Source organism: Lolium rigidum, chromosome 1 (assembly GCF_022539505.1).
Source record: "Lolium rigidum isolate FL_2022 chromosome 1, APGP_CSIRO_Lrig_0.1, whole genome shotgun sequence".
Classification (NCBI taxonomy): Eukaryota; Viridiplantae; Streptophyta; class Magnoliopsida; order Poales; family Poaceae; genus Lolium; species Lolium rigidum.
The window spans coordinates 106491911-106636089 of NC_061508.1; positions in this window are offsets into that span (position 1 = coordinate 106491911).

Consider the following 144179-nt stretch of genomic DNA (forward strand, 5'->3'; position numbering starts at 1 on the left):
AAGATTGTCAGGAAGCTACAGATCTAACACCGGCAGAAAGAAGTCAACCTCTTCACGAAGCTTGTCCTCGGCTGAAATCTACCGGGTCTCTCAGAAGCTGAAGTGGTGACCTTCCGGCAACGACACGTCTACCAGAGGATGGAGTCTAACTTAATTTAACTTCTAACAACTTCTCTAGTACTACGCTTAGTAATCTCGGGACGAGATTATTTTAAGGGTGGAAGGTCTGTAACACCCTAACTTTTGCAACCTTGTTAAGTGTCTAGAATGCAAAAATCAGGGGGAACAAAAACTTTTTTTCCAACAGCTAATTAAGATGAATTGCCTTGATCTGCTTGCAAATGAATTGACTTGGTATGCTTGTTGTTATAAATTTTCTTGATCTGTTTGTTTAGATTTTCTCTTGGGTTACTTGAGGGAGTAATTCCTCTTTAAGGGAAACACCTTAGTCACTTACCAAATAAAATACATGTGTGGTTTAGGAAAATGTGCTCTCCTCCTCCACTACATCAAACATTTCCACTTACGGCAACATGAGTGTGCCTACTTAAAATTCATCCATGTGATATAATCCAGCCCCAACCATCCCTGATTCAAAACTTGGGATCGTCTACCCCTTAATACATCTTTCCCTCATACCATAGTCAAAAACCCTAAGACCTCACAAATTTGGCTAGGTCCTTAAACTGTTATCAGGTTCCATTTTAAATCCTCTGTATTAATCTACCCCTTTCCATCTAAGGTAATGCACCTGGTCCTAGACCTACCTTGCCCTGAGCACTTCCCAACCATACCATTTGCATTTGACTAGATCAATTATCTACCCTCCTATCCCGGATGGTTTTGAGGCCAAGTCAATAACCTGTTTTGGCCGTGTTAAAATGTTCAAACTTTGGCAGCTTGATATCTAAACACCCACAACTCGTTATAGGTGAACTCCGTGCATGGATCTCATCTATGCAACACCCTCTCCAACTCCCACGTCTTGCATGTTTCATAGGAACCTTGAATCCCACTTTTCCAACTTGATCTTACACCCTTCTCACTCGTTTCAGCACTAGATCACCTTTTCCACTATTACCTCTTGTTTTTCTTTAATCCAAGTTTAACCTTCACCAAACCAAGTGGGAAATGATTGTTACATTATGTAGTAATCATCTACCCTTGATATCTTACTTCCCAAATTTATTCTTACCCTCTTTTAAAGAAAATTTCCAAAACCCTATTTATGTTATTCTCTAGTTCTAACTACAAAACTACTTCTAGCTTTATAAAACCCTTTCAAATTATTTAGTCAAAGAAAACAAGGGAATGGGACTAGTATGTTGTCATCTCATTTCCACCAAGGACTGATTTCTATATCATTGTTTTATTTTATTTTTCTTTCTTTCTAACAAAATACATGTTTATGGTACTTATACCATCTCTTGCTTTTCTCTTGCCTATTTTAAATTTGAGAAAACGTACCTTGCTTAATAAATTAAGTAGAACTTTTGAAAATCTACATACTACCTAACTACCCTCGACATTTTCAAACTCCTTTTCAATTGTTTTCTTTCAAATGCGCCATAGGCATAGAGAGTGATCCAAATAAAATTCTTATAGGTTCAAATTCAAATGGCAACCTTTGTACACCATATATACCCTTATGATCTAATCCAAACCACCACCACATCCACCTAGCCATTATCCTCTTGAGGGCCATCGGATCATCATGGGATTAAATTTCTAGTCTCCACCTCTATTTCTCAAATATCTTCTTATTCACCTAAGTCCCCTCATAAACTCCATCAATCCAGCACCCTCACCTCTTGGTTGACTCGTATGACCATCCATCCATCTCCCTTTGTTCCAATTTTTGCTTAGCAAAGGAGGAGCCGGCCACCCCTTTATTTTGTAAACGGGTGAGCTAATCTCTCTCTTCTCTATTCTTTAGTTCAGCACCATCCACCCTTCTGCCCACACATGCACCACCCCACCGCTCCCTGGACGAACATGCTGGCTTGCTACAGTACCCGTTTTGGAAGGTTGCTTTTGGAGAGAAGGAAAGAGAGACATATGTGCATGTCGGTTTTGGGGCAAGATCTTGAGGAGATCTTGCTATAGAAACCTCCACCCTCCTCCAACACGAGCTGCGGGACTGAAACCCTCCCTGGGCATCAATGATACAGCCCGTAACCAAGCCCTAGCCCTTTTTCTGCGCTCATATTGCCGTGCATGCCCGTGGCATGGCTCGTTTCTAAAACGAGCCCTTCGGATCGAGCCAGCACGCCACTAACCTCCCAGCACGTCTCTTGGTCAAACCAACGCGTGCCCTTGCTGTTGTCCTCTTCCTCCTGGCCGTACCCAACCCGCTCTGGGGCGCCGACACCGCGTCGAGCACCTGGCGGGCGTACGTTTGGCATCCTCCCTCCGAGCCGACCGGCCTCCCCCTTGCCCTGTCCTCTCGCCGAAGAAACCGCCTTGTACCATTGGCTTGTCTGGCACAGCCCGGGGCCACCTCGTCGTCCCTTTCCCCCTGGCCCTTGCGACGCCCTTCTCCCGCCAGACCACGCCGAGCGTTGGCACGCTCACGGATGCGTGCTACCCCTAGCTCGACCTGGCCGCACCTCCAAGCCCCTATTAACCCACTGGCTCGATCCCTGCTACCCTTTTTGTCCCCTTCTCCCTGGACACGCTCGCCGCCCACGACCGCCAGTCGGAGCGCGCCGTGATGGCGGTGGCTGGCCTCACCCCTTTTGTTTTAGCCCGCACCCCGGCCTCCTTGTGTGAGCACGCCACCTCCCTCTCCTCCTTACTCCTCTCAATCTCTCTGAGGGCACGGGAGACGGAGCTCTGCGTTGCTCCGTTGCTCCCTTCCTAGCCGGAGATGAAGGCCGCCGTGGTTCTCGTCATCAACGAGGCCGTCACCCTCCTCTGCTCTTTTCCCTCTGTCCCCTTATCCTTATTCTCTTTCCCCAACCTAACCAGCCCCTATGCATGCACAGGGAAACACCAGTAGGGCCGTCACGGAGCTCCGTCGTCGGACGTCTTCGATCCCGACCATGCCACCCGTCACGGTGCCGCGACTGCACACGACTGAGACACCGGGTCACGCAGACTCCGCCCTCCTCGTCCTACTCTGCACCGTCCCCGTCGACGTCCGTGCCGCTGTGACCTGCGACGACGTGCTCACGCACGACCGCGCCGACGCCCTGGAGCCTGCATGCGCGTCCGTGACGGCAAGCTGAGCTGCTCCCGGCGCCGCCCTCGTACGCGTCCTCACCAAGCCGCAGCGTCATCTCGGCCTCTGCGCCTCTCCGCCTCCTTCAGCCGTCGTCGACGAGCCCCACGGTGAGCCCTCCCTCCTTCTCCGTCGACAGAACGCGGCAGCGCCGCCGTTTTACCGTCGCTGCGGGTGCGCTCGCTGTGCGCCGCCCGATCGGCCATCCACGGCCGCATGCAGGCCTGGCCCTGCATGGCCGCGTGACCGGCGGGCCCCGCCCGGGCCGTTTTGAGCGTGGGCATTTCCCGCGCGGCTGCAGCCGATCTGGGCCGGATCTGGCTCGGCCAGGGTTTCGGCCCGATTTCCTTTTCCATTTTTCTCTCAATTAATCTGCCAGTAAATCTCTGTCCCGTTTTTGAAATACCATAAATTCGTCCAGTAACCAAATGAGTTGATTCAAAGTTCTAGATGCTCACAGAGGTTTTCCCTACCAGGAATAATTGCTTGCATGTACTGTTTGATGCTGTATCTGCGTTATATAAATCTGGTTTTAAATAGTTGCAGATTGTGTAGTTTATTTAACATGAGGGTTGTACTAGCTCTTTTTGAATGGGGTTAATTATGTAGTAATACACATATGAGTACCTTTCATTTGGCACTGGTCCCACATGCAAAAGCCTCCTAGATTTTGTTTGATAATTAAATTAAAATCTGACCAGAAGGCACTTCTCTGTTTTTTAATTCAAAACCTACACATGATCTTGAAGCAAATCCAAATGCTACCAGTAGATATGGTAATAGGGTATTTCCTTACCAAAGGAAATGATTTTTAGAGTTATATATTAAGTCTGGTGAATTTATATCTGAAACAGGGCACCTTATCGGTATTTTAATTGTGTAAATTCTTTTACAACTCAGAAAAATACAAATCTAGTGGGGTTAGTTCACATTTGTTCTTAGCTATCCAGGGGTATGCTTTGTTTTGGTTGGAGATGCTCTGGTTAGTGCTGGTCTAGGTATTGGAGTGCTCTGGTTTCTGTCTTAATTTAATTGTTTAGGTTATTTACGATTTAATTTGCATATGATTCTTGTGCATGTGTGTTATACATGTCATTAGCTTTCTGTAGGTATGCGGCATACATTTTTCTGACTCACTGAAAAATTTATACCATTTAAATGGTTCATAAGTCATTTCTGGTTTTATGAAAATCATAACTTTTGTTTAGAAAACCCAAATTTAGTGAATCCAATTCCTGTAGCTTTATAAAACCAAGCTTTACTCTCTATGATTTTACCAAAATATTTTGTGCATTATTCTGGAGTGGTTTGTTAATTTGATGCTAGTGCTTATTTTACCCATAGGGAAATTTAGTTGTTTTTGCTTAAAATGCTTTTTAATGAACCTTGGCACCAGACCCCAACTGGAGGTTTCCAAAGTTCATTAGCCACCTTTGATTGTGTAGTTTAGGTTTTGATGAGAGGCAGAACCCTTTTTAGCAAATAGATGTTGATTAAGGTCTTTTCCGATGACAATAATATTAGCCCCCTTTATAAATAAAATGACCATCTAGCCCTAGGTGCTATTTATTTTGTGTGTTTAGTGCCTCTGATTGAGTGGTTTGATAATGTTTTTGTATGAGTGGTTGATGCTATGGACATGTGTTGATTGTTCTCCCTTTTCTTTTGCGACGTTAGAATGCGAACGCTATCGGAGAAGGAGAGGATCTTGGTGAGGATTTCGAAGAGGAAGAAAGAGTTGATGATTCATGAAGATGAAGTCCAGGGACATATAGCCAACAAAGGCAAGCCACCTCTTGATGCATCTCTGATCCTATATATCTTGCTCTTGCATTATTGTAGGTTTTATAAAATGCATGTCTTTTATTTATTATTTCGGTGGTTAGTGCCACCCGGAGTTTTATTATTCCACCCTTAGGGTGCAGCCCTCGTTGGTACCTACTGAACACCTCTCTACTAGTGATAGGGTGCTTACCACCTTGTCATCCTTGTCGCCAATTTTTCGAAGAAGAAGTGGACTATAGGTCGGGAGCCCTGGAAAAATGTTTACGAAAATTGTTTTCAAGAAAAGAAGTGTTTTCGAAAACCTTGGAATGGGGTAGCCCTGCCCAAGTGTGAGTTTATGGAGGGAAAGAGGTTTATGAAGAGAAGTTTTGCTGGAGGCAAGTGAAGAAAATTGTTTTCGAAAACCTTTAGTTGACTGAGTACATCACCGGACCCAGCCAGTACAACCACATTACCCTTTAGTGGGACGGGGCGTAGTGTAGTAGTTTGTCTCGCCTTAGATTGAGTCCTGCAAGTGTAGTGGCAGTCCGACCATGGACGCTTCGACCGGGGTTCTTCCCATGTGAAGGGACGCAACCCATTTGCCATTGTGTAGGTACGCGGGGTACAACTTATGAGCTCCCATTGAAAGATGCCTAAGTGTTTGGATGGCATTCCGGAGGGTCGGGTGGTCGGGGACTTTGCAACTCCTGGGAAAACGGCAGCCCGGACTCTGGTGTTGGGAGGTACAACTCATTAGGCATGTCTTAGGCTAAGGCGAGCAGGCGAAAAACTACGATCGGGCACTTGTCGTGGCATAAGTTGTTATGCGGGGATGATGCCCACACGATGAGTGTTCGGATCTTGTGGGGAAAGTGTACAACCTCTCGCGAGTGAAAAATCTATTCGAATAGCCGTGTCCGCGGCAATGGACGTGGGAAAGGAAGTGCTGAGTATCAAAAGGAGTTTTGTTTTACAAAGGTGTTTTATTAAAATATTGGTTTGGGAAAATGACGCCAGTGGGACTGGTAGAAAGGTACCTGCGAGGTACGGTGGAAAGTTGGAAAGGAAATGGGCTTATGAGATGGCTGAAGTTAAATTGGGTCACCCTTACCTATTAGTCTGCAAGCAAAATGGTTTACAAAAAGGTTTTCAACAAAGATATAAAGATGTCATACTCTCGAGAGGAACCACCTCTCGCTCCTTGTCGCCCTGAGTTTAGTGCCTGATCCTTGCTACTGCCAAATATGCATATCCTTTACTTCTCTCTAAGGTGGTTTGCGAGTACAATTCATAATGTACTCATGGCTTTGCCCCTGGCTATTTACTTGGCCAGACTTGGTGGAATCCGGCAGATGAAGAAGGAGTCGACGACGTCTGTGCGAGCTAGGAACGTCTTCCCAGTCAGTTGCCTGTAGGGTTATGGCATGACTTGGGCCACGCGAACGCTTTCGTTTGAAGTATTTCCGCTGTGTGATTGTTGATCTCCTGCCATTGCGGCTCTTATGTAAGTATTGGTCAGGTGACCTGTTGTAATCTTTTTATTCGGTACTGAAATGGATGATGTATTTGATACCAGTTCGGTTATGCCTTCACGACACACTGATCATGGGATCGTGAATGAGTATGCATAACGGGTGTTTCGGACAGCTAGTCCGGGGCCCCACAGTGGCGTCAGCACATCCAAGCGGCGATAGAAAACGGACGGTTGATTTTCAACCAATACGCCATGAAGGTCGACACACACCCCTTTCCCGCCGTAAACATGGTGGAGTATGCTTGCCATGCAGAGTGCCAGCCGGGTTTCCTGTGCAATATCAACATGGTAGATCTTGGACACCACGCTGGCAAGGATGGAGATGAGGGCAGCTGCTCTCATAGCAAAGAAACAGAGGAAGCCGCTCCACGCGATCGGCTCCGCCAAGACGGCAAGCGCTACGTAACGAGAGGGAGAAGTGAAGAACATAAGATATCGGCGACCTCTCTCCGATCACCTCCTCAACAAGTATGTGAGTCGATACGACCAACGCCGACGGTCCGGCGATGATGATGAAAGAGATCGTACGGCTAGAGAAGCCAGGAAGACATCGTCGGCATAATCGCGATGAGGAGGAGCACGGGCGTTGTGCCAAAGGAAAGGCAAAGGAGCGAGACGACGAGGACGGAGCACTGGGATTGTCCTTTCTTCGAGCACTTGCTTGGGATTCGAGGAATGAGCCGATTGCCAACAATCGGCAATTGCCCGAATGCAACCGGAAGAAGAAGGAGGCAGCCAACGTGTCCGTGTTCGAGCGCTTAGGACCTCTCCCGCCACGGAGCAAACGAGGCTGAGTCCCCTCGGTTGGAAGATCTCGAAGATTCGGAAGACGAGGGAGAAGAAGAAGACAGGTACCACCGGCCAAGGTGGTGCCCTGACGGACTCAGCCGTTCCCAGAAACGCAGGGTTCAACGATTGCGCGGCCTGGAAGAAGCCGAGAGGTTATACTTGCATACATTGAGGAAGGCAAGGCCTGATCTGGCTGCGAAGGTTCAGCGAACCCTGGATGAAGAGGGACGTCCACGAAAAATGGAGTGGCGCCCCAAGCAAAGGAAAGCCGATGATGAAACATCGGCTGGCACGAACATGGCGAGGCTGGTCCTTGCGATCGGCCCCAAAAATTTATGAAGGGGACTTACAAAACCTTCACCGAGCAAGCAACGTGGAGGCCGATTCCAGCAATCGGCCAAAATTATCCTCACCCACCATTCTGCCTGGGTTCAACATGTTACCCAACAGAGCCGATACCATCAATTCGCTTGACAGAATCGGCTCGGGGGGGCACCCAGGTAGATAGAACACGAGGATATGTAATGGAAGCGTCTCATCTTTTGGTGATGGGTATTGGAATGTGGGGGCCGATACATTAGTCGGCCGTAAAAAAAAAATTCTGAAAATTCGAAAATTTTCGAGCACAGCCGATGCAGCAGACATCGACTTAAGGATATAAAAGCCGATGCATGGCCATCGACTCAAGAGGAGTAACTGATACGATCAGAGGGTCAATGGAGCACGAAGAGGGTTTTAATGAAAGAACTCCTTAATGGAGTAGCTTAAGAGCTCGGATCCTCTCTTCAAGGACAAGGCCAAGAGCAGCCTGGACGTGCAGATCAGGTCAAGGATGGATTGCATCAGATCCACCGAAGGAAGGGAGCCGATCTGGCCGGCAAGAACCGAAAAAGCTCGGGGGCAGCTCACCTTGAAGGCTTTACGCTTTGAGAAGCCGATTCATGTTCAAATCGGCTGGCTCGCATAAGAAACTCCCTCAGACATGATCAAGACCAGGTCCATACAGCTAATTTGCGTATCCTCGTCTCTGTTTTGCCTTGGCTGAGACTCGGGGGGCAACAGGCCTGGTAGATGCTCTATTGAGGAACCGATTGAAGTATCATCGGCTGATCTTCGTTGCAACCTTCTTCACGAATAATAAGCGCTTGCTGAGAGGGATCGCTGAGACCGGTGGAAGAAATTTAAGGGCTCTCTTGGAGGTCCCACAGTATCTACCGGAAAGAGAACCATCAGTTGAAGAATGGAAGGGTAAATGTCGAAGGACCGATGCGTTGCTATCGGCTCGTTACGCATTGGCAAAGGGGACGAATCGGCAGGATCAGTACAATGGACAATCGGCTAAATTGTCTCGAAAGAAATCGGCAAAATCGAATTGGGGAAAGTTCTTCATTGATTGATTTCTTACATAAGGAGCTGATTTCTCCCAAAAGGAAGCACTAGGGGATACATGGCCCCACCTACTGCTACTGGTCCTATGCTAGATGTCCTATCTATGGGCCGTCGCTGCCCTCGCCGTCGTCGTCGTCACCGCCGTCGGCGCTACTCCCGGCAGGCTCGTCGTCGCTCCAATGGCCGCCGACCGGGCCTTCGTTGTCCTCGTCTTCTTCGTCAGCATCGTCATCATCACTGTCGAAGTCGCTGAGGTTTCCCGGCCAGGGGAAGAACCGCTTGGCCGGGGGCTCGTCGGAGGAGGTGTCGTCCTCCTCCTCCTCCTCTTCTTCCTCCTCCTCCTCCTCGGGAGAGGAGAAGTCGCAGGAGAAGCGATCATCGTCGCTCTCCTCCTCCGCTGTCCCATCGACGAGGAAGCGGAGGCCGCTTTCCCCGTCGGTCAAGGACTTGTCGTCCTCTGACCAAAGGGAGAAGTCATGGCTAGACTCCTCCCCGGCCGCAATGGCGCGACGGGTGTTCGCTGCGTGGACCTCCGCCGGGCTCGGCTCCGGCGTCGGCTCGCGAGACGAAGAGGACTGGGCGGAAAGATCCGATGAAGCAGAGGAGGAAGAGGACATGGTGGCACAGGAGGGCTTTTGGAGTACTAATGCGAAGAAGGTGCAAGAATATAACTGTGCAGAGCGGTTAAATAAAAGGGGATATAGTGGAAGTTCAATGCCACAGCAGTTTCCGAGGAAGTGGTGCCTAAAAAAAAAAAACTGCCAGGTCACGCGGAGAAGTTGAGAAGGCAGGGCATCATGATGACGGATACTGCAACAGTTCTGCCACGACATGACCCGACGAAAGGAAGCGTAATGATTTTGGAAATGTCATTTCCAAAACCAGGGGGGCATGTGTTATCACCAGAATTTGACCGAGTCAGAGGTGGGCCGCGATCAAGATGGACGTGAAGAATATATATATAGAAGTAATACATGAATCGGCCTTTTATACCAAGTTGGGCTTAATTGCCCGTGTATCTGTAACATATTAGATCGCATCTTAGTTTAGAGATAGAATCTTACTCGTGCACGGTTTGGTGCACGCCCACATTAGAAAGTCCCCTGGACTATAAATATGTATCTAGGGTTTATGGAATAAACAACAACCAACGTTCAACCACAAACAAATCTCGGCGCATCGCCAACTCCTTCGTCTCGAGGGTTTCTACCGGTAAGCGTCATGCTGCCTAGATCGCATCTTGCGATCTAGGCGGCACAAGCCTGCCTACGTTGTTCATGCGTTGCTCGTCTTGAAGCCTTTTTGATGGCGAGCAATGTAGTTATCTTAGACATGTTAGGGTTAGCATTGTTCTTCATATTACATGCTTTCGTAGTGCAACCCTTGCATGTCTAGCCGCCCTACACCTATCTTAGGTGTAGGGGCGGCATCCCGCTTGATCATAGTTTAGTAGATCTGATCCGTTACGATTGCTCCTTGTTCTACAAGGATTAGTTTAATATCTGCAATAGTTAGGCCTTACAAAGGGGGAGGATCCAGCGGCACGTAGGGTGTCGTTCGTTGGCCCTAAGCGGGATGTTCCGAGGATCAACCTCGTGTTGGTTTTTAGGCCTTGTTTAGGATCGGCTTACGATCACCGTGCGTGGCCGCGAGGCCCAACCTGGAGTAGGACGATCCGATTATGCGGTGAAAACCCCACATCGTCGTAGATCTCATTAGCTTTACCTTGATCAAGCGGGACCACCATATATTCGGACACCTTGTCCGAATCATGGGTGGATCGGCTCTTTGAGCCGATTCACGGGATAACCTCGAGAGCCGATCGAGGCTCGTATTTAACGTTTATGTGTGTGCCCTGCAGGAAACTAAGCGAGGCATCGTCCACACCTTCACGACCAGGTATAGGTCAGGTGGCACGCCCTTGTGATAAACATCGGTGCGTGCGACCAGGAGGCTTTGCGGGCCGTCGCTCAGAGGGACTGGGGCCAGCTGCAGCCCTAGTTGTTCCCGGCTCTACGGTGTTGCCCGTCTCTGCCCGCCAGTGGGTTTCTGACGTCAACAATTTGCTCCTGCTCGCCATCCTGACCTCCCTGCTATGAAGAAACAAGTGAACAGGCTCAGTTGGTTTCAGCGTTACATCCTTTGCATGAACATTGAGATCCATAAGGAGAACTTTGCGGCCAGCCGGGAGCGGGCTGAGATTAAGCATACTCGGGCGGTTATTCCGCACAAGCTCGGTGGTGAGCAAGGACCCCCTCCTCAGCCTCCAGCTCACCCAGGTTACAGCGGGTGGCATTCCGCACAGGTTCCGTGGAGTGATCTTGATAGTTGCATTCAGAGGTCCAGTCTCACTCGCCGTTCTCCGGATGCACCTGACACTGATGAAGAAGCAGAAGAAGAAGAAGAAGAAGAAGAAGAAGAAGAAGAAGAAGAAAAGGCGCAAGAGTCCGATGATGATGATGCCTCCGAGTGATCCCCATGGGGCGAGTAGCATCGCGCTTGTCCCCTTTTTGGCGTCTCGATGCCAAAGGGGGAGAAGCGTTCTATTAGGAACTCTCTCGGGGATTTGCATGGTTTGGGCACAAGCATATGCGTTTATCATTCCTTTATTGCTTGTGTTCCCTCTTATTTGAACTAGTTGCTTTGGTTGTGTTCCGTTTAAAACTATGTGCTATGTGGTGTGAGACATTGTTATGGTTTTCGGATTTCTATATGTTGAGATCAAGACTATTATATTATGTGTGATGCTATATCTCCGTATCATATATCTACACATGGGTATGATTTCTAGCACCATATCTCAACTTCATATATGTATATGTCTCTTGTTAGAGCTCATGATGGATACCTCTTGTGTTGAGGCACCTTGCTCCTATGTGTAGTGTATTTGTATTCAAATGCAAATTACTTATATGCACACATGTAGGGGGAGTGCCTCTCTGTTTTTCCATCATGCTTGTCTCTATAATGATTCTCTTGCAAATCCGTATATTGTCATCAAACACCAAAGAGGGGGAGATTGAAAGAACATCTCTCATATTGTTTTGAGTGTTTGATGTCAATGTATGTGATACACTAATGGTTGTTTAAAGTGGTACAGGGATTATATAGATACATTTGTATGTGTGCTTGATGTGGTCGGTGCTGTCAAAAAGGAATCAGAAAAAGTTCATCAGGCCGGATAATCCGGGCCGGATATTTCCAAAATATCCGGCCCCAGGATTTCGGCTAAGGATCTGAGGAATTGCAGCTCAGTATAGGGGCCGGACATTTGCCCGGATATTGTCCTGGTTTTGTCCCAGGGCCGGATTATCCGGGCCGGACATTTCAGAAATATCCGGCCCCTCGAAAAATGTCTAAGGACCTGAAGAAAAGCAGCTCAGTATAGGGGCCGGACATTTGCCCGGACATTGTCATGGTTTTGTACCTGGAGGCCGGATTATCCGGGGGGGGCGGATTATCCGGCCCTTACTTAGGGCAGATTATCCGGCCCCCCGAAATGCTCAACGACTGGATTTTGGGGAGGGGTATTTATACCCCTCTTCTTCCTTACCTCTTTCCTCAATCATTGCACAAGAAATCTGCCAAGCTTCACCACCATTAGATCCACCTCAAGAAACACAAGATTTGCAAGATCTCCTTCCTCCCCCAACCAAAGCTCTTGATCTTTGGAGATTCGAAGGAGAAGCCACCGATCTACATCCTCACCGAAGCGATTCTCATTTCCCCCTCATTTGTTTGAGGGATCTCATGCTAGTGTTCCTATTTGGTTCCCTAGTTGATTTGTGTTGATGTGTTGTTGTTGATTGTTGTATTGTTACTGATTTGGGAGCCTCCAATTCGGTTGTGGATGTGTGCCCCAAGAACCTTGTAAAGGCCCGGTTTCCGCCTCGAGGAAATCCCTTAGTGGAAGTGGGCTAGGCCTTCGTGGCGTTGCTCACGGGAGATCCGAGTGAAGCCTTCGTGGCTGTTGGTTTGGCTTGCGTAGCAACCACACTCCTCCAAACGTATACGTACCTTCTTGCAAAGGAAGGGAACTACGGGAATCATCTCCGTGTCATCGCGTGCTCCACTGTCGGTTACCTCTATCCCACTCTATCTCTTATATATTGCGTAGCTATATCTTGCCTAGTTGATAACCTTGTCATATAGGTAAATTCACTTAGTTGCATATCTAGAGAATTTACCTTTGTGTCAAGCCTAAATTGAAAAAGAACTAAAAATTGGTTAGCACCTATTCACCCCCCCCTCTAGGTGCGGCATACGATCCTTTCAGAGGTGCCGTACATCTCGCCTCCGAACCCCTACGACACCTGCATGGACGACCCATGGAACGAGGTAACTATGGGTTGCTCCCTTTTATGTTCCCCATTCCTCTTTGAACCCTATTTTTGCTGGTTCCCTAGTAACTATTAGTGCCGATCTGTAGATGGTTGAGTATTGGGTTAATATTTGCGCCGATTTTATTCCATTTTGCTTTGATCCCTTCTTGATTTCGTTTAAGATTTGGAGTTTGGCCGTTCGGTTAATTTATGCAAGTAATAATGGGATCTCAATTAGTTAATTTATGGGATCTCAGTCAGTTATTTTATGCACGAATCAAAAGATATCAACCGTTTAATTTTGCAAATACTCTGGAATCTGTTCAAAATCAGATCTGGAATCTGTTTCTTTGCCTATGATGAATCGTTGGGCACAAATTTTTACAGAGTGGGTTCAGCGAACCATTGCTGTGTACAAATGTGTTGTGCATGAGCTATGGTTCGCTAACACCATCCCTGTAGACATATAATCGTGTCCACTCTAACTGAGGCTGCTCTGTTTTTCCTTACTTTGTTATCATGCACGTTAGTCATCGTTGCATCTCATTCACTAATAGTTCCCGTTTGATATGGATCAGCTGTCTGGCAGCGACGTTGGCGAGCGACGACGAGCACCATGACGTCAAGACTCGCCGGTGTCTTGCGGAGGCTGCAGGGTCGGCCGATACGTCTCCTACTTCGCCAAGGGTGTCTACGAGTGCCCCTTCGCACTAGGAGGCTTGGCGACGCACCGACTTCAAGCGCCTCCTCACGCATGCCGAGAACATCGGCAACACCAACCCCAAGGTCGGCGCGTCGGTGAACCCCCACTCCTTCCGCGCCAAGCACATGGCGCTCGGCATGCACCTCCGCAGCATCCAGCGGGTGGAGATCTCCGCCGGGCGCATGCCTCCACTCAAGCCCAAGGCTCCCAAGGGGAGCAACAAGTGGAGGCGAGAGGCGGATGGGGTAGGCGGAGTCTCGGACGTGTGCTTTGCTGCTGCAAAGCAGCTTCTATTTTGTTGTTAGCTAGGGATCCCTTGTTGTTATGTTGTTAGTATGATGGTGTTGTGAAGAACCTCGAACCTGTTGGCTGCTGTGTATGCAGCTTATTATCTAGGGAGGGATCCCTATTATCTATCCCTATTCTACTATATTTTGTTGGCCCTACTTTGTTTTCTCGATTTACTATTACTGTGAATTTGTCGTACGGAGTACATTACCCTGGAGATTTGCTTCTAGATTTAACTACATACATATGGACCAGAGGGAGTACTAGATTTGCTGCCATATTGGGCAAACAACGAGGGCCAAAAGGCACAAATAATTGAAGAAAGACAGAAATGCAAGCTTCTCTAGATTTGATACTAATTTGGTTAAAAAAGACAAAGAGACAGAGAGGGGGAAAAGGTGCTCTTAAAAATGCCAATTCGCGCCGAGAGAGACAGAACCCAGCTCCTGCTCACGTACAACCAAACGCGGTCTCGTCCTGTCCCACGCGGTCCCTTTCTACTAGCCCCACACGTCCGCACGGAACGGTCAACTAAAGCTGAAATCCTCCCGTCCGAGCTCCTTCTGCGGGTTACAAATAAGGGCTTGGCGAAAGCGAGGAAAAACATAAGGCAATCTTATTGACTAATATAGCTGCTTAATTAATAAAAGGATTAGCTACAACGTGCTCGGTTTGCCCATTTATTAAGGTATAAGGCTGGCAGGAGAGAAAGTAATCGCTAGTTTCCTCATTTTGCCCCTGCATGCTCGCACGATTAAAGCTCCTTCCGCACGCGCTGGACTCCTCGTTTCCTTAAACCTCCTCGTTTCTCGGGATAGACCAACAGTTTTTCAGGATCTTGGGTTTTTTTTTTTTGACAATCAATACCACATATATTCATAGCAACAAATAGTACATGGTAGAGATACATGAACTGACTCCAACGATTACAAAATAAAGTCTAAAAGATAGTAACAAATCTTCGAGGTCTTCAATTTTTTTCTTCTTCCGAACACAATCTTGTACTTTTACGAAGGCAGCCAAAAATAGATAACTAACCATAGACACTGTAGATACCGATGAAAGTTCTCCCATAATTTTTTGAGCCGCAATGCCAAAGCCGTGTGCACGCACGCAACCATTAAAGCGAGTCATACAACATCGGCAAGAGTACCAACACCCAGTATATCAGGGAATAATAACCCACTAGCTTTGTCATCGTCGATGGAGAGCCGAGAGTACGAATCACCATTGTCGAGGACGTAGCAGCCGGGACAAAAACTGCGAGGATAATCCTCCCCGCGGCAACAAAGACAAAAGATCCAAAATCGATCTGGCGAAGCAAGATCCAAAGGCCCATACCTAGAAAATTGTGATCGTTCAAGACCACCATTGACGCCGGGAAGAAGATCTCGTCGCCGAACGAAAGGCCGAAGATCACTTATTGCAGACGATGCCATCTCCATTGAGGGGAAACCAACAAGAAGGCGGCTACCAAAATCCTAACATAATCTAATATAATCTAATGAAAACAATACTTTTATTCGAAACTCCACGCATAGATCGGGTTCCCCACTCCTCCTGACGCCGGCGAAGCCAACCGGAGGAGGGGGAACCAATCTATGGAGGAGGAAGAACTGGAGGCGGCTAGGGTTGAGGCGGCGGCTTCAGGATCTTGGGTTAATGTGGCCGGGTTTCGACTTTCGACTAGTGGAAACGGGAAAGCAGGTGCAAATTAGGGAGATAACTGAACCACAACCACCCGCGCCTTAAGCATCGAGTAATATCGGGAAAAAATGCGCCTTTTGGCTATGATTACGATTTGACAAGGGCTCCCATTAGTATGTGGTGAACAAGCCCTCCCATCAGTATATCAGAGGAATTTGACAAGGGCTACAGGACGACTAGATACATCACCAAAAAAGGTGATGCATGTCTCCTTCACCAAAACAGCTGAAACAAGTACATGAACGCAAGTACACCACTATAATAATACTACTACATTAACACAAGTACGAGTAATAAAGTAAGAGTACTACTCCCTCTAATCTAATTTAAACCAAAATAAAACTTAAACTTCATCCTAAATTTGAACTAGTGCCTCGTCCTCGTTCTTCGCTCATTTTCTGATCCAAGACGGCGCAGAGTGCCAGAGTGCATGGCACGGAACTCTTTATCGGTGGCATGCCATGGGCATGTCACCGGATGCATGATTTTTTTCGCAATGTTTAAATTTGAATTTAGGCCGCATGTCACACGGTGACATGCAAAAGGTGCATGTCACCTGGTGGTGGTAGGCAACTACCCTCATTTACGGTGGCGTAGGCGACTGGACGCCGCGTGGCCAGCCGCTGCCTCGTGGTCGCCTCGGTTTCCACGCGGGAGACCATTAAACGCCGACGACCAACCTTCCCGCGTCACGGTTAGCGACTATGACTATAAGGGCAAAACGCTAAACTCTCTCGTTCCATTCACTTTCTTCCTCTCTCCACCTAACAAACATTTGTTCGTCGCTCTCTCCTCCAGCAATGTCTTCAAAATTCAGGTCGTCGGCGGTCAAGTACGCGGAGAAAAACGCCGGCTCGAAATTTCGAGAGACGCTTCCAGAAACCAAGTGGGCTCGCCGTCGCCGTCGCCGCCGCCGAAACGCGTCCGTGCTGTGCTCACCGGGTTAGTTTCCTTCGCCATGTACTTTCGTTTCTTTCATCGCTCTCTCCTCCAGCAATTAATGTGTTCAAACTTCAGGTCGCCGGCGGTCAAGTACGCGGATAAAAAACGCCGGCTCGAAATTTCGAGAGACGGTTCCAGAAACCAAGTGGGCTCGCCGTCGCCGCCGCCGCCGCCGCCGCCGAAACGCGTCCGTGCTGTGCTCACCGGGTTAGTTTCCTTCGCCATGTACTTTCGTTTCTTCTTGCCCAGGCTCAAGCTCTTTAAGAGTCTCTATGGTTATACATCTTAAAGGGTTGGAAGTTCCAACGACGCCCGTACTGCACCAACTTCCACGACCAAGGAATCATCGTCGTCCGATGATTTCAACCCGGCCCTACCCCGGCGAAATGAGGTAGCACCAAGCACTGTGTAGTTATCTTCTTCTTCTTCTTCTTCTTCCTTTGCGCTTACTTGCTACCGATGATTTCGCCCTGAAGGAAGCGGCGCCGACTATCGACACCACTGTCGCCATCTTGATGGAAAAAAACGAGGAGCTCAGCTTAGAGTGTGATCGCCTCCGAGACGATTTGGCTGCCAAGAAGAAAAATTCGAAAACTCTTGTGGAGCTCATTTGCAGCCTTCGCAATGAGCGTGACATGTTGAAGAACGAGTTGATTAAGCAGAAAGAGAGGAACATTGCATCAGCGGAGAAAGCCAGCAGCATACTCAAGACTGTGTGCCTCGAAAGAGACAAGTCTGATATAGAGTACAAAATCCTTCTTCAGGATAAAGTACAGCTCCAAAAGTTGAACCTTGAATATGCTGACATCGCCATCCTTGCCCTTCTCGAGAGGCAGAAGGCACAAGATAAGTTGATGCACCTGATGTTGGAGAGCTGCAGTGAAAGAGAAGAGACATTGAAAGAAGTGAGCAGTTTGGTGGGATACATGAGTGACGTCGGGCGAACTTCGCAGAATCCGCCCGGCTGAGCTCAAATTCCAGCGGAACCAGCTTTCAGCAATGCATGTTATGCGCACCTACAACTTCTACTCATTGATTAGAGGTCACACGACATGGCATTTTCCCTCGAAATAGTAGTACTGTACTAATAGTTGTACTACTTAATATGTACCTTTTTTTAAAATAATTTCTTACATGTATTAGAAACTACCCCTCTCGTTTGGATGCACCGGGACATTGTCATCCGGCCCTCTTCGGACAACCCCCTCGGGAAGGACGGTATATTTTGCACATTTTGCTACTAGTACTTCTAATTCCACCGCTTATTTTTCTAATCCGTTAAATCGTTAATTAGATGACCAACTGATGGAAGCTGCGATAGATTAGACCAACAAGTGGTGAATTGTGCAAAAGATATGTCCGTGTTTTATGCAAAGAGTGATATGGGGATCCGGTGGAATCTTGAATTTCCTCTTCGAGTGGTAGGCATGCTTCACTTATAGCTCGAGTACATTGCGGACCTGGTGCATTTCGTCAGTACCGATCAGCTATTTTTGCTTATCCGGGAAGAAAAGGTAGTACTAGCCTTTTCTGTGAGATGTCTTTTCAGTGCTACGGAGTTGTCTGTTCACTGCTTGCTTTGTCTGTCGGTGACTTTGCCAAGCTGACTTTGCCATGACTTTGGGTGACTGATATGTGGACCACAGTTGTAAGTGACTCAAAGTCACTGACTTTGGGGACTCCTGAATGCTTCGTATATTTCTGACGGTTTCTGAATTATGTACTCCGTACAACTTTTGTAATATTCGTCAAACTAGTTTTGACCAGGGTTTGTGTAGGGTGGGTTTTTTTGGTTGGTCCAAATGGTGTTGTGTGGTCCAAATGTGATGTATCATCACACCACCATGTGCCCCCTCCCCCACCCCACCCCTAGGTTTTGGTAATGCCATTCTGATACATGCTTCTTAGAAGGAGTACATTTTTCCGTTAGGGCATGACAATTTTGAAAAATTCAAAAAAAATGGGAAGACAGAATGGTAACATCATTTTCCATGTGATGATGCACCCCTGTGCCAAATTTTGGTTCATTTTAAGAATGTAAGGTGACAAATTACTCGAGGAAGCTAGTTGGAGTAGACGGGCATGATCGGATTGGCATAGGGGATTTATATTTTGAAGGATGTTATTTTTCATAGACAATATCTGACACAAAAAATAAAATGTTAAGGTCTCATATTATTCTGAATGATTTTGAATTACTTATGACGTTTGGAAGTATTGGTATACATGAGTCCCACATGAAGTTAAATGGTCCAAAAAAAGTTTCGTACACGTCTCCCAGAAAGTGGAAAGTCGAGTACATGCATGACTTCACGCGTCCACTACTGGATACAGAGAGTCAGAGGCTATAACATAATCGGCCTCATCATCTCTCGCGAGCTCGTCCTCTCCACTCCCCCAACTTGCCTCCCCCACACTGTGAAAACCCCCCATCCACTCACCGCACCTCTGAGGCATCGACTTTCCCGTTTCCAACCGCAGCAGCATGAAGACAGGTATTGCATACGAGGCGGAGCAATAGGTGACCGCCCACGCACAGGATGCCTCTACGGTAGTGGCCGTCGCGGTGAGTGAGGCTTCACCGGGCACCCAGGCCGCTCGTCTCCTCTGCTTGTCGGATTCTTCGACCTCGGTCGAAATGGGCGTCCTGGCCGTCACGACGGGTGAGGCTTCACCGGGCACCCATGCCGCTCGTCTCCTCTGCTTGTCTGGTTCTTCGACCTCGGTCGAAACGGGCATCCTGGCCGTCGAGCAGAAGGTGGATACCAACGTTGTTTATCCCGCCGAAGATGTGCACGGCGTTGCAGGCCACCACGGCGAGGTCTTCCTAGGCACGATGCTGGACGCGAACCTCGACCCCTTCGACGATTTCGGCCCAAACGTTCAGTTCCAGGAGGATGTTGAGGGTGATGACGAGGAGGTACTTCTTTTTTACCGAAACTGTCCCAATCCTCTTTGTGTCATATTGTTGTTCACATGGTTTGCACGAGCCTGGTTCTTGATTGATTTGATATCCTACCTTGTTCTTGTAGATGTAATTGATTCTACGATTCGTAAGATCAGATTCTAGTTTAATTTCGACTAATCTGCCATGTAGTCATATAATCAATTTATGTGTTCATACTTAGTGGACTTGCAATTGTTGTGGCTTTTGTTCATGGTTGTTCATAGGGTTTCTCATGATTTATTACGATTTCTTCTGCCATTTACTTGTTCTACACATTTAATTTTAGGGTTTCTAAGGTTTGATTATGTTAGTGGAGTATTTATTCGATCTGTCATAAAAAACCTGATTATGTAGTACTTAATAATTCATAGGAGTATTCGATGACATGGACAACAACAAGGTGCGCAGGGGACCGGAAAAGCCGCTATGTTCTCAAGCGGGTCGAAGGGTGGTGAAATTCGTTTACGCATGCGCGGGGAGCTATTTTGCCCATTATGTGGCAAATTTCTCTAGAAGGACATCCACGGCCTGATCCAACATGCGATGGGTGTAGGCCTAAGTACATAGGGGAAGCACCGCCCGCAACCAAGGCCAAGCACGCATCATATGGCCTCTTCCTCCAGAATTACGTCTTGCCTAGCTTGCTCCACGTCAACGCCCTTGCTGCTGGCCCTCATGCTCCTGGTCATGTTTAAAGTTCATATGTGTAATCTTAATCCCTTTGGAAGTTCAGCATTAAACTCTACTAGTACAACCGTGGTGGTCTTGTGATGTAGTACTCTTTTGATGCATTTGTGATGTAGTAGTACTTTTTTTGAAATGATATAGTACTATCTAAGAAAAGTACTCCCTCCGATTCACATTCATTTCACACCAAGAAATATGGATCAAAGCGAGGAGTAAATTAAACATGGCATCTCGTGCATGAAGCTTGACATATCGATCGAGGTTGGCTAGAATAGCAATACAATGCTGCTCATTAGGCAAATGCATGCCATGTACGATAGTATACATCCAGTAAAGAAGTCTATACTGACATAAAAAACTACTTTGGGGATGAGAGTCAATTGGGGCATCTACAATATAGAAAATCTTGCTCGTAGATGATTTTGGCTAAGAGGTTTTACTCACATTACACGTGCCACTTTCCTTGTCTGCAAAACAAGTTCCAATAAAGGGAGAGGAAAGAAGAGGGTATTGTGGGCGAGATTGAACACCTTTTTTATGTGTTAAGCTGAGGCCTCGTTTAGATGAGGATTTCGACTTATGCCTAACAGCTCAACACACCCACAAATAATGCTGCTTGCGCGCACTCACCGTTCATTAAAAATAACAATATTAGCTCGCAAGATTAAGAACGAAGTGAATTTAAGTAACTTGGTAAGCTTTTCAAGCAATATATTCAGAGAAAGAGCACACATGTTCGGCTCAAAATAATCATAAGAGAAGAACAATAAATCTAAGGCACCCACTTCATCGGCAGAAGGGGCGCGACACCACGTGGATTCATACCTTGAGTCGACGCTGGCTCGTAGAAGGGCGGCCGCACCTCGAGGATGCCGGGGACGTCTCCACCTCGGTCTCACATGTGACTGCTTATCGGCGGGTGGTGCGCCGCGCCATGTAGAAGATCTATCAAGAGAGGAGAGCCCGATGACGCTACCGATGCCTCAACCTTGATAGCACCGACCTGTTGCTCCGCACCGAGATGCGCCACGTGCAAGATTTAGCGGATGCACCAATTTTAGAGATATGTCATGATCATTGTAACAAATTTCAACGTGATGATGATTTGATCTTCTACTCGGCCTTGAACATAAGAACTAGTACAATCTCACAATTTTTTTTATCATTATCCTTTGCGAGATTTAGCGGATGCGCCAAATTCAGAGAAATATCATGATCATGGTAACACAATTTTCAATGTAATGATGATTTGATGTTGCACTCGACCTTGAACATAAGTACTAGTACGGTCTCACAAATTTGTATCATTATACTTTGCAAGTTTTAGTGGATGCGCCCATTTTCAGAGGTAGATCATGATCATGGTAAGTTGGTAACAAATTTTCAACGTGATGATGATTTGATGTTGCACTCGGCCTAGAAGAGAAGTACTAGTACGGTCTCACAATTCTTTTTATCATTACACTTTGCAAGATCTAGCGGATACACTAATTTCAGAGATAGATCATGATCATGGTACTGACCGATATTCAAGGTGATGATGATTTGATTTTGCACTCGGCCTTGAACAGAGGTACTAGTACGGTCTCACAATTTTTTATCATTATACTTGGACCTTAGCCAAATTCAAAATCTCATAGCGGCAAAACTTCCCGCCCACAAAATACAAAAATTTCACACGCTTCCAAATTCCCATTCTACCCCTGTGGAGATGACGAGCAAAGTCGGTTGGTGGGGGTCTGCCCGTCATTTTTGGATCACCACCTCCCTAGCCCGGAAACCCTCCCAAAAAAAATTCATTTCCCTCAGACCACCCACCGGAACTTCCCAAGTCCCTCTCTCCCACCTCCACGACCACCGCACCGGAACATCCCCGCCGGACTTCCCTGGCCTACCCGAGCCCTCGCGATCCTCGTCATCCGGCTGCCTGCCGGAGCCGCTTCATCGACGCCGTCATCAACCGGACCGGATCATCCCCACCGTACCTCGAAACCATATGCTCATCCAGTAGTCTACAGCAGTCGCTTCAGCTGAGCCGCTTCACTGGATCCGTCGTCCACCGCATCGGATCTTGCTCACCGACACCGCTGTGCATGAACCGGATCTGCTTCACCGGCGCCGTGCATGATCTAAACTCTTCTCTCGTCGCTTTTCTATTGCTTGCCCGCAAGTTCTTGTTTAATCTTGGGGAATCTGTTTGTGCTAACGACGCGCCGTTACGTTTTTGCAGATGAGATGAGTAACCATGAAGTGTAATGGCCGTCTCTCCACCCCCAAGTAGCACATGTAGCGTACTTCATCACCGGATCTATCAACCCCCGGAAGATCTGTTGTGACTCCCACGAGTGCTTCTCCTAATGTAAGTCCCTTGTTTTAGCTCCATGTTACGGGTTCGGATGCTTGTTTGTGCGAAGCTCTTTTAGTTCATTCCTAGCTATGACCGTAACACCTTGCTATTTTCTAGTTCATTGCTAACTTTAAGCGATTGAACATTTTGGTTTGCATTCCCTGCTCTGTAGATGTAGCCATCATAACTTCTATCTTGCTCAGTCGTTGTTACAAAAATTATAGGTATTATAGTAACATCCTGCTATTATTTAGTTCATGGCTAATTTTAAGTAATTGCACATGTTGGTTCGCATTCCCTGCTCTATAGCTTTTGGCATCATAACTTCTATATTTGGTTTACATTGCCTGCTCTGTAGATCTAGCCATCATAACTTTATCTTGCTCAGTCGTTGTTACAAAAATTATGGCACTGCTACTATGTTGTTTGTGCCAATTTTTTACTCCATGAACATGTTGGCTTGCATTCCTGTACTACAGGTGATGCCATTGTTTTGTATCTACTTCATTGTAAGCTAACAAAGTAAGAACTTAGTTTGGCATGCTATCACTCTGCTATCTAGCCTGTAGTACAAATAAACTTGTCATACTACTAGATAATAATTTTGCGTGCCATCTTGTTCTTCAAAAGCTGCATTATTGACTTGTTTCTCTGACTTGGCATGACGCTCACATATGGAATGCTGAACATATTGGTTTGCATTCCCTTTTATACAAGTTCACAGGTGATCCCACTATATTATGTATCTGGTCCATCCTAAGCTCCAGCATTAACTATCCTCTATGTGTTGCTCATTAAAAGTTTATATCCCGAAACATCTTGATTTGCATCCCCTTCACTATAAGTTCGGGAGTATTATTTAGTTCACGGCCAAAATGAAGTAATTGCACTTGGCACATGTTGGTTCACATTCCCTCCTCTTTAGCTTTTGCCATCGTAACTTCTATTTTTGGTTTACATTCCTCGCTTCTGTAGATGTAGCCATCATAACTTCATCTTGCTCGGTCGTTGTTACAAAATTTATAGCCTTGCTACTATGTTGTTCATGCCAATTTTGTACTCCCTAAACATGTTGGTTTGCATGGGACTCGACAGATAGTAAGTCTGCTGTTTCATTCTAACATGCTCTGTTATATTGGCTGTTGGTATGCGGCATGCACTCTTTGTTTGCTTATTGTGTGCATTACAATGATCTTGTTATAACGACGAAATGATGAGTTCCAAATTCTTTGGCAAACAATATTGTAGTGTCTTTGCCTTTCCATTGTTCTTTGTCTTAACTTGTAATGGCTTTGTTTCGGATATAGGTGCTGCATGGACAACTTAAAAGATTGCCTGGATCGCTTCATTGTATTGCTAGGTTTTATTACCATTCAATTTCTCTGGGTTCTGTAATATTTTTTCAAAGCCTTGCAGCTGATGTAATATTTAGTTAGTTTTTATAGTTCTTTCGCGCATTTTTTCTTTGGTGCTTGTGGTAAGTGAGGATATCCGAGAGAAATCAATGCTGCGTAAATATTCTCAGTATCTAAATCACGAATTCCCATCCCTTAGACGGCCCAATTAAGCGAAATCACATATGTGCCGGCCCGCAAAATCCTAAAGCGCCTATTATGCCGGCATATAAACAGGCAACTAAACAGGTCGGCCCACTTACTTATTGGGCCGGCCCACTTGAATTACAGGTGGACCCCACACTCTAATTGGGCCGGCCCACTTGATTTAAGGTGGGCCCCACCCACTACTGGGCCGGCCCACTAACTAGTTGGGCCAGCCCAATTGCTTTTGTGATGGACCCCACGTACTAAATGGGCCGGCCCTTTAAGAGGAAAGTGGGACCCACCTGTGTTTTTGGCTCGGCTCACTATCTTGTTGGGCCGGCCCACTTGCTACATGGTGGACCCCACATACTAAATGGGCCGGCCCTTTAACAGGAAAGTGGGACCCACCTGTGTTTTTGGCCGGCCCACTATCTTGTTGGGCCGACCCAATGGCTATATGGTGGACCCCACATACTAAATGGGCCGGCCCTTTAAGCTGGAAAGTGGGACCCACCTGTGTTTTTGGCCCGGCCCACTATCTTGTTGGGCCGGCCCACTTGCTATATGGTGGACCCCACATACTAAATGGGCCGGCCCTTTAAAAGGAAAGTGGGACCCACCTATGCTCTTGGCCCGGCCCACTTTCTTGTTGGGCCAGCCCATTTGATCTATTGTGGACCCCTAGTACTAAATGGGCCAGCCCGATAGCAGGAAAGTGGGACCCACATGCTAATTGGGCCGGCCCAATAACTTCTTGGGCCGGCCCAGTTGCTTTAAGGTGGACCCCACTAGTTAAATGGGCCGGCCCGATAACAGGAAAGTGGGTCCCACATGTCTTTGGGCCGCCCCTTTTGCTGTTGACCGGTCAAGCGAGTGCATTCGGCCGGCCCACATGCTTAGTGGGCCGGCCCATTAATGTTTTGACCGAGTCAACCTTAGAGGTTAGGCCGGCCCACGTAACTAATGGACCAGCCCGAGCTATATAGTTGACCAGGTCAAACTAAGTCGGCTGGCCGGCCCGCAAACTTAATGGGCCGGCCCGCTTAAGACGTGGCGAGGCCTCGTGTGGGCCTACATCTACCACGGGGTTTCGGCAGGTTAACGCCGTTAGCTTGCCGGTTAACGACGTACGCCACGTGTCGGTTTGCATGACGTCGGCGATCAACGGGCTCCGGAAACACTTGGGCAACGGTCCGATTTTCCGTGGCGGAAGGGCGCCCAGCGCGACGGACCGAAAAAATCGTCGTAGGACTTTGCTCGACGTAGTTTCCACAACAGAACCCATATCGTCGGGTTAGGCCCATAGGCGACGAAAAATACCCCTTAGCGGACGATTTTGAGACGTTGTCTATCAGAACTTTTCTTGTAGTGTTAGCCTGCTGATGTGGTTTACCTCGCATCCATCAAACAGTTTCTCCAGCTCGTTATACATTTCCTTGTATGCCACCATACTATCATTGACTGCATCACATTGGTTCATGACTTGTTGAGCCACCAATTGTGAGTCGCCAAAGATTTTTAGTCGAGTTGCGCCACAAGCCTTCGCCATCTTCATCCCATGTATAAGAGCTTCATATTCTGCCTCGTTGTTGGACGCGTTTGGGAACGTCATCCGTAAGACATACTTTAGTTTGTCGCCTTCAGGTGATATGAGTATCATGCCTGCTCCAGCTCCCTCTAATCTCTTGGATCCATCGAAGTTCATGGTCCAAGTTCTCGATAAGTCCGGGGGTCCTGTGTTTTGCAGCTCCATCCACTCTGCGATGAAATCTAGCAAAATTTGCGACTTTATTGCTTTTCTTTTTTCATACGTGATGTCCCGAGGAGAAAGTTCTATTCCCCAAAGGGAGACATGACCTGTAGCTTCTGGATTATTTAGTATATTGGATAGAGGCGCCTCGTTGACTACTATTATCGGATGTGCCGAAAAATAGTGCCACAATTTTCTTGCGGTTGTAAACACTCCGTATGCTAGCTTCTGGTACTGCGGGTACCGCTGTTTTGAAGGTAATAAAACTTCACTGATGAAGTATACCGGTCTCTGCACTCCGTGGATTTTTCCTTCTTCTTCTCTTTCGACAACTAGCGCCATGCTGACCACCTGGGGTGTAGCCGCAATGTATAACAGGAGGGGTTCCTTCTCTTTTGGCGCCACCAAGATAGGTGGTGTCGAAATTGTGCGCTTAAGATCCTCGAAGGCTCTATCTGCCTCTTCGTTCCACTGGAACTTCTCTCCTTGTTTGATTAAGGCGTAGAACGGTAACGCCTTTTCTCCCAGCCTGGCGACAAATCTGCTTAAAGCTGCGACTCGCCCAGTTAATTGCTGTATTTCTTTCAACTTTGTTGGCTTCCTTATTGTTACGATAGCTTGTATTTTTTCGGGATTAGCTTCAATCCCTCTTGCTGATACTAGAAATCCGAGAAGTTCTCCCGCAGAAACGCCGAAAGAGCATTTTGTCGGATTCAACTTAAGGCAGAACTTGTCAAGGTTGTTGAAAGTTTCTCTCAGATCCTCGATCAACGTTGTCCCCTTTTTTGAAGTTATAACGACATCATCAATGTATACTTGTATGTTTTTACCAATCTGTGTTGCTAAGCACTTCTGCATCATCCGCTGATATGTTGCTCCCGCATTTTTCAAACCAAAAGGCATTGTTCTGTAACAAAACACGCCATACGGTGTGATGAACGCTGTCTTGGCTTCGTCATCTTCTTTTAATCTGATCTGGTTATAACTAGAATATGCGTCCAGGAAGGAAAGACGTTCGCATCCTGCCGTGGAGTCGATAATTTGATCGATCCTTGGGAGGGGAAAGTGATCCTTTGGACAGTGTTTATTGAGGCACGTAAAGTCGACACACATGCGAAGGACTTTCGTGTTTTTCTTTGGCACCATCACTGGGTTAGCTACCCAAGTGGCCTCTGTAGATATCTCTTTCATAAAACCAGCTTCTCTGAGTCGATCAATTTCTGACAGCATGGCTTTGCAGTTTGGTTCCGAAAAACGCCGCAAAGGTTGTTTTATAGGTCTCGCTATTGGATCCAAGTTTAGGTGGTGCTCGGCAAGTTCCCTGGGTACTCCCGGCATGTCGACTGGACACCATGCGAAGATTTTCCAGTGCTCACGGAGGAACTCGACGAGCGCGCTTTCCTATGCGAGGTCCATGTTTGTTGCGATGGACGTCGTTTTCTTTGGGTCTGTCGGGTGAATCTGCACTTCCTTGGAATCCTTAGCAGTATTAAAGGTTGGCTCCTTGAGTGGCCTTCCTGAATCTGATAACACATCATAGTCGGTTGTAAGCCGTGACGCCATATATTCTGTTTGCATCCCGAAAGTTTCTGACAGTTGGTGAAAGTTCTTGTCGCATTTATCGGATAAGGCGAAACTTCCTTTGACTGTGATTGGTCCCTTCGGTCCAGGTAATCTCCACAACAGATACGTGTAGTGTGGTACCGCCATAAACCTGGCATATGCTGGTCGTCCCAACAAAGCGTGATATTCCGACGGGAAATCCACGACTTCGAATTCCAGCCTTTCTATCCTGTAGTTTTCTCGGGTCCCAAACTGAACGTCGAGATTGATTCTTCCCAATGGATAACTCGGCTTCTCTGGTGTGATTCCATGGAAGCGTGTATCGGTTGGTTTTAAATTTGACAAAGATATGTTCATCTTCCTTAGTGTATCCGCGTACATAAGGTTTAAACTGCTGCCTCCATCTATGAAAACTCGAGATACGTCGAATCCCGCAATCACCGCTGGTAAGATAAGTGCTGACTGCCCTGGTCGAGGAACTTGCTGTGGATGATCCGCGATTGTGAAGCCAATGTCCTGTCCTGACCAATTTAAGTACTCAATCGTTGGTGGAGGCATCTTCTCTCCCATGAATACTTGTCGCGAGATTACTTTTTGCGCTCTATTAGATGGCCTAGCTTTCTGAATCATCAAGACCGCGCCATTGGAGTTAGGATCAACGTATGGAGGTGGGTGTGGTGCTGCCGCTATTCTGAGCTGGTGTCGATTTTCTTCCGTGATCGCGGGAGGAGGTGGGAGGTGAATCTCACTCCTGGGTCCCTGAGGGTTTCTAGTTGCTGCTTGAGCATTGGCTAGCCCTGCAACTCGCAACATTGCTTGAAAATTGCGACAGTCTTTCTGCAGATGTCCTGACTGCCTCTTCCCGTTGTTATCGAGATAAAAATGCATCTGGCATGGCCCGTTCATCATATCTTCGGGAGTTATAAAAGGTCTCTGAAACCTTGATCCACTATTTTGCCTGTTGTTTCGAGAATCATCTCTATTGTCGCCTCGCTGTTCGTTACTCCTTTGATATTCATCTCTATTGTTCCCTCCAGTGTTTCCTCGAAAACCAGCCGATATTTGGCCAGGAGCATCGTAGTTCGAGAATTGTCGAGAAAACCTTCTTCTATTTTGAAAATTTCGGTTACGGTCCTCTTCTGGTGACCTGTGCCTTTTATTATGAACAACATCTTCTCTGTCTGCCCATCTATTTGCGATCCCCAAGTCTTCGACAAAATCTCCCCGTCGAATTCCTGCTACGAACGCATCTATTGCTCTCTCGTCAGATATATTTTCTGCCGAGTTTTTAATGATGTTCCAACGTTGGATGTACTTTCTCATTGACTCGTCATGCTTCTGTCGACACGACCTCAACTCTTCTAGTGATGCTGGTTTTTTGCAGGTTGATCGGAAGTTTTTTACAAACACATCCTCGAAACTATCCCAGCTGTCGATGGATCCTGGAGGAAGTTTCTTGATCCAAGATCTTGCGGCTCCACTCAGGTGTATTTGAATACTTTGCATTGCTGTTGCTCTGGTACCACCTATCAATTTTACCGTCTCGAGGTAATCGACAAGCCAATCTTCGGGATCTTGCAGGCCATCGAATTTTTTGAAACCATCTGGCAACTTGAATCCTGCGGGACTCGAGTTTTTCGAACTCGTCGCGTAAAACACGGGAGACCACACATATCTTCTTCTGCAAGGTCTGGTGACTGCCGATGTTCCCTTCTCTCTTGTCGCGCTCTATCCACCCTGGCTTGAGTCGACGTATCTCTGACCCCACTTGCTCTCGGTGGATCTTGCACTGCTGCAGTAGGTCGTGGACTATTTTGCCTTGCAGTTCCTTCGGGAGGTGTAGCCGCGAATGCTGCTCCCATGGCTCCACATCCTGCCATGGCCATGTTGTACAACGCTTCTCTTGGATCTCCAGGGGGTGGCCTGGAAGCGAGGATGAAAGCTTGCGTTGCCATGTATCCAGCTTCCGGTGTTTTAGGGATAATATTTCCCCTCATGTCGATTGACATGAAAGACATGTCGAGGTTTTCAATTAAATTCTCCCTCTCTGCTTCGGGTATATTTTGTAGCCGAGATCTTGCTCTCCTTCGAGCTTCTATGTGACTATCTCCCGAATTTCCTGATTGTCGACTTAACTCTGCTCTTCGCCTGCTTGACGCGGAGGCTGCCTCCTGTCTTCTATTTAGTGCAGCTGTCTGTTTTTCTAACTCCCTGCTAACACGAGCGAGTCTATATTGATAAGCTTGCAATTCTTCTGCTGTCGCAGTTGTGGTCATTGGCTCTGTACCATCCATGGCTTTTGCGGCTCTATCCCATGCTGTTTGCGGGAGTTGAACCCTCACGCGTGGTGTAGGCCCGACATATTTAGTGCCTAAACCTCGCCTAAGGTCAGCGGGATCGACATATGGGTTTCCCGCATTATCGAAATCCTGTGATGTCTCCGGCTCTTCTCGGTTTGTTTCTTCAATTGCGTAGATCTGATGATATTTTGAATTTTGATTTTTATCAGGACTGGTGACACCATCGTATAGATTGGTGAAGACCTTTTCGAGAGCAACAGATCTGTCGATGAAGTTGAAGCTGTCGACGCTGTCTGAGTCGTTGCTTATATCAGAGTCCGCAGACGACTCGAAGGACATGCCGCCGAAGATCTTGGTGAGTTTTTCACTTGCCATGGTGCTGATGAAGCGTGGCGACGAAATCTGTTCTTCGCCTGATGAGAAATCGGAGTCGATCGCTGATGATCCCGACGACATCGGAACTTCGGGACGATATGACCCTTCTTTCCCGACGCAGAATCGGAATTTTCCCAACGTCATCTCCATGGGCTCCTCCAGATACATACATGCATCCAAACGGGAGGGCGGGTGAGGTATAAAATCAACTAGACCAGTTTCGATCTGTTTACCTCGATCCAACGCATTGCTTGCTACCGACGAAGTCGACGATCTTGAACGTGCCATCGAGATCAGCTCCTTGTCGCCTCTAGATCCCACAGACGGCGCCAATTGACAAGGTATTAACTTGTCAATGCCTACAGATTGTAGACTAGGGTTTCGTTGGATGTAGAGGGCAAGTAGATCTCGAAGGTTTCAGCCGAAAAGTACTCGACGAATATAAAATTAGGGTTGTGTTGATAGTAAATTTGATCCTTTCTTTGTCCCTCGACTCCCCCTTATATAGGAGGTGGAGCCGAGGGTTTCGTAATACACAAGTTTACAGAGTCCGGGAGGGTTTCTAACCCGTCCCGCAAGATTACAAGTATTGTTTCCTAATACAACTCTAGCTTTCCTCAATAACAATTTAGGCTTCCGATTCTTCATATCCTTCGGGTTGTGGGCCTTCAGTAAACCCCGGGTACCATCTTCGGCAGGACCATTGGGGATGCCTATGTCAATACCCAATCTTGAGCTTTTGTCCATTCTTTATCTCATCACATCATTCTTCTCTCCCTACACTTGAAAACTTCCTTCATACAAAACTTCACACAATTCTTTATTAGCAGCATTAGTACAATCAAAATAAACAAATCCACTTGGGTTCAGTTCTAATATATATATAACATATATAAAATACATTAGCTACTGTAGCAACTTTTCAAAAATCTCTTTGATCAAAAGAACTCAAAAAGAAAGAGATTAAGAGGCAAATGCAAATAGTGGCAGAAATCTGTCAAAACAGAATAGAAGGTAAAGATCGATATTTTTGAAAATATTATGTTGCTCATATAGAAAAGTGATCAACTAACGAAAGTTAGATAATAATCTGGGGAATATGCACAAAAATTGTAAGCTCAAAATTCCGCTCTGGGTATTTATACGAATTTTTATGGTGACAGCACATAATCTGTTTTCAGCATAGCAACTTCCTCAAATCTTACTTCCTTCCTATTAGAGGCTATTCTTGGCATAAAAACAAAATAAAAATGATAAGGAGAGGTTATTATAGATGTAATAACTTCCAAGACTCAACAAAATAAAAATTACAGAAATAAACATGGGTTATCTCCCAAGAGTTCTTTTCTATAACGCCTTTCAGCTAGGCGCAGAAAAAGAGCTAGCATCAAGTATTATATAGTGAAGAAGCATAAAAATCATAATTTATTCTAATAATAGAGTCATAATGTGACTTCTTTTCTTTTCCGAGGGAAGTATTCCATATCTTCCTTGAGTGGGAATTGATATTTAATAATCCCATCTCTCATATCAATAGCAGCACCAACTGTTCTAAGAAACGGTCTTCCCAAAATAATTGGACAAGAAGCATTGCATTCAATATCCAAAACAACAAAATCAACGGGGACAAGGTATTGTTAACCATAATAAGAATATTATTAACTCTCTGCAAAGGTTATTTTGTAGCAATATCAACAAGATGAAGATCCAAATAACATTGTTCCAATGGTGGCAAATCAAGCATATCATAAATTTTTCTAGGCATAACAGAAATACTTGCACCAAGATCACATAAAGCATTGCAATCAAAGCCATATATTTTCATATTAATTATGGTCTCCCATCCATCTTCTAACTTTTTAGGAATAGAAGCTTCACGTTTTAATTCTCCTCTCTAATTTGCATGAGAGCATTTGTAATATGCTTCGTGAAAGCCATATTTATAACACTAGCATTAGGACTTCTAGCAAGATTTTGTAAGAACTTAATTAATTCAGAGATATTGCAATCATCAAAATCAAATTCATTTTTATCAAAGGTGAAATTACTATTGTCTCCCATACTCCGAATTTTTTTAGCACGCTTATCAGGAGCAGTTTCAGCTGTTCTAGGCAATTTTGTAGAAGGAGCGGGGACTTTTCCTACACCAATTATTTTAACATTAATAGTAGGAGAGTGGCTAGAATTTGAGACTTTATTACTACTGGTGGTGGTGATGGTGCAAATTTTGGTCAAATTATTATTTCTAGCAATTTCATCTTCTCTTTCCCACCTAGCTTGCAATTTTGCCAACATCCTAACATTTTCATCAATTCTAACTTGAATGGCATTCAAAGTTTTAATTTATTTAACATCATGAGGCATAACTTTTAATTTAAGAAATTCAACATGATGATCAAGGCTATCAACTTTAGAAGCAAGATCATCAATTTTGCCAAGCTTTTCCTCAACAGTTTTATTAAAAGTAGTTTGTTTATTAATAAAATCTTTAAGCATGACTTCAAGATCAGAGGGTGCACTTTTATTATTGCTGTAGGAATTACCATAAGAATTTCCATAAGCATTACCATTATTAGAAAGATATGGCATATAGTTGTTGCTACCAAAATTATTCCTCTAACCATTGTTGTTAAAATTGTTGTTTTAATGAAGTTCACATCAACATGCTCTTCTTGAGCAACCAAAGAATCTAACGGAATATTATTTGGATCAACATGAGCTTTACCATTAACAATCATAGACATAATAGTATCAATTTTATCACTCAAAGAGGAGGATTCTTCGACAGAATTTACCTTCTTACCTTGTGGAGCTCTCTCGGTGTGCCATTCAGAATAATTTCTCATCATATCATCAAGTAATTTAGTTGCAACCCCCAAAGTAATGGACATAAAGGTACCTCCAGCAGCTGAATCCAGAAGATTTCTTGAAGAAAAATTTAATCCTGCATAAAAAGTTTAGATGATCATCCAAGTAGTCAGTCCATGAGTGGGACAATTATTTACCAAATAGTTCATTCTATCCCAAGCTTGGGCAACATGTTCATTATCAAATTTTCTAAATTTCATTATGTCGCTTCTCAAGGATATAATCTTAGCAGGAAGATAATATTTTCCAATAAAATCATCTTTGCATTGAACCCAAGAATCAATACTATTTCTAGGGAAAGATAGAAACCAATCTTTAGCTCTCCCTCTCAAAGAGAAAGGAAACAATTTCAGTTTTATAATGTCATCATCTACTGTTGGAGATATGCCAAGTGGCAATAATAAAGTGGTTATTATTATATCTTGTGTTTATGATAATAGTTTGCATCTCATGCTATAATTGTATTAACCGGAAACATTAATATATGTGTGTTTTTTGTAAACATAAAAGAGTCCCTAGTAAGCCTCTTGTTAAACTAGCTTGTTGATTAATAGATGATCATAGTTTCATGATCATGAACGTTGGATGTTATTAATAACAAGGTCATATCATTAGTGAATGATGTGATGGGCATACACCCATAGTAAGCGTAGTATATGATCAAGTCATTTAGTTCTTTATGCTTCAAGCTTTAATATGCATAGTAACTGAATCCTTCGACCATGAGATCATGTTAATCACCTACATCGGATGGATGCATTGATGACACCAAACACTACTGCGTAAATGGGTTGTTATAAAGGTGGCATTAATTAAGTGTTCGAAAAGTATAGGGTTGAGGCACTTGTATCAATAGTGGGATTTGTCCATCCTAATGATGGATAGATATACTCTGGGCCCTCTCGGTGGAATGACATCCAATTAGCTTGCAAGCATGTGATTGGTTCACAAGGGATATCATATCACGGTACGAGTAAAGAGTACTTATCATTAACGAGGTTGAACTAGGTATGGAGATACCGACGATCAAACTTCGGATAAGTAAAATATCGCGAGATAAAGGAAATTGTTATTTTATGTGAATGGTTCTTTCGATCATGAAGTCATCGTTGAATATGTGGGAGCTATTATGGATCTCTAGGTCCCGCTATTAGTTATTGGTCGGAGAGGAGTATCGATCATGTCCGCATAGTTCTCGAACCGTAGGGTGACACACTTAAGGTTTGATATCGTTTTAAGTAGATATGGAATATGGAATGGAGTTCTAATGTTGTTCGGAGTCTCAGATGGGATCGAGGACGTCACGAGGAGTTTCGGAATCGTCTGGAGAATAAGATTCATATATAGGAAGTCACCTTCCAAGTTTGGAAATAATCCGGTGCATTTATGGAAGGCGCTAGAATATTCTAGAACCTTCCGGAAGAAATCCCTGTGGAAGGTGGAGTCCCGGATGGACTCCACCAACCCTAACCATCCAACCAAGAGGGAAGGTGGAGTCCATGGTGGACTCCACCACCTTGGACGACCAAGGGAGAAGGAAAGGGAGCAATCCCACTTCCGCTAGGTTTCACCCAAAAGGCAGTTTTTGGAGTTGGAATTCAACATGGTTTTGGGGCAACCCTAGGAGGTTCCACCTATATAAAGAGGGGGAGAGGAGAGGGGGCCGTACACACCAATAGCCACACCACCCAAGGTCACCAAGGCCGGCGCCCCAAGTTCCCCCTCTCCCCAAACCCTAACCACTCCCCTCCTCCCTATTCTCCCGCGGTGCTTAGGCGAAGCGCTGTCGGAGATCTCCACCACCACCGTCACCATGCCGTAGTGTTGGCGGGATTCCGAGGAGGATCTACTACATCCGCTGCCCGCTGGAATGGGGAGAAGGACGTCTTCATCAACACCGAATGTGTGATCGAGTGCGGAGGTGCTGCCCGATTGTGGCACCGTCAAGATCTTCTACGCGCTTTTGCAAGCGGCAAGTGATCGACTACATCAACCACGAGATCTATCTTGTTAACGCTTAGTGATCTTCAAAGGTATGATGATATTCACCTTGTTTCTACCATCTACTAGATTAGGATCTTGGCTTGTTATTCGTTCTTGCGGTAGGATTTTTTTGTGTTCTATGCTACGAATCCCTACAGTGGTATCAGCGTCGTGTCTATGCATAGATTGGTTGCACGAGTAGAACACAACAGTTTTGTGGGCGTTGATGCTTTTGTTGTCTCTTGTTATGTGTACTTTGCATCTTGCGGGATGGTGGGATGAAGCGGCCCGGGCTAACTTTACATGACCGCGTTCATGAGACCTGCTCCACACTTGACATGCAACATGTATTGTATAAGTGACTTTGGGGATGTCAGCTTCTCTCACCATAGTTAATATTCAATTTACTATTTCAATTGACAAAACTTGTATCAGCGTTGTGGTTCATGTTCGTAGGTAGATTGGATCTTACTCGAAAACCCTAAACCACGTAAAATATGCAAACCAAATTAGATGCGCCTAACTTGTTTTTGCAGGGTTTGGTGATGTGATATGGCCATGATGGGATGATGAATATGTATGAGATGATCATTGTTGTATTGTGGCAACCGGCAGGAGCATTATTGTCGTTGCCTATTCGACGGTACCTCGGAGGAAGGATCCTCACGAGGGGGAGAAGAAGTAGGGGCCATCGGGCGGAGTGTCCTCGGGACGGTGGTACGCGATTTACCCAGCTTCGGAACACCTGCACGATGACATGGCCTACTGTTGCTTGTCTGGAATTATCTGGGCGCTTTCGCGTTGTTACAATGAGTTGTGGTTGTGCCTCTAGGGATCCCAGGATCCGGTTTATAAAGGAGCCAGGATCTAGGGTTTACAAGGAGAGTCCTAGTCGGAATACAAGTTGCCTAACTACGGTATGTTATCTTGCCGTGTACGTCAAGGATCCACCTTCCCTTACATGTCATACCAGATCCGGCTACCCCCTAATGGGCAAGGCCGGATCCAACTTCCAGAGTTGGTCGATGGATCCGGCTCCTTGTTCCTGGGCTGGACTTCATCCATCTTGATCTACAACAACTGGGCTGCCCGATGGGCCATATTCCACCATCACCGTCTATGGGCCACCCGGGCTTGCCGGATCTAGGCACTGTCGATGGTACACCCATGAAGTATACCCACAACAGTAGCCCCCAGAGTTCTTCGAGATTCGCCTCTTGTTTCCGCCTTGCTGAATCGTATTTGCTTCCGACAATCTTCTCGGTAACATGGGAAACTTGAAGAACTTAAACTTTATGATCTTTTCCTTTCCAGCTTGCATGCCGGAAAAATCCTTCATCCCGCGGGACTTCATCCATCGACACCATTTTTACAGCGTGTCTCCGGGTTACTCCCCTGCAAAGATAACATCCTATCTTCTTCAAACTCTTACCCGGAACCTTAAAAGGTTCAAACGGTTCCGCCAATCTTGGCGCCATTTTCGGACGATTGGTGCGGTAACATATCCTTTGCCATTTTTACTGTTAGGGTTTTGGACACGTGTTAACCATCCAATGGCACGACGCTTGCATTCCGACCATAGGATGCGGAGCACGTATCTCATCCTCGGCCTATAAATATCTCACCGCTCACCCCCTAATCACCCATTCGCCCCCTTTTCACCTCTCCTTCCAGCGCCGCCTCTGAGCCCCAGTCCTCCGCCGTACAGGAGTCTGCCGAAAGTTCGCCGGAGCCCAGCGCCGCCATACTGAGTTCATGGAGTTCATCGTGTTCTTAAGTCCGACGAGCCACCGCGACAAAAACCTCACCGCCGGCATCTCCGACCTCCGCGGAATCCATTCCGGTAAGTCCTTCGAACTCAAGCTCTTTCGCCGATGTTGGTAGGGATGACTAGAGTGTAGAAACGACTCCGGCTAAGGTTAGCTATTCCGCATTTTTGTAGATGTCTTCTTAGACTCCGCCTCCATCGCAGACGGAGCCCATTGCGGCAACCCCAATCTCCTCCGCTCCTCCTCCTTTCATTCCCGTTCAGCTAGATCCTTCAAAGGATTCCGGCAAAAACATCGAAGAGACATCGGCCAACCCAGAGGAAATGGACGGATTCGAGCAGATGCAGAAGAAGGTGGAAGAGGCCGCCGCCAAAAAATCAAAGGCCCGATCTCGCGACGGCGAGGCCAAAGGTAAGTGGTGGCCTTGTACTAGTACAGAGACCGAGCTCCGCAACCTCGAGGCGGAGGGCTTCCTGCAACCCGGATCCTGTCGAACGATTCCGGGTGCCTTGACTCCAGCTCCCGAAACCGGAGAATGGGTGGTGACCAAGGCACTGATCGAGCGGGGGTTCTCGCTACCGCCAAACGATTTCTTCACAAAAATCCTCAAGGCGTACCAGCTGCAGCCCCATAACATTTCTCTGAACAACATCCTGTCCATCAGCAACCACGTCACCCTCTGCGAGGGCCACCTCCGGGTAACCCCAGTTCTGCAATCGTTTCAATACTATTTCCCTGTCAAGAAGGAGACAGTTTCGCAAACCTCCTCGCTACCTACTTGCGGGAGTATCACCTTCAAGCTCCGCCCCGGCCGCGTCTACCCGCATACAGACCGCCATGAGTCTGTCTGATACTGGTCCGAAGGCTTCTTTTATTTGAAGGATGTTTCCGACCTGACAAGCCCGAGGGTGCTGCCAGATTTCAAGGACGGTCCCGCCAGCGAGACCCCCGCCTAGTCCCAATGCCCCCATCTTTCCGAGACACCTCAACTGACAAGGGCGGTTCGGCGGATTTGCAAGCTGACGGAAGAAGGCTTGTCGACGAAGGACCTGACCATGTCGTGGTTCACTAAGCGGATCCAACCACTTCAACATCGGGACCGCTTGATGTTCTACTACACGGGGAGCGATGACCTCATGTGTGCCTCCATGGACAACCTTTCCGCGGAAGCCTTGGACAAGCGGATCCGGGTATTGATCAAAGTTTCGCGTGATCTTCAAGTTCACGTGTGCAACATTGATATACACATGAACGGCTCCGGGAATGCGGTGAGTCATCCGACTTAACCATCGATTTCCTATTTGTTCTTGCAATATTTGTCTAAGTATTTTATCTTTATATGCCTAGCTTGAGGCCCTCGAGGAGAAGGATCTCGGAACCCTAACCCGAGTTCCTCACACCGGAACCACTGATCCAGAGGCTGCGTCTGACGCGGAAGCTCCCGAGGCTCCGGCTCCCGCCAAGCGCATGAGGGGCGCGTCCTCCGGCCCGGCTTCAAAGCGTGCACGCGAAACGCCAAGCGCCACGGCCACCAGAGAGCTGAGAAGGAGAAGCAGCGCCTCAAACAAATTGATACCAGCAAGCTATCCCAACGCCACATAGAACAGTTTTTCCTTTCATCCTCGTAAGTGCTCGATTTCCGACTAACTTCCTTCTGCTACTTCAATCCAACATATACTAAGTGTTATGCCCTTTCTTGTTGTGCAGAAAAAGTTCTGGAAGCAAGCCCCCCAAGGACCCCAAGAAGAAGGCCAAACCTTCCCCTGCCACGATGCCAATAACTCCAGAGGTGGAGGTTCCGCCCAAGGCCAACGATTCTACCGTTCCAGACCCGAAAGATGTCATCAACGTTGATGAACTTCCTGAGGAACCAGTGGTGGAATCCGGCAAGGGCGCCTCCTCGTCCCGACCTCTGCTAGAAGAACCCGACGTCACCTCGACTAAATCTCCAGCTAATGATGTCGAAAAGAAGTTGCTGTTGAGCGGTGCAACTGGTACGCCCCAGACGCACCCGCATTTCTTTCCGGTTCTCAAGAAAGTTCCCCTATCACAAGTCATGCGGAAATGACAAATTTGATGAGCGAAGTGTGGGGGAACCCGGAGATAGAGCAACAAGAGCTGACCACTGATACGTCTCCGACGTATCGATAATTTCTTATGTTCCATGCCACATTATTGATGATATCTACATGTTTTATACACATTATATGTCGTATTTATGCATTTTCCGGCACTAACCTATTAATGAGATGCCGAAGAGCCGATTCTTGTTTTCTGCTGTTTTTGGTTTCAGAAATCCTACAAAGGAAATATTCTCGGAATTGGACGAAATCAACGCCCGGGGTCCTATTTTTGCACGAAGCTTCCGGAAGACCGAGGGGAAAGGAAGTGGGGCCACGAGGCGCCACCACAACGAGGCGGCGCGGCCCGGGTCTTGGCCGCGCGGCCTCGGTGTGTGGGGCCCTCATGTGGCCCCCCGCGTTGCCCTTCCGCCTACTTAAAGCCTTCGTCGCGAAACCCCAAGTACCGAGAGCCACGATACGGAAAACCTTACTGAGACGCCGCCGCCGCCAATCCCATCTCGGGGGATTCGGGAGATCGCCTCCGGCACCCTGCCGGAGAGGGGAATCATCTCCCGGAGGACTCTTCACCGCCATGGTCGCCTCCGGAGTGATGAGTGAGTAGTTCACCCCTGGACTATGGGTCCATAGCGGTAGCTAGATGGTCGTCTTCTCCTTATATGCTTCATTGTCGGATCTTGTGAGCTGCCTAACATGATCAAGATCATCTATCCGTAATTCTATATGTTGTGTTTGTCGGGATCCGATGGATAGAGAATACTATGTTATGTTGATTATCAATCTATTACCTATGTGTTGTTTATGATCTTGCATGCTCTCCGTTATTAGTAGAGGCTGCGGCCAAGTTTTTACTCTTAACTCCAAGAGGGAGTATTTATGCTCGATAGTGGGTTCATGCCTCCATTAAATGCGGGACAGGTGACGGAAAGTTCTAAGGTTGTGGATGTGTTGTTGCCACTAGGGATAAAACATTGATGCTATGTCCGAGGATGTAGTTATTGATTACATTACGCACCATACTTAATGCAATTGTCTGTTGTTTGCAACTTAATACTGGAAGGGGTTCGGATGATAACTCTGAAGGTGGACTTTTTAGGCATAGATGCATGCTTTGGATAGCGGTCTATGTACTTTGTCGTAATGCCCAATTAAATCTCACAATACTTATCATATCATGTATGTGCATTGTCATGCCCTCTCTATTTGTCAATTGCCCGACCGTAATTTGTTCACCCAACATGCTATTTATCTTATGGGAGAGACACCTCTAGTGAGCTGTGGACCCCGGTCCATTCTTTTACATCGAATACAATCTACTGCAATACTTGTTTTATTGTTTTCTACGCAAACAATCATCATCCACACTATACATCTAATCCTTTGTTACTGACAAGCCGGTGAGATTGACAACCTCAGCTGTTTCGTTGGGGCAAAGTACTTTGGTTGTGTTGTGCGGGTTCCACGTTGGCACCGGAATCCCCGGTGTTGCGCCGCACTACATCCCGCCGCCATCAACCTTCAACGTGCTTCTTGGCTCCTCCTGGTTCGATAAACCTTGGTTTCTTTCTGAGGGAAAACTTGCTACTGTGCGCATCATACCTTCCTCTTGGGGTTCCCAACGGACGTGTGCTGTACACGCCATCAAGCATTTTTCTGGCGCCGTTGCCGGGGAGATCAAGACACGCTGCAAGGGGAGTCTCCACTTCCAATCTCTTTACTTTGTTTTTGTCTTGCTTTATTTTATTTACTACTTTGTTTGTTGCATCATATCAAAACACAAAAAAATTAGTTGCTAGCTTTACTTTATTTACTGTCTTGTTCTCTATATCAAAAACACAAAAAAAAAAGTTACTTGCATTTACTTTATCTAGTTTGCTTTATTTACTACTGTTAAAATGAATACCCCTGAAAATAATAAGTTGTGTGACTTCACAACCACAAATAATAATGATTTCTTATGCACACCTATTGCTCCACCTGCTACTACAGCAGAATTCTTTGAAATTAAACCTGCTTTACTGAATCTTTTATGAGAGAGCAATTTTCTGGTGTTAGTTCTGATGATGCTGCTGCCCATCTCAATAATTTTGTTGAATTGTGTGAAATGCAAAAGTATAAAGATGTAGATGGTGACATTATAAAATTAAAATTGTTTCCTTTCTCATTAAGAGCAAGAGCTAAAGATTGGTTGCTATCTTTGCCTAAGAATAGTATTGATTCATGGACTAAATGTAAGGATGCTTTTATTGGTAGATATTATCCTCCCGCTAAAATTATATCTTTGAGAAGTAGCATAATGAATTTTAAGCAATTAGATAATGAACATGTTGCTCAAGCATGGGAGAGAATGAAATCTTTGGTAAAGAATTGCCCAACCCATGGATCGACTACTTGGATGATCATCCAAACCTTCTATGCAGGACTAAATTTTTCTTCGCGGAACCTATTGGATTCAGCTGCTGGAGGTACCTTTATGTCCATCACTCTTGGTGAAGCAACAAAGCTCCTTGATAATATGATGATTAATTACTTCTGAATGGCACACGGAAAGAGCTCCACAAGGTAAGAAGGTAAATTCAGTCGAAGAAACCTCCTCCTTGAGTGATAAGATTGATGTGATTATGTCTATGCTTGTGAATGATAGGACTAATGTTGATCCTAATAATGTTCCATTAGCTTCATTGGTTGCTCAAGAAGAAAATGTTGATGTAAACTTCATTAAAAATAATAATTTCAACAACAATGCTTATCGGAACAATTCTAGTAATAACTATAGGCCATATCCTTATAATAATGGTAATGGTTATGGTAATTCTTATGGGAATTCTTACAACAATAGTAGGAGTGTACCCCCTGGTATTGAAGCCATGCTTAAAGAATTTATTAGTACACAAACTGCTTTTAACAAATCTGTTGAGGAAAAGCTTGATAAAATTAATATTCTTGCTTCTAAGGTTGATAGACTTGCCTCTGATGTTTATCTTTTAAAATTGAAAGTTATGCCTAATAAGGACATTGATAATAAGATTGCTACTACAGCAAATGCCATCCAAGTTAGAATTAATGAGAATATAAGATTAATGGCTGAATTGCGTGCTAGGTGGGATAGAGAAGAAAATGAAAAACTAGCTAAAGAAAATAATGTAGCTAAAGTTTGGACTATTACCACCACTAGCAATGCTAATGTTCCACATGTTGCTGCACCTCCTACTAATAATGGTGGAAGAATTGGTGTTGGCAATGTTTCCACTTCTAATGTAAAGCCTCGCAAAAGCGCTTCGAAATTGCTAAAAGCTACTTGAAACTGCTTGTGATAAAACTGCTGAAATTATTTCCAACATATGGGATGATGATCCCATTGCTGTAGCTCATAATGGTTTAGACTTTGATGATTGCCACATCTCTGAAGTCATAAAGTTTTTACAAAAGCTTGCTAAAAGTCCCAATGCTAGTGCTATAAATTTGGCCTTTACAAAACATATTACAAATGCTCTCATAAAAGCTAGAGAAGAGAAACTAAAACTTGAAACCTCTATTCCTAGAAAGTTAGAAGATGGTTGGGAGCCCATCATTAAGATGAAGATCAATGATTTTGATTGTAATGCTTTATGTGATCTTGGTGCAAGTATTTCCGTTATGCCTAAGAAAGTCTATGATATGCTTGACTTGCCACCATTGAAAAATTGTTATTTGGATGTTAATCTCGCTGATAATGCTAAAAAGAAACCTTTGGGGAGAGTTGATAATGTTCGTATTATGGTTAACAATAACCTTGTCCCCGTTGATTTTGTTGTCTTGGATATTGAATGCAATGCATCTTGCCCCATTATATTGGGAAGACCTTTTCTTCGAACTGTTGGAGCTATCATTGATATGAAGGAAGGTAATATTAAATATCAATTTCCTCTCAAGAAAGGTATGGAACACTTCCATAGAAAGAGAATGAAGTTACCTTTTGATTCTATTATTAGAACAAATTATGATGTCGATGCTTCATCTCTTGATAATACTTGATTTACACTTTCGCGCCTAGGCGAAAGGCGTTAAAGAAAAGCGCTTATGGGAGACAACCCATGTTTTTACTACAGTACTTTGTTTTATATTTGAGTCTTGGAAGTTGTTTACTACTGTAGCAACCTCTCCTTATCTTAGTTTTGTGCATTGTTGTGCTAAGTAAAGTCGTTGATAGTAAGGTTCATACTAGATTTGGATTACTGCGCAGAAACAGATTTTTTTGCTGTCACGAATCTGGGCCTAATTCTCTGTAGGTAACTCAGAAAATTATGCCAATTTACGTGAGTGATCCTCAGATATGTACTCAACTTTCATTCAATTTGGGAATTTTTATTTGAGCAAGTCTGGTGCCACTTTAAAATTCGTATTTACGAACTGTTCTGTTTTGACAGATTCTGCCTTTTATTTCGCATTGCCTCTTTTGCTATGTTGGATGAATTTCTTTGATCCATTAATGTCCAGTAGCTTTGTGCAATGTCCAGAAGTGTTAAGAATGATTGTGTCACCTCTGAACATGTGAATTTTTTATTGTGCACTAACCCTCTAATGAGTTGTTTCGAGTTTGGTGTGGAGGAAGTTTTCAAGGGTCAAGAGAGGAGTATGATATACTATGATCAAGAGGAGTGAAAGCTCTAAGCTTGGGGATGCCCCGGTGGTTCACCCCTGCATATTTTAAGAAGACTCAAGCGTCTAAGCTTGGGGATGCCCAAGGCATCCCCTTGTTCATCGACAACATTATCAGGTTCCTCCCTCGAAACTATATTTTTATTCGAGTCACATCTTATGTGCTTTGCTTGGAGCGTCTGTTTGTTTTTGTTTTTGTTTGAATAAAATGGATCCTAGCATTCATTGTGTGGGAGAGAGACACGCTCCGTTGTTGCATATGGACAAATATGTCCTTAGGCTTTACTCATAGTATTCATGGCGAAGGTTGAATCTTCTTCGTTAAATTGTTATATGGTTGGAATCGGGAAATGCTACATGTAGTAATTCTAAAATGTCTTGAATAATTTGATACTTGGCAATTGTTGTGCTCATGTTTAAGCTCTTGCATCATATACTTTGCACCCATTAATGAAGAAATACATAGAGCTTGCTAAAATTTGGTTTGCATAATTGGTCTCTCTAAGGTCTAGATAATTTCTAGTAAAGAGTTTGAACAACAAGGAAGACGGTGTAGAGTCTTAAATGTTTACAATATGTCTTTTATGTGAGTTTTGCTGCACCGGTTCATCCTTGTGTTTGTTTCAAATAACCTTGCTAGCCTAAACCTTGTATCGAGAGGGATTACTTCTCATGCATCCAAAATCCTTGAGCCAACCACTATGCCATTTGTGTCCACCATACCTACCCACTACATGGTATTTCTCCGCCATTCCAAAGTAAATTGCTTGAGTGCTACCTTTAAATTTCCATCATTCGCCTTTGCAATATATAGCTCATGGGACAAAATAGCCTTAAAAACTATTGTGGTATTGAATATGTACTTATGCACTTTATCTCTTATTAAGTTGCTTGTTGTGCGATAACCATGCTCCTGGGGACGCCATCAACTCTTTGTTGAATATCATGTGAGTTGCTATGCATGTTTGTCTTGTCTGAAGTAAGGGCGGTTTTCACAACCAAATGGTTTGAGTATGCATACTGTTGGAGAAGAACATTGGGCCGCTAACTAAAGCCATGAATCATGGTGGAAGTTTCAGTTTGGACAAAAAACCTCAATCTCTTATGAGAATATTAACTGTTGTTGAATGCTTAAGCATTAAAAGAGGAGTCCATTATCTGTTGTCTATGTTGTCCCGGTATGGGTGTCTAAGTTGAAGAATGATCAAAAGCGAGAAATCCAATGCGAACTTTCTCCTTAGACCCTTGTACAGGCGGCATAGAGGTACCCCATTGTGACACTTGGTTGAAACATATGTTATGCAATGATGATCAGTGTTAACCCAAGCTACTTAGGACAAGGTGCGGGCACTATTAGTACACTATGCATGAGGCTTGCAACTTGTAAGATATAATTTACATGATACATATGCTTTATTACTACCGTTGACAAAATTGTTTCATGTTTTCAAAACCAAAGCTCTAGCACAAATATAGCAATCAATGCTTCCCTCTGCGAAGGGCCTTTCTTTTACTTTTATGTTGAGTCAGTTCACCTATTTCTCTCCACCTCAAGAAGCAAACACTTGTGTGAACTGTGCATTGATTCCTACATACTTGCATATTGCACTTGTTATATTACTCTATGTTGACAATTATCCATGAGATATACATGTTACAAGTTGAAAGCAACCGCTGAAACTTAATCTTCCTTTGTGTTGCTTCAATACCTTTACTTTGATTTATTGCTTTATGAGTTAACTCTTATGCAAGACTTATTGATGCTTGTCTTGAAGTACTATTCATGAAAAGTCTTTGCTTTATGATTCATTTGTTTACTCATGTCATTACCATTGTTTTGATCGCTGCATTCATTACATATGCTTACAATAGTATGATCAAGGTTATGATGGCATGTCACTCCGAGAAATTATATTTGTTATCGTTTACCTGCTCGGGACGAGCAGGAACTAAGCTTGGGGATGCTGATACGTCTCCGACGTATCGATAATTTCTTATGTTCCATGCCACATTATTGATGATATCTACATGTTTTATACACATTATATGTCGTATTTATGCATTTTCCGGCACTAACCTATTAACGAGATGCCGAAGAGCCGATTCTTCGTTTTCTGCTGTTTTTGGTTTCAGAAATCCTACAAAGGAAATATTCTCGGAATTGGACAAAATCAACGCCCAGGGTCCTATTTTTGCACGAAGCTTCCAGAAGACCCAGGGGGAAAGGAAGTGGGGCCACGAGGCGCTGCCACAACAGGGCGGCGCGACCCGAGTCTTGGCCGCGCGGCCCTGGTGTGTGGGGCCCTCGTGTGGCCCCCCGCGTTGCCCTTCCGCCTACTTAAAGCCTTCGTCGCGAAACCCCCGCATGCGAGAGCCACGATACGGAAAACCTTGCGAGACGCCGCCGCCGCCAATCCCATCTCGGGGGATTCCGGAGATCGCCTCCGGCACCCTGCCGGAGAGGGGAATCATCTCCCGGAGGACTCTTCACCGCCATGGTCGCCTCCGGAGTGATGAGTGAGTAGTTCACCCCTGGACTATGGGTCCATAGCGGTAGCTAGATGGTCGTCTTCTCCTTATGTGCTTCATTGTCGGATCTTGTGAGCTGCCTAACATGATCAAGATCATCTATCCGTAATTCTATATGTTGTGTTTGTCGGGATCCGATGGATAGAGAATACTATGTTATGTTGATTATCAATCTATTACCTATGTGTTGTTTATGATCTTGCATGCTCTCCGTTATTAGTAGAGGCTCGGCCAAGTTTTTACTCTTAACTCCAAGAGGGAGTATTTATGCTCGATAGTGGGTTCATGCCTCCATTAAATGCGGGACGGTGACGAGAAAGTTCTAAGGTTGTGGATGTGTTGTTGCCACTAGGGATAAAACATTGATGCTATGTCCGAGGATGTAGTTATTGATTACATTACGCACCATACTTAATGCAATTGTCTGTTGTTTGCAACTTAATACCGGAAGGGGTTCGGATGATAACCTGAAGGTGGACTTTTTAGGCATAGATGCATGTTGGATAGCGGTCTATGTACTTTGTCGTAATTCCCAATTAAATCTCACAATACGATTGCCCGACTGTAATTTGTTCACCCAACATGCTATTTATCTTATGGGAGAGACACCTCTAGTGAACTGTGGACCCCGGTCCATTCTTTTACATCGAATACAATCTACTGCAATACTTGTTTTATCGTTTTCTCGCAAACAATCATCATCCACACTATACATCTAATCCTTTGTTATAGCAAGCCGGTGAGATTGACAACCTCACTCGTTTCGTTGGGGCAAAGTACTTTGGTTGTGTTGTGCAGGTTCCACGTTGGCACCGGAATCCCTGGTGTTGCGCCGCACTACATCCCGCCGCCATCAACCTTCAACGTGCTTCTTAGCTCCTCCTGGTTCGATAAACCTTGGTTTCTTTCTGAGGGAAAACTTGCTACTGTGCGCATCATACCTTCCTCTTGGGGTTGCCAACGGACGTGTGCTGTACACGCCATCAACCACGCTCGAGGGCAATCTCAAAATCTTCTTTGCTAAGCACAAGAACGTGCGCCAGGTAACACCAGCCCCAAAGCATTGGTTTGGACGTTTCCGAGTAATATGTGTGAACTGATGCTTTAACTGAATCAACCTCAATAGATCTTAGCGGAAACTTAAAAAATTTCCAGCACAAGATTTTTAACTTCGCGTCCAGCCCCCTAGATTTTAAATTTTCAGCTAACCTTTTTACATTTGCTTCAGAGAACACCCGCAAGCTGCACGAAGATCTGCGCGTACTAGTGCTGGAGCAGAAGGCGGAGACTGAGGGGCTGCACCAAAGGGATGCAGAGAGCAAGAAGGCAATTTTGATTCTGGAAACCCGTTTGAAAAATCACGAGGGTAAGGACTTCGACTTTGCCCCCAAGCTTCTCAATGCACTCTTTATGTGAACAAATACTTTGTATTGTTACTTTGTTCTTCACTTTCCGCCTTTCGGAACAACTTGCCAAGTGCCCCTCCATCGATAAGATTTCCGCCGAGCTCGAAGTGCTGAAGGCCGAGCACGCCTCCCTCCAAAAGTTCCTCAAGGAATCCTCCAAGAAAGAGACCAAAGAGAAAAAGGAACTCGAGGAGAAGCATGCACATGCCATGTCGGAACTTGCCGAGAAGCTTAAAAAGAGCAACCAGAGGATTAAGACTCTAGTGTCAAAGGCAAAGGCGTACGAAGCGGAGGCGGAAAATATTGAAGAGATGAAACAACTTCTGGCTTCTTCACTTTACTCGTCCCGCTTCACACGCGGAAAAAACTGACTCTGCCATTTTGCTTATATGAAACAACATGTCTCGGCTTTGAATGGACAAAGGAGTCTTCCCTTGGCCGGACTGAGGCGTATGAAGAATCGCGGAATTCTATCAACGATCTCTTTGAAGCTTGCCGTGGCATCACCAAATCTCTGTCTTTGAAGAGAGCCAGCACCACGCTCATTGATCGAATGACCAAGCTTATGCGAATGGTGCCGGATCTCATCAAGGACTGGCAAGAATCTTCAGCCCACGGAGTTGCCTCCATTACCTTGGCGATGTGCAAAGCGCACTTTCCTGCCATGAGTTTTGCGACCGTTCCGCGTGGAGCTCCCAAGGGCACCAACATCAAGACCTCGCTCGCGGAAACCCAAGGGTACGACACGCTATTTTCCAGGCGAGTTGATCACTCGTTTTGGTACAGCAAGCATGTTGTTTCGAAAGGTTTTTCCGGCGCCGAGGACGATGAAGACATCGAAGAGGGCTCCGGGTCCAGCGCAAACCGTTCCAGCGAGGGCGAAGACTCCGGTGAAGGTTCTTGCGAGGGTTCTGCTTATCATGCTTCGGAGGATGAAGGACAATCCTCCGAGTGAATCCCGTAAAAACAATGAGATGCATCATTTTGGCCCCGGAGTGGGTTTGTAATAATACTTAAATATTCTTAAGTAGCTAGGACGAAACAACTGCATGTGGGCGGAAAAAACTTATCCTGCACTCCATTATAATTTATGAATGCATGTTTCGTTCGTTTGAAATAGCAAGTGCTAGTTTCTAAGTTTTCCGGCTTGCTCACTTGACCTTCCACGAGCCAGAAGACCTTTAGCCGGAAATGCTCGCCTGCGGCGACGAAGCCCAATGGCGATCCGTCAATAACCGCGGAAACAAGCCCCCAGCCGAGGTGCCGGAAGTCGCTACCAGGAATCCGCGAGTTCGCAACGAATAACTTGTCCACCAGAAAACTTAAGCACACGTCCTAAGGGACGATTTTGAAAATCACAACTTTTATACACGCATAGGCGGAAACATCCAGCTCTGCGGTTTTAGTCGGAAAACATACACGATACAAAAATGAAAAACTAAAGGAGGTAAAAGACTCAAAGAGTGAACCATATGCTTTATTTCATTGACCATTTATCATAGATATTACAGGATATGTAATGCGGAAATTGCTAAGTGTGGAAAGGACGTCGCTGTGCTATATTCCAGAGACGATCTGTTTCATCGTATATGTCATTCAGATCCTCCCGTTTGCATTTCCGGTACCAATTGGCAGGTCTATCCTTTAGCTCCCGGAAATCGACGAGGTAGTAAGATCCGTTATGAAGCACTTTACTGATGATGAAGGGTCCTTCCCATGGAGATTGCAACTTATGCTCTTTCACCTGTCGAAGGCGGAGGACCAAGTCTCCTGTCATAAATGAGCGGTTCCGAACTCGATGACTATGGTAGCGTCGGAGCTTCTTCGATCAGGTTCACAGATAGCTGCCGAGCCTCGTCAGCAATTTCTTCATTGTAGGCGGAAACTCGCGGTGAATCGTGGATGATGTCGGAGGGGAGCACAACTTCGGATCCGTATACCAGGAAAAACGGAGTAAATCCAGTTGATCTGTTGGGGGTAGTACTTAAACTCAACATAACATAATCTAACTCCTCAGCCCAAGCTCCGGCTGCACGTCGCAGCGGTTCTTCGAGGCGAGGTTTGATTCTGGATAGTATAAGGTCATTGGCTCGTTCGACCTGACCATTAGATTGTGGATGAGCCACAAATGCAAGGTCAAGCCGGATCCCTACGACATTGCAGTAATCCTTCAGTTCTCTTTGTGCAAAGTTCGTGCAATTATCTGTGATTATGCTGTGTGGGATGCCGAATCTCGTCACGAGGCTGCAAACAAATTTCAGTGCCGTAGCACCATCGGCTTTTCTCACTGGCTTTGCCTCGATCCACTTATTGAACTTGTCAATAGCGACCAAAAGGTACTCAAAACCGCCAGGAGATGATTTCTTTAATTTTCCGACCATATCGAGCCCCCAGACCGCGAACGGCCAAGTGATAGGGATGGTCTTCAGCTCTTGAGCCGGAGCATTTGGTTGAGTAGCGTAGTACTGGCAACCTCGGCTGGTTTTCACGATTTTATCAGCATCTTTGTTAACCAGTAAAATCCTTGCCGGAAATCTTTTGCAACGAGGGATCTTGTTGCGGCATGATGCCTGCAATCCCCTACATGGATCTCTCTAAGGATTTCGATGCCGTCTTGATTTGAGACGCATTTTACAAATACCCCGTTTGCGCTTCATTTATAGAGCTGTCCATCCACTATTGTGTAGGATCTTGCTCGTCTGATGACCAGTCGTGCGAGGACTTCGTCCTCCGGCAACTTCTTCTGGTCCATGAGGTAGTCCAGGAAAGGCTGTGTCTAGGCTGGAATGCACTAGTAAAATATGGGTCTTCAATGAGGGTATGATACTTATGGTTTGGAAATCCGTCAGCGATTGTCTTTTTCTATGACGATAGGGCGTTTTCGTGTCACAGATGGAGATTTGGGCCGCTCGGCCCGAAAAAATAGTGACGGGCGAGGTCTAAACGTCAGCGATTGTGCAGAAATGAGCGTCGCAAGTGGTTGGCGACCCGAACTGCTGAGTCAGCAGTGGGCGCGCGTCACAACAAGTGGGCTTTGGGCCGGTGGACACACCTGACCCACACTCTGCATGCTCCTGTTCACGTACTTTTGTGTCTGCCCGCACAACAGTCCAAGGACTGCAACACTGGGACCCACATTTGTAAGGGGGTACAACCACTGTCTACACACATGTACCTGGCCTGCACCACTCGGGCCCGCATGTCAGCTGCTGACACGACCCACCTGCGTGGGGCCGCCCGTTCCGACAGCCTCCCAGCATGCGAAGTGGACCAGAACTGTCAGTACCACCAACATGGGTTCCACATGTCAGTTGCCATGCCAAAAAAAAATTCCGCACGTGCCAGCACAAGTGTCTGCCTGCCGTCAATTCTGGACGCATGGCCCCGCAGGTCAGAGCCTGCTGGGACCCTTCTCTGAGAGTTTTCGTGGGTCCGACATGCCAGAGATTTGTGGGGGCCGCATGTCAGAGCCTGCTGGGACCCTTCTCTGAGAGTTTTGGTGGGTCCGGCATGATAGAGATCTATGGGGGGCGCATGTCAGATCCTGCTGGGACCCATCGCTGAGAGTTTTGGTGGGACCGGCATGACATAAAACCTGTGGGGCCGCGTGTCAGAGCCTCGTGGGACCCATGTTTGACAGCTTTGGTGGGTCCGACATGCTAGAGATCTTTGGGGTCCGCATGTCAGAGGCTAGTGGGTCCCAGCATGCCTGAGCTTGGTGGGCCCAACATGTAAGAGTGTGGACCCAATATGTCAGAACATGTTGGGCATGTATGTCAGAGCTTGGTGGGTCCCTGGTCCCAACCCCGTCGGACCCAAATGCAGCCGTGGGACCTACTGGATTCACTATGTGTCCCACCTGTCAGCTACGCGTCGTGGTGTCCTTGGGCCAGATTGGCTGACTAGAGGCCCAAGACCAATTCATTCAGGTCGAAACAAGACACGTAGAGGAAACTACTCGGCCCAATTCCAATTTATTCTTGTTGAAACAGGACACACAGAAGAGCCCAGAATATATTCGAAGCCGAATAATGGGCCCAAGGCCTATTCCTGGAAAGTTATATCCCAACCCATATCTATTCAGCTAGATTCAGGTTCTTCTCAGAATGACTCGGTAGGCTTTGGTCTTGTCTAAAAAATAAAACAGTGTTCGCGCCTTGCAAACTGTATTCGGCGGGAGGGCTTTCCCCCAAATTTTTGAATTACCAAATTCAGGCGGGCCGGCCGGGGTTGCGCGACCTGCAGCGCCGCCCACAATTAGCTAGCAAGCACTGCGACGCAAGGTAGATCCATTGCCACTTGTGCCCCGTACAACTTCGCCGTACTCCTCCACGACGTCTGCGGGTCTCCCCTCCGTCTCGTATATTGCCGCCGCCGGCACCCGAGCGGATCCATCACCGTCGTCCACCATTGCTTGCACCTCACCACATTCTCCAGCGTCCAGCCTGCTCCGAATAACCACTTCTTCAGGCCGGCAGGTTGCAGCCACGGTATGCCTCTGGCCTCTTTCTCTATTTTGGCTGGGTGCATCCGTACTGCCATTAGGATGTTGCATTGTTGGAGAGGCTGGGTGTAATTGGTATCTTCTAATTTTAATATATTCCCTTTATAGAAAAAATCTATAAAAGTATCATCCATATATTACTGGTACATCCATCCTAAAATAATTGTCTCCGTGTAATGTGCAATTTTAGGACGCTCTGGAAGTATTTTTTGGACAATTTTCTGAAATTTGTAGCCTCCGAATACTGTGCAGATCAGTGTCACTTGATGGATAGAACATGGGTGAGGCATGGTTCGCGTTTTTCGACAGAATATGTGGAAGGTCTGATTGGATTTATGAACTTTGTTCGAGATAGATTCTGTGAGAATGATAAAATACTCTGCCCATGTACGGAGTGTTTGAATCTCAAGTGTAGTACTCAAAATCCTGTGCAGTGTCACTTGTTCCTAAGGGGCATGGATCCTACTTACCAGAGGTGGGTACATCACGGAGAGCCCTCTGATGCAGTTGTTATTGTACATGGTAACGAGTTGCCTGAAAATCATGAAGCGGTGAATATTTTAGAGGACTTTGATGCAGGGGTTATAGAACATCCTGTGGTGCCTGATGATGGAAGTGTAAATCATGCACTGGAATTTGATACGAAAAGTATTGAATATGCCGTCGAGTGGCCTGACAATAATCCTGATCATCGATTGGTGAATCATGTAGAGGACTTTGATGCAAATGCGATTGAGCATCCTGCCGAGGTGCCTGTCAACAATGATGCTTATCATGGAGAGGAGAATCATACAGAGGGAGTTGCTGCTAATGTCATTGAACATCCTCTCGACGTGCCTGACAATGATGCTGATAGTGGAGGGGCGAATCATGCTGAGGAATTTCTTGCAGATGTTATGGAACATACTGCCGAGGTGCTTGTCAATGATGCTGATCGGTGTGATGCGTTTTTTGCAGACCTACAAACTGCAACTGTCTATCAGGGACATAATCTATACTGCATTAACGCTTTTACACCTCTGAGTAATCATTCAGGGCGTACAACAAGAGGATATGCTACTTTTGTTCATTGTGACAAGAATGGTGTTTCAAATCATCCAAAAGACCAAATTGCAGCAATAATCGAGTTAGCTCTACATTTAATGGAAGAAGAGGCAATTCTCCAAGCTCCTCTCCAATATAGGTGGATGTTCCCAGCCGAGAAGTGTTTGTATGCTATAAAGCATGGTGTGAGGAAAAGTATAGACCTTTTTGGGCATGGAGTTAGTTGTACTTCTGGATACGATTATGGATATTTTAAAGGTGAAATTGATGAAATAGTGTGGTTTGTATTGAACAGCTGTGATGAAGTTGAGCAATACAGAGAGTATGTTATTCACATCTATTACTTGCGTACCTTCGAACATGCTTATCTACCTATTGACTTATTTTCCAATTTTGGCAGAATGTTCAAACAAGAGTTGGAGCAAGGAGGGGTGCCAGACATTCAAAAAATGATGGCTACAGGATTTGCATCATGGTTCAGATGCTATGTTAGTTTTTATTCTCATGTTGTAAGAACTCTTGGAACAGAGGTTTTATCAACAGATGGTGATATATTTCTTTGATTGTGTTTTGGCAGATACTGAAGATTAAGAATGGCAATCTGGTAGATGATGATCTCTTCGCGTTGGCATGTGGTCCTGATCACAGAATCACGAAATTCTCAGCATGTATAGTGAATGGGGTTCAATTTTGCATGGCTGGGGGTGCGAATAAGAAGCGACAGAACGGTGAAATCATGATAGCAAGCACATATGGCGAAGCTGAAGACCTGGTTGCTTGCCATGGAACCCTGAAAGAGATTATTATGTTACAGTACCATGGTGACAGGTCTGTGGTTTTGTTTAGATGTGCCTAGCTCACACCGGAGGAGAAAACTGCTCTAAAAAATAACAGATCTTCGAAAAACACACCTGCAAGAAGTCGATGGACCAAGGATGATACTTTAGTTCTATCTATGCATGCTAAAAAGGTGTTCCCTTTTTCCGGCACTACCAATGGTGAGTACTACAATGGAAATTGTAGTTATGGCGAAATGAATGTAGATAGTGATCAGGAATAGATTCCCACCAAGAAATTATCATCGTGCTGTAATCGCATAACTTGCATTCTGTCCATGTCTCAAACTTATGATAGGTGCACCAATGTTGAATGAGTGTATTATTTGTTTGTTTAATTACGCGAAGCTGAAAATGTTTCAGTAAATGTACTGCAGCACTTTGTAAAATAAGGTGTACTTGCAACTACATGCATCCACCTCAATTTCCAAATTGGTGTTTACAGCGGATTTTGTTCCTACATCCTGGCCATTTGCATCTCGAGCAAATAACCTCCTCCGGCCTCAAACTCATTGTCTCCAATTGATAAATAACTATTGTATGGAACTGCGCTATATAGAGTGTATAACCTGATAATCCAATAAAAATAAGATTATACTAATGTAGATCAGCATTAATGTTGCATTACAACTTTCCAAAATACAAGGCTCCTCAAAAGAAAGAAAATGCAACCACATACTTGTATTTTAGAACCAGAACCCAGCGAGATCTAAAACTAGACCTACAGCCCGTCGGAGAAGTATCTAGAGTAGACGGTACTCGGCTCACCCGTCCACTTCGGCCGGTGAGGCCGACCGATGAAATGGGGAGAGCAGCCCAGTGAGGACGGGGCGACTCTCAGGCGAGAAGGGGGAGAAAGATAGCGGAAAGACACATAGCTAGCCCAGTCAAGGACGAAGACACGCGGATGAGCTCACCGTGCAGACGTAATCATACCAATAGACTTTGCTAAACCTACTGAAACCAACACCATTAAAATCACTCTCATACAACTGCCTTCTTTCTTCCCCTTCTGCTGCAGCAGTTCGAGCTCTAAGCACGAAATCTCATCTTATCCCAGACGGCATCACGCAGGTCAATGATGAGTTGCTTCGTGAAGGGGCTCAGCACCTCACCTTCCTCGTCATACCACCGGAAAAAGATGCATTTTTTTCACCCTAGCACAATGGAACAAGAAGCAGAGCAAATTAAACACCAAGAAAAGGGGATTTCAAAGCTCCTAATATATGGTGATTTACCTTTGGCCTGGAGCAGCAGTCGTACCTCCTTCCAGGATTAGGGTTACTCCATGAGATCTGGCGCGGTGTCATCCTGCCGTAGAAGGTACATTGACGACCTTGAGTGTAGTCGCTCGGCCCCTCCCTGCTACAAATCGGAGGCCCCAAGCGCCGTCGCCGAGCGGTGTAGTACGGGTCGTCCTCCAAGTACGAGCTTCCCGTGCTCCTTTTCGACATTGGCATAATGTGTTGTTTCGAACTCCAAGGAGTGAGTGGAACAGAAGAAGGCTTGTGGAGGTTGTGGAGCGTGTGAGAGATGTTGTCACCTCTTCTTGCAGCTGGTGATGTTACCCACCTCATTTCCACACACGCAAACAAGAAAATATGCATCATATTATAAGGCGTGAGATGTTGTCACCTCTTCTTGCAATTGGTGATCTTACCCACCTCATTTCCGCAGACGCAAAGAAGAAAATATGTAGAGCTAACGTCAAAGAAAATGCAGAGCTTAGCCTGACACTGCATCATATTATCATGCATTTTTTACTTACATCATCAGTAATGGCTACAAAAGACAGAGCAGCAGTTCAGCACGCATCACATAGCTAGCACAGAGCTACTATCCCACACCCGTCAAACGTCACCAAAAGTTCAAAAAAAGACCGACCAACGAGTAAAGGCTAAATTAGAACTGTTGGGTAATTAGGGGTGATCATTGCAGGAGACCTCTCTCTCTCACAGGAGGTGATGCGGTCGTACATTATCATCTTGAACCCTTTTGGGATGACCTTGAACATCACGTAGTCACCCACCTTCAAGCCAAGAAAATTAGCAAGGCCATACCACCCATTGTCGAGGACGACTGGTTGAATGGACGAAAGTTCACGCGACGGCTTCTGGACGAAAGTTCTGTCTTCTTGTTGTAGGCATGGGCATGCACATTCCATATGCATTCTGCTCTATAATGGATTGCCACTACCTGGGGGTAGGTGCGCCCGCTAACGTACATCCTAAACTCCTCTGGGATGATGAGCATATACAAGTCATCTAGTTCCAACTGGACACACCAGCGCTTAGGACGCTTTATGTAGGCACGGTGGCCGACCTTGGTAGCGTGGGAAGGCGGGCTGTACACATCATCCAGGGCCAACTTATTAGCTGCTGCCCTCGCAATGGCCACTTCTCTCCTTCCAGGCAGCTTCGGCATATTCCAACTCAGAGGAAACTGGAGAGAATCCTCGTATCCAACTTGCGGAAGTCCATCACAATTGTATTAGGAGTCCTTCTCCAGCTTCGGCACTGCTTTGTCCCAGAACCCAGCGAGATACAAAAATGTGTATAGTGCAGGAATTATCAAAATTTTAATACATTAACACGACACTGCATTTTCAAAATTAGCTAAAACAGGAAAGTACAACATCTAAATTGACTGAGCAGCAAAATGCACAATCAAATTTACCCAATTTTTATTAACATGAGCACCAGTGCTCCTGGTTTTCAAAAACCATACGTTTTGGATTTCAAAAAAAATTGAAATTAAATGGCCACATACATACATTCCGAATGTACACTAGGAATTTTGGGGAAAATTATGTTGTATTTTGAGCTATACAAAAAAAGACAAGGTTCTGACAAATATCAAATCCTATAAGTAGCCACAAATTTGTTCTTTCATGTAGCTCAAAATACAATGCAATTTCTACCGAAACTTCACACAAGTATTCAGGACATGTGTATGTATTCATAAAATAAATATGACGACTTTTTGAAACAAAAATACACGATTTTTAAATATTTTGAAAACTGGGAGCACCGGTGCGCTTGTGCACCAAGGGTGTCGGTTCTGGAACGGCGTGGGATGGAATGGAATGGTTCCATCCCCGCTGTTCGTTTGGATTAGTGAAGTGCTTTTTAATTAATACTACCTCCATCCCAAAAGGCTTAAGGCCTATATTTATTCACAAAGTCAAAGTATGTTAAGTTTGACTAAGTGTTTATAAAAAATCATTAATATGTGAAATACAATATTAATACTATTAGATAGATAATGAAATATATTTTCATGTGCTATCAAGAAAATATCATATTTATTGATAGATTATTCTAAAATTTTGGTCAAACTTTACTTGCTTTGACTTTTCCAAAAAACTTCCGTTCCACCACATTCCACCAATTCGGTGGAATGGCTGCATTTCGCATATGGGGAGAATATTCCCTTTTGAGGAACCACTCGGTTCCGTTCCATTCCACAATCGAACACAAGAATTAGCTTTAGGTGCGGAACGGTTCCGTTCCATTACACTTGGTTCTGGAACCGAACACACCCCAAATGTGCTTCCAATTATCACGAATCAAATTTAACCAAGTTTCTCTGCAACCACCTCTGACCATAAATAGATGTCAAAGTATATCTAAATTTAAGGGATTTGCTAGTTCTTAGCTAGATGAGAACTAACTTCGAGCTAAGTTAAATCCTACACCATTTGATTTGCATCCTGATGCGAGCTAGTCATCAGTTGCAACTGAAATTGGATGACATCATCTCACTGAGAAAGAAGTTAGTTCTCAGTTGACTGATAAATACTCACACCCAAATTTAAATGTATCTAGACACCGTTTTAGTACTCCCTGAATCTAGTGACTAACTAAACAGTTAATTAACATATTAAAAAATCATCAACATCAATCACTAATTATCTTAACAGTTCATTAACACACGCATGACACATTTTCAAAATCTAACTACATGCACGTGTGTGGGATTTGCGTTCGTAAAACAATATTCCTTCAGATTAACCGAATTAACTGCAGCAGGGGGAGGCACGACTTACAGAGTGGTCAATGGGTCGGACGGATGAACCTGGCGGCACCGACGAAGGCCACCGGGGGTCCTTTCTTCTTCCTGGCCTTCCTTTTCGGATGCACGCGGGCTCCTCTCTACTTCTTTTGGAGAGCCAACGGCACGCAACCCGAGCTCGCCCGCGGCACTAGCAGCCGGTGCTGATGACCTCAACGCCGCCGCACAAGGGATTAGTGCAGACGACCGAGTAACAAGAGGGGACGGGCGCCTAAGCAACAGCGCACCAGCCGACGAGGATCCCACCGACGCCTCCACCGCCATCCAAGCAGACGCCAATGAGAATCCCGCCGACGCCTCCACCAACTTCCAAGCAGACGCCCATGAGGGTCCCACCGCTGCCGACTCCAACACCTCCGAAGCAGCCGCCGATGAGTATCCCGCCGCCTCCCCGACGCCATTGAAGCAGGCGCCGATGAGAATCTACTTGCATCCAGCGCCTTGCAAGCAGGCACCGACCATGATGCCGCCACTGCCTTGGAAGCAGGGGCCAACGAGGAACCCGCGGCCTTGGAAGCAGGCGCCGACGAGGATGGCGCCTTCGCCTTCGATGCAGGCGCCGATGAGGATCCCGCGGCTGCCGCCTCCGCCGCCTCCGCCTCAAACACCATCGAAGCAACCGCATTCAACGCCTTCGAAGTAGCAGCCGCCGCCTCTAGCGCCTTGGAATCAAGCGCCGATGAGGATCCCTCCGCAGCCGCCTCCGACGCAATCCAAGCAGCTGGCGAGGGTGGAGATTCCAGTACATTGATCGGACACGATGAGAATCCCGCCACCGCCACCGACGCAATCGAAGCAGGCAGCGATGCACATCCCGGCTCCGCATCAGACGGAGGTCTCGAAGCCGCTGCCGCCACCGCTGCCGAAGATGGTTTAATCACCAAGCGTGGCAGAGGCAGGAAAGGGAGCGGATGATGCTGCCGGGCGGCATTTAGTTGCCGCCGGATTTCAGCAAATTCTTCCTGGAGCGCTTTGACATTCATAACCTCTCCACCCGCCGCACCGACTGAAGGATGAGTGTTGTTCATCCTAGCTGACGGCGAGTGGACTGGAGACGTCTGTTGTTCCACAAGAAGGGAAGCGGTCGCATGAGTATGCAAATAGCTCCGGTTTACCTTTACTTGTGTTCTGGGCAGCTTAGGAATAGGTAAAATTTGGAGTAGATGGACTAAATTGCCCTAACTACGGGCGTGCGATGTGGCCGGAAAAAAAGCATGCGTTTAGGGAAGCATGCGCGAATACCTATTTTGATTTTGCTATTTTTCCTAAAAACTACGAATTCTGGTGAAAAGTCATTTTGACTCGAGAGCACCAGTGCTCTCGCCATATGACAAAATTCAAAAATTTATATTTACAAGTTTCAAAAAAAATATGCAACAAAATTATGAAAGTAACTAATGATATATTTCACTAGCGTGCAAAATCTTAATTTCAAATGCTTTTTATTCGGAGTTGCACAAAAATGACTAAGTCTATATTATTTTAGAGATTTGAAATCACTATGCTCAGATCTACAAAAAAATTGTGTAGCCCAAAATACACACTATTTTCAATTCCAAATTTGCACGGTTGTGAGAGATATTTCTAGCTATATCATGATTTCTTTTTAGATTTTTTAAAATATATAAATGATTTTTAGAATATTTAAATAATGAGATCACTGGTGCTCATATGCACCAAATCTATGTCCCAATCTTGGGCGTGTCGTTTCGTCTAGCAACACTTTGACATCAGTTTTTAAGGGTGGGTCAAACTTTGAAGGGCTGGCGTCGACATGGCCGCAAAGTAGGAGGAGCCGAGGTGGACAGTTGGGATTTTTCGTAAAGATTTTTTTCTCGGTTGCAAGCGGGGATGAAACCACGAAAATATCTCCAATCCGCCAGATTTGCTTTGAGATTCATGCCAATCATAAATTTATTGCATGAGATTCGATGACATCATGTAGCTATGTGCAACGGCGCGGCGGAACTAGGAATTGAACTGAGTCGGGTCGGAAAAATAAGTTTCGAATTTTGTTTTGACAGAAAAGCAAGTGTATTCAGCGAAAAAGGTACAAACCAATTCAATTTGCATATTCTCATCAACTACAAGTGCAAAAGACAATATATAACAAAAACATACAAAATAGAGCCACATTTTGATAAGATATAGTGTTGTATCATACGATTAAGTGTTTAAACCATGTATCTCTCCACACATTTCTTGGCACCATTGTATCCTTGTTCTCTTAATCTACACACATGCATGGACAAAATATCTTTAACAAAACATTGCATCTATATATATATATCTCTTTTCAAATATCTGATGTATTATTAAGAACATGCTCAACACCGAGCAATCTTTGAAATGTGTAAACTATTGCTTGAAAATTTGAAAAGAAAAAATGGAAGAAATATGCATGATCCTTCTCCCACTATGGGTGTGTTTGGTAGACTGGTTGGACACAGATTCTCCCACATCATCCTATATTTTTACAGATTTTGTTGTTTGTAGGTTGGATCGGGTGAACTAGGCACTGCTCACCTCATATGAAAAGGGGATCTCAGCCCTGCCGGGCTGGGAGTCGCCCGAAAACACTTCCGCAAGGTGGCAACTCGTCCCGAGGCAGCGGGGGGTCACTCGAACCCCTCATCCCCCGCCGTCTCCTGTCCATTCTTCCCGCACGCCTCTCTGAAGCGCCACTCGTCCTATAATAGCTCCTCCCAACACCGCCACAATGCGCATCCATGGAACCGACGACGACACATCGTCGTCGGCCCCAGCTGGTCCTCGGCCGCAGCTCGATCACCCCATCCATCTCCTCCATAACACCTCCCAGCTGGCTGCTTGATGCAAGGGAACTTGTTCACGTGCTTGAACCCGTGTTTGCCAGTGCCCGGCCTGATACATTCCCCCTTCTTGTTGAAGGTGCCTCCATTTTGGGAGTAGCCATGGATAGCCTCATCGAGAACACCCTTTATTCTGGTGTAGTCTTTCCTCGTCGTCGTATTCGATGAGTGTGCAGAATTTGTCCTTGCTCAACACATGCAATTGAAATGGAATGTTGGAAAGGATCATGAATGGAATAAATCTATAAGAAAGAATAAATTCCGACGGCCGCGAGCGGATGTGTACTTACTATTGGAAAGACATGCACAAGAAGGGTGTTCTTCTCTTTGTTTCTCAGCATGACGCTCTGGAGGTACGCCGCTGCCTTGGTCCGTGTCCTTGATCCTTGCACCTGCTGGCTATCGCGCATGTAGTAGGGATCCACTACCGCGACGTTGGGGGTATCTCTCTTTTGATCTTCATATAAAGATTGAGCGCGTATAGGCGGACCAAATTATAGTCCAGCCGTCTCCAGTGAAACAGATTGAAGACGTTCTCGAACGCTATGAAGAAGATATCCGCGGGGTCTTCATGGATGAAGTCCGGGTCCTCTGGCACCTTGACTATGAACAGGGGGTAATTTGGACACGTGTCTTTAAGAAGTATGCCCTCTAGACATTCAGTACTTGACTGCAAAGGGAGCATTGCTCCAGTTGCGAGCTGTCATGTCCGGAGGCAGTATCGGTTTACCAGCTTCATGAACTCGGGCCAAGCCATCCGGTCTCGGTGGTACGACGTCGTCGGCTGGATCCTCTTATTAGGAAGAGGCTGACTCGCAGAGGTGCCCTTTTTAGTTCTCTTCATTTGCTTGTTCATCTAATATGCTGGGATGCAGGTGGTGCTGGTGTTGCTTAGGGTGCTGGGGTTGCTCGGGGTGCTTCTAAGTTCTCCCCGACGACCGTCTTATGCAGTGTGTTAGGGATGAAAATGGTAGCCGGTTTGACTAGAGCTCTATCGCCGGCCTCCGGAGGAGTGTCTTGCTGAGAAAAACCATGGAAGGTCAGGCGCTGCATGACTGTAGTGGGACGACCAATTTGATCGCCATGACTGTGGAAGGCTTCCTCATCCATAGGAGTCATGTACATATCTTTGCTGCAGGCGCCAATGTTGATGTAGGCATCGATGTCGACATTGTCATCATCATCGACATAGTTACCATCAAGTGGCGCCATGTGCACGTCCTTAGGTGGTGGTGGTTGCGATGCTGGCGCAGGGCGTACAACTGCCTTGTATTTGGTAGCGTGTGGTGGTGGTGACGACTGCCGGTTCCTTCTAGGTGGTGGCAACGACCGCCGGTTCCTTCCGGGTGGTGGCGATGGTTGGGGGCAAGGCGATCTTGGCCAAGACGATAGGGGAGGTGGCGCCGATGGTGCGCCTGACATCCAGAAGACCCCCAAGACGAATATGGTTCTTCGGCCATTTCATAATCCATGAGGTGCAATCTCCAAGGACCATCTTGTCCTCCTCGTCTGATCCCAGAGGTTGAAATGGGGCGATGTCGCGATACTTTCGCACTACCAAAGCCAACTTGACCTTCATCACATTTTGGTCCATTTTAACATGGTGCATATTGCAGCTCTGCGGTTGTATGACAGTGCCGGTAGCAACTTCCATCAACTCGCTATCAGGCTCCACTCTATGCAGGAGTATGCAAGGTTCGTCCTGAGTCAGAGGCATGTTGGGCATATTGAGATGGCAGTCACGATAGGAATATATAATTAAAGAAGATGGCACGGAGGACTAACTAATTAGTTACCTTCTTGATGGCGTCGATCTCGGCTATCATTCTCCAGCCGCTGCGGGGTCACCAGTTCCGGCGACACGTGCTGGCTTAGGCTTGAGTTGCTGTCAGTGAAGCTAGGCACTTGTATCGTCCCCTTTTGACATGCCGCATTTCAAGCAGCTAACCCGTCCATCAACCAATGGGGGATGATCTGCCGGAGCCTCTCGTCCACTAAATTCTCCAGCACGGTGTTGTCCACTTGCTTTTCGGCCATGGTGGTGTCCAATTTCTTCTCTAGTGACTCCACCTTCTTCTTCAGCTCTTGAACCTTGGATTTATCCTTAGCCATCGTCCTCCTCTCCTTTCTTCAGGTCCTGCGTCTGCCTCCCCCAGGCGGTCCATTTTTGAGCCTCCTCAGTGTTTAAGGACGACTTGAATGCACCGAAGTCTTCTTTCGAGAGCGTCGACTCTTTGCTACTTATCTTCTCCCAGCTATCACCAGCCTCAGTCTTCCTCTTCACCCGGGATCTCCAGCTGCTCAAGGCGGTGCTCATCTTTGTGAGGGATAAATTGTGCACCTTTTTATTGAACGGATCCGGGAACGTGTATCGTTGGTGAAGCTTCTGGAGGAGGGTTTCGACCAAAGCCTCGTTGGCATCGCTTTTGATGTCCTTCGTGTTGATCGACATGCTTTTTCGGATGATGCACCCTAGTTGCATGATGTACCCTTTGGCAAACTCTGAAGGCTCCAATGGTAGGCCACTTTCAGATACCTTAGTGAAAGCATCTGTGACGTTGGCGAGCACTCGCGGCTTCCGATCCTTCCTTGGCTTCTTCGCCTTCCTCTTCTTCTGAGCCTCCTCACGTTTGCCGCCGCTATCACCATCCGTGCGGTCGGTGTGGCCATCAGTGGTCTCATCACCCTCCTCAAAGTAGTCGGTCTTGGCGGCGGCGGCCCAGCCCTCTTCCTCATCGCCGGTTTCGGCGGCGGCCTCCTGTCCCTCTTCCTCGTCACCGGTTTCGGCGGCGGCCTCCTGACACTCTTCCTCGTACTCCTTCCAGAACTCCTTGTTGCCCTCTCTGGCTTGTTCCTCGACGCTCATGGGATTACAAGTTCCCGACATGTTTATTTGCAGTACATAAAAGCGGAAAAAAGTTAGTACAAAAGTCAACCAAAATTTTAGAATTTCGGCATGACCTTTGCTAATTTTTCTACATAGGAGTGCCCATTTCTCAACCGAAACGGAAGTGAATCAACACTTCGGGAGAAATGGGGAACTCAGTGAAATCCCTACAAAAATAGCCATCCAGAAACATATCCAGCACCATATATTCTCCAGAAAATGTTCACCATATCCATATCCATCCATATTATTCTCGAGAAAATGTTCACCATATCCATATCCATCCATATCATTCTCCAGAAAATGTTCACCATATCCATATCCATCCATATGATTCTCCCGAAAATATAGATACAATCAACCACAAACAGCATAGTAGCATCATCAACCACATGGTAGCAACCACATGGCAGCAGCAGTAACAAACAACATAGCAGCAACAACAACCACATGCTAGTGAGCATCATACAACAAAAAATTTCAGGGAGCATCATATAGCAGCAGCTTGAGCATCATATGGAAATGCTAGTGACTTCAAATGAAAATGCTATTACTTGATAAATATACATTAGAAAAGCAGTCGCTAATGACTTCAATTTTTTTTATAAATTCAAAGAGCATTATATAAATTCAGAGATCATTTTCAGAGAGCATTATATAGATATCAGAGATCATTTGTTCATTTTAAAATGCAGTTGCTTGTTCAATTTAAAAAGGAACTAGCCAATGACTTCAAATTTTAAAAAGGCAGTAGCTAATGACTTCAATTTTTAGAAAGGCAGTAGCTAATGGCTTCAATTTAAAAAGGCAGTAGCTAATGACTTATGTATTAGCTTTTGTAATATTATTTAGAAATTTATAAAAATGTAGTACCTTGTATAAAATCCATTAGCAACGTTCAGTAGCTAGTTGACTTATGTAGCTAATCAAATTAGCAATTTTCATTAGCAATGTTCAGTAGCAATGTTCATTTTAAAATGCAGCAGCAATGTTCAGTAGCATTATATAGATTTTAGAGATCATTTGTTCATTTTAAAATGCAGTTTCTTGTTCAAGTTAAAAAGGTGGTAGCTAATGACTTCAGTTTTTAAAAAGGCAATAGCTAATGACTTCAATTTTTAATAAGTCAGTAGCTTGTATAAAATCCATTAGCAATGTTCAGTAGCTGATTAACTTATGTAGTTAATTAAATTAGCAATGTTCATTTTTAAAATATTCACTAGCAATGTTCAGTAGCTAATCAAATTTTAGTAGCAATTTGCTAAGCATCAAATTTTAGTAGCAATTTATAAGCATCATTTGTAGTAGAATCAGAGGACATGGGAGTGGGGAGGGGGAAAGGAGGCGCTCTCATCGACGGCCGGGTCGAGGAAGCAGTAGCGTGCGGTGACGGGGCATCCTCCTCCTCCTCTTCCTCGACGGCGGGGTGTCCTCCTCCTCGTCTGCTCGAATGGTAGGCCGTGGCGGGGCGGCCTCCTCGGCGGTGGTGGCAGGGCATCCTCCTCCTCCTCCTCCTCGGTAGGCGGCGGCGGCGCTAGGCGGCGGTGGCGAGCGCAACGGCTAGGGTTCGAGCGAGCGCAACTCGGGAGTGGCGATGTCGAGAATTGGGGAAGATGGGGAAGAAAGGGCCGAACCGCTCATTTCACTAAGTCAAAAAATTATGTGGCGCACCTAACTCGACATGCGCCACATAATTCCCAAATTCTATGGCGCACCAACTGGGACATGCGCCCCAGAATTGTGAAAATTTTGTGGCGCACCTACAACCAAATGCGCCACAGAATTTTTTGACTTAGATTTTTTCTGAATCACTACATCTAATATTATTAATACATTTCTAGACAATTTATTCTTAACAAATAAATTGAAGTTATGTAGACAACTTATTTTTTTGACACATGCACACACTTGAATTATGTTAATATAAACAATTTAAAAAACCCTCGCACATGCATGCATGCACACACATCAACCGCATACGTTAGTTGTCTCTCACACACGTGTACTTGGCGCACACACACATGTGCATACACACAAAAAAAATCTTCTTCATCCCGCCTCCGAGCTCTAGCGTCTCTTCACAATCTTCATGCCTTTCTTGTTGGCAGTTGAATACTTTATGCCGACCACCTTGAGATTTTTTCGCGTGAACGGACAACCTTTAGTAGGTAGGGAGGTCCTCCTTCTTACTTCACTAGTAGTAGGCATGTCGAAGTGCTTGTTGAATTCTTCCTCGATCTTCATATCACAGTTCTTGTCCAAGTCTTTCTCGTTGGTGTCTCCTTGCATTCCGATGATGCTCCTCTTGCCCCTCCTCACGACAACATGGCTAGGCCTTGACAGGTCGGTGATGAAGAATCATTGGTCAACTTGGCTACCGAGTACCCATGGCTCATTTTTCGTGGATGCGTTCTTTGATTTGGTATCGGGTATAACCTTGGTGGTGAAATATCGGCCTTCTTTTTGACCTTGTTGGCCCATCTCACACAGAACATTGGCACCGTGTCTCCAAAGTAGTTGAGCTCCCATATCTCCTCGATCCTTCTGGAGAATCTTTCCTTGACATTAGTCTCGTCATCGCCGTATGATAGCATAGTTACTCCTGAGTTTTGGTTTTCTCTATTCATGTCCTTTTCCTCGGTGTATAATCTGTAGTTGTTGATGTCATAGTCCTGATAGGTCCTTACGTTCTTCCCGGGGCCCTGTGATAAGGTGTACATGAGTTTTTCATCTTCCGTAGAAGGCCTTTTGCTCTGTACTTGAAGCAATTGACTTTGCTTGAACCAACGTGTGAAGCTGGAGTTGTGCTCTTTGGTTACGTCTCCCATCTTCCTCGGACGGCCCATATCGATGTAATTCTGCTCGATTACGCTTTTGTGCTCTTCCATCAAAGGTTCGATCAACTTTAAGTGTTGTAGCGCGACCCGGTGACCCTTTAAAAGTTGTCGCATCGATTATTAATGCCAACATGGACTGAGCGGTAGCCCTCGCGGTGACCGACTCCATCGATCCTGCCGAGGTGCATCCTGGTGGGCAAGCCAACATCCTGGTCGTCCTCGGTGCTTAGATAATTATGGCAGAAGAAGATGCACTTGTAGGTTAGAAAGCCCTTGTCCATTCTTACGTCTGGATGGGCCCTGTTGCGAACGTATCCTTTCAAGACACCGTTCTGCCTTTCAAACGATATCATGTCATCAGGCCGAGCTGCCTGATGTCATAAACAACATGGAGAAGGAGATGGACGCATATATCATAGAATGCGGGCGGGAAGTAAATCTCGAGCTCGCATAGTATCACCACGATCTCATCCTGTAGCATCTTGATCCTCTGGTGATCCTCAAAGAGCCGATCCACCCATGATTCAGACGAGGTGTCCGAATATATGGTGGTCCTGCTTGATCAAGGTAAAGCTAATGAGATCTACGACGATTTAGGGTTTTCACCGCATAATCGGATCATCCTACTCAGGATTGGGCCTCGCGCTCGCGCACGGTGATCGTAAGCCGATCCTAGACAGGGCCTAAAAACCAACACGAGGTTGATCCCCGGAACATCCGTTCTAGGACTAGCAAATGCCACCCTACACGCCGCTGGATCCTCCGACCCCTTGTAAGGCCTAACTATTGCAGATATTAAACTAATCCTTGTAGAACAAGGAGCAATCGTAACGGATCAGATCTACTAAACTATGATCAAGCGGGGTGCCGCCCCTACACCTAAGATAGGTGTAAGGGCGGCTAGACATGCAAGGGTTGCACTACGAAAGCATGTAATATGAAGAACAATGCTAACCCTAACATGTCTAAGATAACTACGTTGCTCGCCATCAAAAAGGCTTCAGTACGAGCAACGCATGAACAACGTAGGCAGGCTTGTGCTGCCTAGATCGCAAGATGCGATCTAGGCAGCATGACGCTACCGGTAGAAACCCTCGAGACGAAGGAGTTGGCGATGCGCCGAGATTTGTTTGTGGTTGAACGTTGGTTGTTTATTCCATAAACCCTAGGTACATATTTATAGTCCAGCGGACTTTCTAATGTGGGCGTGCACCAAACCGTGCACGAGTAAGATTCTAACTTCTAAACTAAGATACGATCTAATATGTTACAGATAAACGGGCAATTAAGCCCAACTTGGTATAAAAGGCCGATCCACGTATTCCTTCTATATATATTTCTTCAAACCCATCTTGATCGCGGCCCACCTCTGACTTGGTCAAATTCTGGTGATAACAGCAGGACAGCGTAGGTGCTTTTGCTGTCGACGATGAAGAACGACGTAGGGATGGTTTTTTGGCCTACGGTTAGATCCACGTTCAGCACACCCTGCGCTTCTGATGCTTGGCCGTTGAAATCGCTTAGTGTGACGTTGGTCTTGATCAGATCTGCGTTAGAGCGTCCCAAACACCGTAGCATGGAGTATGGAATTATATTGACTGCCGCTCCCGTGTCGACCAACATCTTGCTGACAGGCTGCCCATTGATATAACCTCTTAGGTACAGGGCCTTCAAATGCCTGTAGCTCTTTGATACGTCTCCGACGTATCGATAATTTCTTATGTTCCATGCCACATTATTGATGATATTCTACATGTTTTATACACATTATATGTCATATTTATGCGTTTTCCGGAACTAACCTATTGACGAGATGCCGAAGTGCCGGTTCTCGTTTTCTTGCTGTTTTTGGTTTCAGAAATCCTAGTAAGGAAATATTCTCGGAATTGGACGAAATCAACGCCCAGGGTCCTATTTTCACACGAAGCTTCCAGAAGACCGGAGGAGATACGAAGTGGGGCCACGAGGTGGCGCCACCGTAAGGCAGCGCGGCCAGGCTAGGGCCCGCGCCGCCCTGTTGTGTGGGTCCCTCGTGACACCACCAACCTTGCCCTTCCGCCTACTTAAAGTCTCCGTCGCGAAAACCCTACCACGTTCGACGAAACCAGAGAAAACCTTCCAGAGCCTCCGCCATCGCGAAGCCAAGATCTGGGGGACAGGAGTCTCTGTTCCGGCACGCCGCCGGGACGGGGAAGTGCCCCCGGAAGGCTTCTCCATCAACACCACCGCCATCTTCATCAACGCTGCTGTCTCCCATGAGGAGGGAGTAGTTCTCCATCGAGGCTCGGGGCTGTACCGGTAGCTATGTGGTTAATCTCTCTCCTATGTACTTCAATACAATAATCTCATGAGCTACCTTACATGATTGAGATTCATATGATGATGCTTGTAATCTAGATGTCATTATGCTAGTCAAGTGGATTTTACTTATGTGATCTCCGGAGACTCCTTGTCCCACGTGTGTAAAGGTGACGATGTGTGCACCGTGTGGGTCTCTTAGGCTATATTTCACAGAATACTTATTCGCTGTTATGAATGGCATAGTGAAGTGCTTATTTATATCTCTTTATGATTGCAATGTGTTTTGTATCACAATTTATCTATGTGCTACTCTAGTGATGTTATTAAAGTAGTTTATTCCTCCTGCACGGTGTAATGGTGACAGTGTGTGCATCGTGTAGTACTTGGCGTAGGCTATGATTGTGATCTCTTGTAGATTATGAAGTTAACTATTGCTATGATAGTATTGATGTGATCTATTCCTCCTTTCGTAGTGTGAAGGTGACAGTGTGCATGCTATGTTAGTACTTGGTTTGGTTATGTTGATCTGTTATGCACTCTAAGGTTATTTAAATATGAAAATTGAATATTGTGGAGCTTGTTAACTCCGGCATTGAGGGTTCGTGTATCCTACACAGTTAGTGGTGTTCATCATCCAACAAGAGGGTGTAGAGTCTAGCATCTATCTATTTATTCTGTTATGTGATCAATGTTGAGAGTGTCCACTAGTGAAAGTATGATCCCTAGGCCTTGTTTCCAAATACTGCAATCATCGGTTGTTTACTGTTTTACTGCATCTTTACTTCCTGCAATATTACTACCATCAATCGCACGCCAGCAAGCACTTTTCTGGCACCGTTACTACTGCTCATATTCATTCATACCACTTGTATTTCACTATCTCTTCGCCGAACTAGTGCACCTATTAGGTGTGTTGGGGACACAAGAGACTTCTTGCTTTGTGATTGCAGGGTTGCATGAGAGGGATATCTTTGACCTCTTCCTCCCTGAGTTCGATAAACCTTGGGTGATCCACTTAAGGGAAACTTGCTGCTGTTCTACAAACCTCTGCTCTTGGAGGCCCAACACTATCTACAAGAATAGAAGCACCCGTAGACATCAAGCACTTTTCTGGCGACGTTGCCGGGGAGGAAAGGTAAACGGCACTCACACACCGGATCCCGGCAACGAAGCTACTTTTCTGGCGCCGTTGCCGGGGAGGAAAGGTAAAAGGCACTCATACTCCGGTCCCAGGTAAAGTACTTTTCTGTTGCCGTTGTGTGTGTGCTCGAAGCTATTTCCTTTAGATCCTGCAATTGCATCTTTTTGTTTCTTGTTTACACTAGTTTGGCATAATGGACAACAATGAGCTTCTTATTCTATTTCCTGATTTAAGACATGGATGGTTTGATGCGAAAATTAAAAAACCTATGGAACATATTAGTATGAACGCTTTGAACACCATTGTTGCTAATGATACGGAAAATTCTAAGCTTGGGGAAGCTGGCTTTGATGAGCATGATATTTTTAGTCCCCCAAGCATTGATGAGAAACTTTACTTTGATGATACTTTGCCTCCTATTTATGATGATGATATTGGTCTTTTAGTACCGCCTGTTATGGAGGATAAATTTGATTATGATTACAATATGCCTCCTATATTTGATGATGAGAATAATAATGATAGCTACTTTGTTGAATTTGCTCCCACTATTACCAATAAAATTGATTATGCTTATGTGGAGAGTAATGATACTTTTATGCATGTGAATAAGAATGCTTTATGTGATACTTATATTGTTGAGTTTGTTCATGATGCCTCTGAAAATTATTATGAGAGAGGAAAATATGGTTGTAGAAATTTTCATGTTACTAAAAAACCTCTGTATGTGCTGAAATTTTTGAAGCTACACTGGTTTTATCTTCCTATGCTTGTTACTTTGCTCTTCATGAACTTGTTTATTTACAAGATTCCTATGCATAGGAAGCATGTTAGACTTAATTTGTTTTGAATTTGCCTCTTGATGATCTCTTCTGCTTCAACTACTATTTCTTGCGAGTGCATCATTAAAACTGGTAAGCCCATCTTAATGGCTATAAAGAAAGAACTTCTTGGGAGATAACCCATGTGTTTATTTTGCTACAGTACCTTTGTGTTATATTTGTGTCTTGGAAGTTGTTACTACTGTAGCAACCTCTCCTTATCTTAGTTTTGTTGCATTGTTGTGCCAAGTAAAGTCTTTGATAGTAAGGTTCATACTAGATTTGGATTACTGCGCAGAAACAGATTTCTTGCTGTCACGAATCTGGGCCTAATTCTCTGTAGGTAACTCAGAAAATTATGCCAATTTACGTGAGTGATCCACCGATATGTACGCAACTTTCATCCAATTTGAGCATTTTCATCTGAGCAAGTCTGGTGCCACTTTAAAATTCGTCTTTACGGATCGTTCGTTTTGACAGATTCTGCCTTTTATTTCGCATTGCCTCTTTTGCTTGTGTTGGATGGATTTCTTTGTTCCATTGACTTCCAGGTAGCTTTGGGCAATGTCCGAAGTGTTAAGAATGATTGTGTCACCTCTGAACATGTGAATTTTTATTATGCACTAACCCTCTAATGAGTTTGTTTCGAGTTTGGTGTGGAGGAAGTTTTCAAGGGTCAAGAGAGGAGGATGATATACTATGATCAAGAAGAGTGAAAAGTCTAAGCTTGGGGATGCCCCGGTGGTTCATCCCTGCATATTTCAAGAAGACCCAAGCATCTAAGCTTGGGGATGCCCAAGGCATCCCCTTCTTCATCGACAAATTTATCGAGTTCCTCCCTTGAAACTATATTTTTATTCGGTCACATCTTATGTACTTTACTTGGAGCGTCTGTTTGTTTTTGTTTTTGTTTTTGTTTGAATAAATCCTTGTGTGGGAGAGAGACACGCTCCGTCGGTTCATATGAACACATGTGTTCTTAGCTTTTAATGTTCATGGCGAAGGTTGAAACTGCTTCGTTAATTGTTATATGGTTGGAAACGGAAAATGCTACATGTAGTAATTGGTAAAATGTCTTGAATAATTTGATACTTGGCAATTGTTGTGCTCATGTTTAAGCTCTTGCATCATATACTTTGCACCCATTAATGAAGAAACACATAGAGCTTGCTAAAATTTGGTTTGCATATTTGGTCTCTCTAAAGTCTAGATAATTTCTAGTAAAGATTTTGAACAACAAGGAAGACGGTGTAGAGTCTTATAATGTTTACAATATGTCTTTTTGTTGCGGTCAGAAACCCACCGGCGGGCAGCGACGGGCAACACCGTAGAGCCGAGAGGCTCCCAGGACTGCGGCTGGCCCTGGTCCCTCCGAGCGACGGCCCGCAAAGACTTCGGCACGCACGTCCGATGCTGATGCAAGGGCGTGCCACCTGACCTATACCTGGTCAGGAAGGTGTTGGATGTGCCTCGCTTAGTTTCCTGCATGGCATACACGTAAACATTAAATACGAGCATCGATCGGCTCTCAGGTTGTCCTGTGAATCGGCTCAAGGAGCCGATCCACCCATGATCCGTACGAGGTGTACGGTCAGATGGTGGTCCTGCTTGATCGAAATAAAGCTAAAACGACCTACTACGATTTAGGGTTTTCACCGCATAATCGGAACATCCTACTCGTGATTGAGCCTGGCGGCCACGCACGGTGATCATAAACCGACCCTAGACAAGGCCTAAAAACCAACACGAAGTTGATCCTCGGAACATCCTATCTAGGGCTAGCAAACTACACCCTACGCGCCACTGGATCCTTCAACCCGTTTGTAAGGCCTAACTATGCAGATATTAAACTAATCCTTGACGAACAAGGAGCAACCATATTTGGTCAAAAAAAAAAAGGAGCAACCATAACGGATCGGATCTACTAAATAATGATCAAGCGGGGTGCCGCCCTTACACCTAAAATAGGTGTAAGGACGGCTAGATGTCTAAGGGTTGCACGACGACAGCATATGATACGAGGAACAATGCTAACCCTAACACATCTATGATAACTACGTTGCTCGTCATCAAAAAGGCTTCAGTACGAGCAACGCATGAACGACGAATAAACGTGTGCTGCCTAGATCGCAAGATGCGATCTAGGCAGCATGATGCTTACCCGGAAGAAACCCTCGAGACAAGGGAGTTGGCGATGCGCCTAGATTGGTTTGTGGTGAACGTGATTGTTGTTTATTTCATAAACCCTAGATACATATTTATAGTCCGTAGACTTTCTAACGTGGGAATAATCCCAACCGGGCACGAGCCCAAAATCTATCTAACCGACACGTATCCTACTATGTTACAGATACACGGGCAAACTAGCCCAAACTTTGTATGCAAGGCCGATTCATGTATTTCTTCTATGTATATTCTTCAAGCCCATCTTCAATCGCGGCCCACCTCTGATCCGGTCAAATTCTGGTGATAACACATGCCCCCCTGGTTTTGGAAATGACAATTCCAAAATCACTCTGTTTTTTCTTCGTCGGGTCATGTCGTGGCAGAGCAGAACCGCTGCAGTATCCTTCATCATGATGCCTTGCCTCCTCAACTTCTTTGCAAGATTTGAAAGCTTTAACATCACTCCCTCGGAAACCGCAATGGCATTAAATCTCCACTATACCTCCTTTTATTTAACCGTGCCGAACGGTTCGCCACTTCATCCTCTTGCTCTGTTCCGGCCATCGGCACCTAAAAAACCCTCTTTCCCTGTAGCAATGTCTTCCTCTTCCTCCACCTCCTCAGGCCTCTCTTTCCAATCTTCCTCCTCGAGCGAGCAGGAGTGGAACTTTGACCACGTGCCAGATGGCCCACCCGAAGCACTCGTCGGGTCAGATGGTGACCTACCTCTGACCGATGGGGAGGACGACCTCGAGTTCCTCATCGAAGGGGAGCTGAAGAGCGAGAGTGAAGACGACCTTCACTCCTGGGCGAACCCCACCTCCTCCGACGAGGAGGAGGAAGAAGAAGAAGTAGAGGCAGAAGAAGAAGAGGAGGAGGAGGATGATTCTTCCTCCTCCGCTGGGTATCCGCCGGCGAAGCGCTTCCGCGCTTGGGCGGACAGCGAGGATGATGATGATGACGAGGAAGAAGAGGCTCCGGCTGAGGGCTGGGGCAGCAGCGACGAGGAATTCTCCGGAAGTAGCGCCGACGGCAGCCCCGATGCCGACGATGGGGCTAGCGAGGATTAGCAATGTAGGACTAGTAGCTCCTGAGCAGTCGGCTCTTCTTTTGTTCTTCCTTTCTTGAGCAATCGGCTCTTTATTGTAGAAACCCCCTTATTAATGAAGAAGAAATTTCTCAACTGATTCTGTCCTTTTACCAATTTTGCCGATTGCTAAGATAAGTTAGCAAATCAAGAGCCGATGGCAGCGCATCGGACTTTGCCATGCAACGCGAGCAAAGCCAACTCTATTATCCATCCAAATGGTAATCTGCGACTTGTCCGAAAGAGCAAAACTCAGATTCCCAAATCGCCGCTTGAACAGATCCAACTTACAGCCATATGAACCTCAGATGTCAATCGTGCAGGTTTGCAACTGCAGCAGACCCAAGGGCAATATCACCCAATGCCCATGCTATGATCTCCTTCCAGCAACTCTGGTAATCTTCTTCTGCAACAACCCACCACTTTCGAAGAGGTTTATGATGCAGGGTCAACCGATGACACTCCAATCGGCTTCCAAAAACAGAGTACCTACCAAATCAGCTGCCCCCCAAGCCTCAGTCAAGGCGAGAACGGTAGTGAGGACATACAGTTCAGACCAATGGACCCGAACTTGAGCGAATCTGAGCAAACCAACACGCAGAATCAGCCACACCTGCCACCATCGATCACTTTTTCTTCCGTTGAAGGCCGATATCGTAGACGTAACATCAACGGCTTAACCGACAAAGGGTTGGAAGTCCTCGAAGAGAAGATTCTGGCACCAAAATCGGCTCATTGCCGCTGAGGAAGCTCCCATTGTTCACTCCCTCCAGGAAGCAGCAGGCCATCCGCATCTTGAACACGCAGCGGGTAGATCCTGTGTAATTGTACTAGAGTCGATGGCCGTGCATCAGCTTTGTTCCTTAGCTCTAAAGTCGATGTCCGTGCATCGGCTGTACATCATGAAACACCTCATGAGAATTTTTTTTTACTGGCCGATTTTTCTATCGGCCCCCAATATTTCACTGCACATGTATCGCACATGTTCATCTGATTAGGTGCCCCCCGAGCCGATTCTGCCAGGTGACTGCTGATATCGGCTATGTGGTTAGCCAAGGCATTATATGTGAACGTCGGCTCTGTTAGGACCAGTGTTGATTTCTTCCAGCTCATCAGCCAACGTAAACCCATTGCCCATTAGATCGATGTTGAACCTAGACAGAATACATGGCGAAGATAATTTTGGCCGATTGCTGGAATCGGCCTCCATGTTGATTGAATTGCTCAATGAAGGTTTTGCAATGTTCCTCCATAGATCCTTGGGGCCGATCACATGGATCGGCATCGCCCCGTTTGTCCATAGATGTTGCTCTTGTTACACGGTCAGGCCGGTGGATAAAACCAGCCTTACCCCGTCCTTTGTCACGTCGATGCGCTCGCAGTCGTCCAAATTGATGCCTGAGAGTGGCTCTTGGCCTGATGTCTCCCACACGTTCATGCCAGCCGTTGAAATCTCGGCTGAATCATCTGCGTGGACGACTTCTACTTCATCTCCATCCCACTGTATTAGGCATTGGTGCATCGTGGATGGAATGCAACGGTTGGCGTGGATCCAATCTCTCCCTAGTAGGACAGACATAGGTGCTCTTGCTTGTCGATAATAAAGAACGTCGTAGAGATGGTTTTCCTTCCTACGGTCGGATCCACGTTCGAACACCTTGTGCGTCGGATGCTTGGCCGTTGAAATCGCTCGGCGTCACGTTGGTTTTGATCGGATCCGAGCTAGAGCGTCCCAACCGACGTAGCATGGAGTATGGCATAATGTTGATCGCCGCTCCGGTGTCCACCAGCATCTTGTTGACGAGGCTGCCCATTGATGTAGCCTCGCAAGTACGGGGCCTTCGGATGTCCGTAGCTTCTTTCTCGTGGCTTCTCAAAGATAACCGGCCGTGGGCCGCGATCCGCTTGTGCCACCGGTGCTTCGTCTAATCCTCGGAGCACTAAACTCCGTCGGGAGGATGAACACCATGTTTGTGCCAGCCGATGTCTCATCATCGGCTTTCCTTTGTTTGGGGCGCCACTCTTTCCTTTGTGGCCGACCTTCTTCGTCCGAGGGTTCGCTGAATTTTCGCGGCCGGATCGGGCCGCGCCTTCCTTAACGTGTGCGGATATAACCTTTCGGCTTCCTCCAAACCACGTAGTCGCTGAACCCTACGCTTTTGGGAACGGGCTGAGTCCATCGGGGCACCACCTTGGCCGATGATACTTATCTTCTTCTTCATCATCGTCCTCTAGTTCCTCGAGATCTTCTACCCGAGAGGACTCAGCGTGCTTGTTCCGAGGCGGGAGAGGCCCTAGGCGTTCGAACACGGACACGTTAGCTGCATCCTTCTTCTTTTCTCTACATTCTGGGCAGTTGCCGATTGTAGGCAATCGGCTCATTCCTGAATCCCAGCAGTGTCTGAAGAAGGGGCAGTCCCAGTGCCTATCCACGTCGTCTTGCTCTCTCGACTTTTCCTTGGCGTGGCGCTCATATCTCTCCTCGTCGTGATCATGCCGACGGTGTCTCCTGGCGTCCCTAGCCAGACGATCTCTTTCATCATCGTCGTTGTATCGTCGGCGTTGGTCATATTGACTCACATACTTGTTGAGGAGGTGATCAGAAAGAGGTCGCTGATATCTCATGTTCCTCACTTCTCCCTCTGTGATATAGCGCTTGCCATCATGACAGAGCCGATCGCGTGGAACGGCTTCCTCTGTGTCCTTGCTATGAGAGCAGCTGCCCTCGTCTCCATCCTTACCAGAGTGGTGCCCAGGTCCTACCATGTTGATGCTGCACGAGAATCCTGGCTGGCACCCTTCAGGGTAAGTGTACTCCACCATGTTAACGGCGGGGAAGGGGTGTGTGTCGACCTTCATGGCGTACTGGCTGAAAATTAGACGCCCTTGTTCTATCGCCATTTGGACCTGCTGATGCCACACCCTGCAGTCGTTGGTGGCATGGGTGAACGTGTTATGCCACTTGCAGTATGGCTTTCCGTTCAGCTCCTGAGCCGTGGGGATCTTGTGGCCTTCGGGTACCTTTAGCTGTTTCTCCTTGAGTTGGAGGTCGAAAATTTGCTCAGCCTTGGTGACATCGAAGTCAAACCCTCTTGGAGGACCCTGTGGCTTAACCCACTTACAGGACACGGGGCTTGCCCCCCGAGTCCATTCGGCCACTGCTACCTCTTGATCTCCCGCAGAGCCTTCATCTTCATCTGCCTCAACCAGGACCACCGCACGTTTGAATTTATCCTGGTATACATCTGGGTGGCGCTGTTCATATGCTGATAGCTTCTGCACCATGTGCGCCAGTGAAGGGTAGTCTGCTTGGGAGGCCACGTCCTTGATCGGTGATGCGAGACCCACCACCGCCAACTTGACTGCTTCTTTTTCAGTTACACGAGCCGAATAGCATCGGTTCCTAACGGTCCTGAAGCGCTGGATGTATTCTGAAACTGTTTCTCCGCGCTTCCGTCGTACTTGTGCTAGATCGGCAATGCCAGCCTCGGAAGCCTCCGAGCGATACCGCATGTGGAACTGTTCTTCCAACTGCTTCCAAGTCCGGATTGAATCCGGTGGCAGCGATGTGTACCACCCGAAAGCCGATCCTGTGAGGGACCGTGCGAAGAACCTCACACGCAGCTCATCCGATGCCGAGATCGTGCCCAGCTGTGCCAAATATCGGCTCACATGCTCGATGGAGCTGGAACCATCCGATCCATTAAACTTGGAGAAATCAGGGAGCCGATATTTGGGTGGTAGCGGGATCAACTCGTACTCATTGGAGTACGGCTTGGAATAGCCGATTGTCCTCCTTTTCGGCACCATGCCGAACTGGTCTTTTAAGATGGTACTGATCTGATCCGCGGTGCTGGCTGTAGGAATCGAACTCTGGAGTGGCATACTTAGCCAGCCATGCTTGCTTTTCCAGCTCTGAGCCAACTGCAGGAGCTGGGCTCTGGAGGTTTGTCGGAGTGGCATACTTAGCTAGCCACGTCGGCTTTTCAAGGTCTGTTCCCGAAGTTCCTCCTGCTGTTCCAGAAATCCCTGCTGTTGCGATCCGGTTTGTGAGTGCCCGATTCATTGCAGTCCGGCACGTATGTGCACGTGTATCCGTGAGGGATCTCCTTAGGCGCCTCATGCAAGAACTGGTAGTCACTAGGGTCACCACCGATCTTGTAGACGACGTATGCCGGTGAGTTCGGCACTTCTGGTGCTGCCAACGCGAACGGCAGCGGTGGACGGGATTGGAGCGGCATCTCTCCTTGGTGACTCCCTAGAGCTGGTCCTGACGGAGAGTACTGATGCCTCATGATTTCCTGGATCACGCGAAGAGCGACACGCTCCAAAGTGTTCACCAGGCTCTCAGAATGGCGGTGTAGCGAATGCGCTACCATGAAGTTAACCTCCTGACGCAGGGACCTGGTGCATTCTTCTGACGGGGCAGACAAGTCCACTCCATCGAGCGCGCCTTCAGGTGAGAACCCTTTCCACCTGATGCCGTGTGAGCGGGTTCTGTGAAAAGAGCCGATGAGGTCGGCTTCGAGGATTGCTTTGACCTCGTCATACTTCTTCTTGAGCTCGTCGGTCAGATCCTCGTACACGACCGGCGTGCCTTCCGCCATCTCAGATGTAGATGGCGATGTGGTTGATGTCGAAGATTGTCCCACTGGGCGTGCCAGAATGTGTTGCGGTCAGAAACCCACCGGCGGGCAGCGACGGGCAACACCGTAGAGCCGGGAGGCTCCCAGGACTGCGGCTGGCCCTGGTCCCTCCGAGCGACGGCCCGCAAAGACTTCGGCACGCACGTCCGATGCCGATGCAAGGGCGTGCCACCTGACCTATACCTGGTCGGGAAGGTGTTGGATGTGCCTCGCTTAGTTTCCTGCATGGCATACACGTAAACATTAAATACGAGCCTCGATCGGCTCTCAGGTTGTCCTGTGAATCGGCTCAAGGAGCCGATCCACCCATGATCCGTACGAGGTGTACGGTCAGATGGTGGTCCCGCTTGATCGAAATAAAGCTAAAACGACCTACTACGATTTAGGGTTTTCACCGCATAATCGGAACATCCTACTCGTGATTGAGCCTGTCGGCCACGCACGGTGATCGTAAACCGACCCTAGACAAGGCCTAAAAACCAACACGAAGTTGATCCTCGGAACATCCTATCTAGGGCTAGCAAACTACACCCTACGCGCCACTGGATCCTTCAACCCGTTTGTAAGGCCTAACTATGAAGATATTAAACTAATCCTTGACGAACAAGGAGCAACCATAACGGATCGGATCTACTAAATAATGATCAAGCGGGGTGCCGCCCTTACACCTAAAATAGGTGTAAGGACGGCTAGATGTCTAAGGGTTGCACGACGACAGCATATGATACGAGGAACAATGCTAACCCTAACACATCTATGATAACTACGTTGCTCGTCATCAAAAAGGCTTCGATGACGAGCAACGCATGAACGACGAATAAACGTGTGCTTGCCTAGATCGCAAGATGCGATCTAGGCAGCATGATGCTTACCGGAAGAAACCCTCGAGACAAGGGAGTTGGCGATGCGCCTAGATTGGTTTGTGGTGAACGTGATTGCTGTTTATTTCATAAACCCTAGATACATATTTATAGTCCGTAGACTTTCTAACGTGGGAATAATCCCAACCGGGCACGAGCCCAAAATCTATCTAACCGACACGTATCCTACTATGTTACAGATACACGGGCAAACTAGCCCAAACTTTGTATGCAAGGCCGATTCATGTATTTCTTCTATGTATATTCTTCAAGCCCATCTTCAATCGCGGCCCACCTCTGATCCGGTCAAATTCTGGTGATAACACTTTTATGTGAGTTTTGCTGCACCGGTTCATCCTTGTGTTTGTTTCAAATAACCTTGCTAGCCTAAACCTTGTATCGAGAGGGAATACTTCTCATGCATCCAAAATCCTTGAGCCAACCACTATGCCATTTGTGTCCACCATACCTACCTACTACATGGTATTTCTCCGCCATTCCAAAGTAAATTGCTTGAGTGCTACCTTTAAATTTCCATCATTCGCCTTTGCAATATATAGCTCATGGGACAAAATAGCTTAAAAACTATTGTGGTATTGAATATGTACTTATGCACTTTATCTCTTATTAAGTTGCTTGTTGTGCGATAACCATGTTCCTGGGGACGCCATCTACTCTTTGTTGAATATCATGTGAGTTGCTATGCATGTCCATCTTGTCTGAAGTAAGAGAGATCTACCACTTTAATGGTTAGAGCATGCATATTGTTAGAGAAGAACATTGGGCCGCTAACTAAAGCCATGAATCATGGTGGAAGTTTCAGTTTTGGACATATATCCTCAATCTCATATGAGAACACTAATTGTTGCTACATGCTTATGCATTAAAGAGGAGTGCATTATCTGTTGTCCATGTTGTCCCGGTATGGATGTCTAAGTTAAGAATAATCAAAAGCGAGAAATCCAAAATGCGAGCTTTCTCCTTAGACCTTTGTACAGGCGGCATGGAGGTACCCCTTTGTGACACTTGGTTAAAACATGTGTATTGCGATGATCCGGTAGTCCAAGCTAATTAGGACAAGGTGCGGGCACTATTAGTATACTATGCATGAGGCTTGCAACTTGTAAGATATAATTTACATAATACATATGCTTTATTACTACCGTTGACAAAATTGTTTCATGTTTTCAAAATAAAAGCTCTAGCACAAATATAGCAATCGATGCTTTCCTCTTTGAAGGACCTTTCTTTTACTTTTATGTTGAGTCAGTTCACCTATCTCTCTCCACCTCAAGAAGCAAACACTTGTGTGAACTGTGCATTGATTCCTACATACTTGCATATTGCACTTGTTATATTACTTTACATTGACACTATCCATGAGATATACATGTTATAAGTTGAAAGAAACCGCTGAAACTTAATCTTCCTTTGTGTTGCTTCAATACCTTTACTTTGATTTATTGCTTTATGAGTTAACTCTTATGCAAGACTTATTGATGCTTGTCTTGAAGTACTATTCATGAAAAGTCTTTGCTTTATGATTCATTTGTTTACTCATGTCATTACCATTGTTTTGATCGCTGCATTCATTACATATGCTTACAATAGTATGATCAAGGTTATGATGGCATGTCACTCCAGCAATTATCTTTGTTATCGTTTACCTGCTCGGGACGAGCAGGAACTAAGCTTGGGGATGCTGATACGTCTCCGACGTATCGATAATTTCTTATGTTCCATGCCACATTATTGATGATATCTACATGTTTTATACACATTATATGTCATATTTATGCGTTTTCCGGAACTAACCTATTGACGAGATGCCGAAGTGCCAGTTCCTGTTTTCTGCTATTTTTGGTTTCAGAAATCCTAGTAAGGAAATATTCTCGGAATTGGACGAAATCAACGCCCATGGTCCTATTTTCACACGAAGCTTCCAGAAGACCAGAGGAGATACGAAGTGGGGCCACGAGGTGGCGCCACACTAAGGCGGCGCGGCCAGGCTAGGGCCCGCGCCGCCCTCGTTGTGTGGGTCCCTCGTGACTCCACCGACCTTGCCCTTCCGCCTACTTAAAGTCTCCGTCGCGAAAACCCTACCACGTTCGACGAAACCGGAGAAAACCTTCCGGAGCCGCCGCCATCGCGAAGCCAAGATCCGGGGGACAGGGAGTCTCTCGTTCCGGCACGCCGCCGGGACGGGGAAGTGCCCCCGGAAGGCTTCTCCATCAACACCACCGCCATCTTCATCAACGCTCGCTGTCTCCCATGAGGAGGGAGTAGTTCTCCATCGAGGCTCGGGGCTGTACCGGTAGCTATGTGGTTAATCTCTCTCCTATGTACTTCAATACAATAATCTCATGAGCTGCCTTACATGATTGACATTCATATGATGATGCTTGTAATCTAGATGTCATTATGCTAGTCAAGTGGATTTTACTTATGTGATCTCCGGAGACTCCTTGTCCCACGTGTGGAAAGGTGACAGTGTGTGCACCGTGTGGGTCTCTTAGGCTATATTTCACGAATACTTATTCACCTGTTATGAATGGCATAGTGAAGTGCTTATTTATATCTCTTTATGATTGCAATGTGTTTTGTATCACAATTTATCTATGTGCTACTCTAGTGATGTTATTAAAGTAGTTTATTCCTCCCGCACGGTGTAATGGTGACGAGTGTGTGCATCGTGTAGTACTTGGCGTAGGCTATGATTGTGATCTCTTGTAGATTATGAAGTTAACTATTGCTATGATAGTATTGATGTGATCTATTCCTCCTTTCGTAGTGTGAAGGTGACAGTGTGCATGCTATGTTAGTACTTGTGTCGGGGGGATGACCCCCGGTATGGTGAAGTCCTCGAGTTTACGACCGCGTAGCATTTCGCGGATCAGGAAAATATGCTACGATGCAAAAGATATGAAGAAAAGAAGAAAACAGAGAAGAACCGCACGCTGGGCCGACTTCCGGCTCCCGCGGCCTGCTCCGGCTGCGCTCGGGTGGACTTCCGCCTGGCCCACCCGGCTTCCGGCTTCCTGGGCCGACTCGCCCGCGCCCCTGTTGGGCCATTTGCCGGCTCGCCCCAGGCCGTCCTCGCCACGTCCGGCTGGACCGCTCGAGGTCGTCGCACGTCCGGCTCCTGGGAGCGCCCTGCCAGCTCCATCAGCTTCCGAACGTGCATGACCGGCTTCCATGCAGTGGCCACTTGCTCTCCCATCGTACGAGCCACTCCATCCAGCTTCCCAGGTTCATACGCGCATGCGTGGGCGTGGTCAGCTGCCCCATGCACGCATGCATGGCCGGGTTACCGGCCAGCTACTTCCAGCGATACGAGCTGACACGAGCCAGCTCCAACCGCTCCATGCCTCCATCCACGTGAAGACCAAACCATCCAAGACCAAGATCCTAGCATCGTGATGCCCTGCTGCCTGACAACGCACGAGACAAGGGAGTGAGGCCTCGTACCTGCCTGCTCTGCCAGCGACAAGACCAAGCGACCAGGCTACCGATAGGCTCACTGTGGTGCAATAGTAGCACTGTAGCGCACAGTTGATGGGACCCCAGTAGTCACCTCATGTACAGTAACTGCGGGCCATCTCTTGTCCCCTGGGTGCCACTATATAAGACACACCAGGGGGAGCCCTTCAGGCTCAGGGACGGGCGGGGCGATCGCTGCCATCTCTCTCTCTCTCAGCTCACGTACGAGCTCCTCTCAAGCCGGCCAGGCTCCCTTCAAGCCGGCCAGGCTCCTCTTAGCTCACAGTAGCTTCTTCCTCCTCAGGACAAACAGCTCAAGGAGCAACTATGTAACACCATATACTGTCATATACATCAGACATGCAGGAGTAGGGGTTTTACCTCCACCGTGAGGGCCCTGAACCTGGGTACATCACCGTGTGCTGTGTACCAATCCCGCATCCGGATACCGTCGACGCCCACACAGGAACCACCTAACTTTAGCTACCCCGTAGCATATGCCGTGACGATACCACGACATTTGGCGCCCACCGTGGGGCCTGCAGTGGCGCCGGCCGGAGTTCGTCCGGACGGGACCCTTCCTCATCATCGTCACCGCCGCGGCCTTCAACGCCGCCGGCATCGCCGCCCTCTTCGGGCACGTCCTCACCGCCGCGGCCTTCAACGCCGCGAGCTTCGTCTCCGCCCCGGCCCTCGCCGCCGCGAGCTTCTTCACCATCATCGTCGCGGGCGACGCCGCAGTCACCCTCTTCATCAACATCATCTCTCGCGTGCGCTCGTGGTCGCGCGCTCTCCTCCTCACCAAGAAGCGAGCCAACATGCTGTATGCGGGTGCGCACGTGGGCAGTAGCAGCAGCCCGGCGAGCATCGCATGAGCAGCGGCCGGCAGCATCGTCCGCGCCCCAGCGCCTCCGTCGACCTCTGTCCCGCGCTCAACAAGCAGCGGCATCACCCAGCGGTCGTGCATGCGCACGCGTAGTGCGTACCAAGCAGCAGCAAGCAGCGCCGGCAATAGCATGGCGGCAAACGCCCCTACGCCCGCGCCGCGTCCTCCGTCGATCCGCGCGTGCAGCAGCGAGACGCCCCTGGCCGGCCAGGACCTTCGCCGTCCAGCTCGCCAGCCTCGCCCGCGGCATCTTCCTCATCGGCGGGCGCTGCGGCTGCCAACTGCAGAGCTCGCATGCGCGCGAGTAGCAGCAGCTCCCCTCGACCACGCGTCCGCAAACCGGGCAACAGCTCCATGCGGCCGCGCTCTCCTGCATGCGGGTGCCAGCAGCTGTACGCCTGTAAGCAGCAGCAGAGCAGCGCCAGCACCACCGCCGGCTCCGGTCCATCTTCGCCCAGCGCCGGCATACGTCCCGTGTCGACCTCGCCCTGCTCCATCTCCAACTGCTGCGCCGCGCCCATCAGGCTTCCACGCGACAGCAACGACCCCGGCCACGTCCGGCTTCGTCCGTGCCACGCGCTACACCTGCCGGCTTCGCCCGCACGCGTCATCGCCCATGCATCGCTCCCTGTCAAACCAAAAAGCCACAGTATATTATTTTCTATATTCTCACGGCTGCTGTTTCTCTCTACTATAGCAAGCAAGCTACAACAGCATGCAACAAGCGGCAGCAGTTGGCCACCAGCAAAGCCGCAGCACCATCACCAAGCCCACGCGCAGGTGCAACGCAGGCATCATCCAGGCACGTGCATGTGCGAGCGCATGCAGGCAATCGGCTCCGTCGCCGCGGCCGGCTTCGGCGGCGCCCAGCTCCAGCACTCCTCGTCCGGCGCGCCACGCACCCCGCCGTGGTCGACTCCGGCTGCCGCTCCGGCTGCGCCCTTGTCGCCTCCGGCTACGCGCCCTACAGCGTCGCCGGCTCCGCCCAGCCTCATCGCGTCCGGCTCCCGCGTGACCTCCAAGTCCGGCTTCCGCCCTCTGGCTCCGGCTTCCGCAGCCGCAACCTCTCGAGCACGCCTCGTCCGGCTCCTGCTGCGACGCGCGACGCAAAGTCCTGCGCCCTCGCCGGCTCGCGCCACGGCCGGCTCACCGCTGCGTCATCTGGCTCGCCACTGTCCGGCTTCGCCGTTCATCCGGCTGCGCAACCGCCGGCTCCCGCTACGAACCGCCGCACGTACCACATCCTCATGTGCGCGCGCGCACCCTCATCTTCGCGTCGCGGCAACCGTTCATCCGGCTGCCCAACCGCCGGCTCCCGCGCGCCCGGCGACGCCCCGCCACGGTCACCTCTGGCTTCCGCAACACCAACAGCTCCAGCTCCATCTCCGGCGCTCCGCCGCGGCCTGCACCCTCAACTCTGGCTGCGGCGCCCCGTGTCGGCTTCATCAGGCCCCGGGTGCTCCGCTCCAGCCCGAGAGCGCCCAAGTCCGGCCGCGCCCGAGCATCGGCAGCCACCTACCGGCTTCGCCCCGCGACGACCTCCGCCAGCTTCCGCCCTGCCACGGCCTGCTCCATCTCGCTCCCCCGCGCTCCCGGCTGGCTCCGACGATGCTCCGTCCGCTGAGCTCGCGTGCGCTTGTTGGCTGGCTCGGCCCCGTGCCGCTCACGCCAGTTGCTGCATGCGCCTCACGCTCTCCTTCCAAAGGAAAGAACGCACGGGCCAACTGAGGAATAAGAAAGAAAAAGTCAAGGGGTGAAAAAAGAAAAAGGAGTGGGATGTGGGGCTGGCTGAAAAGAAGTTGTTTACCGGCTGAGAAAATTAAAAAGAAAGAGAAACATGGGGCCGGTTGAGTGTGCATGGCTGTCGGTTGGAAAAAGCAAAGAAAAAAAAAAGAATCTTCCGGCCGGCTAGAAAAAAAAAAGTTTGGGCCGGCTGAAAAAATGCCTCGCCGGCTGAAAAAGAAAAAAAAATTCGGCTGAAGACATGCCGCCTACTGAATCCGCTCGATGTTCGATCGATCGAGCCGGCTGCGCCGGTGCCGGCTGGGCGGGCTGTCCTTAACCCGGCTGGGGCTGGGTCTGTTTGGTTGGTCGCTCGACTCCGCTCGTACCGGTTCCGCCTGTCCAGGCCGGCTGAGAATGGGATGAGTAGAGCCTGCACCGACTGAACCAGCCCGAGCGCGTTTGGTCGCCCGTCCGGCTGAACCTGAGCAGCCGGAATCTGCATCGACTCGTACATCTGCAGCGCGTTTGGTAGCTTGGCCGGCTGGAGTCAAACCGGCTGAGGCCATCAGCCATCGACACTTCCCCACGCGCGTGAATCGGCCACCCCGAGAGACACTCGGGGGCTATCCCCTCTCACACCGGCTGCGCCTCCGCACCTCTTCCGGCTGCGCCTTCACCGCCACCGGCCGCGCCTTCGCCCTCTTCCGGCCGCGCTTGCACCGACTCGCCTGCCGGCTGCGCCCTCAGCGCCACCCGCAGCGCGTTTGATGGCTTGGCCGGCCGGAGCCAAGCCGGTTGAGGCCACCAGCCACTCCCTCGCCTCTACGGCTTCCACAACTCGTCATCACTATCGAGATCAACCCCACAGCGAAAACAAAATGTAAGTATCGTTGAGTAACTCTCCGCACCGCTGCTCAGCCGGGTAACCCGAGTTACACTCGGGGGCTACCCCCTCTTCCGCCGCACTTCGCTGCTTAACCCCGGACCGACTCAACTCGTCCCGGGGCTCGCCGGCTGGTCCACGATGCTCTATCCCACAGACGGCTTAGTAGTGTGTACGATACCAAAGGCCCACTCTTCGACTCAGCTGTTGTCCGCAACCCGGCTTCATGGCTAGCAAGAGCAAAAGCTGGAGGTCGCCTCACATGAACAACGTCCAAAGAGAGATCACCTTGGGCATCCCGGCCTTCACCGATGTAGCTCGAATGAGTCCGCCCCTCAAAGTCTAAGTACTGTGCGCTCCACTTTGCGGCCCACTCTTGACCTAGCTACAGACCGCAATACGGCTGTATGGCTGGCAAGAGAAAAAGCCAAAGAGCGGGGGGGACATGAAAATGACTCCAGGGGGCTCGGACGAAACCGAGCCAACATCCCTCTACATAAAGCAAGCACTGCTAAGGCTGCACATATTATATGTCTTTACTGACTAACTTTGTCTCTTATATGACTATCTCCGATGGACTACATCGAGTTGGCGGACCCCAAGGTCCACCTGCCGGCGGACACCGCGTCCACCTTGCCGGCCGGCCCGAGCCTTCGAGCCGGCGGTCCTCGGCCGACCACTTCCGGTGCTCTTCGGCACGAGCCGGCGGACACCGAGTCCACCTTGCCGGCGGCCCGAGCCTTCGAGCCGGCGGTCCTCGGCGACCACTTCCGGGTGCTCTTCGGCACGAGCCGGCGGACACCGAGTCCACCTTGCCGGCGGCCCGAGCCTTCGAGCCGGCGGTCCTCGGCCGACCACTTCCGGGTGCTCTTCGGCACGAGCCGGCGGACACCGAGTCCACCTTGCCGGCGGCCCGAGCCTTCGAGCTGGCGGTCCTCGGCGACCACTTCCGGGTGCTCTTCGGCACGAGCCGGCGGACACCGCGTCCACCTTGCCGGCGGCCCGAGCCTTCGAGCTGGCGGTCCTCGGCGACCACTTCCGGGTGCTCTTCGGCACGAGCCGGCGGACACCGAGTCCACCTTGCCGGCCGGCCAGAGCCTTCGAGCCGGCGGTCCTCGGCGACCACTTCCGGGTGCTCTTCGGCCACGAGCCGGCGGACACCGCGTCCACCTTGCCGGCGGCCCGAGCCTTCGAGCTGGCGGTCCTCGGCGACCACTTCCGAGGTGCTCTTCGGCACGAGCCGGCGGACACCGAGTCCACCTTGCCGCCGGCCCGCAGCCTTCGAGCCGGCGGTCCTCGGCGACCACTTCCGGGTGCTCTTCGGCACGAGCCGGCGGACACCGCGTCCACCTTGCCGGCGGCCCGAGCCTTCGAGCCGGCGGTCCTCGGCGACCACTTCCGGGTGCTCTTCGGCACGAGCCGGCGGACACCGAGTCCACCTTGCCGGCGGCCCGAGCCTTCGAGCCGGTGGTCCTCGGCGACCACTTCCGGGTGCTCTTCGGCACGAGCCGGCGGACACCGCGTCCACCTTGCCGGCGGCCCGAGCCTTCGAGCCGGCGGTCCTCGGCGACCACTTCCGGGTGCTCTTCGGCACGAGCCGGCGGACACCGAGTCCACCTTGCCAGCGGCCCAGAGCCTTCGAGCTGGTGGTCCTCAGCGACCACTTCCGGGTGCTCTTCAGCACGAGCCGGCGGACACCGAGTCCTTCGCCGCTTCGTCCGGCTGCGCCTTCGCCGCCATCGTCCGGCTGCGCCTCGTCCGGTTGCGACTTCGTCGCCTCGTCCGGATGCGCCTTCGTCGTCTCGTCCGGCTGCGCCTTGTCCGGCTGCGACTTCGTCGCCTCGTCCGCCTGCGCCTCGTCCGGCTGTGCCTTCGTCGCCTCGTCCGGCTGCGCCTTCGCCGCCTCGTCCGGCTGCGCCTTCGCGCCTCTTCCGACTGCGCCTTCGCCGTCTGGCTGCGCCTTCGCGCCTCGTCCGGCTGCGCCTCGTCCGGATGCGCCTTCGTCGTTGTTGGGGAGTACACCTACAAAGACCACCCATATTACAAGCACACAACAAAATACAACAAGACTCACAACTTGCAAAAGCTTGGATCCTCAAACACATAACACTCGCTGGACAAGGTAGACGGGGAAACGGAGGAGGAAGACACCACATCATTGGAGGAATGCCTTCATCAACTTCGAACTAAGACAAAGATGGCGTGCCCTCTCGCCCAGGTTTGAGGGAGTCGTACCATCAGACGACGAAGTGCTCACCCTAGAGCTCAACTTGTAAACTTGAAACACGAAGAGATTCAAAGTATGCCCATCGGGGGGTGGGGGAAGCCTACCACTCTGAAAACCACACTAGCGCTTCCCAAGCACGACACCCATAGTGACCAGCTAGGCAAGACCAAATGCTATTAAAGAAGTGCTTTCAAGAAGGGAGCGTCGCCAACGCGCCGCCACTATCCCGATCGGCGGACCGGACTATTGGTTTTCACCTAGAGCCAATGGTGGAGGGACTCAATCCTCAATGACGCCTCCAAGGAGGTAAGAGGCGCTCGCGATCAACGACATCATCGAAACCGACCACGTCGAGCGGGGCTTTCGCCCGAATAGAGACCACCGTCCATGGAACCCACCGAGCCACAACACCTCGCAAAGACCGCAAGGTGAAATCGAAGCAGATTGAGGTAGACAACGCCAAGATCTGGGAGGGAGCACGAGGTCGCCAACACCACGAGCGCCTCCCACACGGACCATCCCGCTGCTCACATAGCCGAGATCGCCGACCAGCACCCGCACGGTGGCACCCACCGCTTGGTGTCGTCGTGCCCACATTATGGAGCCTCCGCTCGGGAATCCAAAGAGCCAAGCTAACACGTCTCTCTCTAGAGAACGAGCCACACACATGTAGTCGGCCAACCCTACTGGCCCACGCAAGCACCTCTGACACTTGCAACCCCCAACACCAAGCCTCCAAACCTCAATGAGTTAACCCCCACACGGATCCACGTGAACTAGAGGCCCACACCCAAAAACAACTCGGGTGTCAAGATACATGGCTGCAGATCGAGCCCGGTGAGATCTAGATGCTGCTCGTATGTGACTGAAAACACATATGATGAGGTGAGTGGTAGGTGTTTGTACACATCCCTATTTCCTGGTATGAATGCTTCTGTGTCACTATAATCAAACAGAAGTGGAAGGAACCCTGCTTTCCTCTTTCTGTTGTATCACTGTAATCAAAATGATCAAAATGATCAGATCCAATTCCAATAGATGGCACTGAAGACTGATTCAAAAAACGTGTAAGGTGAATTGATTCAAAAAGAGAAGTGGATCATGGTGGAAATACTTTGGATGTGAAAATACATAAGGTATCGGTTAGAACTGAAAAATAGACCATGTTCAACTCCATGAACTAGAACTTTTGGATTGAAAACTAACTAAAAAGCAATTTAGATGACTGATATTTATGGGCAGTGCTAAACACCTCATAATAAGCAAAAAAATGTATTCTCAAATATGCAATTTAGGTGACTGGGATTTATGGACAATGTTACACACGTAGCATATTTTCAAATATTTTTGATGGTAGTTAGATTTCCGTAAAATAATATTTAGTAAAAATTAATGAGCAGTAACGCGTGGGCATAGTTTCTAGTAGTACTCTAAATAATTTTGTACATGCACCGGATGGGGGCGGAATACCAATGCACTATTAGGAAAGGCTCGTTAGTGGCGCACCAAAACAAATTCCGTGGCGCATGCGCACCGGCCCATGCGCCACAGAATTAAGGTTTTTTGTGGCGCACTAAAGACCGTGCACCACATAAATAAGGTTTCTGTGGCGCACCGGCCCATGCGCCACTGAATTTTGTTTGGTGCGCCACAGAATAATGTACATGTATACTCGATTTTGTACTGCTTGGTGTAATATACAGGTTTTATACAAAATATGCAGATTATATACAGATATAATATAGACAGATATAATATGGACATATATAATATAACAACAGTATACATCATCATCACATTACTTAGAGCCCGATCGAGTTATACATATAGCTCCATACAACTCATAATCCATGCACACATTAAGTTCATCATCTCTAGATACAAATGAAGTGACACCGGCCGCCGCCTACACTAGGATGAAATAGAGTACCGCCGCGACGATGGTGAGAAAGAGCGAGAGCACAACGAAGGTCTTCATCTTCATCTTGCTCTTGTTCGACTGGTGCTTCCTCCACTTGGCAACAATCTCGTGTCTAGTCGGGTACCCTTTGTAGCAGTTGCCGCTGAACTTGTGCGTATGTTTCTTGCAGTCCTCCCACTCGTCGTACACTCCTGGAACCCGCCCTCGAACACGACGTAGTACGTCATCTCTATGGACACAAGGCATATTAGTATATACCGCAATGGAAAGAGTTAGAAGTTTCACATGCATACATATTCACAAGAATTAAAGCAAGGAAATAATAATAAACCTAAAAGACATATAGCATCGGTATCACATAAGTAATCAAGTTCAACGACAACGACTACAATAGTAATTGAAGTCCAACAACAACGACCGTTTCGAGCAAATTAAGCAAGTTTAGTTTACAACACAGTACACATTTTCCATCGATTCAAAGTAATGCTAGACACACCAGCCTCGGTCAACGAGAGGTCTTCTTGAGCGGCTCCGGGAACGGTTTGTACAAGCCCTTCGTCGTCCACGTCCTTCCATCACCCTGCCTATGTAGGCGTTCTTCGATATCCCTCTTACACAACCCTCTGAGTTGGTGTAAGAGCCCCGATCCGTTGGATACATCTTGTATGATAATTTCCGATAGCTTTACTTGGATGCGATGGAATTCTCGTCCGGCTGCGACTTGTCCGGCTGCGACTTCGTCGCCTCGTCCGACTGCGCCTCGTCCGGCTGTGCCTTCGTCACCTCGTCCGGCTGCGCCTTCGCGCCTCTTCCGACTGCGCCTTCGCTGTCTGGCTGCGCCTTCGCGCCTCGTCCGGCTGCGCCTCGTCCGGCTGTGACTTCGTCGCCTCGTCCGGCTGCGCCTCGTCCGGCTGCACCATCGTCACCTCGTCCAGCTGCGCCTTCATCGCCTCGCCCGGCCGCGCCTTCGCCGCCTCGCCCGGCCGCGCCTTCGCCGCCTCGTCCGGCCGCGCCTTCGTCGCCTCGTCCGGCTGCGCCCTCGCCTCCTCGTCTGGCTGCGCCTTCGTCGCCTCGTCCGGCTGCGCCCTCGCCGCCTCGTCCGGCTGCGCCTTCGCCGCCTCGTCCGGCTGCGCCTTCGTCGTCCGGCTGCGCCTTTGCCGCCTCGTCCGGCTACGCCTCGTCCGGCTGCGACTTCGCCGCCTCGTCCGGCTACGCCTCGTCCGGCTGCGCCTTGTCCGGCTGCGACTTCGTCGCCTCGTCCGGCTGCGCCTTCATCGCCTCGTCCGGCTGCGCCTTCGCCGCCTCGTCCGGCTGCGCCCTCGAGTCCGGCTGCGCCTTCGCGCCTCGTCCGGCTGCGACTTCATCGCCTCGTCCGGCTGCGCCTTCGCCGTCTCGCCGGCTGCGCCTTCGCCGCCTCGTCCGGCTGCGACTTCGTTGCCTCGTCCTGCTGCGCCTTCGCCGCCTCGTCCGGCTACGACTTCGTCACCTCGTCCGGCTGCGCCTTCGCGCCTCTTCCGGCTGCGACTTCATCGCCTCGTCCGGCTGCGCCTCAGCCTCGTCCCGCCGCCTCGTCCGGCTGCGCCCTCGCCGCCATCGTCCGGCTGCGCCTCCGCCATCATCCGGGTGCGCCTTCGCCGCCTTACGCATGGTTGAGATCAGCCTTGGTGGCTCCGCGCCTCTCACCCACGCCACGCCATGGTTTACATCGACATCGCCATCATCATCTACTTCAACAACAACGAGTTCGAGACCCTCCACGCGACTCGACTGCTCTTCGAGTCCCACGTAGGCTCGGGGGCTAATGTCGGGGGGATGACCCCCGGTATGGTGAAGTCCTCGAGTTTACGACCGCGTAGCATTTCGCGGATCAGGAAAATATGCTACGATGCAAAAGATATGAAGAAAAGAAGAAAACAGAGAAGAACCGCACGCTGGGCCGACTTCCGGCTCCCGCGGCCTGCTCCGGCTGCGCTCGGGTGGACTTCCGCCTGGCCCACCCGGCTTCCGGCTTCCTGGGCCGACTCACCCGCGCCCCTGTTGGGCCATTTGCCGGCTCGCCCCAGGCCGTCCTCGCCACGTCCGGCTGGACCGCTCGAGGTCGTCGCACGTCCGGCTCCTGGGAGCGCCCTGCCAGCTCCATCAGCTTCCGAACGTGCATGACCGGCTTCCATGCAGTGGCCACTTGCTCTCCCATCGTACGAGCCACTCCATCCAGCTTCCCAGGTTCATACGCGCATGCGTGGGCGTGGTCAGCTGCCCCATGCACGCATGCATGGCCGGGTTACCGGCCAGCTACTTCCAGCGATACGAGCTGACACGAGCCAGCTCCAACCGCTCCATGCCTCCATCCACGTGAAGACCAAACCATCCAAGACCAAGATCCTAGCATCGTGATGCCCTGCTGCCTGACAACGCACGAGACAAGGGAGTGAGGCCTCGTACCTGCCTGCTCTGCCAGCGACAAGACCAAGCGACCAGGCTACCGATAGGCTCACTGTGGTGCAATAGTAGCACTGTAGCGCACAGTTGATGGGACCCCAGTAGTCACCTCATGTACAGTAACTGCGGGCCATCTCTTGTCCCCTGGGTGCCACTATATAAGACACACCGGGGGAGCCCTTCAGGCTCGGGGACGGGCGGGGCGATCGCTGCCATCTCTCTCTCTCTCGGCTCACGTACGAGCTCCTCTCAAGCCGGCCAGGCTCCCTTCAAGCCGGCCGGGCTCCTCTTAGCTCACGGTAGCTTCTTCCTCCTCGGGACAAACAGTCTCAAGGAGCAACTATGTAACACCATATACTCGTCATATACATCGGACATGCAGGAGTAGGGGTTTTACCTCCACCGTGAGGGCCCTGAACCTGGGTACATCACCGTGTGCTGTGTACCAATCCCGCATCCGGATACCGTCGACGCCCACACAGGAACCACCTAACTTTACCTACCCCGTAGCATATGCCGTGACGATACCACGACAACTTGGGTTGGTTATGTTGATCTGTTATGCACTCTAAGGTTATTTAAATATGAACATTGAATATTGTGGAGCTTGTTAACTCCGGCATTGAGGGTTCGTGTAATCCTACACAGTTAGTGGTGTTCATCATCCAACAAGAGGGTGTAGAGTCTAGCATCTATCTATTTATTCTGTTATGTGATCAATGTTGAGAGTGTCCACTAGTGAAAGTATGATCTCTAGGCCTTGTTTCCAAATACTGCAATCATCGGTTGTTTACTGTTTTACTGCATCTTTACTTCCTGCAATATTACTACCATCAACTGCACGCCGACAAGCACTTTTACGGCGCCGTTACTACTTGCTCATATTCATTCATACCACTTGTATTTCACTATCTCTTCGCCGAACTAGTGCACCTATTAGGTGTGTTGGGGACACAAGAGACTTCTTGCTTTGTGATTGCGGGGTTGCATGAGAGGGATATCTTTGACCTCTTCCTCCCTGAGTTCGATAAACCTTGGGTGATCCACTTAAGGGAAACTTGCTGCTATTCTACAAACCTCTGCTCTTGGAGGCCCAACACTGTCTACAAGAATAGAAGCACCCGTAGACATCACTCTTCTCTCGTGGCTTTTCAAAGATAACTGGCCGTGGATCGCAGTCAAACTGTGCTACTGGCACTTCTTCGTTCCTTGGAGCACAAAACTCCGACGGAAGTATGAACACCATATTTGTGTCAGCCGATGCCTTTGCATCGGCTTTTGTCTGCTTGGGGCGCCATTCTTTCTTCTGTGGACGCGTCTCCGTCTCCAAAGTTTGCTGAATTTTCACGGCCAGATCGGGCCGCGCTTTCCTCAACGTGTACAGGTACTGCGCCTCGGCTTCCTCCAAGTTACGTAGCCTTTGAACCCTACGCTTTTGGGAATGGCTGAGTCCGTCAGGGCACCACCTTGGCCGGTGGTATCTATCTTCTTCTTCGTCTTCTGACTCCTCGAAATCTTCCTCTCGGGATGACTCAGCTCGTCTGTTCTGAGGTGGGAGAGGCCCTAGACGCTTGAACACTGAAACCTCACTTGTGCCCTTCCTTTTCTGTCTACATTCCGGGAAGTTGTCGACTGTAGGCAATCGGCTCATATCTGAGTCCCAGCAGTGCTTAAAGAAAGGACAATCCCAGTGCCTGTCCATGTCTTCCTGCTCTCTTGACCTCCCCTTGGCGCGGTGCTCATATCCTTCGTCGTCTCTATCATATCGACGAGATTTCCTGTTGTCTGCGTCAGACCGACGATATCTTTCATCATCCATGTCGTAACGCTGGCGTCGGTCGTACTGACGCTCATATTTGTTAAGGAGATGCGCGGAGAGTGGTCGTTGGTACCGCACGCTTCTCACTTGTTCCTCGGTGAGGTACCGTCTGTCATCATACCGGGGCCGGTCGCGTGGATCGGCCTCCTTCTTATCCTTGCCACGGGAGTGACTGCTTTCTTCTTTATCCTTGCCATGGCGGTCTACAGGCCCTGCCATGTTAACATCGAAAGAGAAACTTGGCTCGCACCTCATGGAGTGATTGAGTTCCACCATGTTGACGCCAGGAAACGGATGTGTGTCCACTTTCATGGCAGACTGACCGAAGATCAATCGGCCTTGTTCTATCGCCATTTGGATCTGCCGGCGCAACTCTTTGCAGTCGTTGGTGACATGGGTGAACGTGTGATGCCATTTGCAGTACGGTCTCCCGTTCATTTCTTGCACCGTAGGGATTTTATGGCCTTCGGGCAACTTCAGCTGTTTTTCCTTAAGCAGTAAATCGAATATCTGCTCAGCTTTGCTTATATCAAAGTCAAACCCTTTTGCAGGTCCTGGTTGCTTCACCCATTTGCAGGACACGGGTACTGCCCCCCGAGCCCATTCAGCCACGGCGACTTCCTGATCTTGTGCAAAGTCTTCAACTTCTTCTGCCTCGACCAGGCCTATCGGGCGCTTGAACTTATCTTGGTACAATTATGGGTGGTGCTGTTCATATAACGTCAGTTTCTGGACCATGTGCGCCAGTGAATTGTAGTCCACTTGGAAAGCCAGATATTTGATCGGCGCTGCGAGGCCTACCACTGCCAGATCGACCGCTTCTTTCTCAGTTAAACGAACCGAATAACATCGGTTCTTGACAGTCCTGAAACGCTGAATGTAATCAGACACCGTCTCTCCCCGCCTCTACCGTACCTGCGTCAGATCGGCAATGCCAGCCTCGGTAGCTTCTGAGTGATATTGTACATGAAACTGCTCTTCCAGTTGCTTCCATGTCTGGACTGAATCTGGTGGCAACGAGGTGTACCACCCAAAAGCTGGTCATGTGAGAGACTGCGCAAAGAACCTTACACGTAACGGGTCTGATGCTGAAATCATGCCCAACTGTGCTAAATATCGGCTCACATGTTCAATTGAGCTAGACCCTTCTGATCCACTGAACTTTGAGAACTCGGGGAGCCGATACTTGGGCGGCAGCGGAATCAGATCGTATTCGCTGGGATACGGCTTGGAATAGCCGATTGTTCTCCTCTTTGGCAGGATACCGAACTGGTCTCTCAAGATTGTACTGATTTGTTCCATGGTATGAGCTGCAGGGGTTGAGCTTTCATGACTTGTTCCGGTTGCATATTTAGCTAGCCACGCCTGTTTATCAGCGTCTGCTCCAGAAATCCCTCCTGCTCCAGAAATCCCTCCTGCTGTAATCTGGTTCGTGCGCGCCCAATTATTGCAGTCCGGCACGTATGTGCACACGTATCCATGTGGGATCTCTGATACGTCTCCAACGTATCGATAATTTCTTGTGTTCCATGCCACATTATTGATGTTATCTACATGTTTTATGCACACTTTATGTCATATTCGTGCATTTTCTGGAACTAACCTATTAACAAGATGCCGAAGTGCCGATTCTTTGTTTTCTGCTGTTTTTGGTTTCAGAAATCCTAGTAAAGAAATATTCTCGGAATTGGACGAAATAAAAGCCCGGAGGCCTATTTTCTCACGAAGCTTCCGGAAGTCCGAAGGAGAGACGAAGAGGGGCCACGGGGTGGCCAAACCCTAGGGCGGCGCGGCCCCACCCCGGCCGCGCCGGCACGTGGTTTGGGCCCCCTGTGCCGCCTCTTGACTTGCCCTTCCGCCTACAAATAGCCTCCGTGACGAAACCCCCGGTGCCGAGAGCCACGATACGGAAAACATTGCGAGACGCCGTCGCCGCCGATCCCATCTCGGGGGATCCTGGAGATCGCCTCCGGCACCCTGCCGGAGAGGGGATTCATCTCCCGGAGGACTCTACACCGCCATGGTCGCCTCCGGAGTGATGAGTGAGTAGTCTACCCCTGGACTATGGGTCCATAGCGGTAGCTAGATGGTTGTCTTCTCCCCATTGTGCTATCATTGTCGGATCTTGTGAGCTGCCTATCATGATCAAGATCATCTATATGTAATTCTATATGTTGCGTTTGTTGGGATCCGATGAATAGAGAATACTTGTTATGTTGATTATCAAAGTTATGCTTATGTGTTGTTTATGATCTTGCATGCTCTCCGTTATTAGTAGATGCTCTGGCCAAGTAGATGCTTTTAACTCCAAGAGGGAGTACTTATGCTCGATAGTGGGTTCATGCCTGCATTGACACCTGGGACGAGTGACAGAAAGTTCTAAGGTTGTGTTGTGCTTGTTGCCACTAGGGATAAAACATTGATGCTATGTCTAAGGATGTAGTTGTTGATTACATTACGCACCATACTTAATGCAATTGTCCGTTGTTTGCAACTTAATACTTGGAGGGGGTTCGGATGATAACCTCGAAGGTGGACTTTTTAGGCATAGATGCGGTTGGATGGCGGTCTATGTACTTTGTCGTAATGCCCAATTAAATCTCACTATACTCATCATGATATGTATGTGCATTGTCATGCTCTCTTTATTTGTCAATTGCCCAAGCTGTAATTTGTTCACCCAACATGTCTGTTCGTCTTATGGGAGAGACACCTCTAGTGAGCTGTGGACCCCGGTCCAATTCTCTTTACTTGAAATACAATCTACTTGCAATACTTGTTTCTACTTGTTTTCTCTGCAAACAATCATCTTCCACACAATACGGTTAATCCTTTGTTACGGCAAGCCGGTGAGATTGACAACCTCATCTGTTTCGTTGGGGCAAAGTAGCTTGGTTGTGTTGTGCGGGTTCCACGTTGGCGCCGGAATCTCCGGTGTTGCGCCGCACTACATCCCGCCGCCATCAACCTTCAACGTGCTTCTTGGCTCCTCCTGGTTCGATAAACCTTGGTTTCTTTACGAGGGAAAACTTGCTGCTGTGCGCATCATACCTTCCTCTTGGGGTTGCCCAACGAACGTGTGAAATACACGCCATCAAGCTCTTTTACGGCGCCGTTGCCGGGGAGATCAAGACACGCTGCAAGGGAGTCTCCACTTCTCAATCTCTTTACTTTGTTTTTGTCTTGCTTTATTTTATTTACTACTTTGTTTGCTGCACTAAATCAAAATACAAAAAAATTAGTTGCTAGTTTTACTTTATTTGCTATCTTGTTTGCTATATCGAAAACACAAAAAAATTAGTTTACTTGCATTTACTTTATCTAGTTTGCTTTATTTACTATTGCTAAAATGGCCAACGCTGAAAATACTAAGTTGTGTGACTTCACAACCACAAATAATAATGATTTCTTATGCACACCTATTGCTCCACCTGCTACTACAGCAGAATTCTTTGAAATTAAACCTGCTTTCTTGAATCTTGTCATGAACCATCAATTTTACGGTGTTAGTTACGATGATGCTCGCTGCCCATCTCAATAATTTTGTTGAACTATGTGAAATGCAAAAATATAAAGATGTAGATGGTGATATTATTAAACTAAAATTGTTCCCTTTCTCATTAAGAGGAAGAGCTAAAGATTGGTTGCTATCTCTGCCTAAGAATAGTATTGATTCATGGACTAAATGCAAGGATGCTTTTATTGGTAGATATTATCCCCCTGCTAAAATTATATCTTTGAGGAGTAGCATAATGAATTTTAAACAATTAGATACTGAACATGTTGCTCAAGCTTGGGAAAGAATGAAATCTCTGGTTAAAAATTGCCCAACCCATGGATCGACTACTTGGATGATCATCCAAACCTTCTATGCGGGACTAAATTTTTCTTCGCGGAATTTATTGGATTCAGCTGCTGGAGGTACCTTTATGTCCATCACATTGGGGGCGGCTACAAAACTTCTTGATGATATGATGATAAATTACTCTGAATGGCACACGGAAAGAGCCCCACAAGGTAAGAAGGTAAATTCTGTTGAAGAATCCTCTTCCTTGAGTGATAAGGTTGATGCTATTATGTCTATGCTTGTGAATGATAGGACTAATGTTGATCCTAATAATGTTCCGTTAGCTTCATTAGTTGCTCAAAATTCTAGGCCATACCCTGCTAATGGTAATACTTATGGTAGATATGAGGGAAGGATGCTAGATATTGAAAGATCCACTAAAAATTTTATGCAATCGCAATATGAGCAAAATCAATTGTTTACTAAAACTTTGAATGAACAATCTACCTTGTTGAAAAATATAGGAAATCAACTTGAAAATTTGAATAGGGAAATTTCTGAGTACGCAAACTAAAATTTCAAATCGTTGAAACCCGAATCTCATACATGTACTGCCTCACAATCCTCTTTAATTAATAAAATGGCTGCTAAACCTGATGACATTGAAAATAAAATTGTTACTACAGCAAATGCCATCCAAGTTAGAATTAATGAGAATATAAGATTAATGGCTGAACTGCGTGCTAGGTGGGATAGAGAAGAAAATGAAAAACTAGCTAAAGAGAAGAATATAGCTAAAGTTTGGACTATTACCACCACTAGTAATGATAATGCTACACATGTTGCTGCACCTCCTACTCATACTAATAAAAGAATTGGTGTTAGCAATGTTTCCACTTCTAATGCAAAGCGCGAAAAACTGCACTGAAGCTGCTAAAGCTGCTTGAAACTGCTGCGATAAAGCTGCTGAAATTTTTTCCAACATTGGGGATGATGATCCCATTGCTTTAGATTATAATGGTTTGAATTTTGATGATTGCCACATCTCTGAAGTTATAAAGTTCTTGCAAAAACTTGCTAAAAGTCCTAATGCTAGTGCTATAAATTTGGCTTTCACGCATCATATTACAAATGCTCTCATAAAAGCTAGAGAAGAGAAACTAGAGCGCGAAGCCTCTATTCCTAAAAAGCTAGAAGATGGTTGGGAGCCCATCATTAAGATGAAGGTTAAAGATTTTGATTGTAATGCTTTATGTGATCTTGGTGCAAGTATTTCTGTTATGCCGAAGAAAATTTATAATATGCTTGACTTGCCACCGCTGAAAAATTGTTATTTGGATGTTAATCTTGCTGATCATTCTACAAAGAAACCTTTGGGTAAAGTTGATAATGTTCGCATTACCGTTAACAATAATCTTGTTCCCGTTGATTTTGTTGTCTTGGATATTGAATGCAATGCATCTTGTCCAATTATATTGGGAAGACCTTTTCTTCGAACTGTTGGTGCTATTATTGATATGAGGGAAGGTAATATAAAATATCAATTTCCTCTCAAGAAAGGTATGGAACACTTCCCTAGAAAGAGAATGAAGGTACCTTATGATTCTATCATTAGAACAAATTATGATGTTGATGCTTCATCTCTCGATGTTACTTGATACACACTTTCGCGCCTAGGCTGAAAGGCGTTAAGAAAGCGCTTATGGGAGACAACCCATGTTTTTACCTACAGTACTTTGTTTTTATTTTGTGTCTTGGAAGTTGTTTACTACTGTAGCAACCTCTCCTTATCTTAGTTTTGAGTTTTGTTGTGCCAAGTTAAGCCGTTGATAGAAAAGTAAGTACTAGATTTGGATTACTGCGCAGTCCCAGATTTCTTTGCTGTCACGAATCTGAGCCCACTGCCCTGCAGGAAGCTCAGAAAATTATGCCAATTTACGTGCATGATCCTCAGATATGTACGCAACTTTCATTCAATTTGAGCATTTTCATTTGAGCAAGTCTGGTGCCATTTTAAAATTCGTCAATACGAACTGTTCTGTTTTGACAGATTCTGCCTTTTATTTCGCATTGCCTCTTTCGCTATGTTGGATGAATTTCTTTGATCCACTAATGTCCAGTAGCATTATGCAATGTCCAGAAGTGTTAAGAATGAGTGTGTCACCTCTGAATATGTCAATTTATATTGTGCACTAACCCTCTAATGAGTTGTTTCGAGTTTGGTGTGGAGGAAGTTTTCAAGGATCAAGAGAGGAGTATGATGCAACATGATCAAGGAGAGTGAAAGCTCTAAGCTTGGGGATGCACCCGGTGGTTCACCCCTGCATATATCAAGAAGACTCAAGCGTCTAAGCTTGGGGATGCCCAAGGCATCCCCTTCTTCATCAACAAATTATCGGGTTCCTCCCCTGAAACTACATTTTTATTCGGCCACATCTTATGTGCTTTTTCTTGGAGCGTCGTTTTGTTTTTGTTTTTGTTTTGTTTGAATAAAATGGATCCTAGCATTCACTTTATGGGAGAGATACACACTCCGCTGTAGCTTATGGACAAATATGTCCTTGGTTTCTACTCATAGTATTCATGGCGAAGTTTCTCCTTCGTTAAATTGTTATATGGTTGGAATTGGAAAATGATACATGTAGTAATTGCTATAAATGTTTTGGGTAATGTGATACTTGGCAATTGTTGTGCTCATGTTTAAGCTCTTGCATCATATGCTTTGCACCCATTAATGAAGAAATACATAGAGCATGCTAAAATTTGGTTTGCATATTTGGTTTCTCTAAGGTCTAGATAATTTCTAGTTTTGAGTTTGAACAACAAGGAAGACGGTATAGAGTATTATAATGCTTTCAATATGTCTTTTATGTGAGTTTTGCTGTACTAGTTCATCCTTGTGTTTGCCTCAAATAACCTTGCTAGCCTAAACCTTGTATCGAGAGGGAATACTTCTCATGCATCCAAAATACTTGAGCCAACCACTATGCCATTTGTGTCCACCATACCTACCTATACTACATGGTATTTTCCCGCCATTCCAAAGTAAATTGCTTGAGTGCTACCTTTAAAATTCCATCATTCACTTTTGCAATATATAGCTCATGGGACAAATAGCTTAAAAACTATTGTGGTATTGAATATGTAATTATGCACTTTATCTCTTATTAAGTTGCTTGTTGTGCGATAACCATGTTTGCTGGGGAACGCCATCAACTCATTGTTGAATTTCATGTGAGTTGCTATGCATGTTCGTCTTGTCGGAAGTAAGGGCGATCTACACTGAGTTGAATGGTTTGAGCATGCATATTGTGAGAGAAGAACATTGGGCCGCTAACTAAAGCCATGTTCCATGGTGGAAGTTTCAGTTTTGGACAAACATCCTCAAATCTCTAATGAGAAAAGAATTAATTGTTGTTGAATGCTTAAAGCATTAAAAGAGGAGTCCATTATCTGTTGTCTATGTTGTCCCGGTATGGATGTCTAAGTTGAGAATAATCAAAAGCGAGAAATCCAAATGCGAGCTTTCTCCTTAGACCTTTGTACAGGCGGCATAGAGGTACCCCTTTGTGATACTTGGTTAAAGCATATGTATTGCGGTGATAATCCAGGTAGTCCAAGCTAATTAGGACAAGGTGCGAGCACTATTAGTACACTATGCATGAGGCTTGCAACTTATAAGATATAATTTACATGATGCATATGCTTTATTACTACCGTTGACAAAATTGTTTCATGTTTTCAAAATCAAAGCTCTAGCACAAATATAGCAATCGATGCTTTTCCTCTATGAGGACCATTCTTTTTACTTTTATGTTGAGTCAGTTCACCTATTTCTCTCCACCTCAAGAAGCAAACACTTGTGTGAACTGTGCATTGATTCTTACATACTTGCTTATTGCACTTATTATATTACTCTATGTTGACAATATCCATGAGATATACATGTTACAAGTTGAAAGCAACCGCTGAAACTTAATCTTCTTTTGTGTTGCTTCAATACCTTTACTTTGAATTATTGCTTTATGAGTTAACTCTTATGCAAGACTTATTGATGCTTGTCTTGAAATGCTATTCATGAAAAGTCTTTGCTTTATGATTCACTTGTTTACTCATGTCATACACATTGTTTTGATCGCTGCATTCTCTACATATGCTTTACAAATAGTATGATCAAGTTTATGATGGCATGTCACTCCAGAAATTATCTTTGTTATCGTTTTACCTGCTCGGGACGAGCAGAACTAAGCTTGGGGATGCTGATACGTCTCCAACGTATCGATAATTTCTTGTGTTCCATGCCACATTATTGATGTTATCTACATGTTTTATGCACACTTTATGTCATATTCGTGCATTTTACGGAACTAACCTATTAACAAGATGCCGAAGTGCCGATTCTTGTTTTCTGCTGTTTTTGGTTTCAGAAATCCTAGTAAAGAAATATTCTCGGAATTGGACGAAATAAAAGCCCAGAGGCCTATTTTCTCACGAAGCTTCCAGAAGTCCGAAGGAGAGACGAAGAGGGGCCACAGGGTGGCCAAACCCTAGGGCGGCGCGGCCCCACCCCTGGCCGCGCCGGCCTGTGGTTTGGGCCCCCTGTGCCGCCTCTTGACTTGCCCTTCCGCCTACAAATAGCCTCCGTGACGAAACCCCCAGTGCCGAGAGCCACGATACGGAAAACATTGCGAGACGCCGTCGCCGCCGATCCCATCTCGGGGGATCCCGGAGATCGCCTCCGGCACCCTGCCGGAGAGGGGATTCATCTCCCGGAGGACTCTACACCGCCATGGTCGCCTCCGGAGTGATGAGTGAGTAGTCTACCCCTGGACTATGGGTCCATAGCAGTAGCTAGATGGTTGTCTTCTCCCCATTGTGCTATCATTGTCGGATCTTGTGAGCTGCCTATCATGATCAAGATCATCTATATGTAATTCTATATGTTGCGTTTGTTGGGATCCGATGAATAGAGAATACTTGTTATGTTGATTATCAAAGTTATGCTTATGTGTTGTTTATGATCTTGCATGCTCTCCGTTATTAGTAGATGCTGCGGCCAAGTAGATGCTTTTAACTCCAAGAGGGAGTACTTATGCTCGATAGTGGGTTCATGCTCGCATTGACACCGGGACGAGTGACGAAAGTTCTAAGGTTGTGTTGTGCTTGTTGCCACTAGGGATAAAACATTGATGCTATGTCTAAGGATGTAGTTGTTGATTACATTACGCACCATACTTAATGCAATTGTCTGTTGTTTGCAACTTAATACTGGAGGGGTTCGGATGATAACCTGAAGGTGGACTTTTTAGGCATAGATGCGGTTGGATGGCGGTCTATGTACTTTGTCGTAATGCCCAATTAAATCTCACTATACTCATCATGATATGTATGTGCATTGTCATGCTCTCTTTATTTGTCAATTGCCCAAGCTGTAATTTGTTCACCCAACATGCTTGTTCGTCTTATGGGAGAGACACCTCTAGTGAGCTGTGGACCCCGGTCCAATTCTCTTTACTTGAAATACAATCTACTTGCAATACTTGTTTCTACTGTTTTCTCTGCAAACAATCATCTTCCACACAATACGGTTAATCCTTTGTTACAGCAAGCCGGTGAGATTGACAACCTCATCTGTTTCGTTGGGGCAAAGTAGCTTGGTTGTGTTGTGCGGGTTCCACGTTGGCGCCGGAATCTCCGGTGTTGCGCCGCACTACATCCCGCCGCCATCAACCTTCAACGTGCTTCTTGGCTCCTCCTGGTTCGATAAACCTTGGTTTCTTTACGAGGGAAAACTTGCTGCTGTGCGCATCATACCTTCCTCTTGGGGTTGCCCAACGAACGTGTGAAATACACGCCATCGGAGTCTCCGGAGATCACATAAGTAAAACTCACTTGACTAGCATAATGACATCTAGATTACAAGCATCATCATATGAATCTCAATCATGTAAGGCAGCTCATGAGATTATTGTATTGAAGCACATAGGAGAGAGATTAACCACATAGCTACCGGTACAGCCCCGAGCCTCGATGGAGAACTACTCCCTCCTCATGGGAGACAGCAGCGTTGATGGAGATGGCGGTGGTGTCGATGGAGGAGCCTTCCGGGGGCACTTCCCCGTCCCGGCGGCGTGCCGGAACAGAGACTCCTGTCCCCCAGATCTTGGCTTCGCGGCAGCGGCGGCTCTGGAAGGTTTCTCGTACCGTGGCTTTTCCGTATCGTGGTTTTAGGTCGAGGGGCTTCTTATAGGCGAAGAGGCGGCGTCAGAGGGTCGAAGAGGCGGTGACACCATAGGGTGGCGCGGGCCACACCCAGGCCGCGCCGGGCTATGGTCTGGTGGGCCTGTGGCCCCCTCTCGGTCCTTCCCGGGTGTTCTGGAAGCTTCGTGGAAAAATAGGATGCTGGGTCTTGATTTCGTCCGATTCCGAGAATATTTCCTTACTAGGATTTCTGAAACCAAAAACAGCAGAAAACAGGAACTGGCCCTTCGGCATATCGTCAATAGGTTAGTTCCGGAAAACGCATAAATATGACATAAAGTATGCATAAAACATGTAGATATCATCAATAATGTGGCATGGAACATAAGAAATTATCGATACGTCGGAGACGTATCACTTTCCCACCCTTCTTGACGATCAATTTCAGCAACCATAGATTCTCCATCTTCAATTCTCACATATCCACCCTTATAGTTGTCAAACCGTAGCACAGACACCTCTTGTTCTGGACCCCAAACAATCTTCTCCCCTATCTTCTCCACCAGATTGCGCACGGCCTCCTCCTCCTTTCCCTCCAATTCCTGCGGATCAACATCTTCAAGATCAAAAGCCAACCTCACGGTGCTATTTGCAATGTCTTGGACGCTTCCATCACTCAACTTGGCTTTACATGGAAAAAATTCGACTGTAATTGCGAATGTGCTGGCAGAATCGGGCGCAGCATCTCCCCTGTCAATGGTGGGCAGCGGCGGCGTAAGCAATTGATCCCCAAATCGGCCCCAAATCGATAACGATAACATTAAAAGAAGGGGCGCATTACCGATTTGAAGCACCGTCTCGTCCCTCCATCCGATTCAGCCCGCGCTCCTCTGGATCCGCCCAGATACGCAGATTCTAAATCGGCAACAAAAAAGAAAATCAGGCCAAGATCCAGGGGTATGAGACTAGGGTTTTGCAATTACTCGCCTGCAATAGCTCCGCCGCCGCCGAGATAGACGCTCCGCCGCCGCTGAGATGAAAAAGGGCCGCTGTCGGAGAAGAAGCCCAGGGCGCCGCCGCTCGCCGCCGTTCCCAGTTCACCACGCGCGAGTCGAGCAGACCGTTGAGACGTGCGGGACCCTCACTCGTGAACGGTTGACTCTACATGACCTGGACCATGTTGGACCCCACTTGTTATAACCCTCACTGTCCTAACCTAATCGCATCCTAACTAAGTTTCTTAACCCGCGTCAGCTGCCTATCGCATGCGAGCTATTTGAAGCATAAAAAACGACGCATGGTAGCTATTTGAGCCAACAACATCGCACCGTGGAGAATTTCACTCAACTGTGTCGCATAGGAGCTATTGGCCCATAATACTGACACCAAGCACGAACTGAGACCTCTAGCCCATCTCTCCAAAACAGTGTGAGACCTCCCCCTTTTCCTTTACAATCCACCGCTACACCGTTTTGGAAACCCAAACTCCACTTCAGCCTATCCAACGCTGATGCATGTAAAATGCATACATGAACTTTGCACTTTATTAACACATATTTGCAACATATATGACGTTATTTCCATGTTTATATTGATATATGGGGATTTACCAATAATCCCTTTATTTGGGTTATAACTAGGCAGGACAGGAAAACCCTATTTGTGTATTTCTCACATTTAGGGACATATGAAGAGTTAAATTGAGTTAGGATTTCGGGGATGTAAATATTTCATCACGAGAAGCAGCTGGAGCACCTGGACCTCACCTGTAAGGGCTGGAGGCCCAAAAGAGAACAGGTGGCGTGCCCAACAGGGAGCGCTACCATGCCTCTTTTCCCCTCGCGACCGTCCGATTCGCTTCAATCTTGCACCCACAGACTTCTTTTGACCTAAAAACCTCAATATATATATGGCATTCGGTTTTAACCGAAATTTTGGTTTGGTTTTTTCAGTTTTTCTATAATTCGGGTTATACAATATAGGCACCGAAATAACATCGGTTTCCTAGTTAACAGATAGTTCGGTGAAAGGACGAGATGTCGCCTAGAGGGGGGTGAATAGGCGTTTTAAAAAACTCTTAGGGATGTGGCTTGTAAGAATGCGGAATTAAACTAACTTTTAGTTTACAGCACAAACCTTAATATGCTAGGCTCAACTAAGTGCAACAACAACAACTAGAGCTAAGCAAGATAGGTACAAGATATATATATATATATATATGAACAACAAGTGATAGCAAGATATAATAGATACTTCAAGCTCGATGGCTATCACAAGGAAAGTAAGCTCGAGTATAGAAATAGGCACGCGAAGACAAAGATGTATTCCCGTGTTCCCTTCCTTTGCAAGAAGGTACGTCACGTTTGGAGAGGTGGAGGTCACACGAAGGATTCCCCAACGCCACGAAGGCTCACCTTCTTCTCCGAGCCAAACCCACGAAGGATAATGGCCCTTTCCTTATGGTTAGCTTTTCCTCCACTCCGGAGATGGCAAGCTCCACAACCACTTCACAAGCTCCACGAAGGAGAAGCACAAGCCTCTTCACAATCTTCCACAAAGAGGTCACCGGACAGCAACCAAGCGAACTAGGAGGTCACCCTCCAAGAGTAACAAGCTCACGTTCTCTCACTCGAACTAATCGTGGTGGAGAGCTCAACACTATGCAATGATGCAAAGCAAGAACACCAAAGATGTTCAAATCCTTCACACTCATATCCCACCAAAGAAACAAATGCTAGGATGAGATTAGAGAGGAAGAACAATGGAGGAAATCAACAAATGACTCCAAGATCTAGATCCAACGGGTTCCCCTCACTTAGAGGAGAAATGGATTGGTGGGGATTGTAGATCTAGATCTCCTCTCTTAGATCCCTCAAGAATGAGCAAGAATCATGGGGGGAATCAAGAGATAGGACAAGTTCTTCAAAGTCAACAATGGAGGAGATAGAGTGGAAGAACTTACCCAGCCCAAGGTGGAAGAAGGCTTATTAATAGCCTAAGGAAAAATAGAGTCGTTGGGAAATAAAACGGACAGAAAAAAAAACGACCCAGCCGGTTAGCCAGCCGGTCCACCGGGCTAGGCGCCGGACAGGCTGGCGCACAGGCCGGACGGGGTGCAGCAGGGCGATGGTGGCCAAAAGAGCCCAACCGGCGGAGGGGCCGGTTCGGCCGGGCCAGGAGCCGGACCATCTGGACCAGAGGCCGGAACATCCGACCCAAACCGGAGTGTGCGCCGGGCCAGATCCGGGTGGAGGTGAAGGAGTCCCTGGACTGTGCATGGTTGGCACCAGTGCCAGGGCCGGTTTGCTCCGGGCCAGCCGGTGGCAGGCCGGCGGTGCCGGGCGGTGGGCCGGACTGATTCTGGCCAAAACCTTTTTCTTTTTCTTTAAAATAGAAAATGCTCCCGAACTTCGATTGACATGAAACCAATTTTGTTGGAAAGATAACGACAAATAGAACCCCAACAAATTTTTTTTAGATCTTTACTATTATATTGGAGTTGGGGATGGTGTGTCACTTTGACATCAACCATTCGACAAATCTCAACCGTTGGTCACCCTCAAAAACATCTATTTTCATCGCATGCCAATTTTGAGAAAAAGGGACGCAATCCGATCCTACTTAACCCACAGGAGGAAAAATGGGAAACAAATTTCCTTTCCATGCTAATGCACCCCAGAAAATCCCTGACACAATTTCCTTTCTTTGTTACTAATACAAGTCTCTCCCGAGCAAGAAAAAATAAAATTGGGAGGCAATCTTTTTCCAGATTTTCCGAAGAAATTAAGACCGTAAATTCTAGCGCCCATATTTTCTCTATCTCTTATACAATATAATTGAATGCTGACTATACGAGAATAATTAAGTTGTAAGTTACTACGATCCATGGCAAAGATAATTTTCAAGTGCATGCAATTTTGCATGGGCGTGATTGGTATACATGCATTGTATACATAAAATGTGACCAGCTTCCAGGACGTCTCCCATGCCGGCCATGCCAAGCTTGAGCATCGGAAGTGGCCGATTTCCTCAAAATTGCAAACAAGTACAATTAGGTCAGAGCTAAGATCCCAGTGGGCAAGGGGTGCCTACTCGTTGTCCTACCCAGGACAGGGAGATGCTTCTCTCCCGCGCCGCACGTCATTGGCGCTGACCAGGCCAAGCTCGAGCTGTAGGAGGTAGTCGATTTCCTCAAAAAACACCAACGTCAAATTATGCGCTTGAAAAGTTTCTCCACCGTCCAAGACATCTACATCTACCGACTCACAAACGCATGGTACCTGCTGGTACTATCTAATCCATCGGGAAGCCCCCATCACGTAGCATTGTAATTGGGGTTACTCTGTATGGAACCATCCATGATATCATCCTTTCGACATCGTAGTCGAGCCTTCGCTTGATGCGCTCGGCACGTCACTGATAGCCAGTTAGCCGCCTTGGCCATGGCCCCTCGCTCCATGCCTTCGTCGTCGCGCGTGGCATCCGCACTGCCATCTCTACCAGGGCCAAGCAAACCGTGGCATCTGCCCTTTCTATATGTATCAGCATGAAGACTCAATCTGAATGCATACACCATTACGTCCGACAACATGGTAAACTTTAGATTGCTCCTAAATTGAATTCAGCTCTTGCGTGTTCTTAAACCATTAGCAATTTCTTAATTCAGCTCTTAGTCTTGAACTGCTAATATGATTTATCATGTAAGAATTGGGCTTGCCCAATGGGCGTTCGCTGTCTCTCGGCGGTGAACCTCCGCAATTGATTGAATCCTCAATACGTTCTTTCTTTAAAAATGATTATGCTCCCCTCTTCTTTTTTTACGATGTACGGCCGTAGGCATACGTTGCTTGTATTTACAAACATAACAATACTAAGTTGGTATGCATACAAAGAAAAAACACAGAAGGAGAAAAATGGTAGTACTGCTGCAAACAAGGACGGAGCCTAACTGACATAGACCCTTATGCACACTGAGAGTGGTGATGCACAGGCTCAATTTTTAGCATTGTTACAAAAGAATTATTTTCTACACTGATGCTTGTGCATCATGGTCATCACATGTAGCTCCGCCCATACTGCAAAGTGTCATCGCCGTAACTACCAAGCACATAAACCCTTTGATGTCGTCAGTACTCTAATCAACGATAGATCATGTAGAAGTAATTTTTTTAGACATGGAAGTATCAGTACCTCATGATACCTCCCAAGCATAGTAGAAAGTACAAATCGCCCGAGGCCAAGATACCAATGTGTAAGGGGTGCCTACTCATCGTCATGCTCAGGGCATGTAGACGGTGCTCTCCCGCGCTTCGGGGAGTAATATTGAGATATTTTGTGGTTGTTTCTTTTTGTGCTCATGAATTATGTTTATGGGGGTAAGGAAAGACTTTAGGAAGCCTTGCTCTGCTGCGGCGGCGTATTTTCCCTGCATTATGCAGGAGCATCAAAGAATTAGCTTTAAATTTTAAATCTTCGTTTTTAAATATATTTATTTATTATTAGATCATAGTACTAAAAATAAGGCATTTTTATTTTAAGATAAGTCATTGTCTAACAATTTCTCAATAAGTACTATAGATGATATAACATGAAATTTGTGACAGGGAATCATCGGAACAAAAGCTATGGAGACACCGGACTCACAATCAAAAAAGGTGTAATAAGATAATTTTCCCTAAGCATATTACATATGACCATATTTAAATATTATATTTGCATATATAATTTATCTTATGCACCTTACAAGAATGATAGAAATGGAGTTTATGCCGATGTCAACCAATAGCCCAAGCATGTCAATGGAGTAGTTAATAAGAGATAGTTTAATCATTTCTTTTAGTACACATGACATTGAAATACGGTAAGTATAATTTTTATATTTATAAAAATATGTAGCTATATTTTTCGGTATTTGTGTATATTACATTACATGGATGATATATGTGATAATAGAAAATATGTCGTAGCAACACACGGGCATTCACCTAGTGATTCTAAAGAGGGAGTCTCCCACCGTCAAGAAACGGTGAAGACGTCCAAACTCGAAAATGCAATAGAAGATGCATGTGGATTCTGTTTTTCGTTGAACTTGGGCTTGTTGCTGTAAAGCCAGCAACAAGCTCAAGAACCTCACACGGAGCAACACCAATAAAAACTAGGGATATGCAAAGGGTTGAGCTCCCTAAGACAATGTGATCAAGTTACCCAACCGAAAGCCCCTCTTGATAGTGCGGCTATCTATCCTAGAATCCGCTCTCCCAACAACCACCTTGAGACCAGTAAAAGGAAAACCTAGCAAGACCATACCTTTGCCTTGCGCATCCCGTTTGATCTTGATGATAACTCTTCAAGTTCCACTCAAGCCGGAATACCTTACTTGATCATTGTTGCTTCGTGAAGACTTACAAATGCTCCTCCATACACCATGATGGGAAAGCTCCATTGATGCACATCTTCACATGTCCATTATCACTAAATGGACGGCAAGCTTCAAGCATGTGATCCTCTTGAGATACTCAACTTGAACTTGCCCAACTCAACCTTGATGATGATCACCATTTGATGTCATCCTCTCATGGGCTATATTGAGATCTCTCTTTTGATACATGCCCATGGAAAGATACCTAACCCACATAGACAACACAAGGGCACATATATGATGGGTCAGTTCATGAAGCATACTTAACAAGGCTTACCATACCACATGACTTCACGTGGCACATTCTTCATGCTTCACGTGTTGACCAAACTTGAATCTATTCTTCACTCTTTGTATTGGTAAACCTTGTATCTTCTCATGCTCTATCATACTATCTTGAGGTGTATAAAGAACTCTTAATTTGTTTGCATGCTCTAAATCTTAGTCAACCATAGCTCAACTCATGAGACTATCATGACACTGACTTAGAGTCATATCTTGGATTCTTCACTTGGAAACAAGCACTCAAGATAAGGATCATGCATTACTTATCACACAAGAACTCCATCTTCATTTATTTTTCTTGATCATATCACATATATGTCTTCAAATCGATGATCTTGATGCCAATACTCAAGGTATATCTTTTATCTTCATGGCATCCATACTTGAATCCAACATATGGACTACAAGTACTACCTATGGAATATTCCTTCATATAAACTCAATGCAAACATTAGTACATAGGGGGTTGTCATTAATTACCAAAACCACACATAGGGGCAATGTACCCTTACATTCGTTTAATCAATAATTCGGTTCGGTTTTCGGTTTAAAACCAAAATACCTGACAACATGGAAATATCAACACAAGACACCAATATATTGTACGTATGCAAGTCGTCAGGTCCACGGCAGTAGGGCACACATCACGCTGAACCAACACGTTGAACCATACCCTACCTGCATGCACTAGTCAATAAAATGCATACCTTAATGAAGCAGCGTCAATGCATATGATTATGTCTCAAAAAAGTATCACACGATTGAAGGTCTTGCATCAACTCGTTCACACACACTTGAGTACTTATAGTTCACACCAATAGAGCTTCAAAATAAAATAGTTCACACAAACAAACGAAGTAACAGTGATAAACCGCAATGAACTGAAGTGCAAACATCAGCAACTCAAAAAGTTCTATTTTTTCTTGCTACGAGTCCTAGACTTAGTTGTACCAGATGGTCCTGCTTTGCTACTTCCTGCATTGGATGGTTCAGTGATTTTGCTTTTGCTAGAAATTGCTACTTTGTTTTTGAATTCTTGGATCAGCTCTGAAATAAAAAAAATAAGGGAACCATTCGTTATTGCAGGCTTTTAGTAAGTAACTAATTAAACAAAATGAGTAAATTATTGACATGTTCTATTGACTCACCTTCCTCAAGCTTGGCTAACTCTTATGTGTTCTCTTGAATGTTGATGGGGGTGTGGACCTTCAAAGCCAATCTTGCGTACAAATAATAGCTTCTACCATGAAAGGAGTAAGTGATCTCCTGAAGTCATCTAAGACACGTCCACCAGTGCTAAATGCACTTTCCGATGCTACGGTTGAAATTGGAATAGAAAGGACATCACGAGCCAAATGTGCTAGTATTGGAAATCTAGAGGATTTCTTCTTCCACCAAGCTAGGATATCAAAATTCATGCTATCAATATCCTCACAATCTTCACCTAAGTATTTCTCTAGTTCAGATTTGCTATTGTTACTTGCACCAGTATTTAGCCTCATCTTCTTGGCAACAAGTTCCTTCATCATACTTGCAGTACCTCCTTTTCCACCTTCTTTACGTGGCACATCACTTGATTGAGGAGCTGAATCGCTCGCTACAGGAGCATAGTTTTTTCCTATATTCCTCAAACAACTCATAAAGGCACTTGTTGATTGCAGACCAAACTTTCTGGCCATTTCCTTCACCATACATTTCTCCAATGGGGTATCTCTGTGTACTCAGAAAGCTTATACCTTGGATCAAGAACAGTAGCAATAAAGATCATCAGGTTGATGTTTTCCTTCTCTTTTATCTTCTCTTTTCCCTTCCCTTTCTCCTTCTCCGGGTAATTCTCATGCCACTTCCCCCAATACTTGTCATATTTTTCCTTCATTCTCTTCCCCATATCTCTTTGGAGAGAATCCTCACTCTCAAGCCAGCTGCGCACCAAGAGGTTGACTTCTCCAATCTCATGAAAGAATGTGTTAGCAGTTACATTAAGTGATGCCGAAACACGTACGGTGAGATCAGAAAAATGTCTAAGGAATTCGGCCATCTTCTTAGAATTATCCCCAATCTTGCTCATTGGAAACACCTGGACCTTTGACGCCGCTACTTTTCTCACATGTTAGATCAATAGTATCGTAGGGATGTTCTTTTGCACCTTGCAAACACCTTTTCGTAGATGATTGCAGCCTTCAACATGTCATGTGTGGAGTTCCACCTGGTGCATACATCAAGGTTCAAGAATGCTTTGGTGTCCACTTTCTCTAGATCAGCACGTTCCTTGAATTTATCCAACCTGATACACAAATGCAAGCATCCAATAAGTAAACTATTTATTCATAATAATTAACAACTCCTAAGAATGCAAGAATGAAATAATAAATCACCTTGTTGTTCCATTCTTGATGTATCTCACAGCAGCACGTACACGCTTCATCGAAAGATCAACCTCTTTCAAACCATCGCTAACAATCAAATTGACAATGTGGGCAGCACACCTCATGTGAAGATATTTGCCTCCTGCTATTAAAGTTTTCATATGCCTCTTTACATAACCAATACCACCATCATTTGAACTAGCATTATCAACTGTTATTGTCATGACTTTATCTAATCCCCACTCCATCAAACATGTAAGCAAGTGTTTCCCAATGTCCTCTCCTCTATGGCCCTTTACCTTTTTTTGAGGGTAAAACAGTGGGAATGCCCACTGCAATTTTTATTTATATAAAAGTATAGTTACAAAAAAATACAAAGATGTACAAAAGAGAGTGAGAGACTCTCAAAGAAATAAACTAAAGCTGTGATTGAATCCACTCTTTAAGAGCCGAAATATGCTTTTTCTTCATTCTATGTTCTAAAAGTTTTAGCTCCTGTATATATATTGCTTTCCAACTGTTGAAGATAGCATTCTGATCCTTGAAGACCTTGTTATTTCTGATAATCCAAATCCCCCAAGCTGAAAGGATGACAATTTCCATAGCAAAAGGTTGGTTTATTTTTGTTATCATATCTTCAAACGCCTCTAATATTGATAATCTTCTATCCCTCTGGAGACATACAAAATTCCAACACTGATCTGCAAAAGGGCATGCCCAGAAAATATGGACAAGCATTTCTTCTTCATCACAATTACTGACCACACACTGATAAGATTGCAGCTGTAGCTTCTTTCTTCTCAGAAGATTTCTTGTGTTTAATCTATCATGAAGTAATAGCCAAAAGAAGAACTTGTGTTTTGCTTGACAAGAAGACTTCCAGATTAAAGAGAAAATCTTTGGTGCTGGTGAATATCCAATCATAGCCTTATATGCATCTTGAGAAGAGAATTTTGCATTGCCCCAAATATATGTCCAAGTATCTTTGTTGCCTGCATGTATTGTTCTGAGGGTTCTTTGACATAATGATTCCAGTGACTGAAACTCTTCATAAGCTTGCTGTGAAAGAGGAAGATGAAACATATCCTCTAGGTACTCTGTATGAACTACCTTTTCTACAGTCCAGTCTGTAAATTTAGCAAAAGTTACAAGGTGTGGAAATGTCTGATGAAGGCAATTATTCTCCCAAAGATCAGTCCAAAAACTCACAGAACTCCCATCACCAATGTTACATCTTGCCATAGCTTTATAAATGTCCAATAATTTTAGGTGAGATTTCCACCAGAAGGACCCTTCTAGATTAACAGTGGGAAGATTACCACTTGAATAATAAGATTCCTTGACTAGGTGCACCCAGGGAATGTCTAGGTTGTTGAAGTACTTATGAAGATTCTTTAACATTAGTGCCTTGTTTTGTATTTCCAAATTGAGTACTCCCAAACCTCCTTGCTCTTTTGGTCTGCATATCTTTTTCCATGCAACAAGAGCAGAACCATTGGCCTGAACATCAGCATTTTTCTTCCTCCAAAGACAGTGCCTCATGTATTTCACAACTTGCTCCTTAATGGCTACTGGAACATCAAAGCAGCACATGAAGAAAACTGGCATGGAAGCCAGAACAGATTTAACCAGTTGCAACTTGCCCCCATAATTTAGGAAGTCAGCAATCCCACCTAACCTTGACTGTGCTCTTTGTACAATTGGCAAGAAATGCTCCATGGAAGGTTTAATAATAGAGAGAGGTAATCCAAGATATGTAAAAGGTAAAGATCCTTTCTGACAATGCATTGTTGCAGAGAAATGATTAAGCCTTTCCTCACTCAAATTTATGGGAATCATATTTGATTTGTTATAGTTCACTTTCAGACCAGTAGAATCAGCAAAAGTTTGGAGAAGAGCTTTAAGGCACAATAAATTCCTAGCATCAGCTTTCAAAATTACTAGAGTGTCATCAGCATATTGGATAATAGGGAAGTCAGGGCATGCAGCTGAAGGAATTGGTTTATCTATTAATCCTTGGGCCATAGTTTTATTCAATATTGATTGTAGAAGGTCTGCTCCCAACACAAAGAGAAGGGGTGATAAGGGATCCCCTTGCCTAACCCCTCTTTTGCAATAGAATTTTTTCCCAGGTGATCCATTCAGTAGAACAGCAGAGGTTCCAGAACTAAGAATTAATTGAATCCATCTGATCCATCTTTCTCCAAAACCTCTAGCTCTTAAAATTTCCAGAATAGTACCATGTTCAATCTTGTCAAAAGCCTTTTCAAAATCTAGCTTAAGAATAACAATCTCTTCTTTTGACTTATGACATTGAAAGAGGTATTCAAAGGCCCAACCTAAGCAATCCTGGATGGATCTTTGTTTCAGAAATCCATACTGATTCTTGTGAACTAGTTGAAGAATGATCTTCTGCAGTCTGTTTGCTAACAATTTAGTGATGATTTTGAGGACTGTATTGAGCAAAGATATAGGTGTGAAATCACTAGGAAGCATTGGGGAATCATTCTTTGGAATTAATGTAATATATGAAGAGTTTATGCTTTCCAAGCTAATATTTCCCTCATAGAAAGCTGTTATCAACTCCTTGACATCATTACCAATAATTGACCAACAATTCTTGAAAAATTCATTGTTAAATCCATCAGGACCTGGTGACTTATCATTGGGAAATTCTTTTATAACCTCATTGATTTCTTTATCAGTAAAAGGAGCTTCCAATTGTGCACTGGGTTTCTGCATTCATACCTTCTCCATAAAAATCTTGCAAATTAAACTCGCATAGTTGGATTGTCGATCATACCCATTCTCTCTTTGAAGGCCTTCCATAGAATATCAGCTTTTCCATCATGATCGGATATTTCTGCTAAATTATCATTCACCAGACATAGAGATGTAGTTGTGTCTATAATTAATTGTTGCCTTGGTATGAAAGAATCTAGTATTAGCATCTCCCGAAGCTTTACCCATTTTATTTTTCCTCTTTGTTTCCAGTAGGCATTTTGGTTTTGCAACAATTTTATCACATGATCTTTAAGAATATCCCTCAAGTTCCATTCTTCAAGTGACAGGGTTCTAACCTCTTCCAATGTATCCAAGAGATTGATGACAGAATTAACCTTGTCAATAAGCATTTTAAGACAAGGTAAGTTTTTTGCCCAAATCTTAATACTTCTCCTCAGATTTTTTAATTTTGCAGTAATTCTCTTAGCAGGATCTGTGTAACCAACTGGTCTTCTTATGCAATTTCCATTCCTTATCAATAAAGTGTGAAGTGACAGTCATGTAACTATCTTGTTGTTGCGAAGTCCAGCAATCAGTTGTGATGCAAACTCTTTCACATTGCTCTTGGAAAAACAATTTCAGCTTGGCTTTCTCCTCACAATAAGTGCCAACTGCGTCCCTAGTACATGTCCTTCTAGATGGTGGTTTGAACCTTGGGCAAGCTACAACCATAAACTTTCTAAAGCCTGACTTTTCACCAAATGCAAATGTGAGCTCATCTTCTATGATCATTTGAGCAAATGCAGCCCTAAGTTTATCAGGATCAAATTTCCAGCAGCCTACTAAATCAGTTACTTGCAAAACACCTTGCTTTGGATCTTTAAGATGTATGTGAGGATTTCTTTTGCAAATGTTAAAATGATTCCTCAGGGCAGTGGTACCATTTTTAACTGAGTGTGCTTTGATCTCACGTTTGCAATACTTACACTTGCCCTTCCTCAAAGTACCTTCCAGAAAGATTTTGGTGAAGTGATTCCACATATCCGATCTAGCTGCCATCTCTTTTCTTCCTGTCTGAGCATCACCATCCTCCTTATCCTTATTAGCAGCAGCCGCTTCCTCTTCCTTTTCACTAGTAGAAAAAAGGCCTTCCGTCCAGCCCCATTAGTCGCGAACATGCAAGAACCGCGACCAATTGGCCCTTTAGTCACGGTTCGTGAAGCGAACCGCGACCAAGAGCTCGGGCCCGGCGCGCTCGGTGGCCGGGCTGGTGGACGGGAGGGCCTTTAGTCGCGGTTGTCCTGGCCAACCGCGACTAAATGTCCTCGGGGGCCTTTAGTCGCGGTTTGCCCGGCCAACCGCGACTAAAGCCCCTCCCCTATATATACCGAGCCAGCCCACGACACTTAGCCATTTGGTGCCACTTCTCTTCACAAACTTCACAAGGGGGTGTTGGTTTGCTTTTGGCTCCTCTTATGCACACAAGGTGTTTGATGAAATGCCCCAAGAGCATGAAACCAACATGATATGAAGTGTCGGAGCCACACTTGATCGAGCTTCCTCATTTATTTTTTCCTCCTCGATCGCGGTTAGCAATTAACTTGAACCTTTCATATGTGTCATTGATAAAATATGCATGTGTGTAGTTCATTAATTGTTTAATTTCTATTTAGTCGCGAACAAATGCATGATGGTTAATTATATATTTTATATTATAATAATGCGGATGAATCGGCAATGGATGTACGCTAACCGACTCTCCGGCGAATTCACTACGGGTTTGAAAGATTTCCTCGTAGTGGCTAATGCGAACAAGCGGGGGGTTTTGTTATCTGTCCATGTGTTGGCTGTAAGAATCGGAAGGGTTACTCTTCCTCAAGGGAAGTTCACACTGCACTTGATTCGGCATGGTTTCATGCCAAGCTATAATTGTTGGACCAAGCATGGAGAAAGAGGGGTTATAATGGAAGAGGATGAAGAAGGGGATGATTTCATCGATGAAAGCTATCTTGCTCATTTCGGTGATACTTTCATGGAGGATGCTTGAAGGTGAAGGGGAAGGTGAAGGGGAAGGTGAAGAAGAGGCACGTGATGAGCCCGTTGATGATCTTGGTCGGACCATTGCTGATGCACGGAGACGCTGCGAAACTGAAAAGGAGAGGGAGAATTTGGATCGCATGTTAGAGGATCACAGAAAGGCGCTGTACCCGGATGCGATGATGGTCTGAAAAAGCTGGGCTGCACACTGGATTTGCTGAAATGGAAGGCACGAGCAGGTGTAGCTGACTCGACATTTGAAAACTTGCTGAAAATGTTGAAGAATATGTTTCCAAAGAATAACGAGTTGCCCGCCGGTACGTACGAAGCAAAGAAGGTTGTCCGCCCTCTAGGTTTAGAGGTTACGAAGATACATGCATGCATCAACGATCGCATCCTCTACCGCGGTGAATACGAGAATTTGAATGAATGCCCGGTATGCCTTGCATTGCATTATAAGATCGAGGCGATGACCCCGGTGACGATGTTGAGGGCCGAAACCCGGGAAGAGGGTTCCCGCCAAGGTGATGTGGTATGCTCCTATAATACCACGGTTGAAACGTCTGTTCAGGAACAAAGAGCATGCCAAGTTGTTGCGATGGCACAAAGAGGACCGTAAGTCGGACGGGGAGTTGAGACACCCCGCAGATGGAACACAATGGAGAAAGATCGACAGAGAGTTTAAAGATTTTGCAGCTGACGCAAGGAACATAAGATTTGGTCTAAGTACGGATGGCATGAATCCTTTTGGCGAGCAGAGCTCCAGCCATAGCACCTGGCCCGTGACTCTATGCATCTACAACCTTCCTCCTTGGTTGTGCATGAAGCGGAAGTTCATTATGATGCCAGTGCTCATCCAAGGTCCGAAGCAACCTGGCAACGACATCGATGTGTACCTAAGGCCATTAGTTGATGAGCTTTTACAGCTGTGGGGCAGACCTGGTGTCCGTGTGTGGGATGAGCACAAAGAAGAGGAATTTGACCTACGAGCGTTGCTTTTCGTAACCATCAACGATTGGCCTGCTCTTAGTAACCTTTCGGGACTGTCAAATAAGGGATACAATGCATGCACGCACTTGCTTACATGAGACTGAAAGTGTACATTTGCCAAATTGTAAGAAGAACGTGTACCTTGGGCATCGTCGATTTCTTCCGAAAGGTCATCCAGGAAGAAAGAAAGGCAAGCATTACAACGGCAAGGCAGATCACCGGCCGAAGCCTGCGGAACACACTCGGTGCTGAGATATTTGATATGGTCAAGGATTTGAAAGTCATCTTTGGAAAGGGTCCCGGCGGACAATCGGTTCCGAAGGGAGCCGACGGGCACGCAGCCATGTGGAAGAAGAAATCTATATTCGGGAGCTAGAATATTGGAAAGTCCTAGAAGTCCGCTCCGCAATCGACGTGATGCACGTTACGAAGAATATTTGCGTGAACCTCCTAAGCTTCTTGGGCGTGTATGGGAAGTCAAATGATACAAAGGAAGCACGACAGGACCGAGCAAAGTTTGAAAGACCCCGATGACCGGCATCCGGAACGGTTTCAAGGTCGTGCCGGCCTACGCTCCGACCAAAGAAGAGAAGGTCATCTTTTTTGAATGCTCGAGCGAGTATGAAGGTCCCGTCCGGATTCTCGTCCAATATAAAGGGAATAATAAACATGGCGGAGAAAAAGTTCCAAAACCTGAAGTCTCACGACCGCCACGTGATTATGACGCAATTGCTTCCGATTGCTTTGAGGGGGCTCCGCCGGAAAATGTTCGAGTAGCCATTGTGAAGCTATGTGCATTCCTCAATGCAATCTCTCGAAGGTAATCAATCCGGAAGTTCTACCACGGTTACGGAACGATGTGGTCCAATGTCTTGTCGGTTTCGAGTTGGTGTTCCCGCCATCCTTCTTCAATATTATGATGCACCTCCCGGTTCACCTAGTCGAAGAGATTTCCATTCTCGGTCCTGTATTTCTACACAATATGTTCCCCTTCGAGAGGTTCATGGGAGTATTAAAGAAATATGTTCGTAACCGTGCTAGGCCGGAAGGAAGCATCGCCAAGGGCTATGGAAATGAGGAGGTAATTGAGTTTTGTGTTGACTTTGTTCCCGACCTTAAGCCGATTGGTCTTCCTCGATCGCGGCACGAGGGGAGACTAAGTGGAAAAGGCACGATCGGAAGGAAATCAACGATATGTATGGACGGCCATTCTCCGACCGAAGCTCACCACACGGTTCCGACCAATTCCAGCTTGGTGGCTCCGTACTTTGAGAAACACAAGAATATTTTACGCTCGGACAACCCGGGAAGCTCGAATCCTGGATTAGGAAGGCCCACATGGAGACTTTCGGCGGTTGGTTGAGAAAACAGTTAATGAGTGACAATGCTGTTGTAGATCAGCTGTACATGTTGGCCAAGACACCATCTTCGACTATAACGACTTTCCAAGGGTACGAGATAAATGGGAATACATTTTACACGATCGCCCAAGATAAAAAGAGCACCAACCAAAACGAGTGGTGTCCGCTTTGATGCGAGCAACCGAGAATGGGCAAAAGGTCACATATTATGGTTACATAGAGGAGATATGGGAACTTGACTATGGACCCTCCTTTAAGGTCCCTTTGTTCCGGTGCAAATGGTTCAAGCTAACAGGAGGTGGGGTAAAGGTGGACCAGCAATACGGAATGACAATGGTGGATTTCAACAATCTTGGTTACCTTGACGAACCATTCGTCCTAGCGAAAGATGTCGCTCAGGTTTTCTATGTCAAGGACATGAGTAGCAAACCGAGGAAACGGAAAGATAAGAAAACGATCAGTACATCATGCGATGATCCAAAGCGCCACATTGTTCTTTCGGGGAAAAGAAACATCGTGGGAGTGGAGGACAAGACATACATGTCAGAAGATTATAATATGTTTGGTGAAATTCCGCCCTTCAAAGTGAACACCGACCCAAGCATTAAGTTAAATGATGAGGATGCTCCATAGATACGGCCCAATCATAAGCAAGGAGGGACACAAGGGAAGAAATGATGTGTAATAATTTATTGTACCAAACTTTGTTGAATGGATCACGTGAATTATATTATCCGTGATGTGTTTTCGTGTCCATTTTCGAATGATTCGATTGATTCGAGATAGCACTGATGATACCTGAAATTTGCAGTGATTTAGTCATACTCCTGCCTAGGCGTATAATATGCATACTCGTAGTCTTCATAGTCGCCGCCGTTGTACTGGTATTCGTCGCCTTCTAAGTTGTCGCCGTCATCGTCGCTGCTGTCGTCGCTGTCGTTGGGCGGCGCTCGTGGCTCGAACTGAGGGTAGCGCAGGCGGGGAATATCGCCGGCCGTGATGTAGTCCATGACGCTCTGCAGAGTCCGGCCGTACCACCATAGCCGACGGCCGGCCTCGTGGAAGTTCCCAGGAGGCAGACTGTCCTCCTCATACCTGGCGAGCGCCCTCTCACGCCGATTGATGAAGAAGGCGTCCCAAGTATGCTGGTTATCGGGATGCCAGCAGGGATTCATCCGGCTGCTCCGGCGTGAGGTCGAGGTAGTAGTGGTTCGTGATGGCCGCCCGGCGCGCAGTACCCTGAGGGACGGGAGGGACCGGCACGCCGCCGGCGCTTAGGCTCCAGCCGGCGGGGACGCGGTAGCCCGGTGGGCAAGGGTAGTTCGAGGCGCAAAGCTCCTCCACCTGCTGGTAGGTTAGAGTGGGTGCGGTGGAAGCCATGAGAGAGTGATGAGAGATTGTAGAGATGTGATAATGTTGGCCAAGCCGGGCAACATATATGTAGTGGGAAATGGCGGGAAAAATGGGAGCGGGAAGACAGGAGGCGGGAAGAAAGTGGCGGGAAGAAACAGGCGGGAAGACATGGAAGAAATGGCGGGAAGACATGGAAGAAATGGCGGGAAGAAGAGGATTCCAGAGCTGGTCATCTAATCCTTAGTCCCGGCTGGTGGGTGCAACCGGGACTAAAGGTGGTTTTTTATCATCTAATAAAACTGTCGGTGGAATAAGGACGTCTGGGTAAGCTTTAGTCCCGGCTGGAGGGTGCAACCGTGACTAAAGCTGTCGGCAGGATAAGGACGCGTGGGTGGACGCACTGCTCCTCGGAAAGACAAAGGCGGCCGGGAAGAACTGGCGGGAAGATGGGGCCGGCGGAAAGACAGAGGCGGGAAGAGGGGGCCGGCGGAAAGACAGAGGCGGGAGAGGGGGCCGGCGAAAAGACAGAGGCGGAAAGATTTTTAAATGAATTAGTTTTATTTTTCTGAATTTTTTGATATATTATTTGTATTTTTAAGATTTTTAAATGAATTAGTTTTATTTTTCTGAATTTTTTGATATATTATTTGTATTTTTAAGATTTTTAAATGAATTAGTTTTATTTTTCTGAATTTTTTGATATATTATTTGTATTTTTAAGATTTTTAAATGAATTAGTTTTATTTTCTGAATTTTTTGATATATTATTTGTATTTTTAAGATTTTGAAATGAATTAGTTTTATTTTTCTGAATTTTTTGATATATTATTTGTATTTTTCACATTTAGAAATGATTAGTTTTATTTTTCTGAATTTTCTGAATTTCGAAAAAGGCCTTTAGTCGCGGTTGGCCTGGCCAACCGCCACTAAAGCTCATTTTCCGCGGGAATCGCAAAAAACGGGCGAAAAATGGGATTTAGTCGCGGTTGGTGTTACCAACCGCGACTAAAGGGTGCCCTTTAGTCGCGGTTGGTAACACCAACCGCGACTAACTCCCCTCCCCTATAAATACGCGCGGGCGCCCGCGCAGATCTCACTTCTTCTTTCCTCCGCTCGAACCGCCAGGCTGCCGCTTCGTCGACTCGCCGACCGTCTGCCTCCGCCGCGCGTCCCTCGTCCTCGCCGACCGCCGCCCTCGTCGCCGCCGTCGGCCGCCGCGCCTCCTCCTCGTCCTCGCCGACCGCCGCCCTCGTCGCTGCCGTCAGCCGCCGCGCCTCCTTCTTCTTCCCACGCCCGCGCGCCCGTGTACGTCGTCGTCTCACCTCGATCTGCCGGCGCCCCCGCCCCCGAACCCCGGCCTTGCACGCCGCCGCCGGACGACGCCGCCGCCGGAGTTGCGCCGCGCGCGCCGCCGCCTCCGGCGGTCGCAGCCGCCGCCGCCGGACCGACCTTGCGCCGCGCCGCGGTAGGGCGTGCCGCGCACGCCGCGCAGTGCGCCGGCCGGCGAGAGAGGAGAGAAGAGGGCGCGCGCGCCGCCTCTGGCCGATTTTTTTTTGTTTTTTTTAATTTGTAACTAATCAACTTTTGTGTTTTTTTGTAACTAACTACTTAACCAAAATTAACATAATAATTTGGAATGTTAAGTAAAAATAATAATATTGGAATGTTAAGAAAAAAATAACTTAATTGGCATGTTTGGAATTTGGAAAACTTTTGTGTTTTTTTAACTAACTACTTAACCAAAATTAACATAATAATTTGGAATGTTAAGTAAAAATAATAATATTGGAATGTTAAGAAGAAAATAACTTAAAAAATAACTTAATTGGCATGTTTGGAATTTGGAAAACTTTTGTGTTTTTTTGTAACTAACTACACGGGAATGTTAACTGAAAAATTGACTTAATAAAAAATCTCTCTCTTTTTTTCTTAACAAAAAATTAACTTAACTAAAATTTTGACTTAATAAAATTAAAACTTAACATATTATTATGACTTAATAAAATTTTGACTTATTATGACTTAAATTTTGACTTAACGAAAATTTGACTTCGGCACCGCTTCGCCACCGCCACCGCCACCGCTTCGGCACCGCTTCGCCACCGCCACCGCTTCGCCACCGCCACCGCTTCGCCACCGCCACCGGTCTCTCGGTCACGCGGTCACTGCGAGGTCGATCGTCCGCATATACACATCTAATACACGCGTCCCCCCTGTCGCCTCCCTCGTCGTCCTCTCTTTATATGTAGATGTGATAATTAATGCTGGCATATACACAATTACTTAGTTTTTACTACATGTTTTCAGGACTGACATATGGCGGACGATAGAGCTGACCCGATTCTGGACAACTATGATCCGGACGCCGAAGACCATATGTTCGGCATCATAAACGGCGATATTCCATTTGTGCCGACCGAACAAGATGAAGAGGATATTTCTTCTTATCTGAATCTTGACGGTCAAGACGAAGGCCGTCGAGCAAGATGATGGGGAAGGAACGTCGATAAACGACGATCTTGAATTGCAAGTAGCAACCAACTCCGGCGCCGAGGTATATATATATACATTTTGGCTCGGTGATACAAACTTACCGATTTGAATAAATATGTGTGTAGTAACACGCGCGACTCTCTTTCTTATTTTAGCCCTCGGCCGGATCGTCGAAAAATCGAGTACGTCGTCGTCAAAGCGTGGCGCAACCAAGACGCTCAAACAAGGAGAAACATATACCATCGAGGTTGTCGATCGTGCAACCGGCGGGCTGCCGGAGCCCAAGAAGCACGCCACCAAGTTTATCAACCAATGCGGAGCCGTTGTTAGAGACAACGTCTCGATCACCCTCCGGAGTGGAATGAGCCAAAGAAGGCACGTCTTGGTTTCACTTTTGTCGACAAGAGAACTAAGAAGGATTGCTTTAAAAAGCTTATGGAACATTTCATCCTACCTCCGGAATACCACAAATTCGATGAGGAGGGTAACAAGATTGAGGAAAACAAGAAGAGGAGGAAGCTAATCAAACAGTTCGCTCTTGGTAAGATGGCCGATACATTCGGGAAATTCAAGCAAAATCTAGCCCGTGACTATGTCAACCGAACAAGACTCCGGATTTCAAAGGACAATATGAGAGACTTCAACATGATTGGCCAGATTTTGTGAAGCGGAAGAAATCGGAGCATTTCATTGAAATATCGAAAAAAATAAGGAAAATGCGGCTAAGAAGGAGTACAATCATATTATGGGGCCGGGAGGGTATCGCTTTTGGGAGCCTAAGTGGGAGAAGATGGAGAACGAGCCGAGGACGCGAGGAATCCGTCCGGTGTACGGAGGGATGGGACCCAAGGGCCAAAAGCTGGTGGTACGGGCATGGGGGATCGCCGAACCCGGAGACAGGGAGTGTGTTTACCGGGGCAAAATAATTAAACCCACCGAAAAGCTTATTGAGGCAATGAGGGATGCTCAAGAGGGGAAGATCAAGTTCAACAGAGAGAACGACGCGCTGACAAGAGCCCTCGGGAATCCTGAACACGGAGGACGTGTACGAGTGATGACCCACAAGTATAGGGGATCGCAACAGTCTTCGAGGGAAGTAAAACCCAAATTTATTGATTCGACACAAGGGGAGGTAAAGAATACTTATAAGCCTTAACAACTGAGTTGTCAATTCAGCTGCACCCGGAAAAGCACTAGCAACAGGGGTGATGTGAAAGTAGCAGTGGTATGAGAGCAATAGTAACAGTAACACAGCAGCAGTAATAGTGATATGAGAGCAATGGCACCAGAAAACAGTTGACATGTAGAATAGGGAAATGATGATGAAAGATGGACCGGGGTTCCCAGCTATCTACACTAGTGGCAACTCTCCAATAACAAGTGTTGGGTGAACAAATTACAGTCGGGCAATTGACAGGATTGATTAAGCATTAAGAAAGAACATCAATTCATTAATCATGTAGGCATGTTTTCCAATAATAGTCGTACGTGCTCGCAATGAGAAACTTGCACAACATCTTTTGTCCTACCAGCCGGTGGCAGCTGGGCCTCAAGGGAAACTATCTGGATATTAAGGTACTCCTTTTAATAGAGTACCGGAGCAAAGCATTAACACACCGTGAAAACATGTGATCCTCACATCACTACCATCCCCTCCGGTTGTCCCGATTTCGTCACTTCGGGGCCATTGGTTCCGGACGAGTGACATGTGCATACAACTTGTAGATACAATCTAAGCAACAATATAGAGCTCAAATCTAAGATCATGCCACTCGGGCCCTAGTGACAAGCATTAAGCATAAAAAGATTGCAGCAACAATAACTTCACAAACTTTATAGATAGACTAATCATAATGTATCATCCATCGGATCCCAACAAACACAACACCGATTACATCAGATGAATCTCAATCATGTAAGGCAGCTCATGAGACCATTGTATTGAAGTACATGGGGGAGAGTATACCGACATAGCTACTGCTAGAACCCGTAGTCCATGGGGGAACTACTCACGAAGCATGATGGAGGCGATGGCGTTGATGGAGATGGCTTCAGGGGCACTTCCCCGTCCCGGCAGGGTGCCGGGACAGAGTTCTGTCCCCCGAATTGGAGTTTCGCGACGGTGGCGGCGCCCCTGGAGTCTTTCTCGGAGTTTCGTCAATTGGTACGGTGTTTTTAGGTCGAAAGGGGTTTTATAGGCGAAGAGGCAGCGCGGGGGGCACCTGGGGGCGCCACACCCTAGGCCGGCACGGCCTAGGCCCGGCCCGCGCCGCCATGTGGTGTGGTGGCCCCCTGGCCCCTCTCCGACTCTTCTTCGGTGTTCTGGAGCCTTCCGGAGAAAATAGGAGGTTTGGCGTTGATTTCGTCCAATTCCGAGAATATTGCCCGAACAGCCTTTCTGGAACCAAAAACAGCAGAAAACAGGAACTGGCACTGTGACATCTTGTTAATAGGTTAGTTCCGGAAAACGCATAAAAACATTATAAAGTGCAAGCAAAACATGTAAGTATTGTCATAAAACAAGCATGGAACGACAGAAATTATGGATACGTCGGGGACGTATCGGCATCCCCAAGCTTAGTTCCTGCTCGTCCCGAGCGGGTAAACGATAAAAAGAATAATTTCTGTAGTGACATGCTACTTACATAACCTTGATCATACTATTACAAAGCATATGAAATGAATGAAGTGACTCAAGGCAATGATCTATAGTTGCTAAAAAGTAGATAACATATAGCAAAACTTTTCATGAAGAGTACTTTCAAGACAAGCATCAAAATTCTTGCATAAGAGTTAACTCATAAAGCAATAGATTCAAAGTAAAGGCATCGAAGCAACACAAAGGAAGATATAAGTTTCAGCGGATGCTTTCAACTTTCAACACGTATATCTCATGGATATTGTCAACACAAAGTAATATGATGAATGCAAATATGCAAGTATGTAAGAATCAATGCACAGTTAACACAAGTGTTTGCTTCTAAGGTGGGAGGAAGTAGGTAACTGTCTCAACATAAAAGTAAAAGAATGGTCCTTCAAAGAGGAAAGCATCGATTGCTATATTTGTGCTAGAGCTTTGGTTTTGAAAACATAAAGAGAGCATAAAAAGTAAAATTTTGAGAGGTGTTTGTTGTTGTCAACGAATGGTAATGGGTACACTAACCCCCTTGCCAAACAAACCTTCAAAGAGCGGCTCCCATGAATTATTTTTATTTTTGGGTGGCACTCCTTCCAACCTTTCTTTCACAAACCATGGCTAACCGAATCCTCGGGTGCCCGCCAACAATCTCATACCATGAAGGAGTGCCTTTTTATTTTAGTTTTATTATGATGACACTCCTCCCAACCTTTGCTTACACAAGCCATGGCTAACCGAATCCTTCGGGTGCCGTCCAACAATCACATACCATGGAGGAGTGTCTATTTTTGTTAATTAATTTGGGACTGGGAATCCCATTGCCAGCTCTTTTTGCAAAATTATTGGATAAGCGGATGAAGCCACTAGTCCGTTGGTGAAAGTTGCCCAACAAGAATGAAAGATAAACACCACATACTTCCTCATGAGCTATAAAACATTAACACAAATTGAGAAGCATTTTGAATTGTTTAAAGGTAGCACTCAAGCAATTTACTTTGGAATGGCAGGAAATACCACATAGTAGGTAGGTATGGTGGACACAAATGGCATAGTGGTTGGCTCAAGGATTTTGGATGCATGAGAAGTAATCCCTCTCGATACAAGGCTTAGGCTAGCAAGGTTGTTTGAAGCAAACACAAGTATGAACCGGTACAGCAAAACTTACATAAGAACATATTGCAGGCATTATAATACTCTACACTGTCTTCCTTGTTGCTCAAACACTTTTACCAGAAAATATCTAGACCTTAAGAGATATCAATTATGCAAACCAATTTCAACAAGCTCTACAGTAGTTCTCCACTAATAGGCTTAGACTACATGAAAAAACTTAATCATGATCTACTTGAGAGCTCAAAACAATTGCCAAGTGTCAAATTATCCACAACATATGAGGCATTTTCCTTTTCCAACCAAATAAAGATAAGTATTGTAGCTTCCAACTTTTATCATTGAACATTAAAAGTAAAACGAAGAACACATGTGTTCATATGAAAAAGCGGAGCGTCTATCTCTCCCACACAAGGATTGCTAGGATCCGAATTTATTCAAACATAAACAAAACGAAAATAAACACACAGACGCTCCAAGTAAAGCACATATGATGTGACCGAATAAAAATATAGTTTCGGGGGAGGAACCTGATAAGTTGATGAAGAAGGGGATGCCTTGGGCATCCCCAAGCTTAGACGCTTGAGTCTTCTTGAAATATGCAGGGATGAACCACGGGGCATCCCCAAGCTTAGACTTTTCACTCTTCTTGATCATATATCATCCTCCTCTCTTGACCCTTGAAAACTTCCTTCACACCAAACTTCTCACAAACTTCATTAGAGGGGTTAGTACTCAAAAAATTTGAATCCACCTTGGTCCTGTAGTGGCACATTGCAAGAACTCAATAAAACATTAGCTACAGCCCTCTACGTCTAGAAAACCTCGCTTAAAGTCCACAAGAGACAATGCAAAAAACAGAGACAGAATCTGCCAAAACAGAACAGCCAGTAAAGACGAATTTTAATAAAATACTTCCGTTGCTCGAATCAGAAAACTCAAAACTAATGAAAGTTGCGTACATATCTGAGGATCACTCACGTAAATTGGCATAATTTTCTGAGTTACCTACAGAGAATTAAACCCAGATTCGTGACAGCAAAGAAATCTGTTTCTGCGCAGTAATCCAAATCTAGTATCAACCTTCGATTAGAGGCTTCACTTGGCACAACAAAACACAAAACTAAGATAAGGAGAGGTTGCTACAGTAGTAAACAACTTCCAAGACATAAATATAAAACAAAGTACTGTAGCAAAATAACACATGGGTTATCTCCCAAGAAATTGCTTTCTTTATAGCCATTAAGATGGGCTCAGCGAGTTTTAATGATGCACTCGCAAGAAATAGTATTTGAAGCAAAAGAGAGCATCAAGAGGCAAATCCAAAACACATTTAAGTCTAACATGCTTCCTATGCAAAGGAATCTTGTAAATAAACAAGTTCATGAAAAGCAAAGTAACAAGCATAGGAAGATAGAACAAGTGTAATTTCAACAATTTCAGCATATAGAGAGGTGTATTAGTACCATGAAAATTTCTACAACCATATTTTCCTCTCTCATAATAGTTTTCAGTAGCTTCATGAACAAACTCAACAATATAGCTATCACATGCAGCATACTTTTCATGATTTCCAAACACATAATTTTTATCAAGTTCAAGAATAGTGGAATTAAAACTTTCAAACTTACTTTTATTAATAATATAACAAGGTAGTTGATCAATCTCAAGAGATATGGGACTCATAGAATAAGTCAAGAACTCTCCAATCCCATTTTCATTAGTAGTACAATTAATATCATCAAGTAACATAGGACCATCATCTAGAGCTTTATCATAAACATTTGCCAAGCAAAATTCTTTAGTACCATGCATTTCGACATCAGGCACAAACAAAGCATTATCATAAGATTTATCAAAGTAGCATGGATTATCATATATAACGAGTAGCATAATCATTCTCACAAGTATTACTCATAGGTACTATTTCAAGAGAATCCACAGGAACATAACATTCAACCTCTTTCGGTAAGCATGGAGGACAATCAAATAGTGTAAGAGATAAAGAGTTACTCTCATTAGAAGGTTGGCATGGGTAGCTAATCCATTCTTCCTCCTTTTGTTCATCACTCTCCTCTTCTTTTTCATCCAATGAGCTTTCGGGTTCATCAATTTCTTCTTCCATCGGTTCCTGCAAATTGTGAGTGCATTCTTGTGCATTAATGTGTCTCTCTTTATAATCAAGGATATAAGGATTCCTACTCGTAGCATTCTATGCAAGAATTAAGGATAGTAGAGACATAATCTTTAAGGCCCTTACAAACAACACAAGTTTCATAATTCTCAACCATGAAGGATTCTATCTCGGAGGCTCCCATAAATAAGACAAATTGTTCTACCTCCTCGAACCCATAATGAATATAGCAATTCCGATTATAGTTCTTAATTAAAAATTCCTCACTAAAGCCACGGTGAAATTTAAGATGTTTAGTATCCTGTTGAGAGCAACAGTTTATATCATGGCGTTCAAGCAAGATTTTAGCAATTGTATTCAATTTTTCTATCATAGCACTCATTATTTTACCAGTTCTTGATTCTCTATAAAAATTATAACATTCTATAAGCTCCAAGTAGGTTGTTGGTTCTCCCATAACAGCAGTTTTTAAATTTTTTGGTTTTTCAAATTTTTATGGATTTTTGGGTATATGAGACAAATAAAACAAGACAAAAATAAACTAAGCAAAAGTAAACTACGCAAACTAATACTAGACAGAAATAAACTAAGCACAAATAAACTAGACAAAAGTAAACTAAGCAAAACAAAATAAAATAAAACAGAGAGAGAGGTAGAGTGTACTCCCCAGGTGAACTTATGAGTAGAGCTATGCCTCCCCGGCAACGGCGCCAGAAAACAGTCTTGATGACCCACAAGTATAGGGGATCGCAACAGTCTTCGAGGGAAGTAAAACCCAAATTTATTGATTCGACACAAGGGGAGGTAAAGAATACTTATAAGCCTTAACAACTGAGTTGTCAATTCAGCTGCACCTGGAAAAGCACTAGCAACGGGGGTGATGTGAAAGTAGCGAGTGGTATGAGAGCAATAGTAACGAGTAACACAGCGAGCGAGTAATAGTGATATGAGAGCAATGGCACCGGAAAACGAGTTGACATGTAGAACAAGTATATGATGATGAAAGATGGACCGGGGTTCCCAGCTATCTACACTAGTGGCAACTCTCCAATAACAAGTGTTGGGTGAACAAATTACGGTCGGGCAATTGACAGGATTGATTAAGCATTAAGAAAGAACATCAATTCATTAATCATGTAGGCATGTTTTCCAATAATAGTCGTACGTGCTCGCAATGAGAAACTTGCACAACATCTTTTGTCCTACCAGCCGGTGGCAGCCGGGCCTCAAGGGAAACTACTTGGATATTAAGGTACTCCTTTTAATAGAGTACCGGAGCAAAGCATTAACACACCGTGAAAACATGTGATCCTCACATCACTACCATCCCCTCCGGTTGTCCCGATTTCGTCACTTCGGGGCCATTGGTTCCGGACGAGTGACATGTGCATACAACTTGTAGATACAATCTAAGCAACAATATAGAGCTCAAATCTAAGATCATGCCACTCGGGCCCTAGTGACAAGCATTAAGCATAACAAGATTGCAAGCAACAATAACTTCACAAACTTTATAGATAGACTAATCATAATGTATCATCCATCGGATCCCAACAAACACAACACCGATTACATCAGATGAATCTCAATCATGTAAGGCAGCTCATGAGACCATTGTATTGAAGTACATGGGGGAGAGTATACCGACATAGCTACTCGCTAGAACCCGTAGTCCATGGGGGAACTACTCACGGAGCATGATGGAGGCGATGGCGTTGATGGAGATGGCTTCCGGGGCACTTCCCCGTCCCGGCAGGGTGCCGGGACGAGTTCGTCCCCCGAATTGGAGTTTCGCGACGGTGGCGGCGCCCCTGGAGTCTTTCTGGAGTTTCGTCAATTGGTACGGTGTTTTTAGGTCGAAAGGGGTTTTATAGGCGAAGAGGCAGCGCAGGGGGGAACCTGGGGGCGCCACACCCTAGGACGGCGCGGCCTAGGCCTGGCCCGCGCCGCCATGTGGTGTGGTGGCCCCCGGCCCCTCTCCGACTCTTCTTCGGTGTTCGGAGCCTTCCGGAGAAAATAGGAGGTTTGGCGTTGATTTCGTCCAATTCGAGAATATTGCCCGAACAGCCTTTCCGGAACCAAAAACAGCGGAAAACGAGAACTGGCACCGTGGCATCTTGTTAATAGGTTAGTTCCGGAAAACGCATAAAAACATTATAAAGTGCAAGCAAAACATGTAAGTATTGTCATAAAACAAGCATGGAACGACAGAAATTATGGATACGTCGGGGACGTATCAACGAGGCATGTCCGGGGACATTCCGTGGAAAGTAGGGTTCTCCCAGAACGATGACCCGTACGCTTACAGAAGCCGTAAGAGAAAGATGGATCGGGATGCAGATGTTATGGCGAAGTTGGTATCGGAAGTCGATACGATGAAGAAAACCTTGAATATACTAGTACAAGAAAGATCGGCAGCTGGGGCGAATGAAGATCATCCGGCGGATCTCGGAAGCCAGCCGCGGATAAGAAGCAGCGTGGCTTCCACGGAGAACCCGCCGGCTACTGATAATGCAACGGCGGTCGAAATTACTGCACCGGAGCCTCCTCGCTACCCCGTGGACGATGTAAAGGAGATGAAAGAATGTCATCTGCATTATCCAATGGGGAACATGTCCATGAAGGTAGCCATCGGCAGTGCTTTGCCATGTGAGCCTGGAGCACTCCACCACAACAACCCCATTCCAGATGGCTATGCTCGTGTCACGGTGGAGGAAATACTCCAAGGGTTTGAGGTACTGGAGATTGACATTGCTACACCCGAAGGGGAGAGAAGACTTGGAGGTGTCAAGCGCCGGTTCATTCTATGGAAAAAGAAGTTTATCAAGTTTCCAGACGAGGCGCCAACAAGTCCACCCCCCTACGGTGGTGGTGGTGGCGGCGGTGGCGGTGGTGGTGGTGGTGCTTCACCTACACCTCCTTCACGAGGGCCGACGCCGCCCCCAATTCACCTCCGGCGGGTAAGCAGCCGCCGCCCCTAGTCCGCCCCGGGCGGGTAAGCGCACGCCGCCCCCAATCCACCTCCGGCGAAGAAGCAGAAGCAGCAGTCCTGGATTATTAACCCGGACCCTTACGTACCTAAGAAAACAAAGGTACCGGAGGTATCATCGAAGCCTCTCCCCACGAGGCCTTGGGAAAGTAGTGCCGAGGAAGTCGAGGCGGGCGCGGCTGCTGATTTAGAGAAATGGAAGGCGAGCTGCAAGAAGAAAATAGAGGGCGAGCCCAAGCCGGTATTTTCCGATGAGCAAAAGAAGTGGGCTAAGTCATTTTTGAACACACCGTCCCAAGCCGCAAAGAATCTGCCTGACGACTATGCACGTGAACTTCGTAGGCAAGCACTCGCGTTCAAGAGGAACCAAGATTTGGCGGAGAAGCAGGAGAAGAAAGCCTTGGAGGAGGCCGAGAAAAAATTAGAAAGGGGGAAAGAAGTTGCCCAGCTCGGGGAACAAAGTAAACAATCGATCGCCCCGCTCATAGTGCAAGCCGCCGGTCCGGATGCCCCCGATATCATAGCAGCTGCGGCAGCACATGGATTGACCGTAACGAGTGCCGGAGAACAAGCGGCCGACTTAGGTATCACTCTTCGTGCACTCGTTAGGCCTTGATGAGGCGCCAATGAAGGACGTAGTATTTACATATGTGAAGAATGGCCCTCTCGTCGAGCCTGCGCAGGAAGAGGATCTACCTCGACAAATGAAAGGTCTGCTAAATTGGTACAAGAGTTACATAAAACTTAAAAACGCCAAAGACTATATTTATGCGGAAGTTAGAGCTGAGCATCACTTCAAACATTACTATATCGCGGTTCATCAGAGTGAATTGTTCCAGCTGTTCAATCTGCGCGACCTCGACAAATCTATCATCAGTTGCTACGTTCTGTAAGTGATTTATTAATTTCTACCCCATCTCGTTCATTGCCTGCACTATATATTGTCCTAACTATCTTGTTATGTACGCTATTATGCAGAATGAAGAAGCGGGAAATGCAAATAAGGAACATCCATGATGTTGGGTTCATTGACCCATACATCGTTAATTCATATGTGTTAGAACACCACCCCGCCGACGTGGAGGAAGATCTGTGGCGGTTTCTTAGAAAACAGGAACTCAAAAGTGATATTCTATTTCCTTACCATTTTGGGTGAGTGTTTCTGTCTTGAGCACATTCTCTTTTGTTTACTCCATGCATGGTATGTGGCTAATCGATGAGTTATATATGCATGATCTGTGCATGTATCGTGTCCGCAGGTTCCACTTGGATTCCGATGGTAATTCAATTTCACACCTCCACAGTTCTCGTCCACGACTCTCTGAATATGGATGCGGCGCTTTGGTCCGACATGAGAAAAATGATGCAAAAGTAATTGTTTTCATTCATTTGCGCTCTATATCGATCGGCCTATTTCGTTCATCATTTCCTAATATCAAGTAACTAATTAATAACTCTCTTGTTCATTTAATTTTCTTTGCCTCGTAGGGTTTGGAGACGGTTCGTAGATCAAAAGGTCGGTGAATTCAAAAAAGAGCTACATTTTAAAAGAGCAGTGCGGACGACTGGTGATATTCAGCCACCGGGGACCAATCTATGTGGATACTATGTTTGTGAGAGGATCCGGAGATACACCAATGAGCGGGACCAGTCGGATGAGCTCAACATCAAGAGGAATAACCTCCGGAAGACGCTTAGTCCAGAAGCTCGCTTCCGACCACTTCAGGAGGAACTAGCTGGATGGTTCGCGAGGGAAGTCATCGATCCTACATGACAACACTACGTAGAGGACGTAGAACTATACATGCATTAAATTATGTATGGAAACTTGTTCAAACTTGTATATGGTCATCCGATGATATTGAATATATATTGTATATTCCTCTTGAATTCTTTTTGGTTCTAATTTCAAATTTGTTTGAAATTGTACATTCATATGCATGCATGTATGTAGTACCGTAGAATATGTGAAACGTACTCCTTCAAAATTACAAATAAAACACAAAAGAAATAAAACAATACAAATTAAACGAGAAAACAGGTTTAGGGGGGGGGGCAGGTTTAGGGGGGCCTAAAACCCTAAACCTGCGGCGGCCTTTAGTCGCGGTCGGCCAGAAGAACCGCGACTAAAGGGTCTCCGCCCCGACGGTCGCCTGGCGCCCACGTGGAGGAGCCTTTAGTCGCGGTTCGCCCTTTAGTCGCGCTTAATTGGTCGCGGTTGCGCAACCGCGACCAATGGCAGTTGCGCACCGCGACTGATGGCCTTTTTTCTACCAGTGTTTGTAACCCCTCCGTTGGCTCATCATCGACCAGCACAATCTCCTTCCCATCGTCATTGTCCTGTACGATAAAGATAAGGCACAGTTGTTTGACTAATGGTCATATACAGGGCACAACAATACTATTTAGTATTTGAAAACTAGTTTATAAATTCTACCTTAGGAACCTCATTCTCCTGGTTCTGGACGTGAATGTCATGGTCAGACTCACTCCCGTTTCCCATCTCCATCTCTTCACTTGACATATAAAGAAATAGGTATTCAAAATAGAAATGGTTACCATGGTGCTGATGGACACATTGTCGGCTGCTCCCCGGACATATACCTATGCAGCCGTGCCGAACAACAGAGAGATACCAAGCGAGTGACCAGAGCAGCACAACCGCTAGCTAGAGAGAATTACCTCGACGTATTCGACTCACTGCGTCGGCCGGCCGGAGTCAACAGAGATGACGGTGCACGCCGACCAGCTAGGGTACCAAGATGCGATCTGGCGGCTGTAGATGAGAACATGGAGAGTATGGAATTACGTCAGATATTCAGGAGATTAATTAGGAATAGAATCGGAGGGAGATGTGAGCTTTTACGTGCATGGTGCTCGAGCTGGACTGCGCCATAGCACGTGCAATTGTAGGCTTTGAGGTTTGTTGGGCTTTTGCATGTTGGGCTTCCTACAAACGAACGACACGAGAGGTCTGGAGCTCTCGAGACGAGAAGATTTTTGTTTTTGTAACCTATATCTTGGTTTATACGGTTATTTCGGTCAATCGGATGTCAAAAATGAATTTAAATTATAAAATTCGGTTTATCATATTTATGCACCGAAATTAGTCCCGGCTAATTCGGTTTCGGTGTATTAGGTTTCGGTTACGGTTAATTCAGTTTCGGTGTTCGGTTTTTTATGCCCACCCATGACGCCCCAGGGTTCCCTTGAGGAGAGGGCCGTAGAAACACCGAAACACGAAAACAGAGGCTGCAACAGGAAAGATCGGAGGGGAACTCCGCCATAGCCGCTGCCGGAGGGATCTCCGCCTTCTCCAACGCCTGCCTCAACAACACCATGATCAAGGAGGAGTTGTCCACCTCTGGACTATGGGTTTGTGGCAGTAGCTTGATCTATTTCTCTCTTGTTCTTCATAGATCTTAGTACCATATGAGCTGCCCAACATGATTATGGTCATATATGTAATTCCTATATGGTGGATCTTTACTCTATGATATTGTGATATGAGTTTGAAATTTATTATGTGTAAGATGTTTTGATAGATGCATATTATGTAGCCCGTTCTTAAGTATTGGTTGTGATCCAACTTGTATGCAAGAACATATGTGGGGAGATGTGTGTATTAGATGGAGTAGCATGGTTTTAGTGATTAGATAGTGACAACAAATTCATGATCTATATTGTTGCTTTGCCTTTTCCTTTGCTACCTCACTAGGGATAAAGTGAATGCATATGCTGTGTTCTTCACGTGACAAAAGTGATGATCTTGTTTGTTCAAGGTAGCATATTTCATATTCAAACATCATGTCAAAGTACTTATGTATATGCTCTGTTATTCTTAATACAAGATTGCATCGACTTGTCCCTTTCTTGTGGAGTGTAAGAGCGATGTGTTGCATCATCTCTATGTTAGGACGTGGTGCCCATATGAATGCTTATCGAGCACATATTGAAGTTCCACCAATATTGTCTCATTGGTGAATTGCTAAATCCACTACAACTTTAAAAATAGAGTAGACAAGTAAACCCATGAACCCCGATCCAATTTTAATCATAAGAAACACCCTTTCCATTGCATTTATCTTAATTTTTATCTACAACAATATTTTAATCCGAAAATACAAAAAATATTTAATTTACTTAATTACACACAAAACCCAAAAACAATTATCTCTTTACCGGTTTCACATAGTTTGCTTTGCTTATTTAGCTTACTTTACTTGTGTTGCATCTCTTATTTACTATTACTAATACAAAACCTTGTACTTGACAACCACACGGTGGAGTTGGGGACATAACACATTTTTTTACATTGCAAGATTGCTAGAAGAAGAGGAAAGTTGGCGACTCTTTCCTAATTCCTCGAGAGTTCGATATTAACCCTCGAGTCACCCTTGTGGGGAAAATTCTTCGCTAGCCACAATACTCCGCACTTGGAGTACCAACATCATCAAACATCCTCGACTTATTTTTTGTTTCACATAAAAACACCACCGCTGGGTTGTATGACCTAATCAGGTCCAGGAGCTCGCCCACTGCATCGTCCAACCCCAATCCACGACAGTTTAGGCTAAGAAAATTCATTGTGACCGGTGGCCCTGCGCTGAAGGTGCCTGTTGTCTATGCACGCTTCTATTCTTGTAAACAATGTTGGGCCTCCAAGTGGAGAGATTTTTAGAACAGCAACAAGTTTCCCTTAAGTGAATCACTCAAGGTTTATCAAACTCAGGGAGGTAGAGGTCAAAGATATCCCTCTCAAGCAACCCTGCAATTAAGATACAAGAAGTCTCTTGTGTCCCCAACACATCCAATACACTTGTCAGGTGTATATGTGCACTAGTTCGGCAAAGATATAGTGAAATATAAGTAATATGGATGATTATGAGTGGTAATTGCAATCTGAAATAAAAATGGCAGCAGACAAACATGTAGCAGAACTGGTTGTAAACGGTGTTTCAATGCTTGGAAACAAGGCCTAGGGATCATACTTTCAATAGTGGACACTCTCAACTCAATGATACCATAATTGAATACATAGATATTATCACTTCACTATGCTACTCTAAACCACTCTCCGGTTTGATAATAAACAAAAATTCACTGCGTAGGGCTGCATAAACATTCCTTAAAGTTCGCATTCCAAAACTACTGACACCCAACGCTATCACTTTGAGCATACAAAGATGGTACTAACTAGACACCAGATTTCATAAGTATTTCTGTAAATTAAGCTTAAGATACAAATACGGTGTGCACACTATCACCTTCACACCGCTGGACAAGGTGTCCCCGGAGATCACATAATAAAACCATACATGGCGAGAGAGATTGACCACATATCTACCGATAAAGCCCTCAGCCTCGGGGGAGAACTAATCACTCCTCATCATGGGAGTCAACAATGGCGATGGAGATGGCGGTGGAGTCGAGAGATGGCTCCGGGGGCAATTCCCCGTCCCGACAAGGTGCCAGAACAGAGACTTATGTCCCCCAAAACATGTCTGCGACGGCGGCGGATCTACGAAACTTTTTGTGGGCGGAGGCTGATTGATTTAGGGTTCACGCGTCGGGAGGCTTCTTATAGGCGGAAGGACGAGGTCGGTGGAGGCCAGGGGGCCACACACCACCCCTATGCGCGGTCATGGCCTGGGTCGGGGCCGCGCCTAGGCCTTGTCTAGCCGCCTCCTGGCCCTCCTTCGGCTGCCCTTGCACTCCATCAACAAAATAGAAACTTCGGCTTTTGTTTCGTCCAATTCCGAGAATATTTCCTGTACAAGTTTTCCGAAATACAAAACGGCAGAAAACAGGAAACTGACACTGTGGCATGTTGTCAATAAGTTAGTGCCGGAAAATGCAGAAAAGTGCCACAAAGTGTAAAGAAAACATATAGCAGTTGGTGTAAAACAAGCATGGAGCATCAAAAATTATAGATACGTTTGCAACGTATCAGCATCCCCAAGCTTAACTCATGCTCGTCCTCGAGTAGGTAAGTGATAACAAAAATAGGCATGATAGATATAATTCTAACAATATAACTTAGCAACTATGTTACAACATGAGAAGTAACTCAAACAAAACATCATGAATAATAGTGCACTGAAAGCAACTGTTTGTTTTTGAGGATAGAGAAAACATAGCAAAGTAGTATTCAGCTTGTCCTTCATGGAATAGCAAAACATAAATGCCAGGACACCTTTAAAGTTCAAAGGGTGATCACTAGATACAAATAGTTTGAGAACAAGTAATAAAATAATTATGAATCAATCAATAATAAATTTTGAGACTATGCAGATTATATTCAGAATGACAACTATGCTCTCTTAATTGGTGCATAAAGTTAGAAGATGAAGACTCAACATAAAAGTAAAAGAAAGACCCTGCGCAGAGGGAAGAAGAATTACTCATGTGCTAGAGTTTTTTATTTTGAATAAAACAGAGGTGTTGAAAACGTATTTTGAGAGGTATGTATGTCTATGTCAACGACTGGTATCAAATGATCCATCATCCTTTCATGTAGTGACTTCAAGAGTGACTCCCATATAGTTCTCCTTTTGCACACCATTATTTAGGATCTCTCCAGTACATAGTGTGCGGAGCTTTATTTGTTTATTTTATATTTTTTGTAGGCTGGGCACCCAGTTGCCTTGCTCTTTTTGCAATATTAGGGACTAGCACATTATTCATGCTAGTCAAGGTGTGAAGTCATGAAAATACAATAAATCATTCAATACTTCCTCATGAGCTAAAACAGGAACACAAAACATGTAATAATTTTTGAAGATTTTAAAGGTAGCACACAAGCAATTTACTTTGGAGTGACGGTGAAATACCACATATAGGTAGGTATGATGGACACAATTGGCAAACTTTGGTTTTTGGGAGTTTGATGCACGAGTAGAGCTCATACTTACTACATGTGAAGACTATCAAAAGACTGGGAGTGACCAACTAAGAGAGCAATAGTGGCCATAATCATGTGTAGCGACAAAACATTATTAATTAAAGCATAAATTGATACTCCTTCCATCCCGAAAAAAGCTGCGCGGGGGAGAGAAGTATTGAACTATTGACCATTTTACAGAAAACACCTTTACACTTTGAAATCATCCCAACAAACTCCCCACAATCAGCGCACGGAAACAACGCACGCAATCAGCACCGCGCGAGTGATCCGACCGTGATCCGCCAGCGATCCGGCCGCGATCCGCGCTGCACGAGCTCGCTGGCACCCCTGCAAGAGCTCGCCGGTGCCCTGCAAGAGCTCTCCGGGGCCCTCCACGAGCTCGTCGGTGCCCTCCACGAGCTCGTCGGTGCCCTCCACCAGCCACCGCGAGCAGCTCCACCTCCGGTGGCCGTCCGCCGCCCTAGTCGCCGTCGGAGGGGCCGCCGCGACCACGCGCAGCGGCCGCTGTGAGCAGCTCCATCTCCGGCCGCCGTCCCCCGCGACCACGCGCAGGGGCCGCTGTGAGCAGCTCCATCTCCAGCCGCCATCCGCCGCTCCGCCCACCGTCTGAGGGGCCTCCGTGACCACACGCAGGTGCCGCCGTGAGCAGATCCACCTCCAGCCACCGTCCGCTGCTCTGCTCGCCGTCGCAGGGTCCTCCGTGCGCTCGCTGACTCTTCAACGAACGTGGAGGGCATAGTTCTCCACCTCCTCACCATCTGCCGCTCTTAGCCGAGGGCGTCCGCTCCTCCACCACTATCCACGTCTGGCGAGTGCGTCGCCAAAAGAAGAAGGCAGCAGCTGCTGCGACTCCTGCCAATTTGTCGGTGAAGGGAAGGTACCTACAGTTCCCACCAAACTTGGAAATAGCTGTCATCAAAGATTATCTGGGTGATTACTTTTCGTATGTACAGACTCAGTAATTGTAAGAAGCATTACCTGACATGCTGAAACATGACTCAAGCCATCAGTGTTAGTCTTCTGCTGGTCCACGTGATCACCTTCCCTGGCAACCTCATGCAAATTTACCTCATGCAAATTTGGGTGATTATAGTTTCCTTATTTACATCATGGTGTTTCACAGAAATATAGATGGTGGCAAGAAATCCCGGTGATATCATGAAAATTTGGGTGATTAGTTTCCTATTTTTCTCATGGTGTTTCACAGAAATATAGATGGTGGTAAGAAATCCCAATGATATCATGCAAATTTGGGTGATTAGTTTCCTATTTTCCTCATGGTGTTTCAAAGGAATATAGATAGTGGCAAGCAATCCCGGTGATATCATGCAAATTTGGGTAATCGTAGTTTCCTTATGTAGTGACTCAGTAATGGAAAGATTGCATTACCTGACATATTGAAACAGATCAACTCAGTCCATTAGCTTTGGTCATCAGTTTTGGTCTTGTGCTGGTCCACATGGCCACCTTCCTTGGCAACCTGGACAACATTTCAATTTAAGCTAAAAACAACTGTAACATTTCACATGTCTCAGTTATGTAGAGTTGCCGATAATGCACAGTGCATTTGCATATCCATAACAAGAACATAAGAAAATGATAAGCATAGTTGTAACTTCAAGAAGGCCAATTTATTTGCTAAACTTAATGTGACCATAATTTTATTTGGTAAAATGAATTTGCCAATTTAAACTTGCTTGTTTGCAGATAATAACACATTAAGAAGGCCGTATCTGCCCGAACTCATCACTTCTCAGCTGCTACTCGCCGGTCTACCTTTCAGCTGCTCCTCGCCAGTCTACCTTTCAGCTACTCCTTGCCGGTCTACCTTTCAGCTGCTCCTCGCCGGTCTGATCAGGAAGTTCACTATGATGCTCCTAGACCTCAACAATGCCCCACTTGACCTCAACTACACTCCACTTGACGAAGATGATGTCTACATACGTGATCAAGATGAAGAAACCAATATGGAAGGAGCAACTAGTAACAACAGTCACGCAAACCTAACAAATGAGAAAAGATGGGGGGCTTTACTTTGCTTTAGAAGTAATCGAACACAAAGATCGAAAAGTTGACAATAAAGACAAGCAGCTTGTTGCATGCCTATTGAAGACAAGCCTACGAACTGTCGAAACGATATGGAAACAAGCAAAGGACCAGATTGCTCAAGGTCTAGAAGTTGATGTGTCGAGCAGAAAGAAAGGCCATGTTGGCAGTAAGAGAAAGGACCTCGACCTCGAGAGGATTTTGACAGTCCCTCTTAACAAGAGAAAGACAATTCGATCACTATCCAGGGCCCTTGGTGTTTGCCCCTCTACATTACACAGAAGGTTCCAGTAGGGTCAGGTGAAGCATGTCACTAACACATTAAAGTCGTTGCTAACGCCAGCAAACATTAGTCAGAGATTGAAATTTTGCGTCAGTATGCTGGATGATAATGACAACGAGTTCACAACTTCTATGCCGTCATTCAAAGAAATGGATGACACAGTCCACATAGACGAAAAGTGGTTCCACATGACGAAAAGAAAAACAACTACTACCTGCTCCCCGGAGAGCCTCCACCCTTGCGTGCCGTCTAGAACAAGAACTGTATTGGTAAAGTGATGTTTCTCACTGCAGTAGCCAAGCCAAGATATGAAGGGGGAGTTGTCACTTTTGATGGCAAAATTGGCACGTGAGCTTTTGTGACGGAAACTCCAGCGGTTAAAAAGAGCAAAAATAGACCAAAAGGGACAATGATAGTGCAACCATTGACAGTCACTCAAGAGGTTATGAGGTACTATATGTGCAACCTAGTGATACCTGCTATACATGACAAGTGGCCAGACGAGGATGTAGGAAGAACAATTTTCATACAGCAAGACGACGCGAAACCTCACATCCTTATTACAACTGATGAATCTGAAAGCCAAATGAACTTGTGATGCCAACCCTCTTCCAACTAATTTAGAAGACAAGATAAATGATACTGAGAATGGAATTATAAACTGTAACTAGCAGCTTGACAGTTAACCCTTGGCTGAAATTTGGTTTCTCGGCATGCTTGGGCAGCTTAGGTGTCGCTTCAAGAACATAATGCCTAGGCACCTAGGTTAATTATGTGGTTAAAAAAGGAACAAGAGTTCTTTGTGTTCTACCTCCTTACATCAGATACCCACAGAGCTTCTCCTTGCCGGTGCTCCTCTCCGCCGCCGTCACTGCCGCAGCCTCGCCGTCCATGACGACTACCCTCAGCTTCAGGTCTCCCTCGACGGCAGACTGCAGCCACGCGTCAAGTTTTCTACTGTTAGTTTTACAGAAGGCAATCCTGCACTTAGCCATGATACCAAAAGAATTATAGACAACAAAGTAGAGCACAAGAACTATAAAATAAGTCTCTATACCCTTATCTATTATATATTAAAAGTAAAATAAGAGGAACCAGATGAAAGAGAAATTACTAGAAAATCCCACATTAATCAGAAAATACCGGCCGTCGATCTGGTGGACCTTTAAAATTTAGGAATATGTGTACGTTCGA